Here is a 140447-nt window from a genome sequence, read left to right on the forward strand (position 1 = left end):
TTAGAACTATACTTTGATTTTGTTATATACAGCTTTTATTTATTTATTTATTTATTTGAGAGAGAGAGAGGTTGCACAAGTGGGGAGGAGGACAGAGGGAGAGAATCTTCAGACTCCCCACCGAGTGCTGAGCCCAACTTGAGCCTTGAGCCCATGATCCTGAGATCAATACCTGAGACAATATCAAGAGTCTAGCACTTAACCAACTGAGTCACCCAGGTCCCTCTGTTATATGTAGCTTTTAATATGTCTAAGATTCATTTTAGCTTTTGGTGTGAAGTGAAAGACCTAAACTTTTTTTTTTTTTAAGATTTTATTTATTTATTTGAGTGAGAGAGAGCATGAGTGGAGAGGGAGAAGCAGGCTCCCTGCGAGCAGCGAGTCCGATGGGGCTTGATCCCAGGACTCTGGGATCATGACCTGAGCCGAAGGCAGATGCTTAATGGATTGAGCCACCCAGGTGCCCCTTTCCCCATTGATTTGAAATATCTCCCTTACCACGTGCTCAACTTGCATGTATCTATGGACCTGTTCCTGGTCTCCCTGTTCCAGGGGTCAAAAGGAGACAGGGTTTTATTTGGTTCGTGGAGTTTTCAAAATTTGGGGATTTCACATGAAAACCCAGATTTTTGGCTTTTCTAGAAAAACCAGAAGATCCAGCAACTATCTGCTGGAGGCCAGTAGGGACCACTCATTTTAGATGGACATTGTTGACACCCCTTTTCCTTTCCTGGGAGGGGTCTTGTAACATAAACAGGAGACGTATATGGGGACTATCCCAGGCAAACTGGGATAATGGTCACCATGCCTGCTGTCCCGACATAATTATTAATAGTGTCTCTTTTCTCTTAAAAGTTTCTGATTTGGGTGATAAATGGTAAGTCACAATCTCCACCATTCCTTATTGCATTACACCCAGCACTTCTCTTTCATTTATGTTACAAGACCCCTTCCAGGAAAGGAAAAGGGGAGGCAAGAACGCAATCCTGACACAGAGGCTTGCCGAAAGAATGATTACATGGGCTCAAAGTAGAGAGAACATATTATCTGGTGGGGAGAAATTAGGACAAATTTCCTCTGACAAAGGATGTCATAATTTACCGATCCCTTTCCCTTCCATTATTTCACTTAACTTCACAACAGCCTACCCACTTACACAACTTAACCAGTCTGTTATCATGCATTTTCTTTGTGTATGGATTTGCTGTCTTCTGCTATAACCTGCATTCCAAAACAGGGACCTAGTTAGTCTGTTCTTCTCTCCACTGTATTCATGACCGGTTCGGGGCCTCTAGGGACTACTTACTGGCTGAATAGGGTCCCAGGAACTACTCACTGAATGAAATAAAAGGGAAATTAAGGAGCAGAGAGCCGAGGTGCATCCACACCGAGTCAAGGGCAGAGAGAGGCAGGCAGGAATCAGACTAGCAGGCTTGATTCCAGGACTGGAGCCCAGAATTTTTCCTAGCCAATTGGCTGTAACCTCCCAAACAGGCAAGAAATGGGAGAGTGCGCACGCAGGGACTTGTCTTTGACCTCGGGGGACCTCGCCGAAATGCTGGACCGAGGGGTCCCAAAAGCAAGTGGCGCAGGAAATGCCACATCTCAATTTCGCACCCGCCCCCCCACCCCAGAGAGCAAGACTACATATCCCAGTAGGCCCCGCGGGGCGCACGGCCCCTGCCACGCGGCTTGCGCCTCCGCCGTCGGCCCGCTGGGGGCGCTGCGGCGACCCCTCCGCCGCCCCGTAGAAATCTCCGCGGCCCCGGGGCCGCTTGCTTCCTGTTTGTCGGACGAGGAGACATGGCGGCGGCGCCGGCGGCTGCTGGGTCTGGGGCCGGCCGAGGGCGACGGGCAGCGGCAACGGTGGCGGCTTGGGGCGGATGGGGCGGCCGGCCGCGGCCCGGTAACATTCTGCTGCAGCTGCGGCAGGGCCAGTTGACCGGCCGGGGCCTGGTCCGGGCCGTGCAGGTACGAAGCCGGCCCGGAGGGGCGGGGCGGGGCGGACCGGGCGGGAGCTGGCGGGGAGCCGGAGAAGAGGCCTTTTGCAGGCCTCCGCAGCACGGGCCCGACCCCTCTTAGCTGGCCGCAGGGCCTCCCTGCAGGCTGTCCGTATGCTGTCAGCCGCCGCCGCGGGGCGGTGGGCAGCAGCCGGCTAGAGGCCCCGGTTAGGGGCCGAGCGGGCCTGGGCTGCATCGGGCATCGATGGCGTGTACGAGTCCTGGGCCCAGCTCCTGGATCCTCCCAACCCTGCGCCACGTCTACACATCTGGGGGACCCTGAGCGAGTTTGCTTTAGCTTCTAAGAGCCTCGAGTTTCTCCCCCGTGAATTGGGTGGTGGGTCGTCATTGCAGCCCCCGAACGGTTCCTACGCCTATCATAAATGTCATACTCGGAGAGGCCTTTCCTTGACACTACTCCCTACCCCACTTCTAAAGTAGGTCCCCATTGTTACTCAGTCACAGCCCTGAATTCGTTTCGCTCACATTACTTTCTTAGTCTGTAATTACATATTTCTTTGTTGTCTACCCTTCTCCTCGCCTGTATCCCACGTTAGGCTGAGCTCCAAAGGGTGCAGGGACTGTATCTGTTTTGCCAATGTAGAGCGTCATGGTTAAGAGCGAGGACTTTGGAGTCAGGCCTGGATTCAAAGCCTTGCTTGAGCAAGTTATCTTTCGGTGCCTCACTTTTCTCATTTGTAAAATGGAGATGATAATTAGTAACCTGCCTCTTAAAGTGGTGTGAGGATCAGTGGAGACAATTGTGTAAAGCGTTAAGTGCGTTTTTGTTGCTTAGTAAGGGTTGAAGGATAATCAGTCAGTTAATGCTGTACTTGGTATCTGGCTTATAATAGGCGCCCAATATATAATTAGTATTTTTTGAATGAATGAAGGACACTGCTTTAGGGTAAGGCAGGATGAAAAGACCTAGGCTCCTCGCTCCTGCTACCCCCTTTCATTCCCAGAACTTAGGTTGCAAACGCACCTGTAAAACATAAGCTTAATTTAAAGACAGCTTTTGCATATAGAAACTTTTTGAAGGCTACACAAGAGACTAATACAGTGGTTGGTGGGAGTCACTGGCAGTTGGGTAGATGGGGGAGAGAATGGGAGTGAGATTTTTCACAGTATACTATATGTATCTATATATCTATAAACTTGAGCCATTTCAGTATTACTCATATGATTAAAAGGACAGAATAAAGATAAAACCAGGTGGTCTCTGTGTTAGCAGGTTACAGATGAAGAACCAGTTCTGGGTGAGCAGTATTTTCCTGAACATCAGATAATCATAGTTGAGCAACTTTTTCCCCCTGCATTCTTCTCTATCTGCCTTAACATCCTGGAAAGACTTGCTCTTTAAACCAAAATGCCTTACCTAGCTGGGTTGTAGGGACAGGCAGAAAGGGAGCTAACTCACCTTCACTGAGCACATACTTCAGATCAAGCATTGTGCAAGATATACAGTGTTTTCATTTAATCTTCAGGCTTCTGAATGAGGTGTCAGGACTCCTGCCTCAACATAGATGAGGAAACTGAGGCTCAGAAAATTTAGGTGATCTACTAAACACCCATCTTGCTAACCCTTTACATTCTGGGGGCAGTAGGGAGCCACAAAAGTCATTCGGCATAATCAATGAGGCAATTTAGGACACTTAATTTGTTTCCAGTGCTGGATGACTTGGGAGGAGATTGGAGAAGCTCACCAGATAGAAGGGTGCTAGAATATTCTTGAGCCTGGTTCAGGCTGATTATTGTGGTAATCAGGAGTTGTATGCAGGTGTGGAAGCTCTTTCAGAGGTTGAGATGGAGAGATCTTCCTAAAACTCTGGTGAGGGTAGAGTGGGGAATTTCATCTTTCAAATGTATCCTTTCTTGGTAACTTTCCTTGATCTCTTCCTTGCCTCACACACCCCCTTTCCCTACATTAGAGGTAAATTCTTTTCTCACAGGCATTTCCATAGCACAGTAAGCATGTCCATTATGGCATGTGGTATACTGGGAAAGACCAGATTGAAAAAAATTTTAAGTTGTGAACACGTGACATGAAGTTTCCCATCTTACCCATTTTTAAGTGTACAGTTCAGCAGTGTTAAGTGTGTTCACATTGTTGTGAATCAGAGCTCCAGGATTTTTTCATCTTGCCAGTTTGAGACTCTATACCCATTAAACAACTTCCCTCCCACCTCCTTTCCCCCAGCTGCAGACAACTACCATTCTACTTTTTGTTTCTATGAATTTGACTACTTTCGATACTTCATAGAAGTGGAATCAAAGAGTATTTGTCTTTTTGTGATTGGCTAATTCCAATTAGCTTAAAGTCCTCAAAGTTCATCCATGTGGTAGCATGTAACAGGATTTCCTTGGAGAAGACTGTATTTTGAAGGAAGGTGGACCTAGATTGAACCCTAGTTCTCTCACTTACTAGTTGAGTGACCTAGGTTATGTTATTTAAACTTCCTGAAGCTCTGTTTCCTTATTTCTAAAATGGCAATAGTAATATCTGTCTCATAGGGCTGTTTGGAGGATTAAGTGACATCATATGTCTAAAAGGCTTGGCCAGTGTGAGGCAATAGTAGATGTTCAGTAAATAGTTGCCATCAGCTTGTAGCTGTTAGACTGGGCTTCTTAAGGGACTAAGGGACTTTGTCTTCTTTTTTTTTTTTTTTTTTTTTAAAGATTTTATTTATTTGACAGAGAGAGACACAGTGAAAGAGGGAACACAAGCAGGGGGAGTGGGAGAAGAAGAAGCAGGCTTCCCGCTGAGCAGGGAGCCCGATGCGGGGCTTGATCCCAGGACTCTGGGATCATGACCTGAGCCAAAGGCAGGCGCTTAACGACTGAGCCACCCAGGCGCCCCGGGACTTTGTCTTCTTAAGGGACTTTGTGTCTGCAGAGCCTATAAACAGTGTCAGGCCCTTGATAGCCAGGACCCAGAAAATTGTTTGAATTGGAATACTGTTGGTGAGGGCTCATTCTTCCTCCTCCTCAATCCTGTCTCTACTCCTAAACAGTCTCGTGGCTTTAAAGAGTTCTAGAGTCATATATCCTAGGTTTGAATCCCAGCTCTGGTACATACTTGCTGTCTGTGTTAGGGCAAGTTACTTAATCTCTTTATGCCTCAGTTTCTTCATTTGTAAAATAGGGCTAATCATGAGACCTAACCTGTAAGATTGTGGTAAGGATCAAGAGAGTTTATACATATAAAGCACTTAAAATGGTGTTTTAAAATGTAGTAAGCAGGGGCGCCTGGGTGGCTCAGTCGTTAAGCGTCTGCCTTCGGCTCAGGTCATGATCCCAGGGTCCTGGGATCGAGCCCCGCATCGGGCTCCCTGCTCCGCGGGAAGCCTGCTTCTCCCTCTCCCACTCCCCCTGCTTGTGTTTCCTCTCTCGCTGTGTCTCTCTCTGTCAAATAAATAAAATTAAAAAAAAAAAAAATAGTGAGCATGCTGTAAAGTTTAGCGAGTATTGTTTAACAAATTCCCTATATTCTGATTTATCCTAAATCTATATTTCCATCCAGATTTCTCCCATTAGCTCCAGATGGTTATATCCAAATATCTTCTCAACACCTCCACTTAGATGTCTAGTGGACATCCCAAACTTAATATGTCAAATAAAATTCCTGATTCCCTGTACTCTTTCACCAAACCTGATCATCCCCAACTCTTCCCCATTTCCCTAAATGGGATTTAAGAGAAGTCTGGGAGAAGACTCCAGACCACATGATTTAGAATGGGCCTGTGCTATGTGGGTTTTAGTATATTTTCTTTTCTTTTCTCCCATTTAATTTGTCCTCTTCAAGGTAATAAAGTAATGCTGGTGTAATGCCTTAGTGTTTACAGAGCCTATGTATGTTTATCAGCACGTTTGATCCTTACAGCAAATTAGATCTTACAGATCCCTTGCTTAAAGCCCTCCAGTGGCATCCCACTGCAGTTAGAATCAAATCCATATTCCTTAGAGTTGGGTGCACAAGACCTGCATGATCAGTAGGAGTTGAGGGAAAGGGGTAGACTAGGCAAACCCTAGGCTCAAAGCAGAGTAACTCAAACAGGTCATGACCCACCACCCCTAGAGCTCATCCTTCGGTTTGGCAGTCTGGTGACAAACTAGGTTACGGCATCCTCATTCTATTTCCCAAATGCTAATCATTGCTTCCTTCATGATTACTGGCATATCTGATTTCTACCTGAATGTTACTTACTTCATACTTTTTCTTGAGATTGACCCCTCCTTTTTTTTCTTTTTTCTTTTTTTTTGTTAATTTCAATAAGCACAACTTGTTTTAGCCTCATCCTAAGCATTAGTACTTGTGAAACCTAGGGGTTTAAGTCAAATACAGCCTTCCCTTGCCTGTCAAGGGTAATTTGGTATTGAAAAACCCTGGGGTAGGATAAATTCTCATAAATTAAAAATAGAAATACTATTCATTTCAACAGGAAGTTTTTGTACTTACAAACTATAAAATTCACTCCTAATTATATTAAAACAAAACAAATCCCATTAAAATGGACACAAGTATTCCTTGGTTAACATTTATAATCAGAATAACCTAACAAAGTAGTTCATCTTCATGAATTATTTTTAAAGACAGCTATTTACTTGCATTTAATATGATATTGTAAGACATAAGGTATCTTACACTTAGGACTAGGGCACCTTAGTCGGTTAAGATCTGCCTTCGGCTCAGGTCATGATCCCAGGGTCCTGGGATCAAGTCCCACATCGGGCTCCTTGCTCAGCGGGGAGCCTGCTTCTCCCTCTGCTCCCTGCCCCTTGCGTGCTGTCTCTCTCTCAAAAATAAATAAATTTAAAAAAAAGATATCTTACACTTAGGACTAAACAAATAAGATATACATATATGTTTATGAAATTCAGCCTTTGTTTAAAAAGAATGCAGTAAAGAGAAAATAAGTCAATGAAAACTAAGTGTCTGGAAATGTCACATCCACTGAACAGGCTGACAGCTTAGGCAGCATGATGTAAGAGATTATCACTGCTATAAACTGTCAAACCACAAGTACTCCAAGAGAAGAAACCCATACAACACCTGCCAGTAATTTAGCTTTGAAGATGACTGGATTGGTGGCTCTTTCATCACAGTACTCAGCTGTTCACAAGGAAAACAAAATCCAAATGATTATTTTTAAACGGGAGTAAAAGCCTTGTAAGACAATGTAGACGTGGTAAAAGAAATTCCTTGTGTAGTTGAATATTTGGAATACGATAGGAAAGCTCTCTGGGTATGGTGAGCCTTGTAATTAAAAATGGCTGTGCCCTGCCCCACTTTTTACCCCTCAGTTCTACCCTCCCCACACAGCCACTGTCCATACTGTAGCTGTTTGTTTTGCAGGGGAAGGGTCCTGCAGGAAACAGGGTAGCCAGTATTTCTAAGTAACATGCTTTTAAGGCTATTTCTTGACTTTTCAGTTTTAGACATTATCAGTTTTCTTCCCTTGTAAACTAGGATTTAATTCACAACACCCTATGCCACATATTTCTTTTTCATTCTCCTAATATAATTATATCACAATTTAGGCTGTTGGGGTTAAGTATATGATGATGATCATGATGATATCATTGTTTGCAGTAGAGCCATATAGTATACAACAGTATATGCTTTGTATATTTTTTTGTTTCCCTTTGAGTTAAAAGCCACTGTCTCCCCCACCCCCCATTTTTTTTTTTTAAGATTTTTTAATTTATTTTACAGAGAGAGAGATCACGAGAGCAGGAACACAAGCAGGGGGAGTGGGAGAGGGAGAAGCAGGCTTCCCGCTGAGCAGGGAGCACGATGCGGGACTCGATCCCAGGACCCCGGGATCATGACCTGAGCCGAAGGCAGACGCTTAACGACTGAGCCACCCAGGCGCCCCGTCCCACCCCCCATTTTTTGAATTGAGATACAAATATAGTAGAATTCACCCTATTTAGAGGCATACTTTGTTTTGTGCTTTGTCTATTGTGCTTCATGGATACTGCATTTTTACAAAATTGAAGGTTTGTGATAACCTTGCATCAAACAAGTCTATTGGTGCCATTCTCCAACACCATTTGTTTACTTGGTGTCTCTGTCACACTTTGGTAATGTTCACAGTATTTCAAACTTTCATTATTATTATACTGTAGTGATCTGTGATCAGTGATTAAGACTTGCTAAAAGATCAGATGATAGCATTTTTTAGCAATAAAGTATTCTTTAATGAAGACATGTACATTTTTTTAGACATAATGCTATCTCACACCTAATTGACTACAGTGTAATGTAAACATAACTTTTATGTGCACTGGAAAACCAAAGAATTCATTTGACTAACTTTATTACAGTGGTCTGGAACCTAACCCACAATGTCTCCGAGGTGTGCCTGTTAGTTCTAGGAGTTTTAACAAATGCAGTTGTGTGACCACCACTATAGTTAGGATATAGAAAATTCCCTTGTAGTAGCTAACCCCTTCCCTACCCCCATCCTCTAGCCACTGCTCATCTGTTTACTGGCCTAGTCCTGTGCCCTTTTACAGACTGTCATTGCAATGGAACTGTACCATATGTAGCCTTTGAGTCTGGCTTCTTTCACTAGAATAATCTCATTAAAATTTTTTTTTTATTTGCTTTGCTTTTTGTGTGCTTATAATTTAGTCCCAGTTCTAAAACTTTCTTTTTTAAAAAGAAATCCTTCTTGGAATTCTCCCTCTTCCTCCAATTTGAATTAGTTCCTTGCTAGGACAGCTATATATCTGAATTCTTGGGGTTTCCTTTCACCAAATTCAAAGCGTTTTACTTACTTTTTTTATGTTTTAGATCCTTTGTTTCAAGAATCCTGTCTTTCTTGGGGGAGTGCATTCTCTAGTAGGCTCCTAAGAAAGAGGACATGAGAAGTGGCTTTTTTTTTTTTTAAGTTGCATGTTTGGAAATGTCTTTTATTCTTGTATATTAAGTTTAGCTGGGTATAAAATTCTAAGTTGGAGGTTATTTTCCCTAAATTTTTAATGCTGTTAATTCCATTGTCTTTAAGCATTTGGTGTAACTGTTGAGAGGTTCTGTTCTGAGTCCCATTCCTTAGTATATGACCTATTTTCCCACCCCTCACCCCCTGAAAGCTTTTAGGATCATCTCTCTCTCTGGCATTCTGAAATTTAATTATGGTGAGTCTTTCTTTTTATTCATTGTGCTGGACATTTTGTGTAGATATACATTAAAATATGTAACAACTAAAAAATATGTAACAACTATGAAAAAGTCATGTCTATCACCTGACATTAATTTCCTCTGTAAAATACACTGAATGTTCTCTTAGGGTCCTCCTAATTTTATTTTTTAATTAAAAAAATTTTTTTAGGGTCCTTCTATTTTTAAAAGCCATTTTCTCTCCTACCATCAACTATGTAGCAGCCAACCAGATCACTGCACACCTCTAGTGTGCAGCTCTACTTTTCCTCCTCTCCAAATGAAATTACTAGCCTGACTTCTAACATTGTATTTAGGTGTACTAGTTTTTATGCTTTACATAAATAGAATTAAGCAGTATGTACTGAATCTGCTTTCTTTCAATATTTGTTAGATTCATTCATGATAATGGTGAAGCTGTAGTTCATTAATTTTTATCGCTGTGTAGTATTCTATTAACAAACCACAATTCATTCTACCTTTGATGAGTATCTGAGATTTTTCCAGTTTGGGGCTTTTATGGGTACCACTTATATGAGTATTCTTGTACGTGTCTCCTGATGCATATATGCACAATTTCTTTTGGGTATATACTTAGAAGTAGAATTGCTGGGTTATAGGATATGCATAGGTTCAGCACCAATAGCTGTTATCGAACACTTTCCCAAGTGGTTGTACTAGTTTATAGTCTCACCAGCAATGTATGAGAGTTCCTGTTTCATGTTCTCACTAACCCATGCATGGTGTTGTCAGTCTTTTTAAATTTGGCCATTCTAGTGTTTGTGTATTGGTATCTCATTATGGTTTTGGTCTGTGTTTCCCTGATGACTAATGAAGTTAAGCACCTTTTCAGAAGTCTGTTGGCCATTTGAACATCATCTTTTGTGGATGGCCTGTTTAGATCCTTTGCATATTTTTCTCTATTGGGTTTTTTTTTTCTTTTTATTGATTTGAAGTTCTTTTCATTTCCTGGATATGAGCCTTTCTAATGATGTTTTACAAATATTTCTCTCATTTGGTGGCTTCCCTTTTTAGTCTCTGAAAAGATCTTTCGGTGAACACAAGTGCTTAATTTTAATATGGCTCATTGTATCACTATTTTCCTTTATGGTTAGCACTTTTTAGATTCAATTTAAGAAATCTTTCCCTACCCTAAGGATCATGAAGAAATTCTGTTTATTTTCTAGAAGCTTTATTGTTTTGCCTTTTACATTTAAATATATGTTCCATTTGGAATTTATTGTTGGATGTGGTGTAAGCTTGTCCATAAAGGTAATCCAATTGACCCCACATTATTTATTGAAAAGTTGCTTTTTCCACCAGTGCGCTGTGGTGTCTGTTTTCATGTCAGTTTCCTGTCTATTTTTTTCCACTGGTCTGTTTATCCTTGTGCTGATATCACTTTGTCTTATTTTCTGTAACTTTATATGTGTTGATTTTGGCTATAGTGTATTGAATAGGAGTGGCTTCTCCTGCTTAGTTATCTTCAAGAGTTCCTTGGCTCTTCTTAGCCCTTTGCCATTTGCATATACATTTTAGAATGAATTTGTACATTTTTACAACAAAATTTTGTTTGGGATTGCATTCAATCTATTGAGTACAATACAGTCATTCTCTCCCTTCCCCTTCCCTTTCCTCCCCTCCTCCTCTCTTACTCCCTCTTTAACTGTAGGTGTAATATAAAAACAAGATTGATTTTATGTCATTCTTGTATTTACATGGCCCTTATATTTTAATACTTTACCTTTAGATTCTTTTGGATTGTGTATGTGTGCAGTCATTTGCAAATATCATATCTACAAATGAAGGTTTTATCCTTTCCAATCTTATATTTTTTCTATTTCTTCCCTAACTGTGCTGCCTGAGTTGAAGTGGCATGTTCCTGATCTAAGAGGGGAAGCCTTAAACATTTCACCACTAAGTATGATGTTTGCTCAAGGTTTTCTGCAGATACCATTATTTGTTCACTTCTTTTTTCAGTTTATGATGTTGCATTTTACAAAATGCTTTTTCTGGATCAATTGAGATGTTCATATAATTGTTCTTTATGTTTTCAGTGTGATGAATTACCTGTTTTTCCTTTGTTTACTTGTTTTTTAAAGGTCATATCTAAGAAATCATTGCTTAATCTAAGGTTATGAAATCTATGTCTATGTTTTCCTCTAAAAGTTTTATAGTTTTAGCTCTTACATTTAGGTCTTTGATCCATTTTGAGTTAATTTCTGTATATGCTATGTATAAAGGAGTCCATCTTCATTCTTTTGCTTATGGATACCAGTTGTCCCAGCAACAGTTGTTGAAAAGACTTTTTTTTTTCCTCATTGAATTGTGTTGACACTGTTGTCAAAAATCAGTTGACCATAAATGTGGGGATTTAATTTTGGAATCTCAGTACTGTTCCATTGATCTAGTTTAACCTTATGCTAAAGTCTTGATTATTATAAGCTTATAATAAACTTGGAAATCAGAAAGTGTGATTCTTCCAACTTTGTACTCTTTTTTCAAGATTATTTTGGCCATCCTGGGTCCCTTGCATTTCCATATGAATTTTAATATCAGGTTGTCAGTTTCTTTAATGAAGCCACCTGGGATTGTGGTAGAAACTGCATTGAATCAATATAGGAAGTATTGCCATTTTAGCAATATTAAGCCTTCCAATCTATGAACATGGATAGCTTTCCATTTATTTAGACTTCCTTTAATTTCTTTCAATGATTTTTTGTAGTTTCATTTTATAAGTTTTGTATTCCTTCTGTTAAATTTATTCCTAAGTGTTTTATTATTTTTGGTTTCATTATAAATGGGACAGTTTTCTTAATTTCATTTTTGGATTGTCTATTGTAAGTGTGTAGAAATTTAGCTAATTTTTTTGTATATCGATTTTTATCCTACAACCTTGCTGAACTCATTTATTAGCTCTAATAGTTTTATATGTGGGTTCCATAATGTATTCTATATATAAGATCATAGGATGGCAAATATAGTTTTACTTTTCCATCCAGTTTTCCATCTGGATGCCTTTATTTCTTTTTCTTACCTAATTGCTCTGGCCTGAATCACTAGTACAATGTTAAATAGAAGTGGTGAGGATCAACATCCTTTCTTTTTCCTGATCTTAGTGGGAAAGCATTTAGGCTTTCACTGTTAATTATGATGATAGATGTGGGTTTTTGGTAAATACCCTTTATCAGGTTGATTAGATTGATTAATTTTCATATGTTGAACCAACCTTGCATTCCTGGAATATACCTTGCTTGGTTATGGTGTATGATCCTTTTTGCATGTTGCTGGATTTGGTTTGCTAGTGTTTTGCTGGGGATTTTTGTGTCTGTATCCATCATAGTTTTCTTGTGACATCTTTATCAGATTTTGGTATCAGGGTAACAGAATGAGTTGGGAAGTGTTCCCTTTTCTGTTTTATGGAAGAATCTGTGAAGAATTTTTAGTTTCTCTTTAAATGTTTTGTAGAATTTACCAGTGAAGCATCTAGACTTGGGCTTTTCTTTGTAGGTAGTTTTCTTTCCTTTTTTCTTATTAAATCACTGATTCAACTCTTCTTGAGTCAGTTTCAGTTTGTGTCTTTCTAGGAGTTTATTCATTTCATCTAGGTTATATAATTTGTTGGCATATAATTGTTACTATTTCTTTATAAACCTTTTTATTTCTATATGTTTGGTAGTAATGTCCCCTCTTTCATTCCCGAATTTAGTTATTTGAGTCAGTGTTAAGTTGGTCATTATAACTAAAGTTTTAATTTTGTTGATCTTTTCAAAGAACCAACTTTTGATTTTGTTTGATTTTTCTTGACTATTTTTCTGTTCTCCATATCATTTATTTTTGTAGTAGTATTTATTTCCTTGTGCTTGTTGGGGTTTGGTTTATTCTTTTCTAGTTTCTCATGGTGGAAGTTTAGGTAATTTATCTGAGATATCTTTCCTTTTTAATATAAATGTTTATACCTGTAAATTTGTAAACACTACTTTTGCTGAGTCCCATAAAACCATGTTTGTTTTCTTTTTTTTTTTTTTTTAAGATTTTATTTATTTGACAGAGACACAGCGAGAGAGGGAACACAAGCAGGAGGATTGGGGTGGGAGAAGCAGGCTTCCTGCCGAGCAGGGAGCCTGTTGTGGGGCTCTGTCCCAGGACCCTGGGATCATAACCTGAGCTGAAGGCAGACACTTAACGAATGACTGAGTCACCCAGGCGCCCCCCCATGTTTTCTTTTTTTCCTTTCAGAGAAAGGAAAGATGGTTTCCCATTGTGTTTGGACTTGCCTTGATTTGAACTAGCTTGAATGATATGAAATTGCTGATATTCAGTCTTTTTTTTTTTTTTTTTTACCTACAGAAATGGTAGTGCCCTTGGTTCTCCCAAACAGATTACTCTCACAAACATTTCATTACCTCTCTATTAACTTCTGTATTATCTTATTTTTACAATCTGAGAAAACAAGCTCAGGAAGGATAATGGGATTTGTCCAAAATCATAGGACTAATATGTGTCAGGATAGACTAAGACGTTATTGAAGACCTGCATGTCCTGTAATAACAGTCATAAGGTGCTTTTGATCTGATCGAGGGACAAGTGTATATGAAAATAATTCACATCCGGCCCCTGGTTAATGATATGTCCTAAGAGTGTTAGTGGAACTGTGCCATAAATTGATTAATGAACCTGTCATTAGACTAGGTTCCTTCAAACATTTACTGAGTCTCTGTTCTGTGCCTGGCATTCTTTGAGAGAGAGAAGGTGGGCATGATAAACGCAACTGGTACCTACTCTGAAGGAGCTTGTGATCTACAGAAGGGGGGGGACAAGTGAATCAGTAATTATGATGCAGAAGAAAAGTGTTAGGTAAGGCCCCAGAGGAGGGTCACGTATTCGCTTAGAAAGGAGAGAGGGGAGGGGTGCCTGGATGGCTCAGTTGGTTGAGCATCCAACTCAGGCCCTGATCTCAGGGCTGAGGTCATGATCTCAGGGTCGCGGGATTGAGCCCTGCATTGAGCCCCATGTCGGGCTCCATGTCAGGCTCCATGTCGAGCTCCATGCTCAGTGTGGAGTCTGCTTGAGATGCTTTCCTCCCTTCTTCCCCTCCGCTCCTAGTGTGCGTGTGTGCATGTGCTCTCTCTCTCTCTCAAATAAAGAAATAAAATCTTTTAAAAGGAAAAAAAGAGAGGAGAGAGGGGAAGACCCAGCAAGGAACATTTCTGGTTATTTGGCTTACACTTCAGAGAAGGAGAAAGAGCTTTCCAGGTAAAAGACAGGGAGACGACATTTTAGGCAAGGAAGAACGTGTGCAGAGAGACATAGAGAACATGTGCATTTGGAGCTTGGAGCGTGCACTGGGAAAGAGATGAAGCTAGAGAGGAGGGTAGGTGATACATAGGCTGCTGTGTCACAAGGGAAGGAGTTGGACTTTTCGCTTATAGGCTGTTGGGGAGCTTTTGAAGGTTTCTAGAAAGAGACCTTTGAATTATTTGTCCTGGGTGTGTTTAGGAGGCAGCTGCTTTCCTTTGCCATACATGCTAGTAGTTCATTCCTCACCAGTAAGATGTTCCTTTTTCTTTTTTTCTTTCGACTCACAGTTCACGGAGACGTTTTTGGCAGAGAGGGACAAACAGTCCAAATGGAGTGGCATTCCTCAGCTGCTCCTGAAGCTGTATGCAACCAGCCACCTCCACAGTGACTTCATTGAGTGCCAAAACATCCTCAAGGTAACTCTTAGGGGCCTTGGAAGGGTTGCGCTCAAAGCCTCGGTGACACAGATGTCTGTTTTTTTCTCCTTCAGTTTACTTTTTAAAATAGCCTGTTTTTAATGTGTAAGCTGTAGAAAATTTGGGTCAAAAAAAGTACAAAGAAGAAAATAAAAATGAACTATAATCCCATCACCCAGAGATAATCACCATTAAGTTCCCTCTGTCTATCCTTCTGGGCTTTTTTTCACACTTGTTTTGTGGCAGTGCTTGCTTAATTTGGGAGGCCAACACTATGTCCTGGGATTGGGATGACATTCTTTTTGAGCAGGATTTTTAAAACTCCCATATTGCTAAAGGTTCAAGGAAGTAGCCTTGTGGTGGTTGATCCATTATGACCAACATAAGAAGATGAAGGAACTGGGGTTGATGGTTGGGAGAGGGATGGAAGAGTGCAGAGAGATGCTAAGGCACTTGTTCTCAAACTTGAGTGTGTATCAGAATCACCTGGAAGGCTTGGTAAAATAGAGTGCTGGGCCCCACGCATCTGCCCAGAGTTTCTGGTTCAGTAGGTCTGGAGTTACTGTATCTAAACTTTAGCTTGGGGGGTGGGTCCAAATTTGAATTTAGATCACCAGTACTAGCTGCAGTTAAAACCCATGCAAGTTATGGTTGATCATAATGAAACTTGATATAATGTTCTTCATAGGTAAAGTTTTGATTATTATATCACGTAAGTCATTCTAAAATACAGTAGGCAGCAAATAAGTTTTACCTTTAAGAAGAGATGTTTTGTCTGTACAACTTCTCTATAAATTGAAAATCATTTCTAAATAAAAGTTTATTTAATTAAAAAAAGGTGTTTTGTATTCTTAGTATTATAGTTTGGGATAGAAATAATTATAGTCTTTTACACTTGTTTGAAAACTCTTTGCAAGGAATTATACATTATTACACTTGATTCCTGCAAAATCTGAGATACAGGGTAGAGGAAAGCGAAATTTAACATTTGTGAGTACTTGCTGTGTGATCACTATCTCTCTATTCATCGAACACATGCTTCTTTGAAGCCTGTGTACCAGGCGTATTTAATTCTTATGGTAACTCTGTGACCTGGTGGTATACTTATTTGTTTTAGTCCAGAATGATTTTGATTGCAAGTGACAGTAACCCACTCAGACTAGCAAGAAAGATCCTTTATTGTCTCACATAACTGGAGAACACAGGTGTGAATTCAGGGGGCTGAACAGGGTTAAGCTATCCATTTCTTATCTTGACATCTGTGTTTGGTCTCATGTTCCTCCATGTGATCACAGCGCTAGGGTGACATTTCTATAACTTGGGCCAGCCACCGAGGTGAGGGGGCTGAGAGACTATTGATGAGGCCTGATCACCTGCTCCTGGGGCTAGCACTGAGGTGCTTGTTGGCAGCCCCAGCAGAACTCTGTGGAAAGTGGTGAGGGGCCTTTTCCCCAAGGAAATGGGGCTTTTACTTGAAGAAGAGAAAAAGAGATAGTGGGCAGGCAAACCCAGATGTCTTCTACAATTCCCTTTTTCAGTTGAAAGAACAGCCTCAGCAATAACCCACCCAAAGCATGTGGCTATCACATGATGAGCCCAGATTTGTCATCCTTCTAAGACCAGCTTCCACTGTACCATGTTGCCAGCAGGAATTACCTCCTAGTTTTATAGTTGAGAAAAATGAGACCCAGAGAAAGTGGTTCAGTCTTTAGTAAGTGGTTCAATCACTGATTACATGAGCCTGGGCAACTTTGTGATTTTGCTTTTCATATATAAAATGGGGAAAACTATACTCATTTCATTGAATTATTTTAAGGATTAGATGGGCTAAAGTATCAAAGTCTGGTGCCCAACATAACAGGTTGTCTGTAAGAGTTCTGCTTTTTCTTGGTGTGTGGTACCTGGACCAGCAGTATCAGCAGCATTTGGGAGGTTGTTAAAAATGCACACTCTCAGGCCCCACCTCAGGCCTATTGAATCAGAAACTCTGCAGGTGGGACTCAGCCGAATGGGTTTTAACAAGTCCTTCAAGTGATTCTGATGTTCACCGCTGTGTGAGAACTGCTGCTCCAGCCCATCGTGTTCCATCTTCCCTCAAGATCCCTGAAGAGAGCATAAGAGTAGGGTCCTGGATTCTTCCCACACTATCTCCTGTTTCACCCCAAATAGTTACTTTTTCTTCCATAAGTGCAAACTCTGGAGCCAGACTTCCTAGATTTAAATCCTGGCTCTCTCACTTACCAGCTGTGTGACCTTGACAACTTCTTTGTATCTCATTTTGCTTATCTATAATATTGGGATAATAAATTACTGTTATCTTGTAGGTTTGTGAGGATTAAAAAGGGTCATGCATGAAGTACTTAGAACCATATCTGGTACATAATAAGCATTAAATAAGTGAGCTGTTGTTATTATTCAAATTTTGATCGTCGTATTAGCTTTTCTGTAAGATTATTATTTTTTTCTATTGTTGTTCATTGGGGGCTATCTTTGGGCTCATGGGCATTCAGATTGTGACTAAAATGCAAACTGATGTTTTGGTGTGTGGTTCTTCTTGGATACTAAAACTGAAAGTCTCTGTATACTTTTTTTAAATTAGGAAATTTCTCCTCTTCTCTCCATGGAGGCTATGGCATTTGTTACTGAAGAGAGGAAACTTACCCAAGAAACCACTTATCCAAATACTTATATTTTTGACCTGTTTGGAGGTGTTGATGTAAGTAGTTGTTCATTATTACTACTGCTTAATGGCTTGAGTATTTAACTCTTGAAATGGGAGAAATGAGACATTTCAGAATTTATAGCCAACAGTTCAGAATTTTAATCTTAGAAGCTCAGGGGCACTCACCTGTGTTGAACCATAGCTTTTACATGAGAAGAATTGATTTATTTGAGTTGATAATATATCCACCTTTTTCTTTTTTTAAGGCACAAAGTGAAAGGTGTGTCTCCTATCCCCCATCCCTTCCTCAGAGGCACCTGTGATTTCTAGTTTTTCTGTGTCCCTCCAGAGATGTTCTGTGGTAATGTGTGTGTGTGTGTGTTTGTGTGTGTGTGTGTAAATAACCCCCACTGTTCTCACCTTAGATTTATTTTCTCCCCACATAGAGGTGGCATACCCCATATACAGATACTGCTCTGTACCTTGTTCTTTCCATGTAATTCTCTAGCTTGGGGATAGATTCAGTATATGTAAATCTGCCTCATTATTTTAAATAGCTATATAGTATTCCCTGGTAGAATTATACCATAATTTATTTACCCAGGCCCCAATTGATGGGCATTTAGAGTTTTCTCACACCTTTCCTTTTACAACAGGGTTGCAGTAAAGGTTTTTGTACATGGGAGTATATACCTATGGGATCAAAACATGTGTGCTTTATTGTTTATAAACTCATTAATTATATACCTAAGAGGTTTTATCAGCTTATATCCCCAGTAACAAAGTATAAGAGTGTCTGTTGATCCACACCATCACCAACACAGTGTATATATGTGGGTTTTTATGGACTGTGTTATTGAAGTCTTGCTTATAGAAAAGTACACCAGTAATTATCACAAAATAACTTCACCTTTGTCACTGCCACCCAAATCATGAAATGGAACATTACCAGCCCCCAGTAGCCTTCTTTTTTTTTTTTTTTTTTTTTTAAGATTTTATTTATTTATTTGAGAGACAGAGAATGAGAGAGAGCACATGAGAGTGGGGAGGGTCAGAGGGAGAAGCAGACTCTCCGCCGAGCAGGGAGCCCGATGCGGGACTCGATCCAGGGACTCCAGGATCATGACCTGAGCCGAAGGCAGTCGCTTAACCAACTGAGCCACCCAGGCGCCCCCCCAGTAGCCTTCTTTACCAAATGGTACATTTTAAGTAAATTTTAAATATTTATTAAGTAGATATGAGAAAAATGGTATTTCTTCAGTTTCTTAAAAAGCTTTATTGAGATATAGTTCACATACCATACAATTCACCCATTAAAGTATACAATTCAGTGGTTTTTGGTAAATTCATAGATACGTGCAACCATCACCACAGTCAATTTTAGGATATTTTTATCACCCCAGGAAAAACTCCATATGTTTTAGCTATCACTCCCCTACACACCCCTATCATAGGCAACTTTTACTCTATTTTCCATCTCTATAGATAAGCCTATTCTGGACATTTCATCTGAATGGAATCATGTAATATGTGGTCTTCTGTTACTGACTTCTTTTACTTAGCTTAATGTTTTTACTTAGCTTAATGTTTTCAAGTTCATCCATGTTGTAGCCTGTTATCAGTACTTTATTCCTTTTTATGGCTGAAGAATATCCATGGATATACCACATTTTGTGTATCTGTCAGCTGATGGACTTTTGGGCTTCTACCTTTTAGCTGTTAAGAATAATGCTGTTCTGGGGTGCCTGTGTGGCTCAGTGGGTCAGCCTTCGGCTCGGGTAGTGATCCCAGGGTCCTGGGATTGAGTCCCACATCAGGCTCCCTGCTCAGTGGGGGGCCTGCTCCTCCCTCTCCCTCTGCCTGCAGCTCCCCGTGCTTGTGCTCTCTCTCTCTGTCAAATAAATAAATAAAATCCTAAAAAAAAAAAAAAAAAAAAAAAAAAAGAAGAAGAATGCTGCTCTTAACATTTGTGTCCCACTTGCTGTGTGGACGTATGTTTTTATTAATTTTGGGTGTATACCTGGAAGTGGATTTGCTGGTAACTCTTAACGTTTAATCTTTTGAGGACCCTTTAAACTGTTTTCCAAAGCAGCTGCACCATTTTACATGCCCACCTATGGTGCATGCAGGTGCTTATTTTTCCACATCCTTGTCAACATCTGTTGTTATCTGTGTTTTTGGTTATAGCCATCCTCCTGGGTGTGAGGTGGTATCTCACTGTGCTTTTGATGTGTATTGTCTTATGGCTAATGGTGTTGAGCATCTTTTTATGTGCTTATAGGTCATCTGTATGTCTTCCTTGGAAAATATCTCCTTTTCGTAATTTTTTTAAAAAGATTTATTTATTTATTTTAGAAGAGCGCTCATACCTCGTGGTGGGGGAGGGGCAGAGAGAGTCTTCAAGCCGACTCCCTGCTTAGTACGGAGCCTGACGGGAGCTTGATTTCACAACCCTGAGATCACGACCTGAGCCAAAATCAAGAGTTGGCCACTGAACTGAATGAGCCACCTAGGCACCCCTCCCTTTCCCGTTTTTTAATTGGGTTGTCATTATGCATTCTAAGAGTATATTCTCTTCATAGTTTTTAAAATTTGCATTCTTCTATCAGTGGGATTGTGTGTAAATTAAATGCCTGCAGGGACTGTGGAGAAGTGGAGAGTGTGGTCCCTTTTATGGGGAAATGACTCTTTAATGCCCATTAATTGCGGTTGCCCTAGGGGATGTGGGAAATCTAGATTCTTACGTAAAATCTCCCAGCTTTTCAGTAGGTGTGGACCAAATGAAATGTCTGTGGACCAGGTGTAATCCATAGCTTGGCATTCAGGAACTTTTCATTTATTCATTGATTTAGTTCATCTTCCACTTGAATTTATATTCCGTGTGGTTGAGCATCTTATGCCTTTGGATGATTGTGAGAAGTGAGGCATCTCTTTTGAAAACTGTGTAGTATGCCTTAAACCTTAAAGATCATTACCCATTTTGCGTTGCTTACATTTCTGTAAATCTCTCATGAAGACATAAGTCAAAATGAGATGAAACTTTGTATACGAAGATGCTTAGTGTAGCTTCATATATAGTAGTTAAAAGTGTCCATCAGAAGGAAGGTAATTTTTGTTCTCTGTAAGGTCAGTGGTGATACAGTTGATTTACTAAATTAGTTTTTACCCTAATTATTTTTTCCTTTTTTCTGCTTGCTTTGCATTTGTACCTCTTTTTCCACTGTCTCAGTATGGAAGATTAGGTTACTGGTTTGAGATAATTCTTTTTTGTTTTTTGTTTTTTTTTAAGTATAGGCATTTACAAATCTATAAATTTCCCTCTAAACACTGCTTTAGCTATATCATAAGTTTTACTGTATTCATCTATCTCAAAGTATTTTCCAGTTTTCCTTGTGATTTCTTCTTTGACTCACTGATTAATTAGGATTTGTTTTTTAATTATCCACATTGGTGAATTTCCCAAAATCTTTCTGTTATTAATTTTTAATTTCATTTCATTGTGGTCAGAGAATATGCTTTGGTAATTTCAGTGCCTTTTAATTTATGAGGCTTGTTTTATGGTCTAATATGTGATTTATCCTGGAGAATATTCCACGTGTGCTTGAGTTGAATGTGTATTCTGTTGCTAGGCAAAATCTTCTATAGATGTCTGTTAGAGCTTGTTGGTTTTATAATGTTCAAGTCTTCCTATTTCTTTGGTGATGCTTAGTTGTCCATTATTAAAGGTAGGATATTGAAGTGTCTTATTTTTGAATCGTCTGTTTACTTCAGTTCTGTCAGCTTTTGCTTTATGTACTTTGAGGTTTTGTTGTTAGGTGCATGTATTTATAATTGTTATATCTTCCTGATGACCGTTTTCTCATAATAAACTGTCCTTTGTCTCAACAGAATGGTTTTTTTTTTTTATTTTTTTTTTATTTTAAAGATTTTTTTTTATTTATTTGAGAGAGAGAGAATGAGAGCGAGCGAGTACATGAGAGGGGGGAGGGTCAGAGGGAGAAGCAGACTCCCTGCCGAGCAGGGAGCCCGATGCGGGACTCGATCCAGGGACTCCAGGATCATGACCTGAGCCGAAGGCAGTCGCTTAACCAACTGAGCCACCCAGGCGCCCTCAACAGAATGGGTTTTTAAATGCATGCTTATTGTAAAGAGTTTAAGTAAAAATTGTGTTGTATTAAAAGTATGTAAAATGAAAAATGAATGCATATCATCCCCATCCCCCATAGAAATCTGTATTAACGGTTTTATACGTGTATCTTTTGAGATTCTGTTTAATTAACTTACGTCTGTAAAAGAACATAAATGTTCTTAAAGCAAAAGAGGAATCCTCGTGATAATGTTCTATAGCTTTTATTTTTTTAAAGGTTTTATTTATTTATTTGACAGAGACACAGCGAGAGAGGGAACACAAGCAGGGAGAGTGGGAGAGGGAGAAGCAGGCTTCCCGCCGAGCAGGGAGTCCAATGCGGGGCTCGATCCCAGGACCCCGGGATCATGACCTGAGCCGTAGGCAGACGCTAACAACTGAGCCACCTAGGCGCCCCTGTTCTATAGCTTTTAAAAAATTAAAGCCACATTGGATCCCAGAGATTATCTAGTCCAACATGCTTATTTTTTTAAATGAGAAAGCTGAGGCCATGGAGGGACATTGACTTGCCCAAGTTGATATGGGGACTAGGTGGCTGAGCTGTGACTACGGTTTCCTAGCCCTTGGTACAGTGCTCATTCCCGCGAGCCTCACCGCCTTCTAGCTGTGTTGGAAACCAGAGGGCCTTTCAGTACTATGACAGATATTTGGGTCATCAGTTGTCATGGCAAAGATTGTTTTATAAGTTGTGCTTGGAGTTAATTTTGAAGATTTTACCCAATTTTCTTCTCTTTCATTGTTAACTTTTTTTTTAATATATAGCTCCTTGTAGAAATTCTTATGAGGCCTACAATCTCTATCCGGGGACAGAAACTGAAAAGTAAGTATACTTGTGAGCCACTGGTCCTCCTTTCCCAGCTTGCTGATATGATGTGGTTCTAGGAGCTTCTCTTGTTTTCCCTCCTAGCTCAACGGTGAGGGTCTGCCTTCCGTTCAGCGGCAGCATGCACTCTCCTCCCCCGCCTAAGAGCTCTCTTTCTTCATTTTGTACTGGGTAGAAATACAGATCTGGGGCTTTAAACAAAAAAGTGTGAAAGCCACTGGGCTAAAAGAATTGCATCATTGTAGTTTCTAATAGTCTGTGGGCCCAGCTTTTGTGTTTTCTCTGGAAATTCTTATTTCTCCTATCTAGTTAATTGAGGGAGTAACGAATAGTAACCTGGTAAGATAATTTATTTGATTTTAAAAAGTATACATACAGTTTTTGTTGTTGTAAGGGTGATATGTGCTCTTGGTAAAAAGTTTAGTCATTACCAGAAATGGTAAAGGTTAGAAAGTCAAAGTGTTTTGGTAGCACATTATTTCTTAAGCTGGGTGTTGGGTCTATGGGTATTATTCTATTATTCCTTCTTATAACTTATACATGTTACAAATACTATTTTTAGGTATTCAGTATTTAAGAAAAAAAAGTAAGAGCACTCTGGCACAAGCCAGAGGTCACAAAAATCCATACATACATATATGCCAGAAATCACTTTTAACATTTGATGAATGCCCTTCTACAAACATCACATACATATTTTTTTTAATTGAAGTATTTTTATTTTATATACAATGAGCTAGCATTAAGGTAGGTATCTTGGATATCTGCAGGTGAGGTAGGTATCTTGGATGACCCATTCAAAGAAGTTTACTTAATCCAACTAAATGAAGCCTATGTCCTTCGTGTACTGACAGAAATACTGGTGGCCCATATTGAGGCTGTATTTCCTGATCAGACTGTACCAGTTTGAGCATAGGCGGCAAGAAGGAGAACCCTGGGCAAACTTCCTAGGATGGCTCCAGGAGAGCTGCTGGGGACCCATCTCGCTCTCTCAGATGCAATGAGGCAAAAGGAAAAAGACGTATTTTTTTTAATTGAAAAAAATCCCCCCCCCCTTAACTCAAACAAAACATATTATGTAAGGCCTCATTTGTATGTGCAGCAATGTAAGAAGTTTCATATTTGTCTTTGATGTCTCAGCTTTGTACTCTATCTAAATTGGTTCTTCGTATTCTCTGTCTATACTGATAGCAAGTAGCATCTTGTAATTGTGGTATATTTATTCTTTCTTCCTCCTACTGGGTTTAGAGACTTTGTCTTTTTTTATTTTATTTTTTTTGCTAACCAGTGTGTATTCTTTTTTTTTTTTTTTTTTTTTTTTTAAAGATTTTATTTATTTACTTGACAAAGAGACAGCGAGAGAGGGGACACAAGTGGGGGAGTGGGAGAGGGAGAAGCAGGCTTCCCGCCGAGCCAGGAGCCCGATGCGGGGCTCGATCCCAGGACCCTGGGATCTTGACCTGAGCCGAAGGCAGACGCTTAACGACTGAGCCACCCAGGCGCCCCACCAGTGTGTATTCTTTATCTGCTCTAGAGTAGATGGTGAATAAATATTTGATGAATGAGTGAATTGCAATTCCTTTTGAAAATGAAAGGTCTAGAAATGCAGAGATGCACTGATCTGGTATTCCAACCTGCTCTGAAGTCATGAGATAAACGAAAAAGCCTCCACAGGTTGAAAGGTAGTGATAAGGGATGTGGGACATGTGCATTGTCTCCAGATTATATCAGATAACCCTTCTGGTCAGGCTAGTTTGGCAGGGCTGCCCATTGATATCTCAGAGGGAGACCTAACATTTTAGAGTTTGTGGCAACATAGGAATGAATGGAAATAGTTTTTAAAAATAAAAGTAATGCTGAGCAAAAACACTTTGTTGATGGTTCATACTCAGTTTTATCCTCTCCAGGCTCAGGGGTCATAAAAATTGTTTCCTTTTTGTTGTATTCCCCATTCCTGCTCACAGAGAAATAGCCAGTTCTTTGTTGGGAGTTAATAGGTCAGGCATTAAGAGACCTTTCCCCAACAGAAATAACAAAAAGCAAAACAAACACACACTTGTGAGTCTTTAGTAAAAATGATGCCCTTATTTGCTGCTAGTAGAACCTTCAGTGGAAATGTATAACGTGCAGTCGGAAGCTTACACTTTGGATTCTAGCAGTTCTGCTTTTGGAAGTGTTTCTCGAGGAACCGACGCAACACAAGCAGAAAAAGGCTACACATACATATATGAAATTGTTTGTTTTTAGTCTATTTAAAAAACAAAAATCCCCCGAAAACCCTGGACATATTCTAAGCAAACTACAAAGGGAACATGGCTATTAAGAGACAACACCACAATAGGTTGAAAGTATGAAGACTGTGGAGCTTAAGAAAAAAATGGCTACTCCATCCAACCAAAAATCAGTATACAAATTGGTTTGTAGGTTCTGATGGGCATCGTGAAAATCTTGGTAAGCAAGGACTGGAAAGAGGTATGCTAAAAGGAAATAATCATCTTGGAGGGGATTGTGAGGAACAGTTCTAAGGTTCAAAAAATTTAATTCTATTATGCCATATTTTCAGTGAGAAAAATAACCAATTATTCCCCCTTCACTTTCAGTAAGTGATGAAATGTCCAAGGACTGTTTGAGCATCCTGTATAATACGTGTGTCTGTGTAAGTATGCCTGCCCTTGGGGCCCCAGTTATGTCCCCACCACATCTGCAGTGCTTGAGAGGGGAAAGTTCAAGTGGGGGTGGTGGACATGAGAGCTATCCTCAGACATGCGGGGATTGGACTTACTTATGTGGGCCTGAGAACCAGCACCAGCAGGTGGAAATTGTGGGGAGGCAGAATTTCATAGAAATTGTTGAGTCAGGGCTGCTCCAGCAGGTAGTGATCTCCTTTAGCCCTGGAGCAGACACTGACCACTCATTTATCAAGTGGATACATACACTGGAAGAGTGTGTGTAACCTTTAAGATATTATTTCTGTTCCTTCATTTTCCTTGTTAGAAAACAAAACCGGAACCAGAAGCCCCACCAATGTATTAAGCAGGAGACTGCTTGGTTGACCTCTGAAAAGGAAAGAATGGTGAATAAAACAGCAATTTGGTAGAAAGGAAAAAGCCTTGCACTTAGTGCTAGAACTGGATTTGGAGTTCTGGCTCCTGGCTCAGTGCTTATTAATTCACCTCCCTGAGCTTTAGTTTCTTATCTATAGAGTGCAGTCAGTAATCTTACTAGCATCGTAGGCTTGTTGTGAGGACTAAGTGGGATGATAGATGTGAATGCACTTTGTAAAGCAACATACAAGTGCTAGTTTTTGTAAGACACAGTACCTGTCTTTTAGGAACTTATGTTATCACCTGTATGCAGTGAATCATAATACTCGCCAGAATGAAACAAATGCTCCTATAGAAGTGAAACCTTATGTTATGAAAATACAATGGAACATTTAATTCCATTTCATTTCTGGCCGCATTCAGAAAGAGATTTCAGGCATTCTTGTGATACGTAAAATCTACCAAGATCATAAATCATAAATTTAGAAGTAGGTAAGAAAGAAAAGTGTAGAACAAGGTGAAGGTATAACATATATGCAGGAATTGGGCTGACCAAAAAATCATCTGTCGTCTGGATGGGGCACAAATTTGGGTTTAAGCTTCTTACCAACCAACACAAATAGGGAAGTAAGTTTCAGCACTTAATACAGTTCAGCATCTGTAACAGTCCCATGCAACAGAAATCCAGCATGAGTCACTTAAATTATTTTAAATTTCCTTATAGTCACATTTTTTTAGAAAGGAAGAAAAGAAGTAGGAAGAAATAGGTGAGGTTAATTTTAATAATATATTTTATTTAGCATAGTATATCAAGATTATTCCAATATGTAAATAATGTAAGTAATTATTAATGGGATATTTACCTCCTTTTTTGTACTAAGCTTTCCAAATCCAGTGTGTTTTTTATACCTGGAGCACATCTCAGTTCAGACTAGCCACGGTTCAGGTGCTCAGTAGCCACATGTAGCTAGTGGACAGATAGGTACAAACAGACCGATAAGATAAGAGTAAACTAACTGTTCAGCTAACACACAGCTACTCTTGCAGTTAAGGTCAGTAAGAACTTGTCCTTATTTTAAAAGCTGACATGTGTATGATGTAATGACTCCATCATTGGCAACTTCCATGTAGTGATTAGTTTTATGAGGTTGTTTGTTATTAATGACACCTAATGTTAATAATATTCCAGCAAAACGCAGTTCATGAAAGAAAGAAAGAAAGGAAGGAAGGAGGAAAGAAACAATAATGTAAAGAACATAGGATGATATGGTCCAATTCTGTGCTGATCTGGCTTAATTCCAGGGATTAGGCAGAAACCAAGAAATGTCTGACCGAGCCTGCTTTGGGGTGGAAACCTGTGCACACTGTGGCTGACCTGGAGTAAGCATGTCCTGCCTAAAGACAGTTACATTCCAAATTTAAAATGTACTGCTGGCCAAATAAAACTTGGCCTACTGGATGGTAGTTTGTAGCTCCTCATTTAGTTACTAGGCAGATAGATACTAGGTCAAGAACCGATGAGGAACCTACCATGAAAAAACCCCTCCCCCCCAAAATGCATTTGCACACAATGTTTTGTATGTAGTTTTAGTGATTTAAGGCCTTTGCCAAGAATTCCTGATGTAGCTTGGAATTGCTTTTCCAGTTTCTAGAAGGGGGATGCCTTGCTTTTCACTTTTTATTTTGTGATTATAACCTATTTTGCCTTTTCTCTCCTTTTCCCTTATGATAGACGGAAGGAGTTACGAAGCGTTTGGCAGAAAAGAATGACTTTGTGATCTTCCTGTTTACATTGATGACGAGTAAGAAAACATTCTTACAAACAGCAACCCTCATTGAAGATATTTTGGGTGTTAAAAAGGTGAGCTATGTTTTCCAGCAGATGGGTGACCTGATGGGGGAGGGTGTCTCAGACAATTGGATTCTCAGACCTGAATGATGTACAGAGCTCTTTTAAAAGAAAATTCTTCCATATTGCTAGTGTTAACTTTTTTTTTTCTACTTAAATATATTCAAGTACAAAACTAGGTCATACTCCTTCTGATGGTTTTTAAATGATAATAAAACCTAAACCAGTATATAATTTGAAATCAATCTAATGATAAGACTCAAAAGTTCAGAATGACTTGGTGAATTTAATGTGATGGCTAATGTTACTTTGTTGAAATCAGTTTGCCCCTCACCACTGCTGTATGCTCTGTGATGACTTCATTTTCCTACCGTTTTTCTTTATTTGAATGCTGTGAAACCTTCCTTCATTCGGATATGTTCCCCTGGGTAGTGATGTTCGACTTTTACTTATTAAGTCCACTTCTGTTTATTCTCATTAGTCTTCAACAGTTAAAGTTTAATTGATACCAGCATAGAGGACACAGATGTGAACACTGACATCCTGCCACTTGGTCATAAGATGGACATTCAAAAGATCCAGAATATGCTTTAAAAAAAGACACAAAGGAGTGCCTGGTTGGCTCAGTCGCTGGAGCATAGGACTCTTGATCTCAGGGTTGTGAGTTCAAGCCCCATGTTGGGTGAAGAGCTTACTTACAAAAAAAAAAAAAAAAAACCAAACAACTGTGATTGAAATGAAACAGTAAATTAAAAAATTATCAACAAGAACTTAGCCCAAAAAACACATCTATAGACCTCTGCTAGATAATCACTCTATTAGATTTTTGCATAATGCTTGTGAAGATGTGGAGCTTCCTTCCCCAGTCTTTGTTCCACACCTCCATGTTGGTTGCAGGCTGGCAGATTTCTTCCTCTTATTACTGAGGAGGCAGGAGCTGACTCTTAGAGTTGCTGTTGCAGGGAAAAGGCTACCCATGTGCATTGTGGTTACCCCAGCTTTCATTTCTGTCTTTCTGCTGCATTTTCCCCAGGCCCTGCTTGTCATGCACAGGCAGAAGATGCACAAGTGGTCCATTGTCTATAAGAACACACTGGAGATGTGTGTGGGTCCCAGACAGACTCTTTGTGCCCTTTGATAAAAAGGCTTTGTTATTTTTCCAATAATTGTATGCTCCAGCCAGTGTGTGAAAGGGGGCTCCCAGGACAGAAACACCAGACTCCCTGGCAGTCTGAGCACAGGAGTCTAGGATTGCTCCTTCCTATCTTTTCCTGCTTGTCCCTCGTGCCCTGACATGCTCATTTCTTTGTGTGTTACCAAAAATAGTGATGAGCTCTATTAGACATGTTTACCTTGGTGCAGTTTGAAAGGGGAATAGACACCATAAAGAAAGTGGGAACCCAAGCCACAAACTGGGAAATGATATATGTAACCCATGTAACTAACAAAGGATTGGTATTCAGAATTTATCAAGAGTTCTTGCAAATCAGCAAGAAAAAGACAAATAGCCCGGTAAAGAAAGGTGGGGGGGAGGAGGCAATGATATAAACAAACATTTCACAGAAGAGAAACAAATAATCCATAAATAGAACATGTTTAACTTCATTGATGATCAGGGAAATGTAAATTAAGACCACAGTAAAAGAGAGAGCAAATGTTGGTGAAAATGTTATCATTGGTCTTTCTTTCTTTCTTTGGCTTTTTTTTTTTTAAAGTAGGCTCCATGCTCAGCGTAGAGTCCCAACATGGGGCTTGAACTCACAGTCCTGAAATCAAAGCCTGAGCTGAGATCCAGAGCTGGGTGCTTAACCAGCTGAACCACCCAGGCACCCCGAGAATGTGTATCATTGGAATCACTTATATACTGCTGATACCTTTTTGTTTCTGTAGAATCTGTTTATCTTTCTTTGTTTTCTGGTTGAATATGTGCATACCCCGTGACCCAGCACCTGGGGAAGCACTACCCTGAGGGCTGAGGCATCATTCTTGTGCCTGGGTCATCTTATAGCCTATGCCCAGGCATGCTCGTGGATAAACTCAATCCCATAACAGTAGTTCTTAGAAATGAAAACACTACATCAAAGCCAAGAGGTTGTGAAATCAATTCATTCATTGGGTCCACCAGCTAAAAAGAAAAGATCCAAGAGTGTCAGTCATGTGAGGGTATTGTTTAAGTTTTTGTTACATATTTATATATTCACCTATGTATGTTTTATTGGGTTGTGATGGAAATTTTTTCTTATTCTTGGACATTGTCAGAATGGTTTGGAAGCCACCACCCCAGAAAAACTTCTGCACATGTACATCAAGAAACACATAAGAATGTTTATAGTGTTGTTTCAGAGTTAAAAACTGAAACCAAATCTATGATCCATCCACAGGAGAATGGATAAATTTTCTCTATTCACACAATGAACATTATAGAGTTGTGGAAGTGAGTAAGCTGTTGCTATAGGCAACAACATAGCAAAATCATAGAAATTGATAGAAGTCAGTTGCAGAAGACTGTATATAGTATCTTTTTATTTTTATTTCTTTTAGAGAGAGTGCAAGCAGGGGAGGGACAGAGGGGGGGAGAGAGAGAGAATCCTAAGCAGGCTCCACGCTCAGCATGGAGGTACCAGTGTGGGGCTTGATCTCACAACCCTGAGATCAAACCTGAGACAAAATCAAGAGTTGGATGCTTAATCAACTGAGCCACCCAGGTGCCTGTAGTATATCATTCTTATAAAGCTCTGAAATAAGCAAACTCAACTCGTACATATAAGACTATTTTTTTAAACAGCAAAACAAAAATAAACAAAATTCAGGATTGTGGTTACCTCTGGCAGAGAGGCAGGAAGAAGTGATAGGAAAGGCACACACAGCTATTCACTTGGTTATGCTTCATAACATAAGTTGTGTGTATTAAATATTAAAATACAACACAAGGAAGTGGGCTTGAAGGGCAGTGGAACCTGGTTCGTGACCCATCACTAAGTTAGGGCTAGAGGAACAGGGCTGAAAGTTACAGTTTCCTCTAATAATAATAGCTAACATTTGTTGTGTACTGGGGGAAGGAGGAGGCAGAGGTGGAAGAAGCTATTCCCAAATACCCCCTCAGCAAGCTCCTGTTCTGCATTACCAGAAATAAGAATGGAGGTCATGGGGGCTTCTAGGAATCATTCACTTGTTCAGTACACATTTACCGAGGCCCTTGCTACCAAGTCTTATGTGCTGAGACTCTGGAAAGAAAGTAAGACACACTCCTTCCTCAAGGCAGTGGGAGTTTATTTGGAGATAGATGGAGGAACAGGTAATTACAAGAAGTTGTGATATGTGCAGTGATAGAGAAATACCCAGTCCAGTGGAAGTGAATTAGTGAGATGAAGGGTAGTAGGTATTTTCTGAGGAATATAAGGATGTTTCAAAAGAAGAGAAGCTCATGTAATGCACATTTGCAGATTTTAAAGAAGAAAAAAAAATGAGAATATAACCAAATAACAAAAAACATTTCATAAAATTCAAGTCATTCATGATAAAAGCTAGGAACAAAAGGAAAGTTCTTAACTTGATAGAGGATATCAAAACTTACAGCAGACATTAAAGTTAATGTTAAAACTTTGGAAATATTCCTGTTAAAGTAAAAAAAAGACGCCTGCTATTGCTTAGTCTAGATAATTGGTTACGTGCGCACATACACAGGGAGACACCTATAGGAATGGTCACTGCAACAGTGTTTAATAGTGAAAAATTACAGTCCACCTAAACGTACGTACATATATATGTATGTATGGTTAAATACATTGTGGAGTAAAGCAGTGAAAAATGAATGAATTAGAGCTACTTCTATCAGAGTAGTTAAATCCCAGTGTTGAGGGGTGCCTGGCTGGCTCAGTCAGTAGGGCATGTGACTCTTGATCTCGGGGTCGTGAGTTCAAGACCTGCATTGGGCCTAAAGCCTACTTAAAAATAAATGTTTTTTAAAAAAAAGTACTAACTTTCTCTTGTCTGAAGTGACCTAAATTAAAAAATAAAAAAACTCCAGTGTTAACTAAAAAGTAAGGTATAATGTGTCATTTGCACTGTGCATACAGAACAATACCATGTTTTAAACATGTACAACATAGCGATTCACTGATTTTATACATTAAGCTCTGCTCACCATCATGTCACCACACATTGTTATTACAGTATTATTGACTATATTCCCCATGCTGTACTTTTCATCCCCACGACTTACTTATTTTATAACTGGAAGTTTGTAACTCTTAATCCTCTTGACCTATTTTGCCCATGCCCCCCCAATCCCCTCCCTTCTGACAACCACCAGTTCTCTGTATTTGAGTCTTTCTGTTTTGTTTGTTCATTTGTTTTGTTTTGTAGATTCCACATATGAGTTGAAATCATATAGTATTTGTCTTTTCTCTGACTTATTTCACTTGGCATTATACTCTCTAGCTCCATCCATGTCACTGCAGGTGGCAAGATCTCATTTTTTATGGCTGAATAGTATTCCATTGTATATGTATACCATGTCTTCTTTATCCATTCATCTGTGGATGAACACTTGGGTTGCTTCTGTACTTGGTTATTGTAAATAACATTGCAATAAACGTAGGGGTGCATATATCTTTTCAAATTATTGTTTTTGTTTTCTTGGGGTTAATACCCAGTAGTGGAATTACTGGATTGTATCTATTTTTAATTTTTTGAGGAACCTCCAACTGTTTTCCATAGAGGGTGCACCAGTTTACATTTGTACCAACAGTACATGAGGGTTCCTTTTTTCCATATCCTCTCTGATGCTTGTCATTTCCTGTCTTTTTAAGATTAGCCATTCTGACAGGTGTGAGTTGATATCTCACTGGTTTTGATTTGCATTTCCCTGATGATCAGTGATGTTGGGCATCTTTGTTGGCCTTCTGTATGTCTTCTTTGGAAAAGTGTTCAGGTCCTCTGCCCATTTTTAATCAGATTATTTTTGGTGTTGAATTGTGTGAGTTCTTTATATTTTGGAGATTAGCCCCTCATCAGATAAATCATTTGCAAATATCTTCTCCCATTCAGTAGGTTGCCTTTTTGTTTTGTTGGTGGTTCCCTTTGCTTTACTACCATGTATTTTTATGGAAATATAAGAACATGTGGGAATAATAAACACAGTTCAAAATAATGATTACCTCTGGTGGGAGAGATGGGAATACAACTGAATAGGAATACACAGGGGCCTTCAGCTATATTTGAAATATTTTATTTCTTAAAAAGAGAACATCTGTAGCAAGAATGGCAGTTCTTCAATTACGAGTGATAAAACTTGCGTGGTAGGCATTTCTTTTCTTTTCTTTTCTTTTTTAAATAGGCAAAATGAGCCACATGAGCAAAGATAGAGAAATAAGACTAGTGGTGCTCAAAGGGTTTAATCCTCAGAGCAGTCCGCTGAGGTATCTTAGTCCCATTTGACAGTTGAGCAAAGACTTAGAGAGGTTCCATAACTTACCTATGTTTACACAACTGCAGTTTGCAGAGCTGGGATTTGGACCTAAGTGGTTTAGCTACCAAATCCCATTCTTAAGGGCAAGGAAAAGGGACGCATCCAGTCTTGAATGAACTGAGCATGGGGATTGTTTTATTTGTGTCTCCTGTAGGAAATGATCCGACTAGATGAAGTCCCCAATCTGAGTTCTTTAGTATCCAATTTTGATCAGCAGCAGCTTGCTAATTTCTGCCGGATTCTGGCTGTCACCATTTCAGAGATGGATACAGGGAATGATGACAAGCACACACTACTTGCCAAAAATGCTCAGCAGAAGAAGAGCTTGAGCTTGGGGCCTTCTGCAGCTGAAATCAACCAAGGTAAAGTCTCTAAGTTTTCAGAATTTTGAGATTATGGCTCTGAGACCCCTTTGTAAATTATCTGCTCTTTCAGTATCTCTAGAGAGTGGTTCATGTGAGGGCTCCTAGGGTCCACTTAGAGTATGTAAATTTTGTGTATGTGTGTATCTGTTCATTATTTTAGGGGGCCAAGTCCATAACCTTTATCAGATTTTTGAATGGATTCAGAACCTCAGGAAAGTTAAGAACCAGGGGCATCTGGGTGGCTCAGTTGGTTAAGCATCAGACTCTTGATTTCGGCTCAGGCCATGATCTCAGGATCATGAGATCAAGCCCCATGTCAGGCTCTGCTCTGGGCATGGAGCCTGCTTAAGATTCTCCCCCCGCCCCCCTTCTCTCTCTTAAAAAAAAAAAAGAGTTAAGAACCATTGTTTATCAGAATTATAAATACACATACCCTTCTATCACTAAGCCTCTTCTGGGCCTTTATTTTACATAGGATATGATGTATATTCAAGGTCATTATTGCAACATTGTAATAACAAAAGACCAGAAACAAGAGACCACTTAAATTCTAGAATATTTACGTAATGGGAAATTTTATAGCTTTTAAGAAAAAAGAATGAAGATCTCTGTGTACTGTTACAGGAAAATAACTCCAAGATGTATTGCTGTTAAAAAGGAAAATACAGAGCTGTGTGTATAGTATGATACTTTGTGTGGTAAAGCAGAGATGGGGGGAATAAGATCAGATGTATTTGTTTGCTCGTATACAGTATGCCTAGAAAGCACGTACAAGAAGCCGAAAATGGTTACCTGTTGGGGGTGGCTGAAAGCGAGATAGATGACAACAGTGGAAGTAGGATTTTTTTTTTTCTTTTTAAGATTTTCTTTTCTTTTTAAGATTTTATTTATTTGTGGGGCGCCTGGGTGGCTCAGTCGTTAAGCGTCTGCCTTCAGCTCAGGTCATGATCCCAGGGTCCTAGGATCGAGCCCCACATTGGGTTCCCTGCTTGGCGGGAAGCCTTCTTCTCCCTCTCCCACTCCCCCTGCTTGTGTTCCTGCTCTCGCTATCTCTGTCTCTGTCAAATAAATAAAAACTTTAAAAAAAAAAAAAAAGGATTTTATTTATTTGAGAGAGAGCGAGAGAGAGCATGAGTGGGGGGAGGGGCAGAGGCGGGGCTCAATCCCAGGACCCCAGGATCATGACCTGAGCCAAAGGTAGACGTTCAATCGACTGAGCCACCCAGGCGCCCCAGAAGTAGGACTTCTTAATGTATTATTTTATATATTTGATTTTAGAACCATGTGAGTGTGTTAATTACTTCCCTACCTATTGCTTTTTGGTAGCAAGATAACTTTCTTCTATTTCTATACTGGTCTAACAGATTTGGGGGAAATTTGGCATATATCTGTTTTGGTTATGAGAGTATAGATGATCCATCTTTGAACTAAAATATTTATGTGTCTTAAAAGCTAATTCTTGAACATCAACAAGCTGCAATAACATATAGCTGTGTGCCTTAGGGTTAACTGAATAACCAAGGTGAAATAATAAACTTCAAAGCAGTAGTAGAGAGCCAGGATCATCCTTGGGCAGCCCTGATGGTGCTTTGAAAACAATACTTTGTTTCTGAAGTCCAGTTGACTGGATGGTGCATTCCCAGGCCTAGCTCTACAGAATTGCTAAGTGCTGCACAGCAGCCTCCCTTCTGACTACTGAATGTGAGTCCTCCCTTAACTCTGTGAACACTAGTTATGAACACCAAATGGTCATAACTGTATTTCTAGGTTATTAAGGAATATAATTTGACAGGTTTTAGTCATACGTCAAAACAGAAATCTATGAATCTGTGGACCACAGGTTGGTGGTTCCCCCTTCCAAGCTTGTTTTTCTTCCTGAATCCATAGATCCGAGGCCTACCTTGGTCTGTGTAGGCTTTTCTTGGCCTCCTTCCTCCTTTCTTTTGACTTTTAAGGAGTGCTCATTTTAGCAAATCATGAAATATACATTCTTAAAAACGTGAATTTTATTATAACTAAATTATACCTTAAAGCTGATGTAAACACACTGACAAAAGCTCACATTTGTTAAGCTCCTGCTGTGTAGCAAACATTAAGCTAACTGCATTACCTGGAAGTGATTTTATTTACTCCTCCAAGCAGCACTGTGAAATAAGAGATTGGCATCCCCATTGCACAGCTTAGGAAATGGAGGGTCATAAAGGTTCAGTATTGGATACCTGTGTGTGCTGAGGCACTAAGTGACTTTTCATCTTAGTTTCCCATTTAAGGAATCTGTTCTGGCAGATTATTTTTATCCTGTTAGTATCGAGTACCTCCACGTACCTGTTTATAAGCTGCCTTAAGTGAAACCATCATTCTTAGAGGACAAGGTATTCTAGTCAGTTGGTTTTTTAATTGAGAGTTAACCCCAAACCCAGGTTTCTTTGATTTGGGTCATTAAAAAAAGAAAGTCTTCATAAAATGTCTAGGTTCACTTGTGTACCTCTGTGGCTAACCCATGAGATAATCATGTGATGTCTACTTGTAGCTTTTGAGTTGAAGCTTTAGTAAATGTTGTATTTTAGCACGTGACGTTGTACAGGGTCTGACCTTTCCCAGCTCTCTGACCATAATTCCTGTTTCCCTGCCCCCTACCCCACACACATTTTTCTCCAGTCACATGCCCGGGAAAGCCAAGGTGAGCATAATTAAATCACAAGTACAATGTGAAAGATCTTAGTCCTCAATGTTGTCATGCTTTAATTGAACTCCAGTACTAAATGGTTTTAAATAGAGGCATGTGTAATAATCATCTCAGGCTGCCATAACAAGATACCATAACTGGGTGGCTTAAACAACAGAAGTTCATTTTCTTACCGTTCTGGAGGCTAAAAGTTCGCGATCAAGGTGCCATCAGCATTGGTTTCTGGTGAAGCCTCCCTTCCTGGCTGTGGACGGCTGTCTTCTTACTGTGTCCTCAGGTGGTCTTTCCTCTGTGTATATACAAAGAGAAAGCGATTTCTGGTGTCTCTTCCTCTAAGGACACCAGCCCTATTGGGTTAGGGCCCACTCTTAATGACACCATTTAATTCCCTCTCTAAAGGCCCTGTCTCCAGATACAGTCATGTTATGAATTAGGGCTTCAACATATGAATTTGGGGGAGGGGACACAACTCGGACCGTAACAGTATGAAAAGTGGACATGTTTTTGCTTTGTTTATTAATAAACTGTGGCTGTTTTCTTACCCAGCAAAATAATGATTTATACTCTTTTCCTGGAGCTGATATAATAATAAAAATATTAGAGCCCTTTTTGGATTTCTCAGAAGTACCAGTTCTTCTGTCCATTCAGAGGGGGAACAGATGGTTTCATCAGGGGGAAAAAAATCATTCAAGAGTTTAGTCAGAGATGTAGATGAAGCCATAGGCCAGATAATTATCAATTTATAGGTGACCTGAGGTAAGAGGTGCTGATTTCTGTAAGCTAGGACAGGATTCAGAATCCTCTCAGTTGGAAAGCAGGGCCTAAACTGAAGAGGAAAGTTTATGGGAATATTTCAAGGTCCTGATGTTTTAACAGATATGAGGAGAGGCAAGGTATGCTTTTGCAGAAATTCTCAGAAGTTGTGTTTCAGTTGTCAGCCAGTTTAACATTAACCAGTAGTGTGGGTCACTGTCGGTAAGGCCGCGAGAGTTACAGGGACACTGTGACACGGGGTGCCAGTTCCCAGGGGTTGTGTATAATTTGATGAGCATAATTGGGCCAATGACTTTTTTCTGGGGAGAGAGCCCATAGCTTTCATCACTTTTTCAAGAGATGAGTGATTCACAAAGGCTTAGGAATCTCCAGGGTGGGGGTCGGAGTCTCAGAACCTTGAATGCTGGGCAGTCACATCTGAAGGGCTGTGTTGAGTGCGCAGGGTGGGAAGAACAGGTCTTAGGAACTGTCCTATGAAGAATAGAGAAACTGCAGCTATTCATCCTGCAGAAAAGTGGTTGAGAGTAAAAATCCAGCTTTGGGAAGATTTTCATGTAGAATCCACTGTTTTATTTATTTTTGGAAAAAAGCAATACATGTCTAAAGTTTCTTAAATAATAATAATAAGAGTGGATATAGAGTAGAAAGTTTGTTCCCTTCCCTATGGCACCCTGTTACAGTTTCTCATGTGTCCCTCCAGAGAAATTCTCTATATGCCCAGTCTGGGGGATGGAGGAGGGAAAGAGATTAGCTCCTAGCTGTAGAGATGGTGGTATAAAATAGGCACCCTTCTGCCCCTTGGTTTTTTTTTCACTTAACTTTATCTTGCAAAGCGTTCTATTGCAGTACCTACAGAATTGTGTGATTCCTTTTTACAACTACGTAGTATTTTAATATATGGGCATACCACTATTTAACCAGTCCCTGATTGATGGAAAATTGGTTTATTTTTAAATCTTTTTTCCTACAAATAACAGCCTTGTGTATGGAGTGTGATGTGCTGGATATTTGCCTTTTATACTTTGATAGATGTTGACAGATGAACGCTGCAAAGAACTTACTGGTTCATTTTCCCCCACCCTGTACACCATTCCCATTACAGGGCCTTTTTAAACTTCTTGATGTTTGTCAAGCCAGTAAGTAAAAAATGGTATCTCAAAACAAAAAAGCTATCTCTGTGTATCTTTTTAAATTGCGGTGAATGTCACATAAACAAACCACTTAAAGTGAACAATTCAGTGGCATTTAGTACATTCACAGTTTGTGCAACCACCCCTCCATCTATTTTGAGAACATTTTCATCACCCCAAAAGGAAACTACATACACGTTAGACGGCTGAAATCTCCCATTCTCCCCAACCCTGGCAACTACCTGCATTCTTGTCGGAGATGTCCCTATTCTAGATACTTTCTAAATGGAATCCTAGAATAGGTGACTTTTTGTACCGTGCTGCTTTCAAGCAGCATGTTGTTTTTGAGGTTCTCCTATGCTGGAGCACATCAGTATTTCATTTCTTTTTATGGTTGGATAATATTCATTATTTGTCTATACCACAATTTGTTTATTCATTCATCTGGTGATGGACGTTTGGGTTGTTTCCCCATTTTGGCAGTTGAAGTAGTGCTGCTGTGAATGTGTGTGTGTATGTATTTGAGCACCTGTTTTCAGTGATTTGGGAGATATACTTAGGAGTGGAATTGCTGGGTCATGTGGTAATTCTATGTTCGACTTCTTTTTTTTCTTTTTAAGATTTTATTTATTTGAGAGAGCGGGCAAGCAAAATGGGGTGGGAGGGGCAGAGGGAGAGGGAGAAGCAGACTCCCTGCTGAGCTGGGAAACCGCTGCGGGGCTCCACCCCTTACCCCAAGATCACACCCTGAGCAGAAGGCAGCCGCTTAACCAACTGAGCCACGCAGGTACCCCTATGTTCAGCTTTTTGAGGAAAAGTTAATTTTAATATAGTTTTAATTAGCTTTTTTTAAAAAAATGAGGTCAGACAATGTAGTCACTAATCTATAGAGGATGGAAAGGGGGCTAGGATTATTTGCTGAGCTCTGTGCTGGAACTGAATTTGTATGACTTTGTATAATCCTAACTAATTTGTTGTAATTTATTTTATATTTGAAGAATTTTCTTTAATATTGTTCTTTTGAATTTTACTTTAAAATTTTTCATTTAAATTCTTCACACAGAGACAGGTTTATGACACATATAACATTATAATGGTACCTGTTTCCCCATCACCTAGCTTCAACTGTCCATGTCTCTTTCTCTGTATCCCTTCACTCCTCCCTACCTTACTTTGAATTATTTTGAAGCAAATCCCAGATATCATAAAATTTAACCTGCATATATTGCAGCGTTCCCACAAGATAGCGAGTCTTTTTCAAAATAACTCCAACACCATATTATACCCCCCAAATTAATAGTAATATCTTGGTATTATTAAATACCTATTTATTAATTTTCAGTTAGATGATGCATTCATGTGGTTCAAAAAAATCTACAGATTTAAAAAGGTGTTCATTGAAAAGTTTCCCCCTCACACTCTTATTTCCAGTGGCCTGATTCTCTTGCCTTTGGTAGCCGCTGGTGTTTTCTATCCTCCCAGGAAGATTTAATACATGTATAAGCAAATCCATAGAGATGTTAGCCCTTATTTTTAAAGAAGGTTAAATGATAGATCCATGATCTACCACCTGGATTTCCCTGCCTCCACAGTGTATTATGTTCTCTTATGCTGATCAGAATATCCATCTTACTACTGTGAGCAAAATGGGATTAAGGGAAATAAGAGTTGGGTGATTATTCAGTTTCTTTGTTTACCTAAAAAAAAAACAACTTCTTTCTTCCTGCTAGTACATGTTTGTTACGGGAAAATCAAACTAGAGAGAAGTAGTTTTAAAAGAAGCATTTATATCCTTTCGTACTCAGGAATGGCCACAGTAAACACCTTGTTGTATAGTCTTCATTCTTTATGTGTATATTATGTGCATATTTTAAAGAAGCAAGTTTTTTAAAAAAAATAGGCTTAAGCCAATACTGTTTAATAATTTTTTCTCTAACAAGTAAATTTAAACATTTTGAGTCACTCTGTATAAAGATATGTGTGTCTCTGTTTTTAGTGTCTGTTGTATTCTATTGTATTGGGATATATTGTGTTTAATCGATATGCTGTTGATGACCATGTAGTTATCTTTACCTTTTTGCTATTGTAGAAACCACATCAGTGAATATCTTTGTATATGTGATTGGTTATTTCCTTGCAGGAAATGCCCAGAAATGAGCCTCCTGGCTCAGACACACAGGTTTAAGAAATTAAAGTGATTTCCAATTTATATTCCCGCCAGTAGATGTAAAAGAGCCTATTTCCCTGCACCTGCTATTGAACTTGTTTCTATAATAAGTACTATTTTACTTTGGCTTAGCATTTCATTTTGAAAGGAAACTCTGACTAGCTACTGTCAGATTAAAAATCATTCCTATCATGCAGGTAAGGAACAGGCTCATTGTTTAGGGCTTTACAGCGGGTCTCTGTTTTGAAAATGCACTCTTTTGTTCTATCCATGGCAGCGGCCCTTCTCAGCATCCCTGGCTTTGTTGAGCGGCTTTGCAAGCTTGCGACTCGAAAGGTATCAGAGTCAACGGGCACGGCTAGCTTCCTTCAGGAGTTGGAAGAGTGGTACACCTGGCTAGACAATGCTTTGGTGCTGGACGCCCTGATGCGAGTGGCTAATGAGGAATCCGAGCACAATCAAGGTACTTGGGATGGGTTTTCTATGAGGTGGGGACCTTTCCCTTAGGCTCCTGGAGCCATTTTTGACCTCTTTTCCAAGGAGGATTAATTGAAATTTGCTCAAAGTAGAATTTTCCTCAAGGAAGTCCTAGATCATAACTGTTAAGACTTTTTTGAAAGCTAGTGACAGAAACCTCTTTGAATTCTCTCAGAGTGGACCTAAAAGCAGGGAGAAGGGACTGGCTGGATCCAATAACGAGAGCATTCTTAGGAACTCAGAGTCCTTTCCGTGTCTCTTCATTCTCCATGGTTCTCTGGTGTTCTCTTCTCATTGTTCTGATGAGTAGACTCCTAGTTTCAGCAACAGCTTCCTGGTGACTTGGGTCAGATGCTCAACCCTTAAACGTTTGACCCTGGCCAGCAGGATGAGGTCAGATTGTACAAACCCAGGAATTCTCACTGTAAAAGTGAAGAAAAGTTCTGTTTCAGGATGGCAGTGTGTGGAGTTCTGTGGACCTGCTCCCCGTGGCAGCTATAAATAAAACCTATAAACAATGACAAATCCATCCATGTAAAGTCTATGGAAGTTGTTCTAAGAGCATACAGTAAATGAGGGGATCTTCGAGCTAATCTGCTAAAACTCAGAACAGTGAGAGTCTGTGACATTGGAAGTTCTGCTTGTTGGAAGTTCCACTCTGGGCAGGTTGTGGCCAAAAAGATAGAACCCTCAACAGGGGACATGATTTCCAAACAAGGAATATGGTATCTCACTGTTGAGGAGGAGGGCAGACCGCCAGCTTTTCTCATCCCCTCCAACTCCAAGTTGAAGAGGTTGAATTCTTGATGAGTGTATTCTATAAGTCAGGGGCTCCCTGCCCCAAATTCATTGAGATATAATAGATTTATAACCTTGTATAAGTTTGAAGTGTATAGCATGTTAATTTGATACATTTATATATTGCAAAATGATTATCAGCATAGCATTAGCACCTCATCCCATCACATAATTATCATTTCTTTTTTGTGGTGAGAACATTTAAGATCCACTTTATTAGAGTCTTTCAAATATTACTAGCTATAATCACCATGCTGTACATTGGATGCCCGGAACTTGTTAATCTTAGAACTGAAAGTTTGTACCCTTTGACCACTATCTTCCTATTTCTCCCAACCTCTGATAACCAGCATTCTACTGTTTCTCTGAGTTTGGCTTTTTTAGATACCACATGTAAGTGATATTATACAGTATTTGTCTTCCTCTGTCTGACTTCTTTCATTTAATTCACTTACTTCATATAATGCCATGGGCCTTCCGCCTCCCCCCCGCCCCCCCCCCCGCCCTTTACTACACTCTGTGCACAAGCTTTGCCCTAGGCCTGGCAGGCAAGAATTCTGTGACCCTATTGCCCTGGCCCCAACTCACTTGTAGGACAGAGATTCCATGCAGGGATCTCCATGCAGCATGCAAGCTGGGAAAGCTAAGAGTTTGCTGACCCTGCTCAGAGTAGTGGGGCACCAAGATTTTGCCAGGAGGAGAGTTAATAGTTAAGAACAGAAAGTAGGGAAGTTCAAAGCTAAGGGTGTTCTCAAAAACTGTAGATTTTGGTGGTAAGGACATAAAAGGAGGCTGTTAGCTCTTGTGAGAACAAAAAGCTAAACCGTAGGCTTGGTAGTTTACCAGCAAGACCCAGGCAGACAGCTTAGCAGAGCTGTTCCGAGATCAAAACCAACTCAGACTCAAAAACTACCTTTGCCCAGTTTTAATTGGATTAGACTTTAGAGCACTTTATGCCCCAAGGCACTGTCAAAAGCAGAGCATTCAGCCAGCAATTAGTGGGGTCTGACAACTGGGTTTCATACCAGATGAGGCAAAAATCTTAACAGAGAGATCAGGGAAAGAGCCATAGAGAGCCCTGCTAAAACGGCCATCCAAGGAGAAGTAAACATGCCCACAGCTGCACACTCTGGGGCAAAACACGAAAGACCTCACTAGGCCATGGAGAAATAGATTTTACTGAAGTAGGCTAGCCAGGTCACTGAACAAATGAACAAAGAAATAACAACAAGCCCTGAATGGAAGGAAGGGGAATCCGTATCCAGAGTTGCTGCATTATTTACCTAAAATGTCAGTTTTTAATAAAATTTGAGATATGCAAAGAAACAAGTACGGCCCATACACAGGAGAAAGCAGGCAACAGAAGTTGCCTGAGAGAGCCCAGATAGCAGATCTAACAGAGACTTCAAAGCAGCCAGTACAAGGATGGTCAAAGAACTAAAGGAAGCTGTGCTTAAAGAAGTAAAGGAAGGGGCACCTGGGTGGCTCAGTTGGTTAAGCGTCTGCCTTCGGCTCAGGTCATGATCCCAGGGTCCTGGGATCGAGTCCTGCATCGGGCTCCCTGCTCAGCCAGGAGTCTGCTTCTACCTCTCCCTCTGCCCTTCCCTCCTCCCCCACTCGTGCTCTCTGTCTCTCTCATTCTCTCTCTCTCTGACAAATAAATAAAAATCTAAAATAAATAAATAAAATAAATAAAAGAAGCTAAAGAATCTGTGACATCATCAAATAGAGAATATCAGTAAAGAGATAGGAGATATAAGAAAGAGCCAAATGGAAGTTCTGTGGTTTATTAAATTATAAGTAACTGGAATGAAAAATTCACTGAAAGGAGCACGAAAAATATTTGAAGAAATAGGGGCTGAAAACTTCTCAAATTTGAAAGGCATTAATGTACACATCTGAGAAGCCCAAAGAACTGGAAGTAGCATAAACTTAGAGATTTACACCCAGACACATCATGATAAAAATGTTGAAAGACAAAGAGAAAATCTTGAAAGTAGCAAGAAGAACACCTCAGTAAGATTGATAGCCGACTTCTCGGAAATCACAGAGTCAGAGGGCGGTAGGATGAGCTATTCAGAGTGCTGAAAGAAAAAAAACTCAACAGCAAGACATTCTTTCAGAAACGTAGGTGAAATAAATTGCTAGATAAACAAAAACTTAGAGAATTTGTTACTAATAGATCTGCTTTATGAGAAATACCCAGGGAAGTTCTTCAGGCTGAAAGCAGGTGACCTCAGACAGTAATTTAAATCTACACAGAACAGCAAAGAGCATTCCTAAAGGTAATTACATAATCATAAAAGACAGTATAAATGCATATTTCTTCTCTTTTCCTTAACGAATTTAAAAAGCGGTTATGTAAAACCATATGTTTATATTGTTGAATCTGTGACATACAGAAATGTAATATACTTGAGACAGTAACAGCACAAAGAAACTTTGTGGGATCAGATTTTGTGGGAACTTGGGTGGGACCAAAGTTGTATTGCAGTAAGGAAATTATACGAGATGGTAACTTGAATCAACAGGAATCAATGAAGAGAACCAAAATGGTAAATAAAAGGGTCAGTATAACAAACTCTATTAATATTTACTTTCCTCAGCTTCTTCTTTTTTTTGTTTTAAGATTTTATTTATTTATTTGACAGAGAGAGACACAGCGAGAGAGGGAACGCAAGCAGGGGGAGCGGGAGAGGGAGAAGCAGGCTTCCCACTGAGCAGGGAGCCCAATGCGGGGCTTGATCCCAGGACCCTGGGATCATGACCTGAGCCGAGCGCAGACGCTTAACATCTGAGCCACCCAGGCGCCCCTACTTTTCTCAGCTTCTTGAACAGACATAAAATTATATAAAGTAATAATTACAACACTGTATTGTATAACAGTCCATGCAATGTATTGTACACTATATTGTTGAACGGTTAGCTTCTGTAGATGTAGTATACGTAACAATAATAGCACAAAAAGGAGAGAAGGAATAGAGCTGTGTAGGAACTCTGGAATTAGTATAAATCTGAAGAGATTCTGTCAAATTAAGATGTATATGGCAAACCCTATAGCAACTGCAAAGAAAGTAACTTTAAAAATACAGTGAGAAAGTCATTAAAGGAATTATAATATTATACCAGAAAATATTCACTTACTACAAAAGAAAGTATTATAGGAGAAATAGAGGAATTAAAAAACACACGAGCTGTGTAGAAAACAAAAAGTAAAAAGGCAGAAGTAAATCCAGCTGTGTCATTAATAACCTTAAATATGAATGGATTAAAGCAGTTCATCCAAAAAACAGATGGTCATATTGGATTTTTTTAAAAAAGATCCAATTGTATCTAGCCTACAGGAGACATACTTTCTTTTTTTTCCTTTTTTCTTTTTTAAGTAAGCTCCACACTCAATGTGGGGCTTGAACTCACAACCTTGAGATCAGGAGTTGCATGTTCTTCTGACTGAGCCATCCAGGTACCCCCAGGAGGCATACTTTCTATTCAAAGATAGAAATAGGTTGAAAGTAAAGGATAGAGAAAGATGCATCCTGCAAAGAGCAACCATAAGAAAGCTGGAGTGGCTAATACTAAAAGAGACTTTAAAACAAAAAATGTTATCAGAGATAAAAAGGACATGTTAAAATAATAAAAGGGTGAGTCTGTTAAGATATAACAGTTATAAACATATATCTAACAACAGAGCCAAAAAAAATAAATGAAGCAAAAACTAACAGATTTGAAGAGATAAATAAGCAGTTCAAAGGTAATAGTTGGAGACTGGAATACCCTACTTTCAGTAATGGAGCAAACAACTAGACAGAGGATCAAGAAGGAAATAGAAGACTTGAGCAGCAAGTAAACTGCCTAGACTTACTAGATGCATATAGAACACACCACCTAACCCCCTGCAGAATACACATTCTTGGCATGTGCACATGGAACGTTCTCCAGCATGGACCATACACTAGGCCATCTAAAAAATCTCAGTAAAGGGAAAAGGATTAAGATTGTACAAACCATGTATTTCAACGACAGTGGAGTGATACTAGCAATCAGATATTAGAAACATATGGAAATTCTAGTTAACCAGTGGTTCTGAGACAAAATCACAAAGAACATTAAAAGATACTTTGAGACAAATGAAAATGAGGACACAGCATACCAAACTTAAGGAATGCAACTAAAGCCTGATAATAAGGGAGAAATCTATAGCCATAAATGCCTACATTTTAAAAAACTGAAAAAATGAAATCCCAAGTCAGTGGCCTAATTTTTCTCCTTAAGTTATTGAAAAAAGAAGAGGCAAGCTATATACTCAAAGCAAGCAGATGGAAAGAAATGATGGAATTGGAGTAGAAATTAACGAAATAGAGAATAGAAAACAATAGAGAAAATCTGCAAAACCAGTAGTTCGTTCTTTGAAAAGGTCAACAAAATTAACCTTGAGCTTCACTGACCAAGAAAAAAAAAAAAAAGACAAGATTCAAACTACTAAAACCAGGAATGAAAGAGAGGTTATATGACAACCAAGCTTACAAAGCTAGAAAGGACTCAGGGAATTCTGTACACGACTGTGTGCCAGCAGACTAGACTGCCTGTGTGAAATGGACAGCTGGTAAGGAAGACAAAAACTCCTGCAGCTGACTCGAGAAGAAAGAGAAAATCTGAACAGACTTATGACAAGGAAAGAAATTGAATAGTAATGAAAAAGCTACCCCCAAAGAAAAGCCCTGCCTACAAGGCTTCACTGGTGAATTCTGCCAACCATTTAAAGAAGAATTAACACCAGTACATCACAGACTTCCACAAAATAGAAAAAGAGGAAACACTTCCCAACTCTTTTTTTTTTTTTTTTTAAAGATTTTACTTATTTATTTGACAGAGAGACAGCGAGAGAGGGAGCACAAGCAGGGGGAGCGGGAGAGGGAGAAGCAGGCTTCCCATGGAGCAGGGAGCCCGATGCAGGTCTCGATCCCAGGACCCTGAGATCATGACCTGAACTGAAGGCAGACACTTAACAACTGAGCCACCCAGGCGCCCCCACTTCCCAACTCATTTTATGAAGTCATTAACCTGATACCCAAACCAGAGACACTACAAGGAAATCACAGACCAATATCTCTTATGAATATAGATGTAAAAATCCTCAAGAATATACTAGCAAACCAAATAGAGCAACATACAAGGATTATACACCTGACCAGGTATATATACATGAGTAAGTAGAGTTTATGCAGGCTTGATTCAATATATGAAAATCAGTTGATATATACACTGTATCAGTAGAACAAAGGACAAAAATTTACGTGATCATTTCAGTAGATGCAGAAAAACATCAGACAAAATCCAACACCCCTTCATGATAAAAGCACTCAAACTAGGAATAGGAAGGAACTGCCTTAACCTGTTAAAGGACATCTACAAAAACCCACAGCCAGCATACTTCATGCCTAGACACTGAAAGCTTCTCCTCGACTAAGATCAGCCACAGGCACAGACAAGGATGCTGCTCCTGCCACTTGAGCTCAGCGCTCTGTTGGAGGTTCTGGCTAGGCAGTTAGGCAAGATAGAGAAATCGAAGGTATCCGGATTAGGGAGAAGTTAAACTGTTTGTCTTAACGGATGACGTGATCTTATATAGGGAAAAACCTAAGGAGTCCAGTAAAAAGACCACTAAACTAGTAAGTGAGTTCAGTAAAGTTTCAGAATACAAGGTCAGTATACAAAAGTCCGTCGTGTTTGTATACAGGAGCAATGAACAAACCAAAATGAAATTAAGAAAGCAGTTTCATATACAGGAGCATCAAAAAGAGTAAAAAACTTAGGGATAAATTTAACAAAGAAATGCAAAACTTACACTCTGAAAATTACAAAACATCTTTAGTATTGAAAGAAATGAAAGAGGACCTAAATAAACGTAAAGATACTCGTGTTCATTGATCAGAAGACTCAGTATTGTTAAGGTTCATACTCCACATGTTGAGCTATACATCTGTCTACAGATTCAGCACAGTCCCTATCAAATCCCGACTGGCTTCTTTGCAGAAATGGACTAGCTGCAAACCATGTATCTAATAATAATTATCTAATAATTATAAGGGACTTGAATCTAGAATTTGTGAAGAACTCCTACAGCTCAATGATAAAAAGCACATTTCGAAATGTGGGCATTGGACCTGAATAGGCATTTCTCCATGGCAGATGTCCGGATAGCCAATGAGCACATGTAAAGATACTCAGCATCGTTAACCATCAGGGAAATGCAAATCCAAACCACAATCAGATACTGCTTCATGCCTGCTGGGATGTCTTTCATCAAAAAGACAGGTGATAACAAGTGTTGGCAAGGTTGTGGAGAAATCAGAACCCTCATTTTCTTTTGGTGGGCATGTAAAATGGTGCAGCCGCTTTGCGAAAAGTGGCAGTTTTCAAACAGTTCCTCAAAAGGTTAAAACAGAGTTGCCATATGACCCAGAAGTTCCAGTCCTAGTTATATTTTCAAGAGAAATGAAAACATATTGACATAAAAACTTAGACATGAATACTCACAGCTGCAGATTTTTAATAGCCAATATATGAAAACAACCTAAATGTCCGTCAGCTGATAAATGGACAAGAGAATGTGGTATATTCATACAGTAAATGTTACTCAGCAATCTAAAAAACTGAATACTGATACATGCTACAACCTGAATGAATCTCGAAACCATCATGTTCAGTGAAAGAAGCCAGGCACTAAAGGTCACATGTTATATGATTCCATTTATATGAAGTGTCCTAAACAGGCAGTTCCATAGAGACAGAAAGGACTTCAGTGGATGCCTAGGGATGAGGAGTTTGGTGGCAAATGGGGAGTGGCTGCCAGTGAGTGCAGGATTTCTTTTTGGGGTGACAAGATGCTCTAAAGTCGGTTGTGGTGATGGCTGCACAACTCTGTGACTGTGCTAAAAACCACTGAATTGTACACTTCAAGTGGGTGAATTATATGTGAATTAGAGCTCAAAGCTGTTTTAGAAAAAAAAAAAAAAAAAAGCGTGCCTCTGCCCCAGAGTGCAGTGTAGACATACAGAGGGTGGTGACCCCTTGAATCAGAGCTGAAGAGATTCAGAGGGAAGCTCAGCCCTCGCAGACCAGTTTGCCCATCCTCAGCCTTGGGCAGGAACCTTGTTGCTAAGCTCTGGCCATTGCTTTAAGAACTGCATTAAAACAAAAACACTTGTCCCAAAGACTTTCTTGTCAGGCCTGTGCAAACCAGGCACCGAAGATTGGCAGTGTCTCGGGGAAGAGTCCGAGCTCCCTGGGTTTCTCTTTCTCCACAGACGTTTGTTACTAAGGAGGGCTTGTGTGCCATTTGCTGCGCCTGCCCCTCCCGTAGGCCTCCTGTCCTGCAGCCGCCCCCGAGCCCCCCGAGCCCCCCGATGAGGAAGCCGAGGCTCCTGAGGCCACGCAGCAAGTGTGCTGCAGAGGCAGGATCTGCATGATAGCTCCTCAGATTCTCTCCACAAATCAGTTGACTCTTAAACTGTTCTGGGAGCTGGGCCAAGGAGTCCGAGTCCCAACTTGGAAATTGAGTAATTAGGATTTTTCTCCCAGCATGCAGGAAAATACGTGTTTTTTGAGATAGAATTTTCTCAGTTTGGTTTTCTCCAGTAAATTTTTCTTACGTCTTTGCCCACTGCCACTTTTAGTTACAGATTAAAAAGAAAAAAACAAGTAGCAAGCAAGCATTTGCAGAAAAACTCAAGTGTTTTGTTTCTATTTAACATACACTAACATGTTCCTTACGTGTGCTGGGCATTGTTTTCAGTACTTTACATGTATTAAAATCCTTTCATCTTGGCATAATGGGTAAGAGACCCATACTGTTGCCGTTTCCCCGGTTTTACAGGTGAGGATGGATGCTGAAGCATAGTGACATCCACCAGTTTACCCAAGGCCACCCAGCTGGTGAACAGCCGAGCTGGGGTTCAGACCCAGCGGGCTGGCTCAGGGTCTGTGCTCTTAACCTATGAGCTGCCCCTCAGTCTTGCTCACTCCACCACTGGTCGTCTCCCAAGGTTGTGATTGTATGTTAGCACCATAATATGGCTCGAAAAAATAGCTCCACATCTGTAGGGCAGAGTAGTTTGGGTTCTTGTGCTGTGGTATCACCCTGCAGAAGTCACCTTACCCAAATATTATTTGATAACCACTGCTCTGTTCCATATGGTTTTTCTGGCCCTTTGCCAAAGGCCTCTAGGGCAGGAGTTCCAGTGGAAGCTTGGAAGGATCTTAATAGTTACTGCTTCATCCCTTCACCTTAAAGATGAGGAGAGCTGAGGGGAAGTAAACCCTAAGGTCTCCTGACTCTGACCAGTGCCCTTTTAAAATAATAGGGAGCTAGGAGGGAGGCTTCCCAAGAACCAGGTGCTGGGCTTTTCTTGTGTTCTCATTCACTCCTCATAGCTACCCTAGCCGTCCCCGGTAGCACTGCTGTCACTGCCCTTCTACAGGGCAGTTCGAGGCCTCGTGAGGTGGTGACTTGCCCAGTGTCATATGGCCAGCAAGTCGTAACTCCAGAGCCCTCAGCCTTCAGCGCTTTGCTCCGCCACCTTCCCGTGAGTTCACCTCACTGGCCTGCCTGACTCACTGAGACTTGTTTGTTAACGGGGCAGTAGAATAAATGTGATGGTTTACTGCCGCCCCATACAGGATGCCTGGCACATGTCAGGTGTCCCAGAAATACTACCTAGCTGCTGCCGTTGTTACTAATAATGAAAGTCTGCGAGTAGATGACATGTTCATCTGAATCACTGATAGTGATTGTGGTGCCCGGTCTGCCTCAGAAAGTTGAACCTTAGAAAACTTGAGATGGTTCTTTGAAAAACAGGAGAAAAGAAGTCTTGGAAAAGGATCCCTCTCAGTCTTCCAGCAGTGCTTCCTCGTAGAATCTAGGCAGAGGAACCGAGTACTTAGGGTCATTTGTGACCTGAGGAGAGTTGGGCACGATTTCCGGCTTAGGTGACTGGGCACTGGGGTGGGGGGCGCTCTCGGGTGGCGGCGGGGGAAGCGAGGGGTCGCGTCACTGCACTGCCCGCGTCAGAGCGTTTTTAGTGTTAAAGTTGATGAAACAGAACGAAACTGCAGAGTTGGTTCCCCCCCCTTTTTGTTGAGGTATAATTGACATACGTTATATTAGCTTCAGGTGTACAACATAACGATTCGATATTTGTATATAGTGTAAAGTGATCACTGCAATCAGTCTAGTTAACACCTGTCCCCACACATACAGAATTTTTTTTTTTTTTTATGCTGTACAGAGTCAGTTTTTCTAAGTTTCTAAGCTCGCCTGGCCCCTGGGGGCCTGGAGGGGGTTTTGTGGCTTTCAGAGTCTCTGTCCTGGGCTCAGGGGCCAGTCTAATGGCTCGGTTACCTCAAGTCTGTCCAGAGTGGGTTTGAGGGGCAGAAACATGTTTCCTCACAAGCAGTAACTCAACCCTCTCTCGGTGGCTGTCTCAGCCTCCATTGTGTTCCCTCCTCCAGGAGCTTCTGAGGAGAATGGCCTGCCTCACACTTCCACCAGGACCCAGCTGCCGCAGTCAATGAAGATTATGCATGAGATCATGTACAAACTGGAAGTGCTCTATGTTCTCTGTGTGCTGCTGATGGGGCGTCAGCGAAACCAGGTGGGCCCCTCCCCCACGTCTCAGAATGGGGAGCCAGGAGCACGTGCTCCCTGGGCACTTGTGGTGTGCCAAGTACTCCATCAGGCCACCTCTCAGGATGGCTGTCTCTGGCCTCGCAAAGCGCAGGGCTCATTTTCCTTCTCTCTCTTTTACACATCAGGAAACTGGTCTCGTTCCAGAGTCCACAGCCTTTTCCACCGTACCTTGCCATGGGCAGCATTTCTGGGCAGAGCATTGGTGCCCAGGACAGGAGCTGGTGGCTTGGCCGTGTTACCTGACCTTGTTAATGTGAAGAATGAAGGTCACTGTGGCAAGATGACTGCCCTATAGACGCCCTAGAGGAGTTGCCAGTCTGATGGGGGCTCGGGGGGATGGCCAGAGCCAGGAGCTGTGTCAGCAAAAACTAGGCAGCTGCAGAGCGGAGGGGGCTCCAGATACGCTGGGGTTCCCTGAGCCTTGAAGCAGTTCTGGGAGGGGGGAGCAAGGGCCTGTAACCTACAAAGGGAGAAAGAGGGCTCTGGAAGTATGTAGCACTCCTCTTCAAGATAGATGAGAAATGGCCTTCTCCACTGGCTAGTCACTGTCCTGTGGATGAAAAAAAAGGTGGGGTGGGGGGGGGGGTGGAGAGGGGGGCGCTCAACAGTCCTTAAGCTCCTTTTCGAGTCAGACACTGGACCATCACAACAGCTGTGCGTGAAACTGGTGCAGTTATCCCCATTTTGGATAGGGTAGCCAGGGAGAAGACTCACTGAAAAGATGACATGCAGCAGGGGGATGTCCTGAAGCACGTGAGGGGGCTGGGCACGCTGATCCCCCAGGCAGCCTAGCAGGTAGAGGGAGCAAGCGCTGAGGTGGGAGTGTGCCCTGTGGGTTGGTGGGACAGTAGGGAAGGGGGGGCATGGAGTAGAACAAGCAGTGAAGCGGGGGAGGGACTGTGGGGGTCAGATTGCATCAGGCTTTCATAGGCCATTTTCAGGACGTAGGTGTTTACTCTGAGTGACTAGGAAGTCCTCCCTCTGGCTGCTGTATGGAAGAGATGATCGTAGCCAGGACCAGCATGTTGGTGGAGGGGAGTGGTGAGAAGTGCTTCCAGATATATTCTGAAGGTAGAACAGGTAGAATTTGCTGATAGTTTGAATGTGGGCATGAGAGAGGGGTTAAGGGTAGCTTCTTTAACTCCTTCTAAGGTTTTTGGCCCAAGCAGGTAGCAGGATGGATTGGCCATTTATTGAGATGGTTAAGACTGTGAGTTAGGGTGTTGGGGGAGAGGGGTGGAGGCGTAGGGAGAAAGGCAAGGAATTCAGTTTGAACAAGTTAGGTTTGAATCAAGTGTCTGTTAGAATCGGCACCTGGATTATCCATACCTGGAGTTTGGGGTGAGGTCGGGCCTGGAGATAGAACTTGGGGGTTGTTAGCCTACGGTTGGTATTTAAAACTAGGACCATGGATGAGATCCCACACTGACCTCCACAGTATCAAAGCCCCTTCCTTCAGCATGGAATATATTTGTTATAAAAAATAAGAGTTGGGGCGCCTGGGTGGCTCGGATGGTTAAGCGTCTGCCTTTGGCTCAGGTCATGATCCCGGGGTCCTGGGATCGAGTCCTGCGTCGGGCTCCCTGCTCAGCGGGGAGTCTGCTTCTGCCTCTGCCTTTCTCTCTCTGTCTCTCATGAATAAATAAATAAAATCTTAAAAAAAAAAATAGTCACTATGCTTTACATGTATTGGGTGCTTTTACCTTTTTTTGAGGCACTTTCACAGTTACTCATATTGGAATTTTCAGGTATTTGGTAAGTTATAAAACAGGTGGTGACCCCCTCTCCCCTCACTTGATGCTTGAGAAAACCAAGGTACAAAAAGGGCTTCAGGCTCCAGGCATCAGTAGAGCGAGGATTTAAACTCTGCTGCCCTGACTCTTTCTGTCCCCCCATGACTGTCCCCTGCTCCCCAAGCCTTCCTGTTACCAAGTCTTTGTGAATCAGTCGTTGTGGTCTCCGGTTCAGCTGTGTGATTACTGCCCTGCTTCCTCGGAAGGACCGTGGCCTGGCCTCAGGACCCTGCCCGCCCAAGAACCAGTGTCAGGCTGGCCCGGCCTCATCTGCACTGTCCGCGTGTACCGTGTTCCTCCTGTGTGCCCGGCACCGTGTGCATGCACCTTGCCGAGACGGGGCCAGCGAGGGGAAGGGTTTCCCTGGCCAGGCCTCCCAGAAGGCTCCTCCTTAGAGTGCTTATTATTGTGCCTTCAGGCCAAGTTCTCTGGCCAGTCTTGGCTACGTTGAAATCACTAGACTGGAAACTTTGCCCAGATGTTGGAAATTCCATTTCTCTGGTGCTAATGTAAATAATCCGTACAGGACTTCTGTACGTCAGGCCCTGAGCTTCCCCCACATTACCTCACTGAATCCTTTCAGCGGCTTCGCTATCCCTCACTTTCTTTGTCACGTTCTGGTCTCCTGAGAGAAATGCAGACCTGTGGTGGGCCTGAAAGAGTCAGGCTTTAGGATCAGAACACCTGATTTAGGGCGACATTTCCACCACTGCCTTGCCCAAGTTGGTCCTGCTCAACTTGCCCTTTCCCCTTGTAAAATGGGATTTAATAAGCACTGGTGCTGTGCTCAGGACTTTACTTATGGTTTCTGACCTTATCCTTACAAGAGCCCTGAGAAGAAGTAGTAATAGCTTTGTTTTCTGTAAAAAAAAAATGTTTTTGATAGGTAAGTAATTCACACAGTTCTATATTAAACTGTGTAAATAAGTATCAGTTCTGGTTCTTCCATGAAGCATCTAATTTTACCAGTTATTCATACATCCTTCTAGAGACATTTTATGCTTATAAAAGCAAATATATTCCTCTCTTTTTTTAAACACAGTCAGTATAGCGTGTATGTATTTGCTTTTTTTTTTTTCTTCTTAAAGATTTTATTCATTTATTTGATAGCACAAGCAGGGGGAGAGGCAGAGGGAGAAGCAGGCTCCCCACTCAGCAGGGAGCCCAAAGTGGGGCTCGATCCCAGGACTCCGGGATCATGACCTGAGCCAAAGGCAGACATTTAACTGACTGAGCCACCCAGGCACCCCCATATTTGCTTTCTTAATATTGAATCTTGGTAAATGTTCACTACATGTGAAAAAACCTCAATTCTTTTTTTTACTGGTACCTTATTCCCTTCTGAATGGATATACCATAATTTATGCAACTAATCCTCATTGATGGGGAGTATAGGTTATTTATTTTTTTGGTATTACAAATAATGCTACCATGAGCAACTTTGTACATGTGTCATTTAGTATGTATATGGATCTGAGAATAAATTCCTCAAAGTAGAATCGCTGGTCAAAGGGCATGTGCATTTGTAATTTTTAGAGATAGTACCGAAATGTCCTCCTTCTGCAGGTGGTAGCCCAGTACGCTCTCTCAGCAGCAGCGTGTGAGCATGCCTGAGGCCCAGCTCACCAACACAGTATTACTAAACCTACTTCTTTGCTAATCTGAAAAAGTGAAAAAGTGGTTGTGATTTGAATTTCTCTTAATATTATAAGTGAGGCTGAGCACTTTCCATATATTGAAGACTATCTTGTATTTTCCAGTGTGTATCCTTTGCCCATTTTTTCTGTAAGGTTGGTCTTTTTGCTTAAGAGATTTGTAGGATTCCTTATGGAGGAAATTAGCTTTTTGCCTGTGACGTGAGATTGCTGGTATGGACTTTGCTTACTGTGAATTTTGCCATAGAGAATTTTTAAAGGTTTACATGATTGAATTGAATGGTTTTCTCTTTTGGCTTCTAGATTTACTTAGTATACTTAATCCTTTAGAAAGTCTTTCTCATTGTGTGGTCATTTTTTTTTTAATTCTTTGCATAGATTCTTTTAGGATATTTAACATTTAATTTTTTTAATATGTTTATCTTGCCGCCAGTTGAAATTTATCCTACTCTGAAGCATGAGGGGTATTTTTATTTTTTAATGATAGGAGGAGGGAACAAACTAGAAGGATTAAGAGATTTGATTAAGGTTACGAAGTCCCTATGTGCTGGAGGTGGGAGTCAAACCCAGGGTGCTCTGAATCCAAACTATGTTCCTAAAAGAGGACCCACCATATAGTGTGACTCCTAGAGTATTGTGGGGAATCTGTGAGCAGAGAATAAACGTGTATCTGTGCATGGGGGGGCGTGCGGTGGGGCGTAGGCTAAGTGGGGTATTTAAACCTCAGCAGTCCCTACTGACTGTTGCTTTCTTTGTTCTAAAGAGTGTTTTGTACATGCCAAGCATGAGGCTTTGATGGATCTTCGCAGCACATTTGTCATAATGCTTTTGCCTTCCTACCCCATCCAGGTTCACAGAATGATCGCGGAGTTCAAGCTGATCCCTGGGCTCAATAATTTGTTTGACAAGTTGATTTGGAGGAAGCACTCAGCATCTGCGCTTGTCCTCCATGGTCACAACCAGAACTGTGACTGTAGCCCGGTGAGCAGGGGACGTGGCAACAGATGGGCTTTACTTGCCAGGGTAGTTGTTTCAAGATCTGCCATTGACGCTTTGAAATCTCATTTTTTTGTTTTTGATTTTTAAAGATTTTACTTATTTTGAGAGAGAGAGCACGAGCAGAGGGGAAGGGCAGAGGCAGAGGGGGAAGCAGATTCCCTGCTGAGCAGGGAGCCCGATGTGGGACTCGATCCCAGGGCCCTGGCTGGGATCATGACCTGAGCCGAAGGCAGACACTTAACCGACTGAGCCACCCAGACACCTATATATATATATTTACATTTATATTTATAATTTATTCATAAAGTCTGTATAATCCCATAAGTGGAAGCTGTCTTGGAGAAGGGTCTGGCCCTACCCCTCCGGCAATGCGGAAATCCCTTCGAAGGCCCTCTGGCCAGCTTTGTCTTGCTCACCTCCGGAATGGGGCGCTCACTGTCCTCCAGGCAGGGCCCGCCACTCCATGACCTAGTAGCAGATTTTCCCTTGTTTTGTACTCTCCCCGCATTGTATCGTCCATCCACCGATGGTAGTTTTGCCCTCTGAAACCATGCACCACCAATGGTCTGCAGACAAAAAGGGCTTTGGGATGCTTTCTTTTTTAGGGTCAAGGGCTCACCTCTGCCTGGCCTCTCTTAATGGTGCACTGGAGAGAGCACTGAACTGGGAGTCAGGAGGCCTGTGTGCCACTCAGCTCGTTAGGAGAGCTTGAATAAGTCACTGAATCTCTGAGCCTGTTTCTTGCCAAAGGAAGGTCCCACTCCCTTGCCTGCTGTCCTCATGGGCCATGTGGAGGCCTGGTCACCACCACGGAGGGGCCAGGGACTTGAAAGTGCCACATAGCTGTCAGTGCCATAGGTCCTCCCTGGTCCCTGTGCCATGCTCTGGGGACTTTGCTCCGTGCCTTACCTTCCAGCATACTGTTTTCCTCTTTAGCCTTGTTAGATTTTGCCTCTTAGCCCATCTGAGTTTTTAATTTCAAGTGAATATATTCTGCATTTGGAGACATCTGGCTCTTTGTCAAAAACGACTTGGTGTTTACTCATTATGTTAATGTTCTGTTGTATTCTATCTCTTTCATTACCTGTAACGTTACTTTCTTTATGGTCTCGGATTGCTCCTGGAGTGCTAATACTTGTATTTGAGTCTTCAGACTCATCTCGGGGTGGAAAGTTGCCTCGTGTTCTGTAATGTAGCCTGGGCCCTGGAAGTATTTCTTTAGAGCACTTGGCTTTTGTCTGCCGGGTATGTTAGGGGTAAGTGTCCCAGGGCAGATTTTCATGTTGAGTGCCTTGGCCCTGGAGGTGTGAGCCCAGAAGCCTTCTCCTGGGGGCTCCCCTCCACCAACAGCAGCACCCCGACAGAAATGGGCATCCTTGCTAGCTCCCTGGGCTGGTAAGTGGGGGTTTCCTAACCCTTCTTCCACGGAGTGGGTATGATTCCCGGGCTTTACGTGGGTCCAGGTTTCTGTCTAGTCCCTGCAGGGCATTAAAACCCAAGCCCTGGGTGAGTAAGTGTCATTTCCATTTCTCCATCCTCCCCAGCTGCCAACCATCTGCTCTCGCGCTTCCCACTCTGAGCCCAGCCCTTCATTTCTGATTCCTGTGGATTTTCCTTTGTTAGGAACTTAGCCTCACATTTTAAAGAATTTTAAATTTATTTTTTATCCAAAGTGTTGGAGGGGGTGGGGGTTAGCAGGAAGGGTCCACATTAGCTTAATCCGCTGTTGGCCAGTTGTGGAGGTCAACAGAGGGTTTCTGGCTCAAGGAAAGTCCTCGTTGTGCACGAGGACAGAGGCTCAGAGGAGCCAAGTGACACACCCAGGCTTTGGGCAGAGTGTTCTGTTTTCTTTGGGAACATTGTGAGGATGGTTTTGACATCAAGGATGCACGTGTGTTTTAGGACATCACTCTGAAGATACAGTTCTTGCGGCTTCTCCAGAGTTTCAGCGACCACCACGAGTAAGTACGAGCCGTCCCCGGAAGGAGAGTTGTTGTGGCAGCTTCGCTCGTCTCTCTGTGCCGTTGGTCTCAGCTCGGGAGGGCCGCCGGGGGCTGTGGGAGCTGCTACCATCTCACCTAGCACGGGCGCTGCGGGGCACTGCTTCTTGCGCGGCCCTTCCTTCATGCCGGGCCCGGTGCCGAGCTTGCCCCGGGCCCTCACGGCCAGCCTAGGAAGTGAGCACGGATGTTGCTGGCCCCTTGTTACCCTTGGAGTCGATACATCTCTCAGCTGTCTGCCCCTGTGAACGAGGAGTGGACAGCTTGGCTCTTCACAGGGACCTCAGGTGGGCAGAGTGGGCTGAGTATTTGCTGACTGAACACGTGGACTATTCTTCACCTGCACAAGGAGATGTACCCTCTCCCATTTTTTTGAAACACATTCTGCCCTCTCATTTTTTATTTTTCAACCTTAATGGAGAATATACAAGAGACTGATTCTCTGCTATAGGAAAAACAGTCCTGGGGAGGGATGAATAACAGCTGACCCTTGACCTTGGCACTGGGGACAGTGTGGTGGGGACTTTGGTGAGCTGGAATGCACAGGCAGTTACTGCTCAGCTCTGGCCAGCTGTTGGTATAGAGGAAACTGGGCCCACTATTGCATAGTTTCTGAGTTTTTCCCCCAAGGGAAGCTAGGAATTAAGATTTATGTGAAAGGTCCTGATTTTAAACGTTGGCTTAAATTCCTTTGAAATGTTGTATAAGCTACCAGAATGTGCCTGAGGACAGATGTGGTCAGGGGCCTCCACTTTGCTACTTTCGTCTGTATAATGTCGACCATCCTCTTTCAGAGGTTCTCTGTCTGAAGGACTTAAGCTCCAGGAAGTACGTGAACCCTCTGAAAATGGCACCAATATGTTCTGATTGTGTACTTTTTTTCTGAGGAATTGGGTCCCTAACTTTTTTTTTTTTTTTTAAGATTTTATTTATTTATTTGACAGAGACACAGTGAGAGAGGGAACACAAGCAGGGGGAGAGGGAGAGGGAGAAGCAGGCTCCCCGCTGAGCAGGGAGCCCGATGCGGGGCTCGATCCCAGGACCCTGGGATCATGACCTGAGCCGAAGGCAGACGCTTAACGACTGAGCCATCCAGGCGCCCCGGGTCCCTAACTTTCATCAGACTCTCAAATCTGAGCGCTTGTAGGCGCTTCGCTCTGGGGAGACAGTGATGAGTGAAAACAGCCATGACCCCCACTCTCCTGGAAGGGAGAAGGACATAAATCAGAGAATTACACCATTGAATGTACAGTGACAGATGGAGATAGTATTCCGGTGGAGGGAGCATGGTTCTGTGAGAGAACATTTGACAGGGGTCGTGACCTGGCCAGAGGGTGGTCAGGAGCTCTTCTCTGCAGAAGTAACTTGTCAGCTGAGACCCAAAGGGTTGGCAGTGATAAACTGGGTGAAAAGGAAGAGTGAGAGGCTGACTGTTCCAGAAGAATCCGCCGCAGGAGGGAGCGCCGTGTGTTCAGGGAGGCCAGTGTGGCGGGTGATGTGAATGAAGGGGCCTTGGCTCAGACTGAGGCTGCAAAGGTGGTTGGTGGGCCAGCCACAGGGCCTTGTGGGTCATGTTGATGGGCTTGGATTTTATATATTCGAAAGCTTGTGAAATTGTGGGGGTGTTTTTGACAGGGGAATGATGTGATCAGAGTCCCGTTTTCTAGACCTCTCTGGGTGCTCTCTGTGTTGAATCAGTTCCCGGGAGAGACCATTTAGGAAGCTGACTTGGGTGTTGCCAGGCTGAGAGGTGAAGGGCGCAGGAGGGGCTGTCACAGCCGACTCGGGCCCCCTGGTGGGAATGCTGGAATAGGGCCAGGTTTGAGAAGCAAAATGGAGAGTTTGATTTGGACATCACTGAGTTGGAAGTGCCTTTGAGAAGTCAAATAGAAATGTGCAGTGGCAAACAGAAGGCCTGGAGATGTTGAGGGAAGGGGCCTTGTTAGTGAATGTGGCAGGTGGACAGGTGGGCTTGACCTGAGCCCTCTGCCGCCTCGGGCAGGTGGTGTCGGGGGAGGGCACTTGGGAGATTCTCCGATTCTCACCACAGGAAATGGGAAGGCCCACTAGCCCCGTGCCTGTCCTCTACCCCCTTCACCCCATTTGTTTCAGGAACAAGTACCTGCTGCTCAATAACCAGGAGCTGAACGAACTCAGTGCCATCTCTCTCAAAGCCAACATCCCTGAGGTGGAAGCTGTCCTCAACACTGACAGGTGGGTGGCGTCAGCTCGGGCCCACAGCCGACCCTGGCTGCGTGCGTGCCCGCACGTGTGCTGCCGGTCCTTCCTCACTGACGGGGAGCTCCGGTGTCCTGAGGGCGCCTGGGCGTCAGGCACTGTCCTCACATCACCTGCGTTACCTCTCTGGGGCCCCCCAGCAGCCCTAGCAGGGAAATGCTGTCATCCCCTCCACAGAGCGGGGAGCAGGGACTCGGAGAGGTCACTTGCCAAAGGTCACATATGCTCTGCCCGCTCCTGTGTCACTCAGCTCTGCTGACATGCTTCTTTCTTGCCTTTTGCCAACTCCCATTAGCTGGGTTATGCTTGTGTCACCTGCGCAGTAGGGAGGTCACAGGCTCCTGGGGGTCCGGGCAGGGAGGACTGTATCCAGCACCAGGAGTCATAATTCTCAGCCTCTCTCTTTTTTTTTTTTTTTTAAAGATTATTTATTTATTTGACAGAGACAGCGAGAGAGGGCACACAAGCAGGGGGAGAGGGAGAGGGAGAAGCAGGCTTCCCGCGGAGCAGGGAGCCCGATGCGGGGCTCGATCCCAGGACCCTGGGATCATGACCTGAGCCGAAGGCAGATGCTTAACGACTGAGCCACCCAGGCGCCCCCCCCTTTTTTTTTTTAAAGCAGGAGAAATCTGTTCAAATGAAACCATGCATAGTTCATAATGTCTGTAGGGGATAAAAGTAGAGTTGTTCTATTTGAAGAGGTAACTTAAGGGCCTAGAACCCCTGCTTGCTTAACCCTCTGTCCCCTGTGATGCAGCCCGAGTCATTTCCTCATCTAATGTCTTTGCTTCCTAGACCAGGAAGCTGAGGCCCGGAGGCATGGGGACTTGGCCAAAGCCAGCTGGAGCTGAACGTGGGGCCCAGGGTACTCCCTGTCTCACCCTGCTGGCACAAACTTTGCCCCATCTGGTATACTCTGTCGTGGCATTTCAGACTCACTTTGGTGTAAACAGCCCTCCCTCCAGCAGTTCTGAGCACAGACTGTGGGTTTTTCTGGCCTCTGATCACTTGCTAGTGGGTCTGGAAAGGGAAAGCTGGCCTGAGAGGTGGTGTGAATTCACTTGGCTCTTCAGTTCTAAATCTGCAGGAGTCCTTGGGGTGCTCTGGGCCCAGGCAGAGCAGGGCAACCTCCTCCGGCTTGGAAATATCCCCAGGTGTTTTCACCCACCTAAAGTAGCAGAGAGACCCGGCCCCAGGACAACAGTAGGTCCTTTGGCCAAGTGGGACTGGGCTCTGTCAGCCTCAGGTCTGCCACCAATGTCCCTGTTTTCTTCCAGGAGTTTGGTGTGTGATGGGAAGAGGGGCTTATTAACTCGTCTGCTGCAGGTCATGAAGAAGGAGCCAGCCGAGTCCTCTTTCAGGTAGGTCTGGGGACAGGCACCTGCCACTCCTGAAGGGCCCAGAAACCTAGTGTTTCCCAGGTGGTTAGAAATACCTCATTTAGTTACCAGCTCCCACCCTGGACTTCTGACTACTGTGGGGGAGTGGGGGTCCGACTCAGCAGGTATGTGTGAGCTTCTGTTGCCTACCAGCCCCATATTTCAAGAACTGACCAAGCTTTCACCAAGCGCCTACCCTGTGCTGGCATTGGACAGGTGGTAGGGAAATAGGAGCTATGGCTCCTGCCCACAGGAGTTCCTTGGGTTGTGGGAAACAAGCATGAAAAGACACCTGTTCGAATGCAGTGTGAGAAGGAGCCGAGCCAGGACCTGCCCCGGGAGCTGAGGGAGCAAAGGAAAGCCCCTTCCCCAGCTGGGGGCTGGTGGGGTGGGCGGGGACAGGGAGGGCTTCTCAGAGCTCCTCCTGCTGGCTGGAGATGGGTCGTGAAGGCTGTAGACAGAAGAGCGGCTAAGGGGAGGCATTCTGTCAGGGCTGCGGTGTGATGCGTCAGTAGGCTCCGCGCCCTCATATGCCCCCCGTCAACTCAGCCTGACCTGTCCAGACTTCGCCTCATTGATCCCAGCTCTGCTCCCTGGGGCCACGTCTTCTCTAGGACAGCCCATCAGAAGTGAGCTCAGTGGCCCAACTGCACATGTCTGTCTGGTTCCCTCTTGCATTCCCGGCCTCACTTTCCATTGTCCCCCTGTTCTTCTGAAAGGTCAAAGCCTGGAGTGCATTTTCATATGTGACCTACCATAACCAGCCCTTTGATCCTAGAGTCCCCTACTCTGAGACACAGCTTCTTCCAGACAGAACCAAATAGAGGGCTATTCCCCCACTGAACTGTCCGCTCCGTAAGGACTTACCCTTGCTGTGTCCCCAGTGCCTAGTATGAGGTCTGACGCCTAGCAGATGTGCAGTAAATGTTGAATAAATCAAAAGGCAGCAAACATCTCCCAGCGCCTTGGTGAATGGAATATGGGACAGAAGAGGGCAGCCTTAGCCACCTGGGCCAGGGGTCAACATTTGGGTCGCAGGTTTTGGCAAGCCCGGGCTGTGGAGAGTTTCCTCCGAGGGACCACCTCCTATGCAGACCAGATGTTCCTGCTGAAGCGAGGCCTTCTGGAGGTAATGGCCTGGAGGAGCCAGGGTGTTGGGTGTCCCGTTCTCCCCACAGTCCCATGCATTTGCTCTCCTTCCTGAGCCCTAGACAGCTGGTCAGGAGCAGACCACATCTCTTTATTTTAAAACGCCAGTGCAGATTGCCCTAGGACCTCCCCTGAGTTTCCAACTGTGGGTTCCTGTAGTTGCTTAATGGATGCTTGAGGGAGCTGGGGGTGCCCATGGAAGAGTGGAAGAGTCTGAAGTTACCCAGTAAGGCCTTTTGACCCTGAGGATATTTTGCTGTTGACCAAAAGTTAATTTCCCTTTATTGTAAAATAGCCTTCAGAAAAAGCAAAATTTACAAAAGGCGGGGAGCAAACTGGCCAAAGATAGAATTGGTTTGTTTTTTTTTTTTTTTAAAGATTTTATTTATTTATCTGAGAGAGAGAATGGGAGACAGCATGAGGGGGGAAGGGTCAGAGGGAGAAGCAGACCCCCCGCTGAGCAGGGAGCCCGATGTGGGACTCGATCCCGGGACTCCAGGATCATGACCTGAGCCGAAGACAGTTGCTTAACCAACTGAGCCACCCAGGCGCCCTAGAATTGGTTTTAAAAAAAATAAAAAAGGGATACAAACAAGAAACTGACCCATGAACTGTAAAATCCCTAAGAAATTGATCCAAATTAGCATAACTTCAGGAAAATGAAAATGAAAAATGGAAACAGTTGAACTATCATAGAAAACTTTATTAAGTTAAACTGGTTTTATGTTCCTGATAAAAATTCATTGATTTTAGTATAAACTTTTTTATTCATAAATATGAAGACAAACCATGGGGTCAAAATGTGTCCCGTGCCCTTAAACCCTGTGCTTCATTTACTTGAATGGCCTCAGTACTCAGGCAGGGGCCCATATTACTTCTGGAAACAGCTCCCCTCGCCTGCAAGCTGGGGAGCCCTAGACAAGCAGGAGAGCTCATAGCTGCCTACCCCAACCCGCTGGTGAGGTGCATTAGGCCCAGCCCCGCCCTTGGAGCTCCCAGCATCCCCAGATGAGAATCTAGACAGGGGAACAGGTTCCATCAGCTGATGTGGATGCTTACTCGAAGCAGGTGTCACGTGGTCGGGGTTCTGTGCCCGGCCGGTGGGAGGCAGGCAGCGGGCAGCTTGGCTGAGCATAGCCTGGGGGCGGCAGCCACATCTGCCGGTTGGCCCCAGGGCTCAGCCACCTTCCTGCCTTTATCCTGTCCTCTCCCACCCCCAGCACATCCTGTACTGCATTGTGGACAGCGAGTGCAAGTCGAGGGATGTGCTCCAGAGTTACTTTGACCTTCTGGGGGAGTTAATGAAGTTCAACGTTGATGCATTCAAGAGATTCAACAAATACATCAACACTGATGCAAAGGTAAGACTAACCTGGGCTCTGTGGGGTTTGCCGCGTTGTTCAGAAGTTATCTTGGAGGGGCGCCTGGGTGGCTCAGTCGGTTAAGCGTCTGCCTTCGGCTCAGGTCATGAGATCGAGCCCCGCGTTGGGCTCCCTGCTCAGTGGGGAGCCTGCTTCTCCCTGTGCCCCTCACCCCCGCCCTGGTTGTGCTTGCTCACGCTCTCTTGAATGAATAAAATCTTTAAAAAAGATGATGAAGTTATCTTAGAGCCCTGGCCCTCGCTAGTCTTCGGGTGCTGGTTTTAAATTGGAGAATACTGGGGAGTCAGTGGGCAGTCACCTGGGCTCTGGGCCAGGGCTGCGCTAGACCCTGGCTGTGCGGGGGTGATGGGCGCAGCTGCTCTGGGCCCGTGACACAGTGGGAGCAGGTGGGCTGTGACATGGCCCTGATGTGGGGCGGTGGGTGCCAGGCCGAGCCCCAGAAGGGCAGGACTGGGCCTGGTGTGTTAGGCTCAGGGGCTGTTTGACAGAAACACAGCTCAGGCTAGTTGAAGTGAAAATGAGAAGAATCCAGCACCCATTGGTGCAAAAACCACTGGGCTTAGTGCCCGATGTGGCTTGAGCTCCTGCTGAGGGGCAGCTCACCCAGCTCGTCCGGGCCTGGGTAAATGGGTGCCCCTCTCAGCGAGCGGGCCTGCCGTGGGCCACGACCGTGTGCCGCGGGAGCCTGCCACCGCCCGTCTGAGCTCGGGCCCCACTCCAGTTCCAGGTGTTCCTGAAGCAGATCAACAGCTCGCTGGTGGACTCCAACATGCTGGTGCGCTGCGTCACTCTGTCGCTGGACCGATTCGAAAACCAGGTGGACATGAAAGGTAAGAAAAGGCCGTAACGGCCGGGCGAACCGGCCCGGTGCGGCCGCGCTGGTGTCCGACGCCCAGCATCTCGCAAGGAGACAGACACGGCTGGACGCAGCTGCCCCAAGTGCCCACGTGGCTGGGGTCAAGGTTGTGGCTCTCCGGGAGATTTTCTTGGCTGCTTTGACTTTCCTGTCATCTGTGCTTCCTTTCATATGACCCACATTTTAATAAAAGTGAAGACACTTGCTTGTTGCAAGCAAAATGCAAAAGCCAAGCCGCCCCCGCCCCCGCTGGAATTGTCTGCGGCGAGAGGGGCGCAGGTGGTGAGCCGAGGGGAGGGGGGGCCGTGGAGAGAGGTGGCCCCTGCACCCACTGAGGGAAGAGGGGGCTTCCTGGGAGGCAGCACCGCTGGAGACGCATGTGTTCCCGCCGCAGCTGCTGCGCCCGTGGCCCCCGTGGCCGCTTCTATGGTCAGGCTCCCAGCTCCGGAGTCGGGTCCCCAGGGTGGGCCTGGCTGGAGGCCTGAGCCCCAGACCGGCTTCCGAGCCTGCTCTCACACCTCCGCTCTGCTGTCCCCAGTGGCCGAGGTCCTGTCCGAGTGCCGCCTGCTGGCCTACATATCCCAGGTGCCCACGCAGATGTCCTTCCTCTTCCGCCTCATCAACATCATCCACGTGCAGACACTGACCCAGGTGAGATGCCCTGCGGACCCGCGCTACGGACGGGAGCTGGGGGATGGGAACCAGCTTCCGTCATCCTGGAGCCCGATGGTTGATCTGTCCCACCTTCCCCTGCAAGTGTATCTTGATCCATTTCTTGGTTCCTAGGCAACCCTGCCGGCTATTCTGAGGACTTTTTCCAGTGAGGGATCAGTGCCCCATTTTATAGACGGGGCCTGAGGGGGTAGCAAGCCTCCGAGGTCACGGATGGGTCGGGATTGGCACTGAGCTCTTGACTCCCGGTCCAGTGCTCTTGGCGCCCCTCCTGCTGTGCAGGCTTTGGGCTTGGACTTGGACTTGATGTTGCCTCCCACCCCCTCCCTAACTAACTGCGGTTGTCCCTTCCCTGAGCTTCCCTTTCTAGAAGTGGGGGTGATGCTGTACCCCTCAGAGGTTCTCTGTTCCTTCAGCTAACACACGCTTACCGAGGCAGGGCGCTGGGCTGGGGCTGCACAGTGAACCAGACAGGCCGGGACCGTTCCTCTCGTGCGGGCCCAGCCTAGTGCCGAGTGGGAGGTAGAAAATGAGGCAGCCGCACCTAATGCAGGCAGCCCCCCTACCCGGGGATCGAAGCTCCGGGAACCAGAGCTCCCCGGAAGAAGCGATGCCCAAGCTGGCCCTGGAGGAGGAGCGGATTCTAACTGGACCAACTGGGGTCCCACCAGGGTGGGGATGGTGGTGGGTGGAGGAGGGACAGGAAGGTGCTCAGCGCGGTCCGCTGGCGGCTCTGGCGGCCTTCCTTCCCCCGCCCTCTCAGGTCCGTGCAGAGGCCGCTGGGTGCGCGGCCCGGGGACTCCGCCGGGGGCCCTGCAGGGTCTGGGCGTGGGACACCCTCCTCCCTGCCCCGTGGCAGCCCCTAGGGCTCCCTGCCCGCCCCTGACCTGCGTGGCCTGGCGCCCCGCAGGAGAACGTCAGCTGCCTCAACACCAGCCTGGTGATCCTGATGCTGGCCCGGCGGAAAGAGCGGCTGCCGCTGTACCTGCGGCTGCTGCAGCGGATGGAGCACAGCAAGAAGTACCCCGGCTTCCTGCTCAACAACTTCCACAACCTGCTGCGCTTCTGGCAGCAGCATTACCTGCACAAGGACAAGGACAGCACCTGCCTGGAGAACGTGAGCGCCCCCCCAGCCCCGGTGGGTGGGCCGTGCGGTGGGCAGCTCTTTGTCCCCTTACCAAGGCCCTCCCCACGGGGTGCCGGGTTTGACTTGGGTCCTCCAGGCGCCCCCCCAGCCCCTCTCTCTTTGCCCAGAGTTCCTGCATCAGCTTCTCATACTGGAAGGAGACTGTGTCCATCCTGTTGAACCCAGACCGCCAGTCGCCCTCTGCCCTTGTCAGCTACATTGAGGAGCCCTACATGGACATAGACAGGGACTTCACCGAGGAGTGACCTTGGGCCAGGCCTCGGGAGGCTGCTGGGCCAGGGCCAGTGTGGGTGAGCGTGGGTACGTGTGCCACACGCCGTGCCCTGTCCGCAGCCCCCCTCCCCGCCTCCTGCCTCCCCACTACTCTGCCTGCCCCAGGTCTTCAGGTACAGGCTTGGTGGGAGGGAGCATCTAGAAGCCCTTGGCCCTTGGGTCTGAGGGCCCCAGGTCACGGGGGGAACCTCAGTTCCCTCAAGATCCCCATGATAAGGACAGGGACACTGTGCCCACCCTTCAGAACCCTGGGGCCCTGGCCCACCCAGAGGTAAAGGAACTTTTAAAAATAGCTCTCTGTGAGCTCTTGAGCCGTCTCTTGGCTGTAAGTCCTGGGGTGGGGAGGGAGATACGGGCACCCTCCAATCTGTGAGCCAAGCTTGCTCTGGCCTTTGGACCCAGGCAAAGGCTTCTGAGCCCCCCCGGGCAGGGGTGGAAGCTACCAGAGGACGCTGCCTTCCCTCCACACCTGCCCATCTGTCCCTCCCTCCCCCGTTTTCCTTTAGCTCCTCTGGTTCTGTTTGCTCACTGGCCGCTGTGTTCATCCCAGGGGGTTCCCCTAGAAGTGGGGGCCTTTTTCTTCCATCCCTTGGGGCACAGGGTGGCTGTGCCCTGCCCCGGGGCAGTGTCTCCTGCCTGAGCCCACAGACACGGGAGCCTGGCTAGGAGCACACCCTCGGCCCCTCCTTGTGTTGCCAATTTATTAACAACAAATAAACCGATTAAATGGAGACTATTAAAGAACTTTATTTTAAATGACTGATGTGGACCTGACTTTTGTCGAGGGACCATGTGTTCCTTTCTTCTGAACCTCAAAGAAGGAGAAGGCAGCCAGCTAGAGCTGCAGATGCGACATTTACTCAGGGTCCAGCAGGGCTTGGGGTGGACTGGGATGAAGAGGCAGCAGGAGAGGGCACAAGGCAGGCAGCGTCTTCAGAGCCCAGGAACTCCAGCGTCACTCCTTGTGCTAAGGGGACAGGAGTGGTTGAGTGAGCGCCACCATACCCCCCCACTCCCCCCAGGCAGAGGGCAAGGGGGTGCCCTGTGCAGCCCCTCACCTTGGGCCCTAGGGCATCCCGGGTCCGTGCCCGCAGCTTGTTAGCCTGGGTTTCTGCCATGTCTGCCCGCTCCTCTGCATCATCCAGCTCGTGCTGGGCCTTGCGGTACTTGGCCAGGTTAGTACTGGCCTGCTGTTCCTGGGGGTGCAGGCAGGCCTGGTCACCCTTTGGTAGCTGAGAGAGGGGGTCAGTCTGGTCCCACCCCATCCCCAGAGGGGGCCGGCTTCTCCTGGCCCTCAGCTGCTCTCCCCACCCACCACTCCCTACTCCCCTACTCCCCTCCTCCTGCATTGCCAGGACCCGCGGCAGGAAGGGGGGCGCGGGGAGCACTCCTTCCAGAGGTAAGCAGAAGGGGAAAGCACGTGGGGTCCCCTCGGAGACCGAGCCAGGTCCTGTCTCTAAGCTGAGCGGGGACAGTGGGGTCACTGCCGGCACACACAGCCAACAACACGGCCGAGGGAGGAGTGAGGCTGCTGCTGGCCCCTGGCCGGGGAGCGCTGCAACCAGCCCTGACGCGGTTACCAACTTCCAGGCCCGGCCGCCCAGACTCCGTGCGCTCACCGCCTCCTCAAACTGGCGTTTGTAGCTCTTGACCTTGCTCTGCAGCTTGTCCACCAGGTCCTGCATGCGAGCCAGGTTCTTCCTGTCCTCCTCGGCCTGGGCAGGCAAAAGCGACTCAGGTCTTGCCTAGACCAGGCCAGCTCCAGGGTCACCCCCAGAGGCGGGATCTGGTCACCCACCTGGTATGCGAGCTCCTTGACCCGGCGCTCATGTTTCCGCACCCCTTTGAGGGCCTCGGCGTGCTTCTTCTGCTCTGCATCCAGCTCGGCCTCCAACTCCCGCACCTGCGAGCAGCCAGGGATGGGCCTGCTGCCCGGAGCCTGCCCTCGGGCTGGCCCACCCTGCCAGGGAAAGGACTGGAAGGGTCGCACGCACCTTGGCCTCCAGCTTCTGCACCTGCTTCTTCCCGCCGCGGAGGGCAGCTTGTTCGGCCTCCTCAAGCCGGGCCTGGAGCTCCCGCACCGTCTGCTCCAGCGTCTTCTTCATCCTTTCCAGGTGTGCGCTCGTGTCCTGCTCCTTTTTCAGCTCCTCGGCCATCATGGCCGCCTGTTGGTGGAGTGGGGCGGGCATGGTCAGGACGTGAAAGCCCCTTGGAACTCAGCTCCGAGCCCCCCCACACGGCCAAGGCCCAGCCTCACGTCGGTGATGGCCTTTTTGGCCTTCTCCTCGGCGTCCCGCCTCTCCTGGGCAGCCTCCTCCACCTCCCCGCTCAGCTGGGTCAGATCCACCTCTAGCTTCTTTTTCTGGTTCAGGAGGCCTGTGTTCTGGGGGGGTGGGGAGGGGAGCAGAGCCTCAGACTGGGGGCCGGCTGGCCAGCGCCCTGAACCTCCCCGGGCCCCTCCCGCCCCCACCTGCGAGTGCAGGAGGTTAAGGCGCTCGGTGGCCTCCAGCAGCTCCTGCTCCGCCAGCCGCCGGCTGCGCTCGCCCTGCTCCAGCGCGGCCCGCAGCTCCTCCAGCTCCGCCGCCAGCAGCGCGGCCCGCCGCTCCAGGGCCTGCGCCTGCTCTCGGAGCTCGGTCGCCAGCCGCCGCTCCTCGTCCCGCCCCGCCTGCTCCTCCTTGAGCTGGGCCTGCAGCAGCCGCGTGGCTGCCTGGGCCTCCACGGCCTGGCGGGCGGCGTGGCCCAGCTGCAGCTCCAGGTCGTTGAGGTCGCCCTCCATCTTCTTCTTGAGCCGCAGTGCCTCGGTGCGGGCCCGGGTCTCCGCGTCCAGGGAGGCCTGCAGGGACTCCACGGCCCGCTGGTGGTTGCGCCTGCGGGAAGCCGGGAGGAGAGGAGGGGTCGCGGCCTCTGAGAAGGGGGCGGGCCCAGGCCCCGGACCTGCCCTTAGACGCACCTGAGGACGGCCGCAGACGCGAACCCTTGGTGCGAATAAGTGAATCGTCCCCCGCGCTGGTTTCAAGCCCCTTGTGATTGCCTGTTACCCCTCAGAGCGTGTTCACGGACAAAAGGGAGGCTCCAGACAGACGGGGGCTGAACCCCGGCTCTACCTGCGCTGCGTAGCCCTGAGCAAGTCCTTTAGCCCCCAAAGTTCGCCTCTAGACCGGGAAATGACGGCCTGACCCCGACGGGGTTCTAGGGGAGGCCAAACCAAGCGTGCGCACAGAGGGGCCCGGCGCATGGGAGGGGCGTCAGCCTCCGTTGGAGGAGTGGATCCGGGGCACGCTGGGCGGGGAGGACTCTAGCCCCCCCGCCCCGTACCTCAGGTTAGTGCACTCCTCATCTTTCTCGGCCAGTTTCCGGTCCACCTCAGCCTTGACCTGGGACAGCTCCAGCTGGATCCTCAGACTCTTGGTCTCCTCCAGCTCCAGGGCTCCCTGGAGCGCAGAGGGGGCAGCATGGGCACGGGGGCCGCGAGCGTGCGATACATGAGCGCAAGAGGCCAGGGGAGCAGGGCGGTGCCCACCCCGGCCCCGCGGCCAGCCCCTGACCTCGGCCTCCTCCAGCGCAGCCTGGAACTCGCTCTTCTCCCCTTCCAGAGCCTTTCTGGCTTTCTCCAGTTCCTGGATGCTCTTCCCGCTGAGGCTGACCTGGTCTGTGAGGTCACTGATCTCATCTGCAGAAGGAACAGGGCACTGAGGGGCCACCCCCATGCCTTCTGCTCCAACCTGGGTCATTTCGTTCACTCCTAATTCCAGGGGGACCCCACCAGGGCACCCTCCGTGACTCCCAAGGGGCTCCCGTCGACCCCAGCGCAGTTCTCTGACCCTGCAGGTTCTTGTTCTCCCGCTTGAGCGTCTCCAGGGCCTCGAGCGCCTCCTCGTGGCTGTGCCGCAGCCGGAAAAGCTCAGTGCCCAGGCTGCGGGCCTCCCTCTGGGCGGCCTCCAGCTCCCGCTGCGTCTCCTCCTCCTGCCGCCGCCGCTCCTCCAGCGCCCGCTCCAAGTGCCGCTGCTTCTTGTCCAGCGCGGCAGCCGCGGAGGTGGCCCGTTCCAGCTCTAGGGTCACGTCCTCTGACTCCGTCTGCAGTCGCAGCTTGGCCTTCTCCAGTGAGGAACACTTGGCGTGGGCAGCCTCTACTCCCTCCTCTGCTTCCTGCAGCCGCAGGGCCAGCTTCTTTCTAGGCCACGGGAGCAGACGGCGGGAGGCTGGCACAACAGTCCCCCGTCCCCCCTCGCCCCCTGAGGGCTCAGAGGCTCGGCCACCACCCCTACACAGTGACGGCCCAGCGCCTAAGGCACTCACTTGGCCTCCTCCAGCTCCTCGGTCCTCTGGATGGCATCCGCCTCGTACTTGCTCCTCCACTGGGCGACTTCGGCATTGGCCTTGGACAGCAGCCGCTGCAGCTCCGCCTGGGCCTCCGCCTCCTCCTCGTGCTGCTCCCGCAAGAGGTCACAGTCGTGCCGCAAAGCCTGTACGGCATGGGCCAGCGCACTCTTGGCCTGCAGGGACCTCAGTGACCTCAGCATGGGGCCGGGCTGGCGGCCCCAGTGCCCACCCTGCCTGCTCTGGGGCGGCCGGAGGCCAGCCCACCTTGCTCTCCTCTTCCAGCTGCCTCCGCAGTTCCTCCAGGCTCTGGGTGGCCGAGGCCTTGCCCCTGCTCAGCTGGCTAATCAGACACTCCTTCTCCTCGAGTAGGCGGCTCAGCTCCCCTGCAGGCCAAGGGGTGAGCCAGCAGGTCAGGCGGGCCCTCGAGGGGCGGCACCAAGGTCCCCACGGGTGGCCCAGCCGGGCCCCTGGCCTCACCACTCTCGGTTTGCAGCCGCCCACGCTGAGTGCTTGCATCCGCGAGCTGCCGCTGCAGCTCTTCCACCTTGATCTTGGCCTCGCTCAGCTGATCCTCATAGGTCCGGCACAGCTTCTCTGCACTGGCCTGGGATCCAGGGTCAGGAGTCAGAACAAGTTTGTCAGTCACAGGGGAGTGTCTGGGGCTGCCGACCAGAGGCTAGGACCCCGGGGTTGGGAACTAGAAGGCTAGACGCGCGGGCTCAGGAAGCAAAGGGAAAGCAGAGCCCCAAGTTCAGGGTCAGAGATTCTACTGCAGACCATGGTCTTAAAAGATGGGGAGTCAGAAGTGAGAGGGCCAGGGTGAAGTTAGGGTACTAGAGTCTGAAGTCCGCTCTCAGGACTGGTGGTACAAAGGTCAAGGGTCAAGGTTGGGTGCTGGGGCTGGGGACAGGAACAGTCAGTCAGGATAGAGGTCAAGGACTGAGATGTTAAAATTAGATGCTGGGTCAAAAATGACCTGGAGTCAGGGCACAGAGTTTAGTAGGAGTCAAGGTTTGAGGTCAGGACTGGTGTGGGGTTGGGGCCGATGACAGGCGGACAGGTACAGGGTCAGGCCTGGTGCGGGGGTGGTCAGGGGTCGGCGGGTGGGGTCAGCGCTGGAGTCAGGATCAGTTCAGAGTCGAGATGGGTATGGGACCCGAGCTCAGTCAGGAGGGGTCAGGAAGGGGGCAGACACCTTGCCGCGGGCCAGGGTCTCCACATTGGCGCCCAGATCATCCACCTCCATGCGCAGCTCGCTCTTCTCCTTCTCCAGCTTCTGCCGCACCCGCTGCAGACTGTCCACCTGCTCGCCCAGCTCGGCCGCGCTCTCGGCCTGCTTGCGGCGCAGGGCGGCCACGGTGGCCTCGTGCCGCAGCGCCGCCTCCTCCAGCTCCCGCCGCAGCCGGCCCAGCTCGGCCTCGCGCTTGCGGCACCCCTCGCGCTGCCCCGCCGACGCCCCGCCAGCCTCCTCCAGCCGCTCGCTCAGCTCCTCCAGCTCCCGGGCCGCCTCCGCCCGCTGCTTCTCCACGCGGGCCCGGGCCGCCCGCTCCGCCTCCAGCTCCTCCTCCAGCTCCTCGGCCCGAGCCTGGGGACAGGCAGCCGGCAGCGGTCACCTCCGTGCGCCGCTGGCCCTGGCCCTTCCCCCCCCCCCCCCCCCCCCGTGCCCCACACACCTGCAGTTCCTTGATCTTCTTCTGTAGCTGCGCCCCTAGGAGCTGCTCGTCCTCCACCCGCAGGTTCAGCTGACTCAGCTCCGAGTCCTTCCTGCAGGTCGTGCGGGGCGTGAGCCAGGGCAGGGCCGGACTGCCATCAGCCAGCCTGGAGTCCTCCCCGCCCTCCGGTCTCCCTGCTCCCCCGCCTGAGGCACCCAGCCCTAAGGGACCTGCCCCACCCCCATGGTCCCTCCCAAACCCCCAGCCCCGAGCCTGGCAGGACACTACGCCTGCACCCTAGCGACCCCCGTCTCCATCCTCCACGTTCAACTTCTGCAGGGATGCAGAACCGATCCCAGAGTCCAGAGGGAGAAACGGGGTGCAGGCTCAGGAGGCCACCTGCTGGCCAGGGGCGCAGGTCAGCTGCCCACCCCATGCCTACTTCTTGAGCTTCTCCTCCAGCTGCTGCTTGTCCTGGGCAGCGTCCGTCACCGACTCCTGCGTCAGCTTGAGGTCACCCTCGAGCTTGCGCTTCGCCCGCTCCGTGTCCATGCGCAGCTTCTTCTCTTGCTCCAGGGAGCACTCCAGCTGTGGAGCAGGAGGGGTGGCCAGGCCCAGCTGCCAGGCCCGGCAAGCCCCCGTCCCAGCCCCAGCCCCCCACCCCCCACCCCACAGGCCTCCGCTGGGGCCAGGACTCACGTCTTCCACTTGCTGCTCCAGCCGGAGCTTGGCCTTGGCCAGAGCGCTCACACGGTCCTCCTCGGCCTGCAGGTCGCCCAGGGCCTGCTGGTGGGCCTCCTGCAATGCCTTCTTCTCCTTGGTCAGTCGGGCCACCGACTCGTCCAGGGCCGCCATCTCCTCGGTCAGGTTCTTCACCTGTGCCGGTGCCCGGGTCACCACGAGGACGCCCCTCCCACACTCTGGTCCGAGAAGCCACCCGCCAGGTCACAGCCACCGCCCCTTCCAACTAGGGGGCCTCGGGCAAGTCCCTTCACTCTGAGCCTCAATTCTCAGTAAATGCTAGTTTCCTTCGCTGTAACAGGGGTTCCAGACAGTCCTGGCTCCCCCCGTGAGCACCTGAGCAGGCAGCTGACCCCCGGACCCCCACCCCCGGTATAACACCGTCCGGCGTCCGTACTCCCGCTCCCGTGAACCACATGGGGCCGTGGCAGGGGCCCGATGGCAGAAGGCATGCCGAGGCACCGGGGGACGCAGAGCTGGGAAATGGGCTTCCTGCCCTCAGGAGGCCTCTGGTCCAGGATGGATGACAGATGCCAGCATTTCTGAGCACCACGGTGTGCTGGGCCCTGTGCTGAGTGCTGGCGGAAGCTACTCACACACCGAATCCTCAAGCACCGAATAAGGTAAGTGCTGCTATTAACCCCATTTGACAGATGAGCAAACTGAAGCCCACAGAGAGGAACTGGCCCGCCCGTGGCCACCCAGTAGGGGTGTCCTAGAGCCTGGAGGGACAGCAGCGGCTGCCTGACCCCACAGCCGGCCCGGCCCACACCTTGTTCTCTGTGGCTTGCTTCTCCTTCTCGGCCTTGGCCAGTGTCAGCTCCAGGTCGTCAATGTCCTTCTTGAGCTCTGTGCACTCGTCCTCCAGCTTGCGCCGGCGGGCGGCCAGGTCGGCGTTCACCTCCTCCTCGTCCTCCAGCCGCTCGCTCAGCTCCTTCACCTTCGCCTCGAGCTGCACCTTGGACTTGATCAGCAAGTGGCAGCGCTCCTCGGCATCTGCCAAGTTTTCTTGCTCCTGGAGAGGGACGTGGGGAATGGGGCAGAGCTAGGGCCAGCTGAGCCAGCCAAGGGACACCAGGCCAGGCCCTGGGGAAGAAAGTTCACATGTCCATGCAAAGTTCCGACATCCATGCTCAGCTGGGCTCTGGGGACCGGGAATGCTTATGACCTACCTGCTCTGGGCCCTGAAGGGGCTCAGGTGTGATGGAATGAGGGCTCAGGGAGAGGGAGGGGCAGGGGCTGAAGCAGAAACATCCAGAGGGAAACATCAGAGAGGCTGGGAGCAACCCAGAGTGAGACCCGAACACGGGCTCGAGGAAGAAGTTCCAGGCTGAGGCCTTCCGGGGGGGATGGGCAGCAGTGCCCCGGATCAGCTTGGGGACTCTCTCCTACCTCACTGTTTCCTCACCACCTGGCTGCCTAACGGTCTCCTGCGCTAGCAGGTGAGTTTGGTGACACCCTGTCTTCCCACCAACGTGTCTCCAGAGCTACAGCGGGGCCTGGTGCACAGGTGATACTCAGTGTTTGGGAAGGAAGGAATGGCTCTGTGGACTTGGGGAGATTCCAGACCTTTGATCCCTGCCCTCTGGCTATTACTGTTACTTGCCCCCTGGGTCCCCAGGGGAAGGGAGCATGGGTCTGTCTCAGGGAGGCGGTGCTCCACTGCAGCTTCAGCAGGAAGCCAAGCTAGCAGGAGGTGGGAGCAGCAGGACACGTGGACAGATGGGCTCCGAGGGTGCGGAGGCCAAGTGTGGACCTGAGCCCACAGCCCTTCTCTCACGGCACGTCTGGGACTGGGAAGAAAGCTCCAGATCCTGAGCACGCAGAGCACACCAGGTCCACCCTGGCCTGGTGGGGGCGGGGGTGGGGGTTCTGGGGTGCCAGGGGGCACGGGTCACCAAGGGAAGCCCCTCCCTTCCCCTCCCCCACTCACCGCCTGCAGCTGTAGGGCCAGGTCGTTCTTCTCCTGGGTGACACTGACGTGCGTCTCCTCCAGCTCCTGGCGCTTGGCCTCGGCAGCAGCCAGCGCCCCGCGCAGCCCCCGCAGCTCGGCCCGCAGGGCCGCCAGTTCCTCCTCCGCCTGTGCCGAGCGCAGCAGTGGCTTCATCTTGAAGAAGAGCTTCATCCAGGACCAGTTCTTGACAGCATTGAAGGCACGGATATTCCACTGGATGGTGAACAGGGCGTCCCTGGGGAGGGGGGGCCACAGGGGGCCGGGAGGCTCGGTGCGGCCCCTCATCGTGACGGCCCCGACGCTCCCGGGGCCCCTGCTCCGCACCACACGCTCTCAGCGTGACCTCTCCATCTCGCCCGCGGCCCTGTCAGGTGGGTCCAACGCCTCTGCTTTATAGGCCAGGTGGGGCGAGAGGGGCCCACGGTCCAACGGGTCTGCCTCCCTCATGTCCTGGTGGCCCTTGCAAGTGTCCCCAAGATACCAGGAATGGATCCCGCTACGCTCTGGGCTCTGGGGTCAGACCGCGCGGGCTCCCCCCACCAACCCCCCCAGGTGGGACTGGGTCTCCGACTCGCACGGCCCTTCGGCTGCTGGAGGTAATCACAGCGCCCACCTCGGGGGACTGTCGTGCCCGTTAACCAAGATAAAGCAAATAAAGCCTCTAGCCTGGGGCCTGGCACTTCAAGAGTCTTGGAAAACACCGGTTGTCGTTATTACCGTTCTGGGCCACACCGTGGGTGGCCTGCAGTGGAGGGAAAGGTGCTCTGACCCCAATTTTTGAGGTGAGTGAATGGAAACTGGCCGCTGAGGGGCACAAAACAGAGCCCTGCCCCTTCAGAGCCACCCGGCCAGCCGCAGGGGCTAAGCTGCCCCACGCGGTGGCTACCGTGACGCGCTGCGGAGAGCCCGGGGGTCCCCCAGCCCCGGCCCGGCTCCCGGCGCCCACACACCTGCCGCCCATCAGGCGCTGGTACTCCAGGCGCATGAGGCGGCCCCGGCTCCGTGCCTGCAGCAGCGTCAGAACCTTGGCCAGACGCTGGTCACGAAGCTCCTCCAGGACGCCTAGAAGCCCAGCCTTGAAGAACACCTTGGGGGTGGGGGGAGACACCAGGTGGAACCCCCAAGTGCCTGCGTGTCGTCTGTCCAGTGTGACCACCCTCCATCCCGTGTGCCCCGACCTTGGTGTGGCCGAACTGGTACTGGGTGTGCTCAATGTCCAGTGAGCCCAGGAGCTTCTCTGTGGCCTTCCTGCTGTCCATGAAGGTATCGTCTGGGATGGCACTGGGGTTCAGGATGCGGAACCTGGGGAGCAGGGAAGGGCTGGTGAGGAGGTGGCCGGACAGGAGAGCGAGGGACGATTATTCCCAGGCCTCACAGAGGTTAGCGCAGAGGCTCCAGAGGGGCCCCACCGAACCAGCATGGCGGCACGGTGCGGGTGAGAACGTTCTGCTTAAAAAGCTTGGGCTGCGTTTAGATGCACTTTTTCATTACATTCGTTAAGAAATTGTATTTACAACAGGCGTGCGGCACTTTCATAATTTTTTAACTTGTAATTTTTTTAAGAGAGAGAATTCTAAACAAGAGCAAGGGTTCCCAGCACGTCCACTGCTGTGGGTCCAGGTGGCTGTGGCCACACTGTGAAGGCCAGAGAAATACGAAAGCTCCCTCCCGAGGGGACTGAGGAACACAGCACAGCTCACTAGACTATGCGATATTTTACAGCCGTAACAAAATGAGTGATGCTAGCTGTCATTATACACCTGTCCAAACCCACACGATGTCCACCGCCACGAGCAAACCCTGGGCGATTACGGTGTGTCATCAGCTGTAACAGACGTCCCACTCTGGTGGGGGATGTTGCTTGTGGGGGAGGCTGTGCTTGTGGGGGGCACAGGTATATGGGAAATCTCAGTACCTTCCCCTCCATTTTGCTGTGAACCTAGAACTGCTCTAAAAAAAAGTCTTAAATAAAAGAAAAAAAAGGTGATGGTGCAGACTTATGTCTGCTGATAAGGAGCAATCTCCTTCTCTTACATGAAAAAACAAACTCACAAAACAAGGGTGGAGGGGTGGGGGGAGAGAGGTTGAGAGAGTGCGCGCACGAGAGAGCATGTGTGTGAGCATGCCCACAGTCTTCGTGTCAACACGCGTGGGTACGTCAGGGTGGGTGACCACGGGGACTTCAGGACGGGGAGGGAACTAGGGACCCCTAGAGCCTGACAAAATCAAACTTACAAAGGCAGAGAGAGCTAATAGCACTGACAAGCATTACATATAGTCTAGTCTACGGGGACCCTCATTCAACTCCCAAGTCCACATCCAGCTCCGCCTGCCCCCCTTCGAGCCTCTTCTTGGACGTCTGCTGAAGACATTTCAAACTTGACTTGTTTAAAGTGGAACTCAATCCACTATCCCTCCCACCCCCAAAATATCAAAAAACCCTGTCCTGGTATCTCAGTAAACCTACCACCTACCCCAGTGGCTCAAGCCCCAAACCTGGGATTATCCTTGTCTTGTTCTTATTCCCTATCCGATCCACCAACTCGGCCTATTGGCTGCACCTCAAGTACTTGCAGCAAGCCTGCTGGCTACTCCCCCAGCCCGCTCCACCCCTGCTGAGATGCCTGCCCAGTCCCCTCCCCAGGCCCAGTGTTCCCCTCGGTGACTGGAATCTCAGTCCTTGGACGCTTGATCCCTTTGGCTCTAAGTGTGTGCCCCTCCCGTTCCCTCAGGCTGCTGCCTCCACCTGGGGGGGGGGGGGGGGGGCGGGGGGGGGGCAGGGGGGGGGTGGGCAGGGGAACCAGGGCCGGGCAGGGAGACACTCACCGCTGCCGGAAGTCAGCATAGAGCAGCCTGTTGGGGAACCCTTGGCGACAGATCCGGATCCCCTCCAGAACTCCATTGCAGCGCAGCTGGTGTAACACCAAAAAGGCATCCATGACCCCTGGATATGGTGGGGGTTCAAGGGAAAGGTTGACTTCTAAGTAAATGGACACACCTTCACGCCCCAGAGAAAGACCACCAGCCCACAGAGGGGCTTTCTTCGAGACTATGTGGGCCCCGAGGAAAAGGAAGACCCAGCTTCTCAGTCTGCCCTGTCCCCTCCCTCCAATGGCCCCACGCCACCAACCCAGTCCTGGGGTGACTACCTGGGGTCTTGTTCTCATTGGGGACAATGCAACGGACGAAGTGGGGCTGTGTGGCCCGCAGGTTGGTCATCAGCTTGTTGAGGTTCTCCTGGGGATGGGAGAGGGGAGAAGGCACAAGAGGGGCAAGAAGCAGAATTGGAAACCATGGTGGATCAGCCCGCTAAGGACTGGTGAGCCGGGCATCTAAGCATGCTTCTGCACATCGGTCCTTTCACTCTGGTCCTTGTGACCCTCCTCCCTCTTCTGCTTGACTGGGTCCCTGTCACTCTCACCGAAGCCTTCACCCCCCCCCCCAATCCCCTTCCCTCCCACGGGCCCCGCAGCTCCCTGCCCAGGCAGCGTGGGGACGGGAAGCAGCACAGACTTGCTGTGATGTTCACGTGGAGAGGAGTTAAACATCACTGCAAGTCTTAACGGCCGCCCGCCCAGGGTGCAGGGGACAGAGCAGGGACCAGGGACGGGGGTGGAGGCTGGCAGGGGAAGGCCTACACGGGGCCCAGCCTGGGCCTCACCTTGTGCAGCTGGGACACCGTCTGGAAAGATGCTGCCTTCTTACGCTTCTCCTTCACCCCAGACTTGGGGGGCTCGGCTAGGAGAGACAGGGGACCCGTCACTCTAGGGGACGCCACTCTGTGAGTACCCTACAGGATGGCAATCTTGTCCCTCTGCACTCACTGGAGCAGGGGCCTGCGTAGTTCTCATAGAGGGCAGCCAAGAGCTTGTTCTGCGACTTTTGGAAGATAGGGACCACCGTCTCATTCAGTGGATCCTTGTTCTTCTCCAGCCAGCCCACGATGCTATAAGGCACCTGGCAGAGACCGGAGGGGTGCTGAGCAAGGGCGGGGTATGGGGCAGGGGGGACCGAGAGCCGAGAGAAGGGAGGAGGGTGGTCAAGGGTTGGGATTCCAACAGGCACCTACCACGCCTGCATAGTGGACCACTTCAAAGTGGGCCTGGTATTTGCGCTTCTTGTCAGGCCGTGGCTGCTGAAAATTGGGTGACTTCCCCGCATGATTGTCATAGAGCTTGGCCCGGAAGCTGGCATCTGAGGCCTTGGGGAACATGCACTCCTCCTCCAGGATGGACAGGATGCCCAGTGGCTGGGGACAGAGAACAAGCTTGAAGGGCTGCCATCAGGCCAGCCCATCCTGGCTGGGCCAGATCCCCATATCCTAGAGCCCTTCCTTCTGGAAGCCTTCCCAGACACCCCAACCACCTGCTGGGAGGGCCAGAAACCAGACAGGTGCCCAGGAGTCCTGTCTTCTAAAAGAGATGTTTGCCACGTGGCTGCCAGGCCCCTCTGCACGATTCACAGCTCTAGGCTGTCCTCTTGGCTCACAGCTGCACAAACTCAAACTGTCCCACTCACCTCCTGATGTCTGTGGTCTCGCTCTCTCTCACACACACACACACACGCACACAGTACAATTTTTAAAAAAAGGCAGTTCAAGTTTTGGCTTCCTCACTTACTAGCAGGGGGGCCCTTGGGCCTCAATTTCCTAACCTGCAAAGTGGGGAATGAATACTTTCAGTGCTGATCTCACAGCAAAAAACTACTGACTCCCCGGAATGTGCCAAAGCAGGAGATCACAGAAATGCATACAAATCACCTGCTGCATGAACTCTTGTGGCTTCTTCAACAACGTTCAATGTTCAAAATACATTTTCAGAGAAAAAGTAAGATGAGAAATGAGTGCATGTCTATGAAAGAAAATGCACGCCCAGCATAAAGGGTTTGGGGGAGACTCACCCAAGTGCCCAGACACAGGCTGTACAAGGTACAGAATTAGGGAGAAACGTTTTTTTCCCCCCTTTACTTTTGATTTTTCAAATTTTCTTTGATTTTTCTTTCTTCCTCTTGGTACAATGGGGAAATAGACGTAACCAGTCAAATAAAGCAGCAGACGGACCCTACCCTGCAGCAGGGCCTCAGGACCCGCAGAGCCGTGCACGCACACGGGGCTGTGGTCGACAGGGCTGGCGGCACGCTCACACGTACTCCCCAACACACATTCACACCACCTCCAGCAAACCTACTCACAGCCACGCACGCTGCCCTTCACCCACACACACACGGAGACCCAGTCACAGCCCCGTTCACACACACAAGCTCAAACCAACGCACAAGCGCACAGGTGCACACGCGGATGCTTACACACGCTCGCTCACCAGCCAGGGCACATTCGTTCCTGCTCACTCACCACACCCACACCCCCCTCTCCTTGCAGTGACCTTGGCCCGGGCCCCACCTTCTCGATGAGGTCAATGCAAGGCTGCAGGTCCAGGCCAAAGTCGATGAAGACCCAGTCGATGCCCTCCCGTTTGTACTCCTCCTGTTCCAGCACGAACATGTGCTGGTTGAAGAACTGCTGTAGCTTCTCGTTGGTGAAGTTGATGCACAGCTGCTCGAAGCTGTTAAACTGCAGAGGGAGGCGCCGGGCTCAGTGGAGGGGGACAGGGAGACCCGCAGAGAACTGGGATGCGTGTGACTTCACCCCCACCCACCCGTGGTCCCCCATCCTGTGGAGAACGGAGCCCAGGGGCATGGGCCTACTCTCACCTCAAAGATCTCAAACCCCGCGATGTCCAGGACCCCGATGAAGAACTGCCGGGGCAGCTTAGTGTCCAGGGTCTGGTTGATCCGCGAGACCAGCCACCGGAACAACCGGTCATAGGTGGCCTTGGCCAGAGCCCCCACGGCAAACACCACCTGGACGTGTGGAGAGGCTGGGCTGGGACCCAACAGGGAGGGGGCCCTGCCCCAGCTGTCCCCAGTGGGCCCCGGCCTGTGAGTCACTCACCTGCTCCACACTCTGGCCCTTGGTCACATACTCATTGCCCACACGCACTCGGGGGTGCAGAAGGCCTTTGAGGAGGTCCCCACTGCTGACCCCCATCAGGTAGGCAGCCTTGTCAGCACCTGGCAGGGCACACAGGTGGGTTAAGGAGGAGGCCAAGAATATGGACACTTGGGGGCTCTACTGGCCTCTGCCTGGGGTTAGCAGAGGGAGGCTGGGAGAGGTGGAGTTCAGGGCAGGGAGGGCGAGGGTCTGGAGTTGAGAAGTCAGGGGTTACAATCCGGGAAAACTGAGGCCAAAGGCTGTGGACAAGGTTAGGGTTAATAGTCATGGGACAAGATACTGGGATCAGGGTCAAGGCTGATGACCAGGTCAGGCCAGGGTCAGGACCCCTCACTCTCAGTGCCGTCGGCTTCAGCCTGCTCCTCCCGCTGTTTCTGCTTGAACTTCATGTTGCCAAAGTGCAGGAGGGCCCCCACGATCTTATAGCAGGCACACTTCTCATCCACGCTGAAGCCCAGGATGTCCATGGCATGCTGTGGCAGGGGACAGAAGGATCGGAGAAGGCCAGGGGCCAGCCGAACGAAGGGCCCTGGGACTGCTCCCCGATCTCCACCCAGCCTCACGTAGCCCCACACCATTGGCCCCCCGCTCCACCCCTCTCCCACCACAGACGTACATCAGTGGCCATCAGCTCTTCCCCATCATCCATGTTGTCCACAGTGATGACCCCCTGGCTGCAGAAGTGGTAGTCGTAGGGGTTCATAGACAGAAGCAGCATATCTGGGGGGGCCCGGGGAGGAGTAGGGGGGGTTGGTCATGTTCACTCAGCTATTCTCCTCCCCCGTCCCATCCCAGCATGGGAGGCCCTGGGGGCTACCCTGGCCGGACACTCTAGGGCCCTCCCAGGACTTCTCTGTGGCTGAGTTTCTCACTCCCTCCTCCATGCCCGTGGCTTTGCTTGCTTTATGGTTCTCGGAGGAATGAGCCCAGGCCCCATGCGGGGTGCTAGGACACGGGAAGCACTACACTCTGCCCTCTTGGGGTTTGCAAGAGAGGGGAGCTGGGCAGAAACAGAACCACTGCTTCCCCCTGGCGCTGCACGAGGCCTCTCCAGTCCCAGGACAGCAGAAGGGACAACCTGGCCAGGGCAATGACACCCAGGGGCCCGTTCTCCAGCATCAGAAGGAGAGGGCTCAACAATAACCAGAGGTCCCAGCCAAGGAGTGGGGGGACGGTCCCACCTAGCCCCGTGGGCTGTGACTCCCACTCTATCCGCCCGACCCTCACCCTGTAGCTCTGGCTTCTTCCCGGAGAGGATCTGGTAGTAGACGTGGTAGCCACGCTCACCGGGCAGCTGGAAGATCACTCGCGACTTCTCCAGGAGATCTGGGAGAAGGAGGGGCCCTGGCCTACCATCCTGTTTCCCCCAGACTGGGTTGCCCCAACAGGGCTGAGGGGGGAGCAGGGAGGAGGTGCCAGTGAGGGTCAAGGGTGAGTAGAGAGGCGCTGCATCCACACATGCGCCAGCATGTACGGAATGGTGTTAGCGTGGGAATGTGCGTCTGTAGGACTGTGTGTCTGTGTGTCTGGCGGGGGGGCGGGGTGTCTACGTTTGTCTTCTTCCATCCGTGCTTTCAGTCCTTCATCCACAGACCACGCTCCTTCCCTCCAGAGCAGAGCTGGTGTGTCAGTGCGTGTGTGGAGCTGAGCTCCCACATGCGTGCAAAGGGGTCAGTCAGGGAGCGAATGACGACGCTCCCTGGTCATCACATGCCTGTGCTCATCCATTGGGGTCTGGCCATGCACCCCAAGGTGGGGAATGGTCAGTGCGGGGCCTCGCAGGCGCGGCCTGGGACCTGGTGTCCAAGCAGTGGGGCCGGGTCAGGTGGGAGGGGCAACGACGCCCAAGAGGCGGGAGGGCAGGCTTCCAGGAAGGACAGGGACTCTGTGTGTACGTGAGGCTAGGGCAGGGGGGGCAGAGGCCTGCCCTACTGGAGGCCAGAGAAAGCACTGAGGTGGGGTAAGAACCAGTAACAAAGGAGCCTGACTGGCCCAATAAAGATCTGGGTCTCCATCTTAAGGCAATGGAATCTAGAGAAGGTTTTTAAGCAGAAACATGATGTGGTCAGACTAGTATCTGAGAAAATATCACTCTGGCTGGAAAACCAAGCAGAGAAATGGAGGCTGGGAGACCATGTGGAGGCTGGTGGAATGTTCTTGGGGAGAGTGAGGTGACAGGGGCTGGGCAGTGGCCAGAAGATGGAGAGAAGTGCCTGGAACAGGTGGGAGCCCCAAGGACTTGAGGATGGCTGCTCAGTCCGAGCAGAAAGACCCAGGCCTCGGCCCCCCATCCCCACCCTTTCCCAGCCGGTGAGTCCCCTAGACTCACAGCTGTCAATATCTGCGGATGCGAGCTTCCCGGAGGGGCCGAAATGAATGCGGATGAACTTGCCCTGTGGGCAGAGGAGCAGGCTCAGCAGGGGCCCAGCCATCTGCGGGCTCGGCTGCTGAAAGCCCCCACCACCTCCATCCCCCTGCCGCCGACCCCCACCCCCTCGCCCACTGTGGCCACTCACAAAGCGGGAGGAGTTGTCATTCCGCAGAGTCTTGGCATTGCCAAAAGCCTCCATTGCAGGGTTAGCCTCGATGATTTGATCCTCGAGGGTGCCCTGGTGACAGCAGGGTGAGGGGTCTGTCAGCCCTGGTGCCTCTGACCAGGAGACCAAGGGGCCCAACGGTCCTGGGTATCAGCCCATCCTGGACAACTCTGGGCAGGGGAAAGGCAGGGGGACTCTCCGGGGCCTCATTATCATTGCCTGCCCCACTCACACTGGCCCCATACTTACCCCAGTCTTCATGGCCAGAAATTGCTGGAAAGAGAAGGAAGACAACATTAGAAAGTATGAGGTCTCACTGGGCTGGCGGACGGGGGTGGCACTGGTTAGCAGGACAGTGAACGTTAGTCACCCAAATGTGTAGCCCCCACACCCCCTCCCCGACCCTGTCAGCACTGTTAGAAGGAGAAATGCTAGAAAGTGGGAATGAGCTTGGCTCTAGTCAGGGGCCTGAGGCATGGGGCTGTGTCTCAGGGTCCCCTACTTGTGCCCTTCCCCTCCCCCAGCTCTGTCCCTGGCCTCTTCCATAGCCCTTAATTTTCCATACTCCAAGAAGTGGCCCCTGCCCAGAAACCCTAGGACTTCCTGACTAAAATCTACTTCCCTTCAGAGCCCAGCTTAAATGCTTCTTCTCAGGAAGGCTTCCCTGTGCTCTGAGGCTAGAAGAGCCCTCTTCCTGCTTGAACCTTCTCACCTGTCACCTCCCTCTGTAAGAGCCCTTCTTCACACTTCTCCTTTGTACTGTGATGAGCTGCACCCTCATCGTACAACTGTCAGTGGACTATTGTACAGATGGCCCTGCCAGGTGCATGTTATTAGCCCTAATTTGCAAATGAGGAAACTAAGACGCAGAGCAGGGAAGCAACCTCCAGGCCACACGGTAAGTGAGGGGCAGGGCAGGACCTGAGCCCGGGCGTCTCGCTCCCACGACACCACGGCCACCGCATGTCTCATCTAGAGGGACCTGCTGAATTGAAGGGATCTCCCTCCCTTCCTCTCCTAGCCTCATCCTTGTCTTCTGTCCATGTCCCTTTCCTTCCCTTCCCCACCCTGGTTCCCTGAAGCCTGGGAAGAAAGGGAGAGGAAGGAAGGAATGGATTCTGGAAGGCCAGGTGCCAGGCCACCAGGGGACTTTGGTTATTCATTCACCTCCAGGGAGCCCAAGACTTAAAGATCCCCCCAGAGACACTGCTGGGGGGACGGAGGCTGGAGGGAAATGGCAAGAGCCCCTCCTTCCGAGCTCCACCCCCCACACTCATATCCGGGGGCCTTTTGAACAGGGCTCTCTACGACAGATGTAGTCAAATTTGGGGCCAAGGGGAGGGGACTGATAAGGCTTTTAAGTTCCAGCATGCATGGACCCTGTGAGCCAGCCTTTCTTCCCACCTCCCTTGCCTGACACCCCCACATACACCCCACTGTGCAGAGCTTTCTGCCCCGCCTTTCCAAGCTGCACCCCTGCCAGCCCTGGCCTCTCCCTGGCCTCTGTTCCCGTTACTGGACCAAGCCCCAACTTTCTGCAGCATCCTTAGAGACACTGTGGGGGGTTCAAAAATGGGGTGGGAAAAGGAGGGAGCAAAGAGCACCAAAAAGTCAACAGCAAAAACAAAACAACAAAAACAACCACCACCATAACAAAAAAAATAAAAACAAAACTGAAAGGAAAAACAAAAGCAAGAAAATCAAATGGGGGAAAAAGGAAAAGGCAAAAAGAAAACAACTTTAAATGGAAAAAAACAGAAAAGAAAAAGAAGAAATAAAAATGCCCCAGAATAAAGCAAGGCTTAACAGGACCAGGAGTGGGAGGTGGCCTTGGGCTTCTGGAAAAGAAAAGGCAGCCCATTTTGGGGGTGGAGGAACACACACAGAGCTCTGAACAGCTGGCCTTGGGGGCTAAGAATGAATGTTATACCCAGAAAACAAAAATAAAACATTGGTCCCCCATTATTTCAGAAATTTCAAAAATCCGTACAGAAACCACTTGGTGAGAAACTGCCCCCTGACCCTGGCTGTTGGGAATGCCCTTGGCTCTGGTTAGACTCCACATAAGCCTGCTTTTTGATTGACAGCAGGTAACTGTCTTTGGTGCATGAAAACGAAGAAAACAATCACTTCGTAGTTAAAAGCCGCCGATTTGGTAAACTTTCAAAATAGGAAGGTCATGACGGAAGGGAAAATTACATACAAAGTTTAGGAACAGCTGCGGTCCTGCCCCTGTATGTTACAGAGGGGGCCACCGAGGCAGGCCCAGAATTGGGTCCCACGGTATGGAAGAGGCGGTCACAGCCTCTCTCTTGGTCAAGCCTTGCTCAGGCCAGAGTCTGCCACCAGGGTGGGAGGCTCAGGCAGGGCTAGGGGCTCTGGGGAAACAACTTTTTAAAAAGGAATAAAAAAAAAAAAAAGAAAGAAAAAGAAAAGAGAAACAGTGAGAAGCAGTGGGGGGAGTGGGGAGCGGCGCCCGTGCGGGCGAGTCTTACGGCCTTCTTGCCCGGCCCGTCTCCTAGCGCAGCCACGGTGGCAAAGTACTGAATGACCCGCTTGGTGTTAACCGTCTTACCGGCCCCCGACTCTCCGCTTAGACGACACAAACATGAGTCACCAAAGCCCATCTGGCCACTCTAATTCCCTCTACCCCCAACACCCCAACCCTCAAGCAGGGCCACTCTCTCCTTCCCCCCAACCCAGCTCCCAACTCAGGACCCCCAACTCAAAGCCCTCCAGAGATAGATAAACCCTCAGAGGTGCTGAGTTGTGTACAAAGCAAGCCAGGGCAGAGCATCCGGGTGAGATGAGAACACACACGATGACGCCACTGTCTACTGAGCTGGGCCAGGTGCTTTATCTGCCCTGGCTCGTTGAAGCCTTAGAAACCCTGTGAAGCAGGCACCATTATCACGCCTATTTTATGGGTAAGGAAATGGGACTCGGGGAAATGACGTAAATGTCCCTGCTGTGTGCCAGGCCCATACATTAACTGGCCAACTCCTTATAGCTCTGCATGGTAGGTAGGTAGGATTGTTCTGCTTTTACTGATGAGGCTCAGGGGCCCAAGGGTACCAGCAGGAAGTGGATGTGTGAGAACTTGAACCCAGGTCCTTCTGGTTTTAAAGGCCTTGCTTTTAACCACCAGGCTGCATGCACACACACACTCAGACACAATGTCCATATTGGCTTGGCTGGCCATGAACTTGGCATGTAAGAATCCTACCACTTTCTCATGGGGGCAAATGAAAAATCAAAATCAGATTCAGGGGTAAGGAGATTGTAAGGAGGAAAGGGAAAGTCATCTCCTCCCTCCTGTTGAGCCAGAATCATAATTCTCGAAAGATCCAGGTGGGAAGGGGAGATTCCAGGCCCTGGGGGGAGGGAGTATCAGGGCTGGTGATCACTCTGGTGCTTGGGTATCCCTTCCCTGTCCACCAACCCATAATGCATCTGCCCAGAATGGGGACAGAGAAAATGCTCTAATTTAGCTTTAGTAGGACACCAGCTCCAGGTGGTAGAGGCCCTGCCCTAAGCGCTTTGGAATCAACCCTGGGAAATGATTTTACTTCCACTCCCCTCCTACCAGGTGGCCAGCACTTCCCACCACACCCCCAGAGCCCCACACTCACGTGATCAGCATGGACTGGTTCTCTCGGTCTGGAGGAAAGGGGAGGAGATAGAGAAGTTAGCCAAGGTGGGTAACCAGTCACAGGTGGAACACTCTGGATATCCACGGCACTGGGGCAGCCCCTCCTCCACCCAGGGCCAGAAACGGGAAGGACCAAGCGGGATCACCCAGACTGTGGCCAGCTCCCACCTGACAGAACGCTATGCTAGAGTGTCCAGCAGCATCAAAAGGGAAGCAGGACAAGTGGAGGGAAAGGGGTCCTTTACAGGGGCCTCCCTGGAGCAGGGGTAGAGGTCTTGGGTGAGGGAGAGGAGTCGAGACGGCTCTTACTGCGCAGCATGTCATTGTAGGCGTTATCCGCCACTGCATATATGTGGGGTGGGGCCTCCGAGCGGCGCTTTCCCTTGTAAGCAGCCACCACGGAGGCCGTGTACACCGGGAGCCATTTGTACGGGTTGATGGTGACACAGAACAGGCCCGAGTACGTCTGAGAGAATATAAGGTGGGTTACTGATGGCCAAGTTCCCATCCTCTGGCCCCAGCCCTCACGAAACCGTCCGTGACCCTTGCAATACGCCCCAAGGAATCACTTAAAGTGCCCTGCCACACCCTCTGTGGCTGTCCCTGCCCGCCCGGGCAGTACGCCGGCCCCGCGGCCCGTGGCCCCACCTCCACATTGCCACGCCAAGCCTCTAGCCGCTGCTCCGCCCTGCACTCCAGGAGCCGAACCTCCCCTAGCCCCGCCCCAGCCCGGGGCCCCGCCTTCCCAGGGCCATGACATCACCCAGCCCCACCCCTAGCCCCGCCCCCCCGCGGCCCAGTCCCCACAGCGCAGAGGCTCTTCCCCTAGCCCCGCCCCAACCCCTATGGCCCCACCCCCACCGCACGCCGCCGGGGCCCATGGCTCACGTAGATCATCCAGCGAGCGTAACGCTGGCGCAGGTTGTGCAGCACTGCTGCTTCGTTGAGGTGCGTCATCATGGCCATGTCCTCCAGCAAGTCGAAGCGGGGCGGGTTCATGGGCTGCAGCTCTGCTTCGCGCACCAGCAGCATCTGTCCGGGAGACCATATCGTGGGAGGCCTTAACATGGGGTGGGGTGGCAGGGGGGCAGGAACCGACTGACCTCAGCCTCTTACCCAGTGCCCCCCCAGGCCCCCTTTCATTCACTGTGCTAGCGCTAGCTAGCAAGGAGCTGCACCCCAGGGGACAGAGAAGCTAATTCCAAAAGAGGGGAGCCAAACCTTCTGGTCTTTGGTCTCCACGTTGACTCTGCCCCCAGTGGCCTCCGACTTGATCTCGGCCTCCACATAGGCATCCTGTTCATCACGTACCCAGACCCTCTTCCTCCCTGGTTGGGGGAGAACATTGGGGCTTTGAGAAGGGCTGAGGCACATCCAGGGGTTGGGAGCCCAGCTGGGGTTCCCAAGCCATGCCCGTAGAGCTATGCCCCCCCATGAGCCCCTTGGTCAGGATGCAAGGAATACAGAGAGGATCCTTCCAGACCCAGAATCCTGGGAGGGCAGAGCTGGTAGAGTCCATAGGGATCTCTTCAGAGGGATTCCCTGACTGAGGTAACAGTCCCTCACCACCCTGGATTGCATACTTGGCTTCAGATTCCTGCTTTTGCCATATCTACCCTGCGACCTTGGGAAAATCCTTCATTCTCTCTGGGTCTGTTCCCTCAAAGGCAAAATGTTATGGGCATCTCCTGAGGTCCCATATGGAGCAGCCCTCAACATCAGGAACATAATTCTCAGGGGGGTTCGGCCCCCCCCCCCCCCCCCCCCCCCCGTTTTGCTGAAGACTCAAACCCACTTCTCCTAGTTCTGTGTCTTGTGTTCCTTCCTGCCTGGCCAGCTGGCCCCAAAGCTTCAGGGAGCCCATATTTCATGGAGGTTAAAGGCACAGACTCAGACTGCAGACCACCAGATTCTGTTTCCTGTCCTGCTACTACTAGCCGAGTGCCTTGGTCTGGACCAGCTACAAAGCTTGCAGGCCCTGGTGTTAAAATGCAGGCCCCTTGTTAAAAAAAAATCATTACGAATTTCAAGAGGGTGATTCCAGAGTGTTAAATCAAGCACGAGGCCCTTCTGAGGATGATGCCCTATGCAGCGACCGAGGTTGCAGGCCCATGAAGCTGGCTTTGGCCCTGGTCCCCACCCTCCCCAGGTTGTTGACATGATGCATGGAAAGTCATCCACTCTGGGCCTGGCACAAAATAAGCACTTGGTACACACTGCATATTGTTATTATTGTCCTATGAGCAAACCAAGTCATAAATAGTAGTCTTTATTCCTGTCTTTGGTTTTGGCTCTATGGAAAGCACTAAAAATAACTACAGCACAGGTTTTATGGACACCAGCTTACATACATACCAATCACTCTCATCTCAGAGACCTCAGGCTCCAGCCACAGACTGCTGCTCCAGGAGACAGGGAATACTGTCCATTTTACAGAGGAGCAAACCGAGGCTTGCTCACAAACATGCAGTGATGTACACAGGGTCTCTGAGAATGTAGCCTTAGGACCCCAGACTCTGAGGGAAAGGGCCAGGGCTAAAGCTGCCAGCCCTGAGCTCAGCGCCACCACCCCTCCCCACTCCTGGTCTGAGTCTGTAAGGGCTACACTGTGGCTGTGCCCTCCTGCCTTCACTTACCATCCCACGGGACAGTGTGCACCTTCATCAGGTCCTGGTAGCCCTGGTAGCGAAGGTAGCGGGCAGACTCCCCAAGTTCACTCACATCCATCATGGCAGTGGCACCGAGAGGTGGAGGACGAGGGACTAAAAATCTTGGAGGTTCAAGGCAGTCCAAGGCATCAGGCACTGGAAGATGGCAGTGATGGAGGAACTGAGGGACCAGGGGCCCAAACTGGGATATGATTCAAAACCCACAAGGCCTAATACTCAGTGATTCCCTGGGGGTCCCCATCTCAGCCTCCCTGGTGAGCCCCCCACACACACACACATACACACACACACACACACCCCAGAACATTCTTTCCCACAGATACAGAGACTCGTGCCCACCCATGGGGACCCTCACCCTTTGGTTCCAACCTCAGCCCTGATCACCCACCTCAGCACCACGGTGAGAGCTGGGAGCTGGGCTACCCCTTTTATTGCCACCGTCAAGGTCAGCGGAGGAGAGCTATGTCAGCAATCTCCACGTGTCACAGCCCCCCCAGCCTGGCCACAGGACACAAAAGGCAAATTCCCTTTTATCTCTACCAGCACAGCCCCTGGGCTATTTTTACCTCCCATTGTCATGGGATCACAAAGGCGGAGAGAGACACTCTTACTAAGTGATAGGGAGGCTGGGATTCAGAGACCAAAGGGGCAGGACAAAGCCATGAGAGATCTGAGAAGACTGAGGAGCTCAGAGAGAGAAACTGAGTCACAGGGAGTCTGTTCCACCCAGAAAAAGACTCACACCCCCAGAAACAGAGAGCAAGGAGACTCAGAGAGAGGAAACCACAGAATGCCCTCTGGGACTATTTGGCACAACCCTCTTTATACATCCAGGGAAACTGAGGCCCAGGGAAAAGAAAGCACTGGCAAGTCTCACAGATAAGCAGTAACAGAGACCCGATCAAAAAGAGAGGCAGAGAGAGTGAGACATCCGTCTCCAGTATCAGCATGCTGTCTCTTTCCTCCCTACCTCCATCCCCACCTCCCTGGGGTCCCCTGAGGAAATCACACATGAAGAAAACTAGACCAGGGACCATAGGCATAAAGGAATAATTTGGATGAAGAGAAAGCAAAATGAGGAAATGCAGACATTCAAGATTCCCAGGAAACCAACTCTCACTCTTAGCCCCCTCCCGCACCCCACTCTCAACAGGGGTTGGGTGTGCTAGCATTCAGTCTGCCTGAGATGGGCTTCGGAATACATCAGGGCCCTTCCAGGCTCTCCTGTCCATCACCCCATTCAGGCCTTGGTGACACCACAGAATTTCAGAGTCAGAGAATCAAAGGATCCTGGAACCTGAGACAGTGGACGTGTAGAACCTCACAGGTCCAGAGCCAGGATTCCAGATGTCAGGCTGAGCTCACACAGAGAACACCTCCATACCAACTGGCCACCAATTCCAAATATGCGACATATCTATATTCTATAAAATATATAGAAATAATTTCAAAGATACATTTTCCACCGTATATAGTTCAAGGCAGGTAACACTAACGTAGGATGATAAAAGTGGAAGAGTGGTCCTTTGAGAGGGAGTAATGAGGGGATGAGGCACGAGAAAAGCCTCAGGAATGCAGGAAACACTACTGACTAAGCACAGCGGGGTGGGGGGGTGGTTACACAGGTGTGTTCACTCTGTGAGACTAATTGAGCTGTACGTTTAAGATGTACGTATTTCACTGCTTGTGTGTTACGGGAAAACTTTGTTTAAAATGCATGGCCGGATTTGGCAGTATCTATTAAAATTACAAATGCCCAGACCCTTTCAGGAATTAATCCTACAGATACTTCTCCATGTTATGAAATGATACAGGTCTCCTTTGGGTGACATTTAGATTGTTTCCCAGTCTTTTTCCCAACTAAAGGGCAAGAGCTTGGTCTATGTCCCCAGCACCTTACAGAGCATCTGCACGTAGTAGAAAGTCAATAAATTTGTGCTGAGTTAGAGTAGGAACCAAACTTGATAGATAGTTTAAGATTATAGGGTTTTAATCTCCTCATGGGGTCAGAGGCTAAGGGTCTATGCTTGAGCAATTTATAGGAAGCTCAGGAGGTGGGAAAACCCTGCTCACTGTTTGAAAATGCTCAGATAGAAGGCTTCTTTCCTCGGGCCCGAGCAGTAGAATTAGCCTGGAGAATCAGAACCTCTAACGAGCCTAGCCAATACCAAATATGATGTGGGTCTGAATTCTAGAATTACCTGCTCAGTGTATAAAGCTAGGGCTGAGAAACCAACCAAAAGAAATGGGTTTAGAATTGCCCTGTAAGTTTGCTTCTGCTACACAGGGCACACCTGCCCGCTGAGATGAGCACACAGACCAAAACGACAAAGCACTGGGGAGATCCAGGATGCGCCCGAGAGAGGCACCAACTGCCACGATCCGCAAGGACGTAATATGCAACCAACCTTATGTATGTGACGAGCTGTTCTGGAGCAGAGGAAGCCTGTGTGATTTGTGGTGGCCTCAAGAGCAGGCCAACAGGGTGGTTACAAGGCAGCAGTTTGGATAGACACACAGGAGGGGCTTTCTCATCCTCAGAGCCAGTCAGCGATGGAAGAGGCTGCCTGGAAGAAAATGAGCCTGCCAACAGCAATGAGGAACCACACAGAGGAACTTTCACAGAGCCTTGTGAAGCTTTGGACTGGGTAACCTCGGAGATCTGCTCCAACTTTAGGACCCTAGGATTCTAGAACCTCCAGAAGCTTCATTTCTTCATAACTACCCTCTCATCCCAACTAACCCACACACTGTGTAGGCAATATAGATGGTCCAAAGTCCTTCTTCCTGCCTTTTCTTCCCAAGATTTGGAGTACAGAGCCAAGACATGTGTGCACCTTGGCTTACAATCCTGGAGTGTTAAAATTGGGGTCACTAGAACCCCGAAGTGCTAGAATCCAGGGGCAGAAGACTTGAGGCAAATATGACAAAATGTATACAATGCTTTGTTAATTGTTCTCTGTACTTTCCTGTATCTTTTATATCCCCCCTGCTTTTTTCCCCCTCCAATTAAAGACAGCAGAGCATGAGAAATCAGGAGCATCAGGGCTGAAAGGGAAACCATCTCGTCTAGACCCTCAGCTGAGCTGAGGACACGGAGGCCCTGATGGGGACGGAGGGAGCCCAGGCCAGACTCTGGGATCCCACCCCCAAGGTTAGCGCTCTACCCAGCACATGGAAGCCAGCAAAGGAGAAAGCAACTGTGGTGAGGACTGCATGAGGGCAGCTGGGGCACCTGCAGCCTGGCCTGCGGTATGTCCACCCTCCTGGACTCTCTCCAGAAATCGCTCTGAGAACCCCAGTCCTCAAGGAACTTCATTAAGGTGCTAATAGTCCTAGGAAGGACTGTCAGGGAGGGCTCAGCCTCAGGCATCCCAGCCTTAGTGCTCCCAGGCCCCTAGACCCAGGTGGCCCTGATTTCCCTGAGCCGAGGGACTGTTGCTGCCCTCAAAGACTACAATGCTGAGGGCTCCTGGGTGGCTCAGTTGGTTAAGCGACTGCCTTCGGCTTAGGTCATGATCCTGGAGTCCCGGGATCGAGTCCCACATCAGGCTCCCTGCTCAGCAGGGGGTCTGCTTCTCCCTCTGACCCTCCTCCCTCTCATGCTCTCTGTCTCTCATTCTCTCTCTCAAATAAATAAATAAAATCTTTAAAAAAAAAAAAAAAGACTACAATGCTGAAAGTCCCCTACCTACACCCCCACAGCAGAGCCAGGGAATCTTGGGCCTGGCTAGGAACAGAGTTGGAGAGGAGGGGCAGGATCCAGGGTAGAGAGTAAAGTGGCCAAAGACAGATAGAGGCAGTCTTAGGATATAGGGGAGCTGGGGCCAAGCTGGACATCGCGGTCTAGGTATCCCCAGTTTCTATCAAAGTTCTCAGATCAGCAGTTGCCAAGAGTCCTGGAGCTCACAGCTTACTAGCAGCCAGAACTAGAGGCAGCTACTGAGCTGGGGCTATTTGGGGGAGATTTCCATGAGCAATGAGCTGATGGGGCAAAGCCCAAAAGGGACATCAGAACTCTGGCCTCTCTTCTTCTAGCCCAAAATGCCACTGGGTGAGTATTAGAAAAAGCAAGGGCAGAGAGGGAGACAGAGAAGATGTGATCTGGGAGCCATCCCCAGCCAGAAATGGATCTGTCACCAATGCACCTCAGTGCCTGGAAGTCCTTCTTTGATAAAGATATTGAAGGACTCTGTTTAAATGCTACTTCAGTGGGAGGGACACATGGATCCAGTTCGACATGCATCTGGCAGCTTCTCTTCTGTGTCCAGGATGGGAACACAATACTCATTGTCTAGGAAAGGAAAGACACCCAAAGGAGGTGTCAGAGTGAGGAGTTTGAAGGACAAGACCAAGTCTGACACCTAGATGGGCAAGGAGATGGGCATGACAACAAGGCCCCTTCCCTCACAGAGCAGCCGGCAATAAACAAGTAATGTTTTCCAAGGGAATTAAAGACGGCGGCACAGGCTACGGAGGCACAACAGTAACGGGGTGGAGGGCTGGTGGGGGTACGTGATTCGGGTCGGTCAGGGCGCGTCTCTGAAGAGGAGACATTCAAGGTGAGACCTGAAGGACAGGAGGATGGGAAGGAGCCATGCAAAGAGCCAGAGGAAGAATATTCTGAGCAGAAGGAACAGTTAATACAAAAGCTGTGAGATGGAAAATAGCTTGGTGCATTTGAGGCCCTGTCACCATTATGGGGCCGCTGGAGCGGGGACGGGGGGGGGGGGGGGGGTTTTTTAATTTTTTTTTTTTTTAAGATTTTATTTATTTGACAGAGAAACGCAGCGAGAGAGGGCACACAAGCAGGGGAAGTGTGAGAGGGAGAAGCAGCCTTCCTGCCAAGCAGGGAGCCCGATGCAGGGCTCGATCCTAGGGCCCTGGGATCATGACCTGAGCCGAAGGCAGACGCTTAACAACTGAGCCACCCAGGCGCCCCTGCGGGGGAGGGGGGGGTTTATAAGGTGAGGTGACATAGGTATGCAGGGGCTGGATTGCCGAGAGTCCTGTAGGACTTGGAAGGAACTCTGAACTTTCCAGCAAGTACAACGGGAAGCTGTCCGGACAGGAGAGTAAGTGGTTGGAGGTTGAATGCCAATAGCCCTGGTGGCCATCTAGAGAATAGACTAGAAGCAGCAAGGAGGCCCTGGCCACCCAGGCAAGAGGAGGTCACCGAGGGCAGAGGAGAGGGGATGCAGAATAGGAGCCCAGACTCCAAGCCCGGGGCAGCCACATAGGGAGGGCAGGCCGGACGGAGCAGGTGGGACTAGTCTGTGAAGGGCTGCAGAAGCCGGACTGGGGTTTGGCGCTTTCTCCTGCAGGAGTTGGGGAGCCATCAAAGGCATTTGTATTTTATGTTTCTCATCAAAGAGCTCTGAGCAAGAACATTTGACAGCATGGTCAGATTTATGTGTTCACAAGATCCCTGCGGCAGCTGGTGCGGAGGATGGACTGAAGGGGCGACACCGGTGGCAGGAAGACTGACTTAGGAGGCGGCTGCCATAACGGTCCAAACGCAAAGCGGTGAGGCCCTAAAGAGGGGCCCGGGGGGCCCCTGCTTGTCCAAGGCTTGTCCCCCTCCTGGGGCCCTAGGCAGCTGCAGAGGGCCCGAGTGGGCCCCGGCTCTGATGCTTGTGCAGAAAATAGGATGAGCGCTGCCAAAAGGCATCAGGGCTGTTTATCCGGAGGAGAGATGCCTCAGTGTGGATTTAGGGCTAAAAGGTTACTCGGGGGGGGGGGGGGGGGGGGGTGGAGGGGGACCAGCTGTCCCCCATCCTCACAAAGGACAAACAAAGGAGTGGCTTCAGCTGCAGCAAGAGGGAGGGAGGTGAGACATGTGAGGGGAAATGTCCTGACAGACATCAGAGGATGAAAGGACCCTTTAGTGATCATGCAAACCAACTCTTGCATTGAACAGCTAGGGAAACTGAGGCACAGAGGAAGAGACAGATCCTTATCCAAGGTCACATAGTGAATGAGAGCTATGACTAGACCCAGCAGCCCAAACTCTCCCTTTCAGAGACCCCTGGGGCCTCCCGGAGCACTCCCAAGAGGACCTCAGACTGCCATAGAAGAATCTGGGAGGATCTGGAGTGTGGCTGCCCCAGAGAGAAGTGTCCATGTGTAGCCTCCTGGAGATAAAGGGCTGGACAGAAAGCCCTGTGCTGGACTGAAGTGGTCTGGGGCTCTGATTTGCTGCATCCCTGAGTTCAATCTCTGCCTCACTGTCTCGATAGCTCTCCGTCTCTGCCCACACTCCCCACCAGTCTCAGTGTTGCCAGCATTTGGTGGCAGTCTCTTGTAGCTCTCAAGGGTCTTGGTTCTTCTGTGTCACCCTGTCTTTCTCTGCCCTCTGAGACTCTGTTTCTTTGTCTTGGCCTCTGTCTCAGTCTCTCTAGAACTGAGCCAGACTGGGCCAACCTCCCACCCCCAGTGGGCCCTCACTGGTAGAATGCCCCCATGTAGACAATGCTCGGGCCCAGTGCCCAGGCTGCAACAGGTGACAGCAGCTGTGGATCTAACTATAGCTCCCTTGCCCTTCAATTGTTCCCAACTTCAAACAAGGGCTGGGGCCTGGATTACAGGCACCCCCCACCAGCCTTGCTGAAATGGATCCCAGGGGGTAGGGGATGAGTGAGGCTCACGAGGGCCACGTCGTGATTTCTTGTAAGTAGCTACCTCTGTCTGGACCTCCAGGTTCACCTGTAGCCCTGGGCTGTGAGGCTTTTCAGCTCAGACGCTGTGTGAGTAAAAGACCAGTGGATAAGGGAGAAGAGGGTGTGCAAACAGCAGACCTGTATGTGGGGATGTGGGTGTGCATGACAGGTGTGTTTCCCTCTTCCTGCTTTGGGTGACAGATACTTGTGAGCATGGGCTGCCAGTTCCAGAAGGGCAGAGACCTCATCTTTCTTACGCACTGCTGTACCCCAGCCTGAAATGGGCCATGGTGAGTGTTCAATGTCCATTTCTTACCTTGGCCTTTAGGAAGAGTGAGGGTGTGCTATGTACTGACAGGACTCAAGCATGAGAGGCAGTATTGGGTAGTAATGAAGAATACTGTATTTAAAGTCAGACTGCCTGGGATTGAATCCTGGCTCTGACAATTACCAGCTATGAAATCTTGGGAAATGATTTAACCTTGTAACAATGGGAATTTGTAAAAACAAAACAACAACAAAAAAAACCTACCACACAGGATTCTGATGAACATTAACATCTGAAGTGCTTAGAATAGTGCATGCCACAGAGTAGAGACTCAATAAATTACTGTCATTTCCAAGATATCCCGTTAAGTGGAAAAAGTGAGGAGAAGAATGGATGGCATGTGCTATCGCTCATGTAAAAATGGGGGAAGAGGAGAGTCATATATTTTTGTGCCTACCTATGGAGGGACCATGTTTGCTGGCAAGAGTGGTTATCTCTGGAGAGTGGAAGAGGTAGCTGAGGGCTTGGGAAGGGAGGGAGACTGACTTTTTTTCCTTGTTTACCCTTTTATACCTTTGAATTCTGAATCACGAGTATATATTACCTATTTCTTAAGGATTTGCCAAATGAATAAGGGTCACTTCCAACAGGATCCTTGAAAAATCAAGCCCCTATTCTGTGCCAATGGGGAGGGCCTGGGTAAGGGCCGGTCCTCGTTGCCCTGGGCCCTGGGTCTGAGTCTCTGGGACACCCTCTTTCCCCCAGCCCAATAGCAGGGAAGATGCATCCATGTGAAACCACCCCACAGCTAAAAGTAGACCAGAGGGAGGCTTCCCAGTTTCTAGGGCAAGCAGCGGCAGAAGTGGAAGGGACGGTGGGAAAAGGCTCCTGCCCTCTTCCCTGGCCCCAGCCCCCAGCTCTTTAGCCCAGGCTATTCTTAGAGGCCAGATAATGCCAGCAGTTGTTGCTGCTCCTATCAGCTTCCAGAACCACCAGCACTGAGAGGCCCAGTGCTGCCCCCACCCCCTGTGGGGTGTGCTGGCCTCCCTGCCAGGTGTGGGCATCCTGCCGCTCCACCCTCTGTGCCACACGCCACACATCTCCTGGCCACCACAGGTAAGGAAGGGCACTGGGGAGTAGGCTCCTCCAGGACTCCTGTTGCCAGGCAGCTGGGTAGAACAGGAAGGGCCAGAGTGTAGGGTATCCTCCTAGGGGTCAATGTGCAGATACTCTGGCCCAAACCCAGGTTCCAAACTATGCTTAGACTATGAATGAAAGGGCTGAGGTCTATGGACACAGGCTAAACAGGACAGCTAGAGTGAGGGGAGGGCAGAAATGGTAGCGGGGAGGGGGCCTGGGAGGGCCAGTGTATGGAGGAGGGAAAAAACCAAAAATAGGTCTGGGGAAGAGATGGCAGAAGAGGGTCTGATAGCCCTGGCTCTGGAATCCGACTGTCCAGGTCTGCTTCTACTTGCTATGCGTCTACTTGCTTTTCCTCGTGGAGCTTCCATTTCCATCGTAAAATGGGCATAACCTTATTTCATGTGGTTGTTATGCAGAGCCAACAACAGAATGTACATAAAGAGCTTAGCCTGTGACTGGCATAGCCAAGCACATCTAGATGTCTGGTGATTTTATCATTAGCTCCATAAGAGCAGGAATGTTTCTTTTTCAGCTCTGCGCCTGCAGGGACTAGACTAGCACACATTAGGACTGCCTCCTCAAGTCCTTGCTCTGCCATTCACAAGCTAAGTGACCCTGAGCAAGTTACTTAACCTCTCTGAGCTTTGGGTTCCTTTTCTGCCAAATGGATAGATGCAGAATACCTGCGTTATAATGTTGCTGAGACGAATCAATAAACCGAAGTGCTTAGCCCATGGTAAGAGGTCAACAACGTGAACACGGGAACACTGTGGCTATGGGTATATTGGGGTGGTATGGTGGACAAGCCTTGGTCTGCCACTCTGGGGATGGAATTTGAAGCAGTGCCCAGGGCAGCCAGCACTCTGGGAGAGACATCCTAGTGGGACCACCATGTGGGAACAAAGTCCCAGGATCTCATAAGACCATAGTCACACTAACCCCAAAATCCTGTGCCACCGCCCAGGCCCTCCCTAGGATCTCAGGATCAGAATAGGCTTACCAAAGCCAGGGTCAGCTTCCCATTTAGTTGAGTACAACAAACACTCTCTGACGCCCCCCAGGTTGGGACTTGTTCTGGTCTTGCCCCTAAGACCTAGGAGTCTGTCTAGCAAAGGAGACAGGCATGAGGAGGCACAGACAGTTAATAACAATCGGCACAGGGCATCCCAGGGGAGGGGCACTTAGCCCAACCTGGTGGAGTGGAGAACAAGGGAAGAACATCTGTCCTTCTCAAAAGAGGTGGAGTGGGAGGTGGAGGGTGGAGTGGGTACGGCTCTACCCTTGCCCTCATAATCATGGTCAATCAGCTCAGGAGGTGAAGGGCAGAGAAAGGCTCAAAGAGTTAAACTCAGAAACCAACCCAATGGGTCTACCCTGGGTCTCCTGAGGTGTTTAGAGTGACCCTGCACCCCTTCACATCTCAGAGTATACTGCCCACTTCTGTGGAGCTGGACTGGGCTAACTTAAGGGCAAGAGGCCTCCCTGCACATAGCCCTCGGGATTTTTTATACGGGTTGAAAATGCTGTCATTACAAATAACTCTACTGTCCTGACAATGCTGTGGGCCTTAAATTTCATTTTTCAATTGAAATTCTTTTAGGTAATTACATATTCACAAGCAATTATAAGAAATAATAGAGAGATTGCCTGTATTGATATTGATATAATCCCCCAAGCTTATTCAAGTTTTCCCAGTTTTATGTATAGTTGTGTGTGTGTGTGTGTGTGTGTGTGTGTGTGTGTGTGTGTGTGTGTATTAAGTCCTATACAGTTTTATCACCTGTGTAGGTTCACAGATCCACCACCACAGTCAATATTCTGAACAATTCCAACAACAAAAAGGTGTTACCCTTTTATAACTACACTTTTCTCCTTCCCATCCTTAACCCTGACAACCTCCTATCTATTCTTCATTTCTAAAATCATCAATTCAAAAATGTTATATAAATGAAATCATACAGTATGTAACTTTTTAAGATTGGCTTTTTTCACTCAGGATAATTCCCTGGAGATTAATCCAAAGTTGTTGCCTACATCGATAATTTGTTCCTTTTTGTTACTGAGTAGTATTCCATATTATGGATGTACCACAGTTTGTTAAACTTTCACCTGTTGAAGGATATCTACAGATACCTCAGTCTGACGTGCCGTCTTATCACCTGTGTCCTAGGGGGGTGAGGCCACCCACATCCTCCAAATTCTTGTTCCATCTGTCTAGGGACTTCTTGAGACCTGGAAATGGGCAGATCCCACTCTGCATCCCCAGCAGCCAGCACAGGACTTGGCAGAGAAGAGGGGCCCATGCATGCCTGCCAAATGGACCGTGTCCACTGTGGGGGGGGGCACCTGCCTCTCAAGAACCCATCTTCTCCAGGGGCCTCTCACTCTGCTCCTGCTGCCCCCTTCTCACCATGACTCGTGTTTCTCACCCACCCAAGCCTCTGCTTGCTTTCTCTCCTGGGTTTAGCTGAGCCAGGCTAACAATACAGTATAGTGCTTACAAGTTCTGAAGCCAGACTGTTGGAGTGAAAACCCTCAGTTACTCTGTCTCTTTGATGCCCTGTTTGTCATCTGTAAAGCAGGAATAATAAGAGCACCCACTCCACTGGAATTAAATAATACTCATAAAAAAAGGCACAAGGCCTCACACATTAATAGTGTATAATATACAATCATTACTATTCTTTTTATTATCCTTGTCATCACCCCCAAACTAGTAGAATAAACATGAGAAGTACATACCACCAATATAAAGACAAGGAGAAGGTTCCCAAAAAAGGGTCATTCCTAAGAGTGTGGGACCCCATTCTCATTCTTACATAATTCCCTCCTGGCTTCTCTCTCTCCAGTTCCTTCCCTTTTTGGGGAAAGTTTAGGATGATGGAAGGGCAAGACTATAGCCTCTTCCTGGAGAGAGGTTCCCATCACTGGTGTCAAGGTGACAAATGCCTTCCCCCCATATACAGAGTTGTCAGTCTCACCCAATACTTCCTAGCTCCAGAGTCTCCCTACAAACAGCCAACACAGTGTAGGCCCTGCCACTATTCTAGCCACAAGCAGAGTCACAAGGGTCATTCCTCAAAGACCTGCATCCATTCTGCTTTTGTGCACCTGTCCGTGCATCCATGTAACTATTTACTGAGAAATAAACTTTGCTATTAATCCAGGAAACTCCAATGAAATATCATGTCTCACCCACTAGACTGGTAAAAACAAAAAAGCCTGACAATACTGAGTCTTAGTGAGGATGTAATTCTAATCCAACAATCCAGCAATTCTAATATATTGCTGACAAGAGTTCAAATTTATAAAACCACTTAAAAGAGAGAGTTTGTATTATCTAGGAAATCTGAACATGCTCATGACCTTCAACACACTGCACAAGGAGGCGCATATTAGTTTACCATCTGTAATAGTAAAATACTAGAGACAACCCAACAGACCATTCACAGGAGAGAAGGTAAATGAAATGTGGCTTTTATACAGTGAACCGACAGAGCAGTGAAAACGAATGAACTAGTTACCCTTATCAACATGGATGACTCTTCCAACATAAGGCTGAATGAGAAAACAAGCTGCACAAGAATATATACAATGTTACCAGTTAAAGTCTAAAAACAGGAAAAATAGCATCAAGTATTCAGAAACACATACCTAGTAAAAGGTTTAAAAATGCATAGAAAGGACCTACCTCACACCATACACAAAAATTAAATAAAAATGAATCAAAGACCTACATGTAAGAGTGAAAACTATCAAAGAAGACATAGGTATAAATTAAATCATTATTTTGGATTAGGCAATAGTTTCTTAGATATGACACCCGGAGCACAAGCAACCAAAGAAAAAACAGATGAACTGGACTTCCTCAAAAGTAAAAATATTTGTTTTTCAAAGGACACTATCAAGAAATCCAAAAGACAGGGGCGCCTGGGTGGTTCAGTCGTTAAGCGTCTGCCTTCGGCTCAGGTCATGATCCCAGGGTCCTGGGATCGAGCCCCGCATCGGGCTCCCTGCTCAGCGGGAAGCCTGCTTCTCCCTCTCCCACTCCTCCTGCTTCTGTTCCCTCTCTCGCTGTGTCTCTCTCTGTCAAATAAATAAATAAAATCTTTAAAAAAAGAAATCCAAAAGACAACCCACAGAATGGGAGAAGCTACTTCAAATCATGTACCTGATAAGGGTCTAATGTCCAGAATATATAAAGAATTCTTACAACTCAACAATAAAAAGACAATCTAATTTTAAAATGGACCCTCTCTTTTATGAAGTAAAAGAGAAACTGAGTCAAAAAAGTAGTCTGGGAGTAGAATGGTGGTTGCCAAGGGCTGGCTGGGAGTGGAGAATGGGGAATTATTGTTTAATGGGTACAGTTTCAGTTGGGGAAGCTAAAAAAGTTCCAGAGACAGATGGTGGTGATACTTGCGCAACACTGTGAATGTACTTAATGCCACTGAACTGTGCACTTAAATGGTTAAAATGGCAAACTTTATGTACATTTAGCTATGATACATTTTTTTTAAGTAAAAAAAAAAAAAATAGGTAAAAGACGGGAATAGACAAACAGCTGAGAAGCACTGCTCAACATCACCAGTCATTAGGGAAATGCAAATTGAAACCACAATGTGACCCTATCTCACACCCGCTGGGATGGTCATAGCCAAACAGACAGATAAGAACAAGAGGTAAGGATGTAAAAATTGGAAGTCTCAGACATTGCTGATGGGAATGTAAAATAGTGCAGCCCCTTTGGAAAACAGTCTGGCAGTGCCTCAAAATTAAATGTAGAGTTACCCTGTGAGCCAGCAAGTTCATGCCGAGGTCTATTCCCGAATCAAATACATCCACACAAAAACTTGAATATGAAGGTTCACCGCAGTATTATTTATAATAACAAAAAGCAGAAACAACCTAAATGTCCACCAACTAACAGATGAACAAAACGTGGTGTCTCCACACAATGGAATACTATGCAGGCATAAAAGGAATGAAGTCCTGGTACATGCTACAACATGGATAACCCTTGAAAACATAATGCTTAAGTGACAGAAGCCAGACACAAAAGGCCACATACAGGAGTCCATTTATCTTAAATGTCCTGAATAGGCAAATCCATAGAGACACGAAGCAAATTAGTGACTGCCAGGGGCTGGAGAGGAGGATTGGGAGAGTTACCACTCGTGGTTATAGGGTTTCTTTCCAGGTGATGGAAAAGTTCTGGAATTAGAGAGTGGTAATTGTTGCACCATCTTGTGATTATATTAAAAACCACTGAATTGTACACTTAAAAATGTTGGATTTTAAGCATATGAATTATATCTCAATAAAAAATTACGTAGGAATAATAAATACCAAATTCAGGAGAGTCTTTATCCCGGGGGAGTGCAATTGTGGAGGGGCACATGAGGCCTTCAGCTATATTAGCAATGTTTTATTTTACAAACTGGGTGGTGGGAATGTGGGTGTTTGTTATACTAATCTTTATTCCCTTCTCGATGTTTTCATAATAAATACAATTTAAAAGTATTTACTGAGGGGCGCCTGGGTGGCTCAGTTGTTGGGCGACTGCCTTCAGCTCAGGTCATGATCCTGGAGTCCCGGGATCGAGTCCCGCATCGGGCTCCCTGCCCAGCGGGGAGTCTGCTTCTCCCTCTGACCCTCCCCCTTCTCATGTACTCTTTCTTTCTCTCTCATATAAATAAATAAATAAATAAATAAATAAATAAATAAATAAATAAATCTTTTAAAAAAAAACAGTATTTACTGAGCATCAACCTGGACCAGGCACAGGTCTACCTGAGTGTTTTAGTGGTGGGTAAAATCAGACCCCATCCTGCCCAAAAGTAATGGACAAGTAGTAAGTGGAAAAGAGGGCCTATAAGTACGTCCTCTCTCCTTTCTGGGCTTCTGTTTCCTCACGGATTGTTTTATTTTATTTTTTTTAAGTAATCTCTATCCCCAGGGTGCCTGGGTGGCTCAGTTCGTTAAGCGTCTGCCTTCAGCTCAGGTCAAGATCTCAGGGTCCTGGGATGGGGCCCTGTGTTGTCATTGTCAGGCTCCCTGCTCAACGCGGAGTCTGCTTCTCCCTCTCCCTCTCTCCCTCCCACCGCTCATGCTCTCTCTCTCAAATAAATAAAACCTTAAAAAAAAAAAAAAAAAAGAAATCTCTACACCCAATGTGGGGCTTGAACTCACAACCCTGAAATCAAAAGGTACATGCTGTACCAACCGAGCCAGCCAGGCGTCCCTGCTCGTGGATGAAATGAGAGCTGGACTAGAAGTTTGTTAGTAAAGTCTCTGAGGGTACTGGGGGTGGAGGAGTGTGTCTTCCCTTTATCAGCCCACAGTTTCAAGAATTCCTTATGCACGATGAGAGCACAGGCCTGGAATCAGCCCTGGTGCCATCAATCATCACAAGTAGGCCTAACCCAAAGCCCAGCTGAGTCTCTATTTCTTCTCAGTAAAATAGGGACAGTAACTTCTCCCTCCCAGGATTACAGTGGGGGGCGTAAATGAGATAACACATATAAAGTGTCCGAGACAGGCCTGGCACACAGTAAATCCTCAACACATGGGAGAGTCCTCACTGTGATTCCACAGGCATTTCCTGAGCAGCACTGCTGGGCCAGACCTGTGTTAGGGGGCTAGAAGACTGAGGAATTCCACTCGATGGCCAAGCGATGGCCCCCAGCCAGGTGGGGAGACAGCCTCATAAACACCAATACCAGGCAGGGTGATGTCACTGCTAAAAAGAGACAGCAGCCACGTGCACAGATGCAGACCAGGGGCAGTGCAGACTCCAGAACGAAAGAGCTGTCCCAATCAAGAGGCCCAGTACAGGCTTGGTGAGGGGAGGGGAGGGAGGTTACAACATATACAAAGCAAAGGGACTGGCCTCCATTCACATGCAAGGTAGCCCTCCTGGTCTTGTTTCACCTAATTCACACTCAAATGTTCCCACAAACCCCAAGAGCAGAGACTTAAACGGCAGCTTTGGGAGACCTGAGCTCATGGTAACTCCCCAGGTGCACGTGTGGGAGCACAGTGGCTGACTGGGGGAAGCTGCGTGATCTCTGGCAAGTCAGGACACTTCTGCAAGCCTGCAAGTCACCAGCTACAAAATGGAGATAACAGTACTGACATCACAGGGTTGTGGTAAAAAATGAGATAACTGTAAAGCCATTAACCAAGTACCTGGCACAGATTAATAAAGATTCGTTATAGGTAGGAAAGAAAAGATAGATTCCACTTTCAACATGAGGGCAGTGGGATTCAGAGAGGTGAGAAGGCTTGCCCATAGTCACATGGCCAGTTTTGGAGTCAGGATTTGAACCCAGGTCTGACACATTCAAAGGCTCATTGCATCGTAATCTCCCTCTGCTCCAGAATCTTCAGCAGACTCCCTGTAGTCCACTCAATGGAATCTATACTTGCCATGGAGTGGGGAAGTAGCAAAGGTGTGAGGCCAGAGAGACCTCGGGCAAGTTCCCCAACCCTGGATTCCTTGATCTGGGGACCCCGGAGTGGGCCCAAGGAGGTCTGTGAATTTCTCCACATGGTTTGCAAAAAGTTTGTGTCCAATGGAGATTCTCAAAGGAGTCTATCACCTCAAAAGTAACAAACCACTGACTTGACCTCAATTGGCAAATTTTCTTACCTACCAAAGGAGATACAGTACCCACCTTGAAAGGCTGTGAGGGGATTAAATGAAGTAGTTTATGAAAAGTACCTGAAACATCCTAAGCTTTCAACTAATGTTGGTTTCCCTGCATTCCTCTCCCCAGCTTATTTCTATCATTTAGCAAATGTTACTGAGCATCTACTATGTGGCAGATATCATCCCAGGTGCTGGTGGTAAAGTGGTAAACTAGACACATATTGTGCCTGTTCTCATGGAACTCACATGGTGGAGAGAAACAGACAAAATTAATAATTTCAGATTCTAATAAGTGCTATGAAGAAAATACATACAATAATGTGATAGAGACCAGTGGGGTGGGGATGGCATCTGAGGAGGAAACATGTGAATGACAAGAAGGAACCAGTTATGCCAAGATTTAGGGGCAAAGCATCAGGGCAGAGGGAACAGGAAAGACAAAGTCTCGCTTGAAAGACCCTTGGCCAAGAGCCCCTCACTCCCAGTTGCACCATAAAATGAGTCCCCTTGAGCAAGTCACAGAACTTTTGAGGCTCAGCTGTGACATCTACAAAATGGGAAGAAAGACACCTTACCTGCCACAATGTGAGGGGACTCAACCAAAGGGCTGTTAAGGTCTGGGATCTTCCCCAAGTCTCACCAATATACACCTGATATTCGTCACTTGGCACCCATCTTGGAGGAGGGAAACCTGCACAGAGAACCCTGGGTCATGATTTCTGACTTTTAATTTCATGCTGCACTAGAAATAGTTTCCTTGGTTCCCGGTTAACATGGTAGACTTCTGCGACTTGGGGCCTATTATAGTAACTGCTGCTTCAGACTCTCCCTCAGGTACAAAAGCAGACAAGGGAAGGACATCATAGAAACACTGTTGTGCCCATAACCAGACTACCTATCGCTTCCCTCCCCCCAACAAGATGGGAGAACTCAGTCTGTCCTGTAGACAGAGAATGTACAAGCTTTATTTAAGGAGCTGGAAACATCCTGGCCCCTGGGTTAGGCCACTGATTTATGATCATTTGCAGTTCTCCCTCCTAAACGTCTCTTTAATCTGTCCCCTTCTCTCCAACTCTTCAGCCACTGCCTCACACCTTAACACCCTCTGAGCATGCTCTCTGGCCTTAGTATCCCCATTTCCAAAACATTTGCCACACTGCAGCCAGCACCTAACACATAAAATAGACTTTCCCTGGCTCAAAACCCTTAAACAGCTCCCCATCACTCACTGGACAAACGCCAACATCCTTAACCTGGAATCCAAGACTCCCTCTCCAAGACTGAGCTCCTAACAGCCTGCTCAACCCCCAGGCCCTCCTTGGTATCTATACCAAACTCCTCAATGTCTCTAAAAAGAGCCTAGCCACACTAAGAATTATTTGCCTTTGCTGTTTCTGTTCTTACTACTTGGAACACTGTCCCCCTTCCTGCCTCTTACCTCCACGCTTACTTCTTTCACTGCTTACATATTCCTACCTACCCCTCAAGACCCCAAAAGCCTTCCCTGAGTCCCCAGAAAAGCACTGTTTACCAGTCTACCTTCTTAATCAGATGTGAAAGCTGGGGTTCTCTCTTAGTCATAGTTAACTTCCCAAAGAATAGACTGATAAATTCAGATTACTTTAACTAAAATTCATATGAGGTGCTTCACATTGAGAAGATCCTGTCATAACCCAGAAAGAAGGAACAGTAAAAGAACTGGAGGGCTGCCAAGAGCTAAGGTGGGAATAGGAATCAAGAATCTGCATTCTCAAAAAAAAAAAAAAAAAAAAAAAAAAGATGAGGAAGAAGAATCTGCATTCTCAAAAAAATTGCCCCAGATACTGACACAAATGATATTGGCCATTTTGAGAAACACTGTGTCACCCTCAACATTCCCAACTTAAAAATTGCTGGAAAAGGGGCACCTGGATGGCTCATTTAGTAGAGCCAGCGACTCACTCTTGATCTCAGGGTTGTGGGTTCGGGCCCCACGTTGGGTGTAGAGAATACTTAAAATCTTTTTAAAAATTGCTGGAAAAATGAAAATGCTTTCCTTTGCCTCTACAGCTTTTCCAGCAGTTTTCCCGAGCTTAGAGAAATCAGGTGGTCTTTTCTGGTACTCAGCTGAATGGAAAACTTCTAGAAGCTTGGGCTCCAACACTGGCTCAACCTGGAACGTGCTGAGGTACCCTGCGCTGGTCTCTGCCCCTCTCTGGACCTCCGTTGTCACACCTAACCCCAGAGTTTGTCCCCGAGGTAGTGACTGTCCCATTCTGGGTATCAGTTTCCCCATCTTACAATAGACGTCACCAGCTCTGACGCCCTACAAGCTCTGCAAACCCTTAACTCCGGGCGGACACAGCCTGACTCCTCCCCTCCTTCCCAAGGTCCCACCCGTCTGGGTCCAGACGACGAACCCCTAAAGCCAAAGCTGCCCTCACACGGACTGACCCTTCCCGGCCGCCGTCCAGCTCCACAGGCACGGGTCTCCTCCCCGCCCTGCTCTTTAGTCCCCGCTAGCGCGGCGCGCAAGCGCATTGGGTCGCAGCGAGGCCCCGCCCCCTGGACCTGGGGTAACTGCGCGAGGGGCTTGAGTACCGCGGAAGGCAGGACGACGAACTAGTAGGTTGGGGAGCGGCAACGGCGGCCGGCAAGGGCCACGTTTCCTAGAGAGGATAGATGTGAGGGAGGGGTCTGGCCAGTGATTGGAACCCTGAAGGCGGAGAGATGTTGCAACTCAAACTCATCGTAGGGAAGGGGAAACTGGTGTCCACTGAGGGGGTTGGGCTGGTGCGTGTTGATCCCAGATTTCCCAGATCTCCTTACCCCGATCGGGCCGGTGTCGGGGACAGCGTGCCGGAGTTTAAAAAGGAAAGGAAGGAACTGGGAGCGATTAGAACCAAACTTTGCCTGGAGTGGGAGCGAACGGGCCCATGAAGTGGGGCAAGCCTGGGCGGGAGACGGGCGTTGTTGCCCCAGGCCTCACGCAGGCATGGCCTCGCCCTCGCGATAAAGTCCGACCGGATTTTCTCGTGGGCCCGTTTTAAGACTTTTGTTGATCTGGTCACAGTCTGTCATTCATTCATCATTCATTCATTTAACATTCACTGAATACAGTAGTAGGCGGGCAGGTAGAGAAGTGATGAAGACACACAATGATTCCTGATTCCTATGGTACAGGGGAAACTAGCGGTCTGTAGAAGCCCTGGGCGGAGAACAGGAACAGCTTCTGAAACTGAGTCATGAAGGCTAGTCAGGAATGGTGGGGAGTGTTCCACAAAGAGAAGCCTGCCGCACGTGCCTAGCCTAGGGGCCGGAGAGAGGCAGATGTATCCTGGTCACTGAAGATAACCTCACTCTGAGTCTGTTTAGTGCCCGGGGAAGAGATGATGGTAGCCGGAACGAGGCTCCTGACAGCGGAGCTGGAGAGAAATCAAGGAATTCAAAGCATTCTATATTTAATAGAAACTACAGGATTTGGGGAGACTGGGGTGTTGGAGAGAAGTATGTACAAGGCTTGAGTGCTTGGGTGGGATTCATCAGAGGAGGAGCAGATTTGTGGGGAGACAACCACAAATTCTATTCTGGTTCTGCAGAGACTCCCCATAAGCAGTAGGTTATTAGAGTTTGGAGGTCAGGAAAGCACCACTGTGAAGGTATAGATTTGAGTGTCCTCAGCAAAACAAATAAAGCCCCAAGGTTGAGTCTGCAGAATGAGAAAAACAAAGGGCCCAATCAGCACTTTACATAGTGATTATCTTCATGTCTTATCTCTCTTGTGTCCTCGGTGCCTAGTCTAGGGCCTGGCATTAGATGCCGTTCAGTGTTTACCAAGTAGACAAGAGCCCAAGGGCAGGCAGAGATGTTGGGATCCCAGAGTTGTGAAGAGATGGGGGCTAATGGAGGGTTCTGTTCCTCTAATGTCAGTCATAAGTTCTTGTCCCAGTTCTGCCACCAGCCTGCCGTGTGACCTCCTAAGTCTTCCACCTGTAATGTGGGTATAGCCAAAAAAAGAAGTTCCCATGTATAGAGCTCCAAACTCTGCTAAGGAACTACACACAGATTTTTTTCTCATTTAATCCACATGGTGACCTTATTTATGAAGGAAGTAATGTTATTATGGGCTCAAACCCGGATCTCACTGACCCAGAGCTTTATTATGACTCTATGAACTGCCCTTATCTCTGTTGTCAGGACCCCCTTGAAATCACACGGTCATTTTCTTTCGAAACATTGTGCTGAGGCCAACAGACTTTCATAATTGGTTTAGCACCAGTTCTGTTAAAGGGAGAGGGAGATGGAGCTAAACGTGATCAAGTTACTTGGTGTTCTCTAGCTTCCTTTTTGGGGACCGCTGAGCTGGGTAACCGTGTTCTTTTCCTAAAATCCAGTAACAATAGGGCAAAACAAAATGATGACCGGCGTTCCAGATTTTTAATCAGATCTTCTTAAATCCCTGAGGCCTGCTGCAAAATCAGTGAGTATCAGGGTGTGAGTTGGTTCATACCTGTGTGTCCCTGGACAGGCAGTTGGACTCCTCCTCCTATTACACTGGGCACTTGGGTTTTGGTTGTTTCTATCCTGCTAATGTGATTTCTCAGAAATATTTTGTCTTGGTGCTGTGATGATAGATGTCCATACAAGGAATGTAGTCATGTCCTGCTAGTGAGTTTGCTTCCGGTTAGTATGAGGGAGGAGTTCACCGTATCTGCATTTCATAGTATTCTACAAAGGGCTCCTCCTACCCACCCCTCCCATTTGAGATCTGCCAACATGGGTTGTGAGCTAGAAGGGAAAATTTAAAAAAAAAAAAAAAAATTAAGTAGGCTCCATTCCCAATGCAGGCCTTGAAATCAAGACCTGAGCTGAGATCAAGAGTCAGACACTTAACCGACTGAGCCACCCAGGTGCCCCAGAACGGAAATTAATAATCTATTGCAGTGGTTTTAAATTTGTTAAAAATACAGAGCTACAAAAAAAAAAAAAAAAATACCCTCCCTCTCCTCAGACCTCTTGCATGAGAATCTCTGAGTGAGGCCCAGGAATTTGTATTCTTTGCCAAGCTCCCCAGAATATTGAGCCAGGTTTGGAAACCACTGGTCTGCTCCATCCCCCTGGTTTCACAGGTAGGGAATATGCAGCTACAAGGGGGAAGGAATTTGCCCCAATCACATATGACATTAGTGCCTCTTTCTCCAATGAAAACACTGGGCCTGGGGCACCTGGGTGGCTCAGTCGTTAAGCATCTGCCTTCGGCTCAGGTCATGATCCCAGGGTCCTGGGATCGAGCCCTGCATCGGGCTCCCTGCTCAGCCAGGAGTCTGCTTCTCCCTCTCCCACTCCCCCTGCTTGTGTTCCCTCTCTCGCTGCGTCTCTCTCTGTCAAATAAATAAAAAATTAAAAAAAAGAAAAGAAAAGAAAAGCACTGGGCGGGGAGTCCTGTGACCTGGGTTCAAATGCAGGTTTTACCAATCATTACCTTGGGCAAGTCATTTCACCGCTCCGAGATTCCACTTCCTTACTGTGAGAATAATGCCGTCCTTGTGTTAGGAACCAAAAGAGAGAGTGGTAGTGGAAATGCTTCGTCAAGCTTTCCATTCTGCACTCATGGAAGTTAAGAGCTGCCATCCAGTGTTCACTCCCCTGTACCGCACCGCCAGTTTCATCCGTTGCTGGGGCCCAGGCCATCCATCACCAAGCCTTCTCCTCTCTTCCTGCTGCAGGTTGGGATGGCCACCGGCTGGGGGAGCATCTTGCGGGATGAGCAGCTGGAGGAGATGGCCCGGCAGGCTGTGGACCGCGCCCTGGCCGAGGGAGTGTTGCTGAGGACCTCACAGGAGCCCAGCTCCTCTGATGTAAGCCCCTGACTCCTCCCCACAGCACTGACCACACCGCTCTGGATCCTAATGCTCATTATCTGGTCCCTGCCAGGCTAAAGGCAGCTCCTTTCTGTCCGAGACATCACTTTTGCTTTATTTTATTTTTTCAATAACTAAAATTGATCTCTAAATATATGTAGAAAGTAGCCTGCTAGAGGAATCAAATTTAAGTCTGGGGTTTCAAGTGTGACTTAGGCAGGATACATAACCTCTCTCAGCTGTGGTTTCTTCAAATAATAAAAAAAGGGATAGTAATGGGACCTACCTCGTCAAGTTGGTAACAGAATAAGAAGATAATTCACGTGAAGCACTTTTTCTAGTGAACTATTATTTTTTAAGACCCCCTAATCACACTGCGGGGGGTATATCTGTACAATTGGTTTGTGTATATCCTTCTCTGTGCATTTATATACATATTTGTGTATATAAAGAAATAACATGCTTTTCTTTTTTAAGTTTACTGGTTTTTTTTTGTAACCTCTACACCCAGTGCAGGGCTCAAACCCACAACCCCCAGATCAAGAGTTAGCCCCAAAATATATGGTTTTCTAAAAAATAAATTGGATCATATAGATCATGCAGATTACTCCGTTTTTGTTTTAAGTTGTTTTTTTTTTTTTTGTCAGAGAGCACAAGCAGGGGGAGCGGCAGGCAGAGGGAGAAGCAGGCTCCCCATTGAGCAGGGAGCCCGATGCGGGACTCGATCCTGGGACTCTGGGATCATGACCTGAGCCAAAGGCAGTCACTTAACCAACTAAGCCACCCAGGAGCCCTGTGATTTTGTTTTTCATTTAACAATCTGTTTTAGAACTCTTTCCAACTCCCTCCAGTAGGATTAGCTTCGTTCTAAGACATAGTGTTCCAGGTGTGGATGGATCACTGCTCAGCTTTCCTCTGTTGATGACGATTTAGGTGATTTCTAATGTTTTATGATTACAAATAGCACTCCAGGGAACAGCATACACGTCTGTTGGGTATCTTTATGAGTGTTTCTGTAGGGTTGATACATAAAGGTAGAACTGCTGAGTCCAAACCACATCTTTTAAAAGTCTCATCCTTTAAAAAAAAAGTCTATTTTGTGACTAGGTAAGACATTTTCGTGGTTCAGAGGGCAGAGTTTACAGTTTAACCCTCCCTCCCACATTCCCTAGCCATCTGTTTTCATGACCTGAAGGCAGGTTCTTATTTATTCTTTCATACAGTTTACTCATAACAAAAAAAGTATATATTTCTCTTTCCCACTTTTTACACAAAGAAGTGTCCTAGACAAGCCCTTTTGTGCCTTGCTTTTTTCCTTTTACTTAGTAGTATGCCCTGTGACAATCCATGTTAGTAACCAGAGAGCTGTCACGATCTTTCTTTACCAAGCCACATTCTTTTTTTCTCTGTGTGCCCAGAACCTAGTTAAGGGCCTGCTGGAGAGTCCAGACTCAGTAAGTATTTGCTGAGGCCTGAATGAATGAGAATGGCTGTCACCTAAGGTAGGCTCATATTGTGGAAGGTCTGCCTCTGGCTTTGGGAATATAATTGCTTGGTTTGTGAACCTTGCATTATGGGAACTGCTTGTCTGAACCCAGGATTGAGCATTTACCCTTCCAAGATTTTTTTGTTCTATTAATCAATAGGTATTATGTGAAGGTCCAGTACTTGGTCTTTCTGGAAGTTAATGGAGCCTAGAAAAGACACAGTCCTCAATGAGAGTCCCAATTCAGAGAAAAAAGACAGGAAGTTTGTGAGTGTGTATATGTGTGTATATATGTGTGAAAGAGAGATTTCATTCCAAATCTTTCCCAGGTGCCTGTTCTATGCCAGACCATTTTAGGCACTGAGAACACAGAGGCCCTGGCCTCTGAAGCGCATGGTCTAGTTGGAGAATGTGCCACAAAACAAAATTAAGTAATGTCAGTTCTATGAGAAAACATAGATAGCCGGCTGCACAATATTAGCTATCATTTATTGAGTATTTACTGTGTGCCAGGCACTATTCTAAACACTTAGGAATCAGTAACTCATTTAAGTCTTACCACAACAGAAATGAGATGAGAGGTGAGGAAACCAAGGCCCAGAGAGGTTAAGTAACTGGCCCAAGGTCATGTGAATAGTGGTGTAATTGGCAAAGCTAGAATTCAAACCCAAAGAGTTTGCCTCCTGAGCCCATGTTCTGAGCTTCCATTCTTTACTGCCTCTCTCAGGCGATTGTATGGGACATCTAGAAAAAGGAGCAACTCATTAGTTGTATTTGAACTAGATCCTAAAAAATAAATGGGGGTGGGGCGCCTGGGTGGCTCAGTTGTTTGGGTCCTGGAATTGAGCCCTGCATCACGCTCCTTTCTCAGCGGAGAGCCTGCTTCTACCTCTCCCTCTGCCCCTCCCCGGCACTCATGCTCGCGCACTCTCTCTCTCTCTCTCAAATAAATAAAATCTTTTAAAAAAATAATAAAGGGGAAAAGAACAGCATAGCAGAGGTGTGCCTGGCTGGCTCAGTCAGTAGGGCATGCGACTCTTGATCTCAGGGTCGTGAGTCCAAGCCCTACATTGGCATGAAGCCTACTTAAAAAAATAAAAACATTAAAAAAGAAAAAAAAAGAACAGCATAGCAGAGGCCCCAAATTAGGAAAAGGCAAAAAATGCTCAATGTTCTGTCCCCTGAATGTGGGGCAGAAGACAGGCCAAAGTCAGATAACCTAGAGGCTTTTGATACTGGGTGGAAGAGGAATGTGAACTTTATCCTATAGGTTGGGGGGACAGACTAGCCATGTGCAGACTAAATAGTAGGCTCCTGCAGCTTTAGGGAGTTAATTTTTAAAAAAAATTTAAATTTAAAATAAAAAATACATGAACAGGGTACAAAATTTAAAAGGTATTCAGTGTAGAGTAAATCTCCTCCCTCCAGCCACTGTTTTCCTCCCTAGAGGCAAGCATTGTTAACAGTTTTTTCACCAGAGTGAAAAAGTTAGAGCCAGTGTTTTTTTTTTAATAATGAAATTAAAAAAAAAAAAAAACCTAGATACCCAGCGTGGAGTTCTGGCCCCTTAAGTGAGATGGGGGCTCTTCTTCCCAGCACTCTTTGTTTCTCTGATTCTGAAGCGGAGTATTTCTTGTCATGCATGTGCTATAGTTGTTCTTATAGTAGAAGACTATTTCTCTGTGTCTGTGTCTCTATAAAAAAATGAAAAGACTGTGTGTTTCAGCCTTTGGCCTATGCATAGCAGAAAACAGCTGTATACTATTGATCCTAAATTCAAGCGGGCATGATGAGTCATGGGGACAGAGGAAGAGGAAAGTCTTTTTTTTTTTTTGAAAGAATGTGCATGGACATAAGCTGGGAGAGGCAGAGGGAGAGGGAGAATCTTAAGCAGGCTCCATGCCCCGTATGGAGCCTGACATGGGGCTCGATCTCACAACCCTGAGATTATGACCTGAGCCCAAACCAAGAGTTGCACACTTAACCCGACTAAGCCACCAAGGCACCCCAGAGGGAACTCTTATTAGAAAAAATCTTTGGGAGTTTTTCAGGCCAAATGAGACTTGTTGGAAGAGGCAGAGTTCTGAGTTTTAAAGCCAAGGAAACGGAGCGCCTGCCTTTGACTCAGGTCATGATCTCTAGGTCCTGGGATCGAGCCCCATGTTGGGCTCTCTGTTCAGCGGGGAGTCTGCTTCTCTTCCCTGCCCTTCCAGCCCGCTCACACTCTCTCTCTCTCAAATAAATAAATAAAATAAAATCTTTTTAAAAAATAAAGTCGGGCACCTGGGTGGCTCAGTCGTTAAGCGTCTGCCTTCGGCTCACGTCATGATCCCAGGGTCCTGGAATCAAGGCCCTCATCGGGCTCCCTGCTTGGTGGGAGGCCTGCTTCTCCCTCTCCAGCTCCCCCTGCTTGTGTTCCCCCTCTCACTGTGTCTCTCTCTGTCAAATAAATAAATAAATCTTTAAAAAATAAATAAAGTCAAGGAAACACCCTATAGTCATTACGCATGCACTCAGGGTATTACCTGAGTTTGTCTTCTGAGATTCTGAAGAGGGCAGTTTGGGTATTATCTACCAAAATTTTAAATGGATTTATCCTCATTACCTGATATTTCCACTTTTTAAATTTACAGTTTATGGACTTTCTCACACACAAAGTAGCTAGAATGTATATTCTAGGATATTGATTGAAGCATTGATTATAAAGGGGTGGGGGAAGGAAACCATCTAAATGTTCATAATAGAAAGCTAGATTCAATAAATTATTTTCTATCCAAAGAATGGAATACTGTGCAGCCATTAAAAAGAATGAGAGTGCTTTATTTGAACATATATGGAAATGACTCTGAAATATTTATAAAGCAAAGGACAGAACAATATATGTATCATGTGCTTCTGTGTGTATAGAAAAAGAGAAAATATGTATGTATGCGTAGAGTCTAAAGGACATGTGAGACTCTAGTATGCCATTTGCCTCTGGGGAGAACTGAGTCACTGGGGCCAGAGTGGGAGTGAGACATACTTTTCACTATGTATCCTTCTGTCTCTTTTGAATTTTGTATCATGTGTTTATATTATCTGTTCAAAATAATATTTTTAAATAAATATATAATGCCAAGTTCTAATGCCATAAACTCGTACGACCATAATGGCAAACGGATATTAACTCAGAGGTTAAACTCAGGAATGCCTCATAAAATAAGTCATAAGGTCATCTTATCATCTCTTACCCAAATTCTAGTTCATTTGTTGTTGTGAATCTCAGAAGGCATTCTCCCCTTCTAGAAATAGTGTTCCAGGTGGCGGAGGGGTTTCCCAGTTCTGCCAAAGTCCAAGCTTAACTCTAGGCCTGGCAACCTGAGTCACCGTCTCCAGTACTGAGGGGAAACCACTCCTAACTTCTGTTCTGGGGGCCAGAATTCACTTCTGCGGCAGCCCTTACAGCAGGACTGTCCCTCTCCCCCAGCCAGAAGGCAAGAGGACTGGGGTGTGAGCTCCTGGCATGCAGAGGGTCTTGGGTTTAGATCATCAGCTGGCTAGGAGCTGTGTGTGTATGTGTGTGTTGTTTATCAACCACCTTGGGTCAAATCTCAGTGCCATGTAACACATGGCACATTATATAATTTTGGATATGTTACATAATCTCTCTGAATCTCAATTCCCTTATCTACTTATTAAGAATAGATAGTAATAAAGTCTGCCTCACAGAGATAAATGATGCAGCCATGTAAGGTATTTAAAACAGTGCCTTGCATACTGTAAGTGCTCAGTGATTTCTTACTTATTTTTTGTCTTTGCTTTTGGCTGTTTTGCCTCTAGTTCTTTTTTAATGTAAAGAGATGGAATATTACAGAGTCTGAAACTTCCCTTTATACCCCTTCATCATCCTGTTCACTTCCTCCCTTCCCAGAGGGAACCACTATTTTGCAGTTTGTGTGTCCTCAGTAAATGTCGGCCATGCTTTCCATGGGGTTGTGTTTGCAGGAAGACAACCCATTCACGGGTGTTCTACCCCTGCCCACTCTTTCTCCTTGATCAGGTGGTAAGCTATGCCCCATTCACGCTCTTCCCCTCACTGGTCCCCAGTGCCCTGCTGGAGCAGGCCTATGCTGTGCAGATGGACTTCAACATGCTGGTGGATGCTGTCAGCCAGAATGCTGCCTTTCTGGAGCAGACGCTCTCCAGGTACTGGGTTGTGGGGCATTAGGGGCTGGGAACTGCAGGAACCAAGGGACTAGAAGACTGGGGAGCCATGAGATGTTGCTCTGGCAGCTGACTTGGTTGGGTGGGGGACAGGTACCTCCCAGAAGAACAAAAAGTAGTAGAATAGAAGTCAGGAGCTCTGGCTTCTAATCCTGGCTCTAATCCTCACTTATTTATATGGCCTCAAGAAGGTTCCCTTTCTTTCTCTGGGCCTCAGTTTCTTCATCTGTAAAGTCGTGAGATTGGCCTGCATCTAAGATCCCTTCCAACCCTGGCATTCTGTGATTCTCTGATCCATGGCCCCCTGCTTTGAAGACTGAGATTTCTATTTGGAATTAGGGAAGGTCAGTATAGTTTTAGAGAAAACAAAGGACAGAGAAGATTATTGGGTTTAAAGTCAGATTTCTTCTTTTCCTAGACATTGACTCTTTCTTGTTACCTCAGGCCCCTTATCTCTGGATGAGATGGGGTATAGACTGGGCCACACCCAGGGTACAAGGATATAGAACCCCTGAAATGGCTCACCCCTCCACCCCTGTCTCTTCTCCCTTGATCCTTTTTTTCTCTTCAGACCCGGAGGCAAGGGAAATTTCTTTAAAATTAAATTCTTTATTTTAGAATTAAATATATATAAATATATGTATTTGTGTATATGTATTTGTGTATATGTGTGTGTGTATATATATATATATATATGTAGAGAGAGAGACTAGACATACATACTTGCATGTCTGATTAATTTTCCAAAAGAAAACAATTATTTTGTTACAGATCTTTTTTTTTAAGATTCTAGTTTTAAGTAATCTCTATATCCAGTGTGGGGCTCAAACTCACAACCCTGAGACCAAGAGTTGTATGCTCCACTGACTGAGCCAGCCAGGTACCCCAGAGACAAAATCTTTTAAAAATGTGCACATTGGGGGCACCCGGGTGGCTCAGTCAGTGGAGCGTCCGACTCTTGATTTCGGCTCAGCGTTGTGAGATCAAGCCCCGAGTTGGGCTCCACAGTGAGTGTGGAGTCTGCTTAAGAGTCTCTCTCTCCTTCTCCCTTTGCAACTCACCCCCTGCTCGCGCTCTCTCTCTCTAAAAGAAAGCGGAAAAAAAGTGCCCATTGGTGTGAGGGTGAACATGAGAAGGGATCTTAGTGGTCAGAGGTTTGGAAACCATTGACTTGGAGCTAAAAACTCAATGAGTTAAAAAAAACAAACAAACAACCCAATGAGTTATGAATGTATAAACCCTACCACCACCTTCCCCCCCAGATCTTTTTCAGGGTGGGCCTGGCTTTTGTACCTGTGATTCTGGATTGTGGGATTTATGAGCAGCCTGATTTATGACCTGTGCCCTAAAGATGCAGTTATGTGGAGACCTTCCCTGCAGTCCATCTCTGCAACCCTGCATTCCCCATTTCTCTGTCCTCTGAAATACACACAAACCCTAGTTTGTAAGGGAATAGAGCCCCAGGATCACATGTGTTAGAATAACAGCATAGGGTCCAAGCTTGAAGTGGGGCACCTCTTCAGAAAAGGGAAAATGTGTCTTAACTTTCCTAGAGGCTGAAGTCCAGCTGGGGGCTGTCCTCACCAAGGGCTGGAAAGGTCCCATGAGAGAGCTGGTTGGGGAACAGAGGAACTGCAGGGCAGTTTATAGTCAAATAGGAGCAATGACACTAGTCATTACAGAAATCAAATGAAAAATTGCATCTGTAATCTGTGCTGTAAAGCAGAGATCCACAGTGCTCTGAGAGCATATAGCAGGAGGATCTGATCCAGATAGGAAAGGCTGCCCTGAGGAAATCCCGTCATATGAGGATTGGCTGAAGAAAAAAAATAGGATATTTAGCATGTGTCAGAAGAATCTTTGGGGCACAGGGCATAACTGCTGTCTTTTAATTTCTGAGAGTTGCCGTGTAAGAGGTGGAGAAGACTTGTCCTTGGAGGTCCCAGAGTGTAGGAGAAGCTATGGAGACTTAATGTTGGGTCGACCAGAAGCCTAACCAATCATCTGAGCTATTCAAAGATGGAATGTTTCTATCACATGCTATTTCTTAATTTCTCTCGAGGCCAGACACTAGGCTCAGTTCTATACATGTAATATCTCACTTACCCTTCACCACAACTCTGTAATTATTTTCCTCTTCATCTTTCATTTTCATCTCTTACAGATGAGCAAACAGACACAGAGAGGTGAAATAATTCTCTAAGGTTGCCTAGTAGTGAGTGGTAGAGCTGGGATTTGAACCCAGCTGATCTGGCTCTAGAGCTGGGTACTAAACCACTATTCTCTACCAGGTTGATGTGGGTATTCAAGTTTCGGTCAGTAGACCCAGAGATTCAGGAGGCAATGGACAGGGGTGGAACTTGACCTTTAAGGTCCCATATAGCCTAGAAAATGCTCTATTTCCTCCTCCAGCACCATCAAGAGGGACAACTTCACCGCTCGTCTCTTTGACATCCACAAGCAAGTCCTGAAAGAGGGCATTGCCCAGGTAACCATTCCCCACTCCACCCCAGTGCAGGACCTGTCCCTCCATTTTTTGACCAGAAGAATTTGGCCCAGAGCCTGAACTCAGGGGAATCTGCCTCTCTTTGGTCCCCACTGGGTTTATACATCAGTGACCAACCCGGGGATGACCAGAAGAATGATTCCACTGGGTTTTGGAGCATTAGCCAGCAACTCTGATCTCTTTGTAGAATTCATGTTACCTGTCTGTTCCATAGCTAGGCCCTCAGTCAGCCCCTGGGCAAATGTACTCAGCCTTCAGTTTTCCCCACAGACTGTGTTCCTGGGCCTGAATCGCTCAGACTACATGTTCCAGCGCAATGCAGATGGCTCCGCAGCCCTGAAACAGATTGAAATCAACACCATCTCTGCCAGCTTTGGGGGCCTGGCCTCCCGCACCCCAGCTGTGCACCGGTGGGTCCTTTTGGCAACACTGGGCACACTGGTGGGGTGAAAGCCTGGTAGGCCTACAATTACAGGTGGGGGCAGGGATCTCCAATTCTGACTGTGCCTTCCTGTGACCTGGGTCATGCGTTTCCCCTCACAGCAGTTTCCACTTGTAATTAGGTCTTAGTATGTCAAGGAGAGAAGGGACCTCGTGGTTCATCTAGTCCCGCCCCCTCATTGTACAGGTTAGTATTCCAGGCTGAGGAAACAGTATCTGAGGTGAGAAAGAGTTTGAAGGCCTGAAAAGAGTTCAGAATCCGTGGCAGAGAGGGATGAGTGACTTCCCATTGGAAGGCTGGACCCTCGTAGCAGCCACGTCTAGCCAGCAGTGATGTTCCGTGTGGCTGTGATTCCAGATGGTCTGCAGCAGGATTCCAGATAGCAGGCACCTGGGGCTCAGGGAAAGGCGTCCCAGCCCAATGGGAGGCTGGTATAGAGTAGGAACACAGGGTCTCAGGGCTCTGGGCACGGACACGGGGCCAGGGTGTGGGCGGCCCAGTATATTCCAGCCTGAGGTGGATCCTACAGGAGCACAATGATAAGATGCTTTTTAGTGTTCGGCTAATTCTCAAAGTGATGTTCCTGTAAGTGTCTGTGAGTCACAGGCAGAGGGGTCTTCCAGATCCATCCAATTACTGAACAAACATCTCTCTTCCAACAGACATGTTTTCAATGTCCTGAATAAGACCAAAGAAGCTGCCAAGATCCTCTCCAATAATCCCAGCAAGGGACTGGCCCTGGGGATCGCCAAAGCCTGGGAGCTCTACGGCTCAGCCAAGTAAGGGGGAGAAAAAGTGGCAGCAGAATCCTGCTTTAGATTCAGCATTCATGGCTATAGCAACTGCTTCTTTGCCTGACATCATTAGGAAATGCGGGATTTTTTTCGGGAAATGGAAGCTTACGCCTTTAAGTGCCAAAATTGTTTTAATGGAGTTTTTGGGCTTTCTTCTTAAATAAGAGGCGCAGACTTACAATTTAATCTTTTCTTGTTGGCAAGAGGTCATCATTATCTGTCAGTGACTGCATTATCTGTCAATAATTGCATCTTGATGCAACATAAGGCAGAGGCGCTCCCTAGACGTAGAGAGGTGTGGGAGGCTGTTTGCCTGCGCTGATCGCCCCAGCTGTTAGGCTTTATGCTCCTGTTCCTTTTCTTCACAGTTTTTCTGTTTCTCTACTATCAGCTCTTACTTCATGCTGCTGTCAGTGTGCTTCCCGTCCCCGGACCTCCCTTCTGATTTGCTGGGGTTTGGGAAAGCAAGTGGTCTGGGTTGTTATGTAGTGTCTAATTAGGGTGACAGCCTCTTTGATGAGCAAATGCATAAGCTTTGATTTAGGGATTTTGTAGTGTCTGTTTTAACTGTTTAGAGGCATTTTTTGCTTCCTTCCTATTTCTCAACCATGTTCCAGATATATAAGGATGCCAGGTAAGTGACTTCTGGATAAATGAGGGGCCACTGTACCAAGAGTTATTGCAATGTTTACATAGCTTTAATGGTTAAATGAGCACTTCCTAGTGCCACACTTTGTGCTAAGCCTTTACATGGAGGATCTCATTAGGTCCTCCTATCAAACACTATTGAGATAGATACCACCCATCTCCCCCATTTTACAGATGAGGAAACTGGGGTTCAGAGAAGTGAAGTGAATTGTTCAAGGTCAAATGGCGAGTTGGTGGTAGAGCCCAGAGTCCACTGCCTCTAGAATCTGCATTTTTAATGACTTTATTGCCTCCGAGAGAGCCTCTTTGGGCTTGCTAAGCCTTACTAAGACTCAAGACACCTTGGACTCTGAGTATTTAGAAGGCATCAGATGAATACTTTGTCAAGTAGAACTCTTGGCTAAGTTGTATTTTAGGAGACAGAAGCCAGGTAGGGGTCAGCCGGGGAACTGCTGATGGACAAATGCTGCAGAGGGTTTCTCTGACCAGGCTGTGAATGACGTGCAAAGACTCATGTGCCCAGAACCAGACTCTGGTGCATAGGAGCTGTGGGCGCCTGAGCCGGGACTGGCCTCTCTCATTTTGAAAGTCAGATGGTCACTCCTGCTGACCCAGCGTGTGACCTTCGCTAAGTCCATTCTTTTCTCCGAGCAACAGTTTCCTCATTTGTAAAATGGGGATGATAATAACAATACCTAAGAGGGTGGGAGAATTAAATGAAATCATGGCTTTGAAAAATGCTTTAAAAAAACTTGGTGAGAAATGGAAAAGTCTCTTCAATAAATGGTATTCGGAAAATTGAACGGCCACATGCAAAAGAATGAAACTGGACCACTTTCTTACACCATACACAAAAATAAACTCAAAGTGGCTGAAAGGCCTGAATGTGAATCAGGAAACCATCAAAATCCTAGAGGAGAACACAGGCAGCAACCTCTTTGACCTCGGCTGTAGCAACATCTTACTAGACACGTTGCCAGAGGCAAGGGAAACAAAAGCAAAAATGAACTATTGGGGCTTCATCAAGATAAAAAGCTTGGAAGCAAAGGAAGCGATCAACAAAACTAAAAGGCAGCCTTTGGAATGGGAGAAGATACTTGCAAATAACATATCTGATAAAGGGTTAGTATCCAAAATATATAAAGAACTTACACAACTCAACACCCAAAAAACAAATAATCCAGTTAAAATGGGCAGAAGATGTGAATAGACATTTTTCCAAAGAACACATTCAGATGGCTAACAGACACATGAGAGGATGCTCAACATCACTCATCATCAAAGAAATACAAATCGAACTATAATGAGATATCCAGTCACACCTGTCAGAATGGCTAAAATTAACAACCCAGGAAACAACAGGTGTTGGCGAGGATGCAGAGAAAGGGGAACCCTCTTGCACTATTGGTGGGAATGCAAACTGGTGCAGCCACTCTGGAAAATGGTACGGAGGTTTCTCCAAAAGTTAAAAATAGAAACACCCTGTGATCCAGCAATTGCACTACTAGGTATTTACACAAAGGATACAAAAATACAGATTTGAAGGGATACATGCACTCCAATGTTTATAGCAGCATTATCAACAATAGCCAAATTATGGAAAGGGCCCAAATGTTCGTTGACTGATGAATGAATAAAGAATGAAATCTTGCCGTTTGCAATGACGTGGATGAAGCTAGCATGTATTATGCTAAGCGAAATAAGTCAATCAGAGAAAGACAAATACCATATGATTTCACTCATATGTGGAATTTAAGAAACAAAACAGATGAACATGGTGGGGGAAAGAAAAGAGAGGCAAACCAGAAAACATACTTTTAACTACAGAGAACAAACTGAGGGTTACTGAAGGGGAGGTGGGCAGGGGGATGGGTTAAATGAGTGATGGGTATTAAGGGGGGCACTTGTGATGAGCACTGGGTGTTGATGAATCACTAGATTCTATACCTGAAACTAATGTTACACTATATGTTAACTAACTGGAATTTAAATACAAACTTGAAAGACTCAGAAATTATAAAAAAAAAACAACATGGTGAGGATTATTACAGGGTACTTCCAATAGTAGTACTAGTAATAATAATAATAGCAGCTACCATCTAAGCAGTACTAGTTTCATTTTATAGAAAAGCAAACTGAGGGCTCAGAGAGGTGGAAAGTCACACAGCTAGTAAGTTTAGAATTCATGTCTGTCTGCCTCTAAGGCCTGCTTTCTCTCGACTACACTGTTCTGCCTCCAAGAGGAATGGTCCCATAGTATAGATTGAAAAACTGAGGCTCAAACATTTATAGAGCAGGTGAATTTTCATCAGTTATCCCGTAATTCTTGAGAATTTTTTTAAAGAAGCCTGGATATGATTTATGATTCCTATTTAGACATTTATTCAAAATCTTCCAAAATATTAGTGCCTGTGGTTAGAATGAGTAGGGATAAGAAAGGATGAATTTGGTTATAAAATGTTGGAGCTATGATCAGGAGTCCTCACTGCCAGCCAGCACACTATTGCCACTTTACCTTCCTTAGCTGACAACTTTCCTAGCCCTGCTCCCAAAAGACTGTTCAGAACTGAAGGCAGGAGGAGGTAGACTGTTTTCTGAGTCTGGCTGTGGTTATTTGGCAGAGGGCAGGCTGACTTAACCAGGAAATGCAGTTCCACTTTAACCTACAGCCTACAGCCTCCTTCCTCCGCCTCTTCTTGGAGGTAGGCCAGCCTGGGCCAGGTGCCACCTTCCCACCCATGAGCAGAGCAAATCAGGCTACAATATGAAAAGCAAGGCCACTGGCCCTTGGGACTCTCTCAAGAGAGGATGGCATATGAGAGCACCATTTCTAGCTTGTCTCTCAGATACCCAACTCAAAGCCAAGATTCAGCTCAATGTCATGTCTGACCTTAAGAGGTTTCAGGCAAGCTAGGAGTGGAGGCATACTAGGACCTGTATTTCAGCTAAGTGGAAAGGAGTCATGCAAAATGTAGTCCAGGAGGCTCAGTTGAGGTAGAGAAAAGCAGAGACAAACAGACCAGTGGCCAAGTACAGGAGGAAGGAATCCATGCTTAGATTGCTAGGCCAAAATCTAGCCATCCAAGAGTCCCAGCAAAATGGAGTTTGATACTCCATTTACTGCTGAGTATTGTCCCTCGAGATCATCTGGTGGGAGACTGGACCTGTCTTTGATAACTAAAAAGAGCCTGATTGGTAGCCAGACAGTTCTCTGGCTTTAGTTTCTCCCTGAGTCCTTGAGCTCCTGCTTCTTTAAGAAGTATGTGGCTAGGGACTCCTGGGTGGCTCAGTCGTTAAGCGTCTGCCTTCGGCTCAGGTCATGATTCTGGGGTCCTGGGATCGAGCCCCGCATCGGGCTCCCTGCTCGGCGGGAAGCCTGCTTCTCCCTCTCCCACGCCCCCTGCTTGTGTTCCCTCTCTCACTGTGTCTCTCTCTATCAAATAAATAAATAAAATCTTTTTTTTTTTTAAAGATTTTATTTAATTGACAGAGACAGCGAGAGAGGGAACACAAGCAGGGGGAGTGGGCAAGGGAGAAGCAGGCCTCCCGCCGAGCAGGGAGCCCGATGTGGGGCTCGATCTCAGGACCCCGGGACCATGACCTGAGCCGAAGGCAGTTGCTTAACCAACTGAGCCACGCAGGCGCCCCAATAAATAAAACATTAAAAAAAAAAGGAAGCATGTGAGTAGCAGAAAGGAAGAGGTCAGGGAAGCCTCAGTGATCCCATTAATACTGTGGAACCAAATGTGTCCCTATGTACATCACAGAAATGTTGGGAGGCCCCAAGAGATAATGCTTTATTTATAGTTGGTCCTGTAGGGTTCTGTAGGATTCCACTGAGCTATTCTAATGTATCATGCAAGAACCACACACTCTTTTATTATATGCTTTAAAATCTAGTAATAGGGTCATTAGCCTCCAACCTCCAGCATTATTCTTCTATAAAATATTCTTCAGTACTTTTCGTTTATTCTTCCAGAAAGATTTTAAAATCATTATTTTTAAGTCCTCTTGGGTTTTTGAGATGATTTTTTTTTTTTTAAAGATTTTATTTATTTATTTGACAGAGAGAGAGACACAGCGACAGAGGGAACACAAGCAGGGGGAGTGGGAGAGGGAGAAGCAGGCTTCCTGCCGAGCAGGGAGCCCAATGTGGGGCTCAATCCTAGGACCCTGGGATCATGACCTGAGCCGAAGGCAGATGCTTAACGACTGAGCCACCCAGGCGCCCCTTTTGAGATGATTTTAAAACCTAAATTTTAATTTGCACAGAAAATTAACATCATTACAGTATTTCATCTACCTACTGGAGATGGAGCAGAGACATCTCCGTTTTTTCAGGTTTCGTAGTTTCAGGAAATAATGTGTTATAGCCTCAGGTATCGCCTGAGACCCTCCTGATTTGAGAGAATATCTGCTCTTTCAGGGAAGCTGTGTTCTCATTCTCCCTCCTGAAAGGGGTGGGCTGGAGGGAGGACAAGCTTTTTGGCACTTCTGCCAACTGTGTTTGCTCTTTCCCCAGTGCTCTGGTGCTACTGATTGCTCAAGAGAAGGAAAGGAACGTATTTGACCAGCGTGCTATAGAGAATGAGCTACTAGCCAGGTAAGTAAAGGAGGGAGACCGGCAGATATGGCCCCAGGATTGTGAAGATCCATTCAGAACGGAGCATCCATTCCTTCTGACCTTTGCCCATCTTTTCCAGGAATATCCATGTAATCCGTCGAAGGTTTGAAGATGTCTCTGAAAAGGGGTCTCTGGACCAAGACCGAAGGCTGTTTATGTAAGTGTTCAGGGAGCATTCCCCAAGGATCTGATAGAGGGTTGCTTTAGGAAACTCATCCTGCCAGCCATTTCCCCCAGTAATCCTTTCTTCTGGGAGATGTGATGGCTTACTTCCTTCTCTGAATTTTAGGGGCAAAATACCCCATCATCTCAGGAAGGTTTGGAGAAGGTGGTCATGTTCTGCTTCTAAAGGGTTGTATCAGAGCTATTGACATTCTTGATAAGGGCCTTCTTAAAATAACCTTGGTTGGAGCACCTGGGTGGCTCAAACAGTTAAGTGTCTGCCTTCGGCTTAGGTCATGAACTCAGGGTCCTGGGATTGAGCCCCTCATCGGGCTCCCTGCTCAGGGGGGGAGCCTGCTTCTCCCTCCCCCCACCTTGCTTGTGCTCTCTCTTTCTATCTCTTTCTGTCTCTCTCTCAAATAAATAAAATCTTTAAAACAATAAAATAACCTCGGTTTTCATATGCCCTGGGGCTCCTAAAAGTTTTCTTGCCCCTCTTGGTAGCTGGTCAGGCCAGGGCAGTTGGGCTGGGTAGTCAGGGAAGAAGAGGAATAGCTTGTTCATTCTGCTCTCTGAGCCCAGGCAAGGCCTCAAGGGGCCTGGATTTGTGTTCCAAGCCAGGCCCTGTGCTTCCCTCCAGGGGGATTCCACCAAGTGACTTTAGTACCACTTAATTTGGTAGCATTGCTTGCAACACATATTTAGACCTGGAACTTTATAGGTTTTTTTTTTAATTTATTTGTGATTAAAATTAAGAACCTCCATGAATTTCACAATACCACTTACTATTTTCAAAATGTGCTTTTATAACAAAGTCATTAATTTACTTTCCAGATATATCAGACAATATCAAATAAATCAAAGGGGAAGAAATTAAAAAAGACAGTCTGTGTCTTTTTTTTTAGAACAACAAAATTTATTTTACTAAAACATAAGATTTACAGAAATTTCCAGACAAGCCATACAAAATGGTCAGAAGCTTTTTCTTGAAGGAAGGATTCTATACTTGACAGCAAAGTCACAGTGTTATTAGTGAAGGCTGTGATGTTTGTTTTATGTTCCCATATTGGTTCAGACAGTCAAGCTTGTCCATCTACCATGTCTAAATAAAGTTAGACTTGGCTCGAGAGCATCTTCTAAAGAACTGGCTAGCTGCTTCTAGCCAGTGCAATTAGATCACCATAAAAAGGGGGAAAGGAGCCCATAAAATTAAACTAAAACTACCTCTCCCCCTCAAAAAAAAAAAATAAAATAAAATAAAGAAAAACACTCACACCCCTCCAGCTAACCTGACAGCTACCTTCATGCACAGTGCTTTATACTTCAACCATGACAGGAGAAATGAATAAAAGCAGAGAGGGGCCACTGCTTTTAAACGTTTCACAACAATCCAGATGGTACTTCTAGTCTCTGCTCATGCTTTACAACACTGAATCAAGACAAGACATAGGTTTGTCTTTTAATCATAGATAATGTGCATTTAATCACCAAAGGACTGAAGATGTCTGGGCTTTTATTCTGTAGTGTTTCTAAGACCGTGTCCATTAAATGCAAACAAAAAAGAAGAAGTTTTGGCAGAACAGGAGAAGTGATGCACACTTGATGATCAGATCGATTTTGAATATTATTCATGGCATATAGCCTAGTCCGTGCTCTAGCTCTATGGCTTGGGCTTCGTTGGTCTTCCACTGCTCTGCTACATCATTTGCTAATGGATCATCTGGATTGGGAGCATTTAACAAAGCCTGGATTGATAGTGGAACTGTGCAGATCTGCAGTGCTGGGGACCACTTATCTTTCAAAATATCTAAACATATTTTTCCCAACTTATCTACATTAGGATGGTAAATTTTGGTCATGAAACGTCCTTTAGGGGCTTCCGTCAGGTATTCTTCTGGAAAGAATAGTTCAAGTTTAAAAGGCCCTCCCTCAAAGGGGACATCTTGGGGGCCAGCAATGACCACATGAAAATCATGGGCATTGTTCTCATCTGGTTCTGCTTTAATGCGAGGAACTGGTTCTGCCAGCAAATGCTGGGTTTCCTTGATAATCCTCGAGGAAGCCCGGCCATCTTGTCAGATCCTGAGTTTGGCCTCTGGCCTCGACTCAAGGCAGTCTGTGTCTTGACTAGACTCATAATTTTGCATCTCCATACCCTCACATCCACCATTTCAAAGAATCTCAGCCTAGTTTCAGCTATTTTAAGTAGTATAAGTGTGTTTTGTTAGGCATGGCAATATGATTCTGAGGGTCAGTAATTTTTAGCCCTTTTTTAAAATGTATTTATCTGGTTTGATTCTAGTTGCCTTCTTGTTTCCCTCTGGCCTTCCTCTAATGACTCTAGATCTGGAATATTCTAAAGCATTCCTTACTGCATACCTCCATGTTTTTAGTGGAAGAAGTGGTGGTATGGGTAGCTACTTTCTTTGCTTCCAGTGAACTACAGTCTAGGCAACCTGTGCAGACTGGCTTTGAAAAAAGCCAGTCATTTTGATGCACCCTAAAATACACTAAACCACTGAACATATCAGTTATAATTTAAACCAGCAGCTTTCTCCATCCTGTGTTCTAGGGACGGCCAGGAAGTTGCTGTGGTTTACTTCCGGGATGGCTACATGCCGAGTCAGTACAGTCCACAGGTTGGTATTCTGTTAGACCATTCTCTGCCTCCTAGGACCCACCATCATTCCTCAGAGACCCAGCTCAGGCATCACAACAACCTGGGTTTTTCCCTGAGCCCTGGCCTCAGTGATCCTCAGGGAAATTACTGGAGGAACCTCCTATTCTCCCATAAGCTATTTGCTACCTCTCATCCTCTACAAACACACTGTCTTCTAGAATCTGAATCTTCAGGAATCCATGTTGCTTCAACCATTCATACTGTTTCTAGGGATATGCTGGCAAGTGTTTTTTTTTTTTTTTAATTTTTTTATTGTTATGTTAATCCCCATACATTACATCATTAGTTTTAGATATAGTGTTCCATGATTCATTGTTTGTGCATAACACCCAGTGCTCCATGCAGAACGTGCCCTCCTCAATACCCATCACCAGGCTAACCCATCCTCCCACCCCCCTCCCCTCTAGAACCCTCAGTTTGTTTTTCAGAGTCCATCGTCTCTCATGGTTCGTCTACCCCTCCGATTTCCCCCCCTTCATTCTTCCCCTCCTGCTACATTCTTCTTTTTTTTTTTTCTTAACATATATTGCATTATTTGTTTCAGAGGTACAGATCTGAGATTCAACAGTCTTGCACAATTCACAGCGCTTACCAGAGCACATACCCTCCCCAGTGTCCATCACCCAGTCACCCCATCCCTCCCACCCCCCACTCCAGCAACCCTCAGTTTGTTTCTTGAGATTAAGAATTCCTCATATCAGTGAGGTCATATGATACATGTCTTTCTCTGTTTGACTTATTTCGCTCAGCATAATACCCTCCAGTTCCATCCACGTCGTTGCAAATGGCAAGATCTCATTCCTTTTGATGGCTGCATAATATCCCATTGTATATATATACCACATCTTCTTTATCCATTCATCTGTTGATGGACATCTTGGCTCTTTCCACAGTTTGGCTATTGTGGACATTGCTGCTATAAACATCGGGATGCACGTACCCTTTCGGATCCCTACTTCTGTATCTTTGGGGTAAATACCCAGTAGTGCAATTGCTGGATCATATGGTAGCTCTATTTTCAACTTTTTGAGGAACCTCCATACTGTTTTCCAGAGTGGCTGCACCAGCTTGCATTCCCACCAACAGTGTAGGAGGGTTCCCCTTTCTCCATGCTGGCAAGTGTTTAACAGTCATGTTTCTCAGGGGGAGAGCCCCAATTTGTAGCATTTGCTGATTTCTATGGTGTAGTCCCATCGTGGCCAATTTCAAGCTATCCAATTGAGCATTTCTGGACACAGAGTTGGAAAGAGATGGGTACAGTCAGCTCTGGCTAGCTAATGCAAACCAGTTCCACCATAGCACTGACCATTTCCTTCCTGCCAACTCTTACTTCTCTTTTATCTGTGTCAGAAAATTTTTCTGTCCATTCATGTTAATGACAGTAATGATGGTATCACCTTATCTTGCTTTCGTACCATGTAGCTTCAAAGGGAGCACAGCATGGGTGGGGGTGGGTGTTGTTCCTCAGGCCTTAGCCTTTATCAAGGACAGGCTATCCCCCCACTGTCAGAATGGGGACCAGAGCTGGGAGACACCTCTGCTGTTTACCTGCCTCTCACACCCCAAACTCCTAGAAGCCTCAGAGCTTCTTACCTGCCTCTCATGCCCCAAATTCCACAGCACATTCATCCTGTGATTATGCACCTGCAGGCCTTACTCATTCTGCTAATCTGAGAACGCCTTCCCTATTGAGTCTGACCTGTCTACCTGACTACTCAGTTTTCACTTCATTAAACAACAATAACAAATACTTATTGAGCATTTACAAAGCTCCAAGCACTGTGTTTTAGACACTGGGGAATACAATAGGAAATAAGACAACAAGGGCCAGAGCTCACACTTTGGTCAGGGAGATAGTCATCAGAAAGTATGCAAAAATAGAAAAAAATTTTTTTCTAGTTGAGGGAAACTCTTTGAATAAAACAATAGGGTGAAAAGATAGAGAATTATGGGGAATCCCACATTAAATAGGGTAGTTTGAGCTGAGACTTAAGAATGAGAAGGACCCAACCATCCGCTGGAAAAGCCAAAAGGAAAAGAATTCCAGGCAGAGGGAAAAGCAGCAAATGCAAAGGTGGAAATGACATTTGTGTGTTTGGCCTGTGTGGCTGGACTATGAGAGTGAGATGGAGGGATGGCAAGAAACTGACATGGTTGAAAGGGGGACAGGAGGCAGATCCTGATAGGTCTTGTAGTCTGTGGTGAGGAGTTTGGATTTTATTTGGAGTACAGTAGGAAGCTGAACTCACATACAAGTGTCCCACCTCTTTCAAACCTCTTCATCCGTTTTTGTATGCCCTTACACCTTTTGTTATTCCCCTTTTAATTATAGTCATGTACCATTGTGCTAAACTGTGAGCTCCCTGAGGGCAAGAATCCTATATATTGGAAGAATCCACATCTGCCTCACAAAGATGTTGCAGTGACCGTGGGAGATAATGAATGTGAAGATAGCATGAAACCTGGCACCTGATGGATGCTCATAAAGGTCAGCCAAAGTGAAATAAAGTAGACTTCCTTTTGTTTTCTCCCATCTGCAGAACTGGGAAGCACGCCTGCTGCTGGAGAGGTCACGTGCTGTCAAGTGCCCGGATATTGCCACCCAGCTGGCTGGGACTAAGAAGGTGCAGCAGGAGCTGAGCAGAATGGGCATACTGGAGATGTTGCTTCCTGGCCAGCCTGAGACTGTGGCCCGTCTGCGGGCCACCTTTGCTGGCCTCTACTCACTGGACATGGTGTGTGGGTAGCCTCTTTCTCCTCCTATAGGCTTCCCACGTGGCAGGAACCCAGAACCCAATGTGTTGGGGAGGCTGGAGCTGGTAGTAGGCTAGACATGGGTCAGTGATGCTCTGTGAGAACCCTTAGAGCCCTGGGGAAGGGGGCTGGAATCCGTTGTAAACTCCATCAGCAAAGGGGGAAGTGGGGGGCAGGAGGTGGAAAGGGGAAGGAGCTGAGGTGGACAGCAAGAATTGGGGAATATCTATATGGGCTTTCCAGGCATCCTGCTGAGGAGCCCTGAACTGTTGCCAGAGAAAGCCTGTTCTCACTGTACTTGCTGCTTTAGGGGGTTTGTTGGGGGTCACATTCAGATAGTAGCATCTAGTCTGAAGGGGCTATCACTCTTCCCCTTCCTGTTCTTCCTCTGATGCTGCTCTCCATAACCAGTAGGACCGCAGCTCCTGCCTCTGGCCTAAAACTGCTGGTGACTGCTTTCTTGCCTCCTGCCAGGGTGAAGAAGGGGACCAGGCCATTGCTGAGGCCCTTGCTGCCCCTAGCCAGTTCGTGCTGAAGCCCCAGAGAGAGGGTGGAGGTAGGTGCTTTCACCTTTGTAGGGCTGCTCAGTGGAAGGGGGCTAGCAGGGTGTTATCAATGCTGATCGGCACTTGCTATGGGCAGAGCCCCAGACTCTGGGGGACACAGGAGGAACTGACACAGGCCCTCATCTTGGACAGTGTCCTAGGAGACCCTGTGATCAAGTGCTGTTGAGCACAGGGGAACCTGATTAACCGTAACCGGAGGGTTTGGACAAGTTTAGCCTGAGGTGCCTGGGGCTAGATTGTAGGGAAGTGGGATAGGGCATATCAGGAGGTTGGATGTCTTCCTGCCTGGTTTGAACTCCTTGAGGGCAGGGATCATGTCTGCCTCACAGACCCAGAGGAGATGAGTTTTGATCTTGGTCTTAAAGGATAAGTAGGAGTTTACCAGGTGGGAAAGGGGGGAGAGCATTCCATACAGAAGGAACAGCCTCAAGTAGAGGTACCGGTCCATGGAAGTGTATGTTTGGAGATTAAGGAGTAACCGGTAAGGCTGGAGTGCAGCATAGGAGATGGGAGGAGGCAGGGATTTGGGCCAGAAAAGATGGTTTGGGACATCATTATAAGGGACATTGAAAATAGGTAGGAAACTGGATTGTATCCTGAGGGTCCTGGGAATCCATTAGAGAGTTTTAAGGAGGGAAGGGACACACGACTGCCCAAGGATCCATGTTTCAGCCATAGTAGAGCTTGTCCTGGATGAGGGGATTCCTTGGTAACAGAGACCATAGAGGAGGCTCGTATAATTGCAGAGGCCTGGGCTAGGGCTAGGACATTGTGGAGTACAGACTGAAGAGACATGTCTGAGTTAGTGACAGGTAATGTAGAGGGAAGAGTCAAATATGACTCAGGGATGCCTTTCACCTGATTGGGAGTAGGAAGGTCCAGGAGGAACAGGTTCAGACAGAAGTAATGAGTTCTAGTTGGACATGTTGAGTTTGTTCTGGGAGCCCATGGGATATCCATGTGGTGTCTAGAACAGGAAGCTTAAGTTAAAGATTTGGGAATTAACAAGTCAGAGAATAATAGATGGAGCCTTAGAAGAGATCTTCCAAAAAAAAAAGGCATGTACATAGAGGAGAGGACAATTCCTTAGGAATCTCAACATTTAAGAGGGGCAGGAGCCAGTCAGGGAGGCTGAGAAAGCAAGCCACAGACAGGTAGGGGGACCGGGGCAAGATGATGTGGTGGAAGGTGTGTTTGCTTGTGTAGGTAGGGCTTGCCTGTTAAAGTGACATGCCCTCCTTTGGAGCCAGGCCTGCCCTAGCTTCACTGAGCTGATGTCAGGAACTGAGGCTGCTGACTTGACCACAGAAATGGGGGCATAGAGTAGAGAAGGTACGCAGAGGGTCCAGGGTGACTCGCCAGTGCCATTGCAGGTAACAACCTCTACGGGGAAGAGATGGTGCAGGCCCTGGAGCGGCTGAAGGACAGCGAGGAGAGGGCCTCCTACATCCTCATGGAAAAGATTGAACCTGAGCCTTTTGGAAATTGCCTGCTACGGCCTGGGAGCCCTGTCCGAGTGGTCCAGTGCATCTCAGAGCTAGGCATCTTTGGGGTCTATGTCAGGTAAGCCAGACAAGAGGGCCTCCTCCTTGTCAGAGGGTCAGCCAAGCGAGCCCAGAGGAAGCAAAGGACAGGGGACAGGAATCCTGGGCTTCAGTTCTAGCTCTGCCAGTCCATAGCCATGTTACCTGTTTCCTTATCTAATAAATGAAGCCAAGGAGCCAAGACCTGCCCACCTCACAGGGCTATCAAATGAAGCCAGATGAGAAGTGCTTTGTAACTATAAAGGAAATTACAAGTAGTATCAAGATGGATAAGAAAGTAACCCTGGACTAGAAGGAGACCCCAGGGAAGAAGAGAATTTGGGTCCAGTTTCCAGGCCACCAGGAATTCTGGGGAAAGGTGGGAGGGGCCAGCTAGAGGATAATCAGTGCCTTTGAAAGGCTGAGTGGCCTATGGGTTTGGATTTGAGCACTAAAGAATCAGGAGAAGACTACTTGGGAATTTGTAAGGAATAGTTCCTGGTCCCTTAAACCACTTCCTGCAAATTTGCACTTCAGGGTCAAGCAAAGTGGGAGGAATACCAGATCCTACCATGCTCCCAACCATAGCCTTCTCTCTCTGCAATCTTTCCCTCTAGCAGCATTTCTGCCTGCCACTTCCCCCCAAACCTGACTATCACCACAGCCATCTTGAGAGAGAGATAGAGAAGGAAACTTACAGCTACAGAACATGAAATGTGAGCCTGGCATCATGCTAAGTGCTTTTCCTGCTCTATTTAATCCTCATGACCATCTTGCAAAGTGAGAGGTATTATCTCTATTTTAAATTGAGGAAATTGATATTTAGAAAGGCTGAGTGACTTGCTCAAAGGCACAGAGCTAGTAATTTCGCAGAGAGGATGCAAACCCAAATCTGATTCTAAAATCCTAGCACTTCTTCCCTGAATGTAGTGAGTCACTCATACACTGCTCAGGTGGGACCAGGGAAGGTCTTGGGTGTGGAGGCTGTCTTGGTAACGGAGTTGTGTGTCTCCTGTCCCCATTTCTATAGGCAGGGAAAGACACTTGTGATGAACAAGCATGTGGGACATCTGCTTCGAACCAAAGCCATGGAGCATGCAGATGGTGGTGTAGCAGCAGGAGTCGCGGTCCTGGACAACCCATACCCTGTGTGAGGGCACAGCCGGGCCTGCCCCGACTTCACTCAAGAGATCTTCTATCCCTCATACTTGTCATTCCTCTCCTAGCCCCTCTGAGGGGCTTCCCTCCGGGCACCTTGGGAGGGCTGGTCTCTTCAGTTCACAGAAGGGTGAATGCTGAGGACCTTCCCCCAGCTCTCCCATCTGAGGACCAGAAAAGCTGTGTTTCCCTTAGGTGAGATCTAGAGGCCCCTAAATCCTGGGAGTGTGGGTATAGCTGAAAGGAAGCTGATTTGAGGTAAGGGTCCATGACTCTGCCACCCTCCTCTCAGCCTGTCAGCCTTTCCAGCAGGTTCCAGTGTTTGACCTAGGATAGGACTGAGAGGTAGGAGGAGGGCAGTGAAGGGGCATAGCCTTTCCCCACCTCTGCCTTAAATAAAACTACTGATTGCTGATTCTGTGATTCCTTGGTTTATACATTTGGTGGGGGAGGAGCTATAATCTGGGTCAGCACACTTAGAGTGGATTAGAGCAGGGGAAATGACTTGGCTATAATCAGAGTCTCCCTAGCCTCAGACCCTAGGATAGAACCCTAAAGTTCCAATCCTTAGTCACTCACTAATGCTCCCACAGGATCACAGGAAATATTGCAACTGTGATGGGACATCACAGGCGGGAACTGGCTTCAGGTGCTTTCCTGCTTAGTTCAGGAGCTTGCCAAACGGCCTTTGAGTGAAGCCCTGCCTAGATCTGCCCAAACCAAAAGTTCTGGAAGGAGAATATTGGGGTATTCCTGAGGAAAACCACTTCCCTTCCCATCACCCACACAAATCAGAGCAGCTAGTTAAGTATACAGTCTATAAGATACCTAAGAAAACAAGTTACCACCTTTTTAAGGTCATAGACTTTATTCCTACAACCGGAGCCTGAGCATGACGGGCAAGAAAAGAAGAGTTTCATCTGAGAGTGTCTCTTATGGGCAGGACTGTTCATGGAAGGGTGGGAACAGAGGACAAGAAAGACAAACTCTTCTGGCCCTAGGAACAAAACACATTTATTCCAGCAAAGAAGCAGGTAATCTGAAAACCCTCTGGAAACAGCCTGTCTGCACATCCCCTGAAGCAAATGGGCAGACAAGCACTGCCATCTGGCACAAAAGAGAATTCAGATCTAGAACAGAAGCAGCAAAGTATTTTAAAAAAATAATAATCAATTCTTTTGGGACTCACACACAGGCATTTCTAAGGACAAATGCATATCCAGAGATAAGTACTGGTGCTTCCTGAGAGAGCTGACATAGGATTACAGAGCTGCCTCCCTGCTTCAGTCTAGACCCTCACCTGCCTTCTGCATACTTAACTTGGGTAAGGGACATGACCTTCAGGTCCCTGTTCTGGGCTCCAAGGGCTCTTGAGGTCTAGGGGCACAGCAATCTGAGGCTAACCTGGGCCATGTCCCATCTATCTGGCAGCCACAGGAAGTTGCCTCCACCCAAGGGCAAAGCTGGTCCTTGGTCCCAGACAGCTGGTCAAGGGAGGTGGTGTGGGTCAGCACTGGCCCTCAGCACTCCTGGATGGGGACAGGGAGGGTGGGCAAAACTTTGGAAAGCCAAGCAGGGCGAAGCCTGGGTAAAGGGCAAGGTCTTGTTTACTGGATGGTCAGGCAGCGGTGGTTGAAGAGCTGGCAGATGACAGTTGGGTCAGCCACAGTAGACGTGTCCCCCAGGTCGTGGTCATTCTGAGCAATCTTCCGAAGCACCCGCCTCATGATTTTCCCTGGAGGACCACAGCCTTCTGGTTACCTGGTAATAGCATTGACCCACTCCAGCCCTGCCAAAGAGGCTTCCATCCACACACACTCCACCACCATTAGGCCTTGGCCAATCCCAAACCCAATCCCTTGAGGCCTCTGAACATACCTGAGCGGGTTTTAGGCAAGCCAGGTGCATTCTGGATATAATCCGGAGTGGCAATGGGGCCAATCTTTTCTCTAACTGTAACCAAGAAATCATTAAGCATTTCTTCAGTACCCTTAGCCACGCTCCCAAAAACCAAGGTAGAGATGGCTTTGTTCCCTCCCTATTTCCTCTCCAAGGCCCTGCCCACAGAGTCATTCTTGGAGTCATTGCCTATCTTTCTCTCTCTCTTTTTTTTTTGAAAGATTTTATTTATTTATTTATTTATTTGACAGAGACACAGCGAGAGAGGGAACATAAGCAGGGGGAGGGGGAGAGGGAGAAGCAGGCTTCCCGCTGAGCAGGGAGCCCGATGCGGGGCTCCATCCCAAGACCCTGGGATCATGACCTGAGCTGAAGGCAGACGCTTAACAACTGAGCCACCCAGGCGCCCCAGTCTTTCTCTCTTTTTAACACACTGTCTTTTACTATCTCATTTTATTTTAATCTACCTTCATGGAACTCAGACTCTAAAAATCAGCCTGCTAGAATTTAAATCCCAGTTTACTAGCAGTGTGGCCTTGGGCAAGTGACTTAACTTCTCTGAGCCTCAATTTCTTCATCTTTAGGATGGGAGTAACAATAGGATCTATTTCACAGTGGTGATTATCGGGATTAAATGGATTAATGCATTTAAAGGACTTAGCCCAGTGGTGGCACAGAGAATTCTATAAATGTCAGCCATTAGCATCCTAGTGGACAGACTAGTGGGGACTGAATGGGAAGAAGACAAGCAACCCCTAAGGCCCCCTGGGATCTGTCTGTGGTTCGCAGCTTGCTCTAGCCTCTCCCCAACAACTTGCTGTGCTAACTGGGTTGTCAGGTCAGACCCTACAGTCCCTGCTTGGGGAGGCTCCTCACTCTGCTTCTTGAGCTCCTCAGTGAGGGTGGGGCTGAAGGTGTAGCCATCGCACAGGGTGACAAAGCAGTAGAGGCATTCGCCCTTCACAGGATGAGGGTGGCCGACCACAGCTGCCTCTGCAATAGCTTCATGTTCCACAAGTGCTGATTCCACCTCTGCCGTGCTCAGCAGATGTCCTTGTCAAGGGAAAGCAAGTGCCATGAGAGAGATCCCAGCCTCTACCCCAGGCCCTGTTCCATCTATGCCAGCAGGACAGTCCTGGTCTGGTCAAGTGGGGAAGCCCCTTCATTCATTCCTCACATGACCTGCTTCAGTTGTCCCACCATCCCAGTTCCCCTCCTCCAGGCACATTCCAGTGTTTATCACTCTTCCTCCAAAATCTGTACCCAGAACTGAATGCTGCACTCCAAGCGTGGTTTGTCTAGAGGACATCCTGGCTCGCTCGGAAGGCTTTGGCTGGGACTTACTGGGAGAGTGGTGCTAACGAGAAGGGAAAAGGGTCTCTGGCCCTCACCAGATACATTTAGCATGTCATCAATCCTGCCAGTGATCCAGTAATAGCCATCCTGGTCCCGCCGGCAGCCTGGAAAGAGAAGAAATGCACAATGTAATGAATATCCCACAGTAGGATACATGATCCACATTACCAAAATGCTACACCCACTAATAGCCCCCTAACAAGTCTTCCTGCTTCTAAACTCTCCCACGTGGTAGCCAGGCTCCAAGACAGCTACACTGATTTCCACTTTCTGATATTCTGACTCCCGTGTAGTCCTCTTTCTCATTGTACTAGGGTTAGTCTCTGTAATCAATAGAATTTGGCAGAAGGGATGGTATGTCATTTCTGAAATTAGATTCTAGAAGACACTGTGGCATTCTCTCAGATGATTTGCTCTAGGGGAAGTCAGCTGCCATGTCATAAGTAGCCCTATGGAGAGGCACACGTGGTGAAGAACTGAGGGTTCCTGCCAACAGCCACATGAGTGAGCTTGGAAGTGTGTCCTCCAGGCTCAGTCAAACCTTCAAATGTCTGCAGCCCCAACCAACAGCTTCACTGCAACCCATGAGAGACTCTGAATGAGAACTACCGGCAAAGCCACTCACAAATTCCTGATCGTCAGAAACTGTATGAGATAATATTTGTTGTTTTAAGCTGCCATGTTTGGGGATAATTTTTTCCATGGCAATAGATAATTAATACACCCACCTGAAGTCTGTTCTCCATAAATCAAAGTTATTTTCTAAACAACAAATCAGTTCTTATCACTTCTCTGCTTACAAGCCCTAAAGGTCTCCCCCACTGTACACTGGATAAAATCCAAAGTCCCCACCGTGGCCCACAAGGCCCCACATTATCTACCTCTCCAACTTCATGTAACATTCTTCCCTTTGCTCACTACATGTCAGACACACAGGCTTCAGTCTGTTCCTCAGACATTTCAAGCTGGTGTCTCTGCACAGAACACTCACTCCAGATTTTCCCATGCCTGGCCTCCTTCTCACCCTGGAGGTCTCTGGTTAAACAAATATCACTTCAAAGAAGCCTTCTTTCACCATCCCATGTATGGTGGCCATTCCTGTAGACATTCTTTATCCTGTTACCCTATTTATTTTTCTTCATAGCACTTGTCACCGAGATAAGCTTATTCACCTGTTTGCTAAATTTATTGTCTGTCTCCCCTTACTAGAATATAAGCCCCCTGTGAACAGAGACCTTGCCTACCTTATTCATGGTAATAATCCCTGAACTTAGATCAGTGCCTAGACATAATACATGCTCAATAAGAAGCTATGGATGAAGGGATTGGTGGAGAGAGTCATGGGCAAACATAGGCTCCAGACATGTGGACGCATATGACATAGTAATACACAGTGCTACATGCCCTATTTCTTTTAGCACAGGAACAGTGGAAACAAGAACTTCTTGCCTCATATATCACGTCAGGTGGTACCATGCTGAGACCCTCCATGCAACACTCATTCCTGCTCTTAGTCTTCTCTACAGCTCTGCCTGGATATTAGACACTGACACATAGAATACGTTCCTCTCTGTCTTTCTTCACCACTAACCAATTCTTCCTGAAAATGGAAGGGGAAGGTACATGTCAAGGTGGGAGATATGGGAAAGGGATAGCCAAGGCTCACCATCTCCTGTTACATAGTAACCGGGGAACTTCTTAAAGTAGGTGGCCTCAAAGCGTTCATGGTTCCCATAGACTGTGCGCATGATTCCTGGCCAGGGCTGCTTGAACACCTAGGGAGTGAGAAAGGCACAGTGGTCACATGGGCTATACTGTGTCTCACTGAAAGACGAGACACTGTCTCACTCACAGCCTGGGCAATCACAGTTTTGCCCAGCCTGAGGAGAAATGGCCTGAATGCCCTTCCTGAGAAGAGGACAAAGTACAGGCTGTGGAGAAAGACAGTCCAGACTGAGAATCCTGGCTCTGCTACTTAGTGTGTGACCTCGGGTTAGTAACTTTGCCTCTCTAAGCTTCAGATCCTCTTCTGTAGATCA

At 47.3% G+C, this 140447-nt stretch overlaps 5 protein-coding genes and 1 pseudogene across 12 annotated transcripts in view; 2 read left to right on the forward strand and 4 right to left on the reverse strand.

Annotated features, from left to right (window-relative positions):
* Positions 1 to 1732: 1732 nt before the first annotated feature.
* TRPC4AP (transient receptor potential cation channel subfamily C member 4 associated protein) lies at positions 1733 to 67264 on the forward strand. 2 transcript variants are annotated; one of them, XM_032420080.1, is made up of 19 exons: positions 1733 to 1971; positions 14757 to 14885; positions 17485 to 17601; positions 22457 to 22514; positions 25118 to 25173; positions 27294 to 27422; positions 33035 to 33242; positions 40280 to 40465; positions 50788 to 50930; positions 55263 to 55394; positions 57315 to 57373; positions 59525 to 59626; positions 60928 to 61011; positions 62068 to 62158; positions 63399 to 63539; positions 64282 to 64390; positions 64955 to 65067; positions 65999 to 66205; positions 66343 to 67263. In XM_032420080.1, the coding sequence occupies exons 1-19, from the start codon at positions 1804 to 1806 to the stop codon at positions 66478 to 66480; spliced, it is 2370 nt and encodes a 789-aa protein (XP_032275971.1). In that variant the 5' UTR covers positions 1733 to 1803; the 3' UTR covers positions 66481 to 67263. The 2 variants fall into 2 exon arrangements, with proteins under 2 accessions (XP_032275971.1, XP_032275969.1); XM_032420078.1 differs by having other exon boundaries at positions 1734 to 1971; positions 50764 to 50930; positions 66343 to 67264.
* On the reverse strand, positions 22539 to 23792 carry LOC116642031 (40S ribosomal protein S29-like). Its single transcript, XM_032420081.1, has one exon. It carries the CDS (start codon positions 23497 to 23499, stop codon positions 23338 to 23340), a length of 162 nt encoding a protein of 53 aa, XP_032275972.1. The 5' UTR covers positions 23500 to 23792; the 3' UTR covers positions 22539 to 23337.
* Positions 67265 to 67382: 118 nt separating the features above from the next.
* MYH7B (myosin heavy chain 7B) lies at positions 67383 to 90126 on the reverse strand. 2 transcript variants are annotated; one of them, XM_032420077.1, is made up of 41 exons: positions 90011 to 90126; positions 88596 to 88702; positions 88263 to 88406; positions 87684 to 87840; positions 87355 to 87382; positions 86218 to 86314; positions 83972 to 83995; positions 83702 to 83794; positions 83515 to 83578; positions 82413 to 82511; positions 81802 to 81905; positions 81520 to 81658; positions 81126 to 81244; positions 80885 to 81034; positions 80574 to 80744; positions 79245 to 79424; positions 79000 to 79132; positions 78837 to 78913; positions 78325 to 78412; positions 78002 to 78119; positions 76354 to 76477; positions 76126 to 76262; positions 75155 to 75410; positions 73994 to 74236; positions 73180 to 73356; positions 72923 to 73068; positions 72502 to 72592; positions 72024 to 72413; positions 71306 to 71432; positions 71093 to 71211; positions 70805 to 71001; positions 70330 to 70679; positions 70054 to 70178; positions 69824 to 69939; positions 68979 to 69375; positions 68766 to 68891; positions 68503 to 68673; positions 68307 to 68411; positions 68128 to 68223; positions 67567 to 67704; positions 67383 to 67475 (listed from the first exon to the last, which is right to left on the reverse strand). In XM_032420077.1, the coding sequence occupies exons 1-41, from the start codon at positions 90102 to 90104 to the stop codon at positions 67464 to 67466; spliced, it is 5829 nt and encodes a 1942-aa protein (XP_032275968.1). In that variant the 5' UTR covers positions 90105 to 90126; the 3' UTR covers positions 67383 to 67463. The 2 variants fall into 2 exon arrangements, with proteins under 2 accessions (XP_032275968.1, XP_032275967.1); XM_032420076.1 differs by lacking the exons at positions 86218 to 86314; positions 87684 to 87840; positions 88263 to 88406; positions 88596 to 88702; positions 90011 to 90126 and adding an exon at positions 87543 to 87671.
* An 18163-nt stretch (positions 90127 to 108289) lies between these two features.
* On the forward strand, positions 108290 to 135930 carry GSS (glutathione synthetase). 4 transcript variants are annotated; one of them, XM_032420088.1, is made up of 14 exons: positions 108305 to 108371; positions 110141 to 110226; positions 111473 to 111604; positions 117180 to 117278; positions 119709 to 119784; positions 120073 to 120212; positions 120907 to 121023; positions 126209 to 126289; positions 126390 to 126467; positions 129045 to 129111; positions 131693 to 131887; positions 132381 to 132462; positions 133846 to 134035; positions 135026 to 135930. In XM_032420088.1, the coding sequence occupies exons 4-14, from the start codon at positions 117211 to 117213 to the stop codon at positions 135147 to 135149; spliced, it is 1218 nt and encodes a 405-aa protein (XP_032275979.1). In that variant the 5' UTR covers positions 108305 to 108371; positions 110141 to 110226; positions 111473 to 111604; positions 117180 to 117210; the 3' UTR covers positions 135150 to 135930. The 4 variants fall into 4 exon arrangements, with proteins under 4 accessions (XP_032275976.1, XP_032275979.1, XP_032275977.1 ...); XM_032420086.1 differs by having other exon boundaries at positions 108307 to 108371; positions 117133 to 117278; XM_032420087.1 differs by lacking the exon at positions 108305 to 108371 and adding an exon at positions 108389 to 108539 and having other exon boundaries at positions 117133 to 117278.
* On the reverse strand, positions 127356 to 128543 carry LOC116642034 (annotated as a pseudogene).
* Positions 135931 to 136001: 71 nt separating the features above from the next.
* The window catches only part of ACSS2 (acyl-CoA synthetase short chain family member 2), a 47330-nt gene continuing 42884 nt past the window's right edge, over positions 136002 to 140447 (reverse strand). For 2 of the 3 annotated variants that reach the window (XM_032420083.1, XM_032420082.1), the window contains 3 exons: positions 140075 to 140183; positions 138444 to 138512; positions 137465 to 138105 (listed from right to left, as the gene is read on the reverse strand). In XM_032420083.1, the coding sequence (XP_032275974.1) occupies positions 137657 to 138105; positions 138444 to 138512; positions 140075 to 140183 (627 nt within the window). In that variant the 3' untranslated portion in view covers positions 137465 to 137656. Of the gene's footprint in view, positions 136889 to 137031; positions 137107 to 137464; positions 138106 to 138443; positions 138513 to 140074; positions 140184 to 140447 lie in introns of those variants that run through there. The other variant, XM_032420084.1, reaches the window with a different exon arrangement.

The sequence above is a fragment of the Phoca vitulina genome, unplaced genomic scaffold (assembly GCF_004348235.1).
Source record: "Phoca vitulina isolate PV1807 unplaced genomic scaffold, GSC_HSeal_1.0 scaffold22, whole genome shotgun sequence".
NCBI classification, from domain to species: Eukaryota; Metazoa; Chordata; class Mammalia; order Carnivora; family Phocidae; genus Phoca; species Phoca vitulina.

Coding starts and splice junctions, on each gene's coding strand:
- TRPC4AP (XM_032420078.1), top strand. CDS start 1,804: ATGGCGGCGGCGCCGGCGGCTGCTGGGTCTGGGGCCGGCCGAGGGCGA. Junction 17,602..22,456: donor ACCTGTTTGGAGGTGTTGAT/GTAAGTAGTTGT, acceptor TTTAATATATAG/CTCCTTGTAGAAATTCTTAT. Junction 62,159..63,398: donor TGAAGCGAGGCCTTCTGGAG/GTAATGGCCTGG, acceptor TCCCACCCCCAG/CACATCCTGTACTGCATTGT.
- LOC116642031 (XM_032420081.1), bottom strand. CDS start 23,499: ATGGGTCCCCAGCAGCTCTCCTGGAGCCATCCTAGGAAGTTTGCCCAG.
- MYH7B (XM_032420077.1), bottom strand. CDS start 90,104: ATGATGGATGTGAGTGAACTTGGGGAGTCTGCCCGCTACCTTCGCTAC. Junction 88,703..90,010: donor GCACACTGTCCCGTGGGATG/GTAAGTGAAGGC, acceptor TCCCCCAACCAG/GGAGGAAGAGGGTCTGGGTA. Junction 82,512..83,514: donor ATCCGCAGATATTGACAGCT/GTGAGTCTAGGG, acceptor TCCTTCTCCCAG/ATCTCCTGGAGAAGTCGCGA.
- GSS (XM_032420085.1), top strand. CDS start 111,479: ATGGCCACCGGCTGGGGGAGCATCTTGCGGGATGAGCAGCTGGAGGAG. Junction 111,605..117,132: donor AGGAGCCCAGCTCCTCTGAT/GTAAGCCCCTGA, acceptor CTCCTTGATCAG/GTGGTAAGCTATGCCCCATT. Junction 121,024..126,208: donor GAGCTCTACGGCTCAGCCAA/GTAAGGGGGAGA, acceptor CTCTTTCCCCAG/TGCTCTGGTGCTACTGATTG.